At 31.8% G+C, this 125,531-nt stretch overlaps 12 protein-coding genes across 16 annotated transcripts; 7 read left to right on the top strand and 5 right to left on the bottom strand.

Moving 5' to 3' along the window:
• The first annotated feature begins 11,046 nt into the window (after positions 1-11,046).
• On the top strand, positions 11,047-14,315 carry LOC130813572 (uncharacterized). The gene is made up of 10 exons (XM_057679408.1): positions 11,047-11,110; positions 11,212-11,595; positions 11,724-11,843; positions 11,959-12,092; positions 12,147-12,313; positions 12,432-12,743; positions 12,845-13,142; positions 13,232-13,654; positions 13,761-13,961; positions 14,040-14,315. The coding sequence occupies exons 1-10, from the start codon at positions 11,047-11,049 to the stop codon at positions 14,313-14,315; spliced, it is 2,379 nt and encodes a 792-aa protein (XP_057535391.1).
• A 48-nt stretch (positions 14,316-14,363) lies between these two features.
• Positions 14,364-16,189, top strand: LOC130813571 (uncharacterized). Its single transcript, XM_057679407.1, has 7 exons — positions 14,364-14,525; positions 14,592-14,804; positions 14,941-15,067; positions 15,140-15,364; positions 15,431-15,488; positions 15,835-15,922; positions 16,154-16,189. The coding sequence occupies exons 1-7, from the start codon at positions 14,364-14,366 to the stop codon at positions 16,187-16,189; spliced, it is 909 nt and encodes a 302-aa protein (XP_057535390.1).
• A 47-nt stretch (positions 16,190-16,236) lies between these two features.
• Positions 16,237-17,835, bottom strand: LOC130813774 (uncharacterized). The gene is made up of 2 exons (XM_057679639.1): positions 16,888-17,835; positions 16,237-16,779 (listed from the first exon to the last, which is right to left on the bottom strand). The coding sequence occupies exons 1-2, from the start codon at positions 17,111-17,113 to the stop codon at positions 16,673-16,675; spliced, it is 333 nt and encodes a 110-aa protein (XP_057535622.1). The 5' UTR covers positions 17,114-17,835; the 3' UTR covers positions 16,237-16,672.
• Positions 17,836-35,475: 17,640 nt separating this feature from the next.
• On the top strand, positions 35,476-37,999 carry LOC130813773 (uncharacterized). The gene is made up of 2 exons (XM_057679638.1): positions 35,476-35,909; positions 36,399-37,999. The coding sequence occupies exon 2, from the start codon at positions 36,410-36,412 to the stop codon at positions 36,881-36,883; it is 474 nt and encodes a 157-aa protein (XP_057535621.1). The 5' UTR covers positions 35,476-35,909; positions 36,399-36,409; the 3' UTR covers positions 36,884-37,999.
• Positions 38,000-45,908: 7,909 nt separating this feature from the next.
• On the top strand, positions 45,909-50,338 carry LOC130813769 (pyruvate kinase, cytosolic isozyme). Of its 2 annotated transcripts, none has more exons than XM_057679634.1 (4): positions 45,909-46,208; positions 46,508-46,771; positions 48,365-48,826; positions 49,130-50,338. In XM_057679634.1, the coding sequence occupies exons 2-4, from the start codon at positions 46,514-46,516 to the stop codon at positions 49,943-49,945; spliced, it is 1,536 nt and encodes a 511-aa protein (XP_057535617.1). In that variant the 5' UTR covers positions 45,909-46,208; positions 46,508-46,513; the 3' UTR covers positions 49,946-50,338. The 2 variants fall into 2 exon arrangements, with proteins under 2 accessions (XP_057535617.1, XP_057535616.1); XM_057679633.1 differs by having other exon boundaries at positions 45,985-46,412.
• Positions 50,339-53,187: 2,849 nt separating this feature from the next.
• On the bottom strand, positions 53,188-64,903 carry LOC130813770 (guanine nucleotide-binding protein subunit gamma 4-like). Of its 4 annotated transcripts, none has more exons than XM_057679635.1 (5): positions 64,418-64,903; positions 55,318-55,370; positions 55,147-55,191; positions 54,994-55,059; positions 53,188-54,057 (listed from the first exon to the last, which is right to left on the bottom strand). In XM_057679635.1, exons 1-5 carry the CDS (start codon positions 64,538-64,540, stop codon positions 53,835-53,837), a joined length of 510 nt encoding a protein of 169 aa, XP_057535618.1. In that variant the 5' UTR covers positions 64,541-64,903; the 3' UTR covers positions 53,188-53,834. The 4 variants fall into 4 exon arrangements, 2 of the variants coding, with proteins under 2 accessions (XP_057535618.1, XP_057535619.1); XM_057679636.1 differs by lacking the exon at positions 64,418-64,903 and adding an exon at positions 56,166-56,231 and having other exon boundaries at positions 55,314-55,370; XR_009042229.1 differs by lacking the exons at positions 53,188-54,057; positions 54,994-55,059; positions 64,418-64,903 and adding an exon at positions 56,166-56,818 and having other exon boundaries at positions 55,314-55,370.
• On the bottom strand, positions 61,240-61,692 carry LOC130813771 (uncharacterized). The gene has a single exon (XM_057679637.1). The coding sequence runs from the start codon at positions 61,690-61,692 to the stop codon at positions 61,240-61,242; it is 453 nt and encodes a 150-aa protein (XP_057535620.1).
• Positions 64,904-68,550: 3,647 nt separating the features above from the next.
• Positions 68,551-71,335, bottom strand: LOC130813768 (cation/calcium exchanger 4). The gene has a single exon (XM_057679632.1). The coding sequence runs from the start codon at positions 70,919-70,921 to the stop codon at positions 68,978-68,980; it is 1,944 nt and encodes a 647-aa protein (XP_057535615.1). The 5' UTR covers positions 70,922-71,335; the 3' UTR covers positions 68,551-68,977.
• Positions 71,336-71,763: 428 nt separating this feature from the next.
• On the bottom strand, positions 71,764-75,432 carry LOC130813570 (uncharacterized). Its single transcript, XM_057679406.1, has 6 exons — positions 75,299-75,432; positions 75,038-75,243; positions 73,802-73,874; positions 73,410-73,587; positions 72,326-72,409; positions 71,764-71,823 (listed from the first exon to the last, which is right to left on the bottom strand). The coding sequence occupies exons 1-6, from the start codon at positions 75,430-75,432 to the stop codon at positions 71,764-71,766; spliced, it is 735 nt and encodes a 244-aa protein (XP_057535389.1).
• A 6,290-nt stretch (positions 75,433-81,722) lies between these two features.
• On the top strand, positions 81,723-89,604 carry LOC130813767 (aldehyde dehydrogenase family 7 member B4). The gene is made up of 16 exons (XM_057679630.1): positions 81,723-81,881; positions 81,967-82,100; positions 82,947-83,033; positions 83,153-83,284; positions 83,685-83,757; positions 84,159-84,181; positions 84,296-84,359; positions 84,522-84,567; positions 86,560-86,740; positions 87,652-87,828; positions 87,921-88,085; positions 88,565-88,705; positions 88,824-88,921; positions 89,052-89,201; positions 89,297-89,366; positions 89,439-89,604. The coding sequence occupies exons 2-15, from the start codon at positions 81,969-81,971 to the stop codon at positions 89,349-89,351; spliced, it is 1,524 nt and encodes a 507-aa protein (XP_057535613.1). The 5' UTR covers positions 81,723-81,881; positions 81,967-81,968; the 3' UTR covers positions 89,352-89,366; positions 89,439-89,604.
• Positions 89,605-91,306: 1,702 nt separating this feature from the next.
• LOC130813766 (RING-box protein 1a-like) lies at positions 91,307-96,037 on the top strand. Its single transcript, XM_057679629.1, has 5 exons — positions 91,307-91,570; positions 91,654-91,704; positions 91,808-91,867; positions 95,524-95,595; positions 95,711-96,037. The coding sequence occupies exons 1-5, from the start codon at positions 91,450-91,452 to the stop codon at positions 95,746-95,748; spliced, it is 342 nt and encodes a 113-aa protein (XP_057535612.1). The 5' UTR covers positions 91,307-91,449; the 3' UTR covers positions 95,749-96,037.
• Positions 96,038-103,022: 6,985 nt separating this feature from the next.
• LOC130813765 (uncharacterized) lies at positions 103,023-103,636 on the top strand. The gene has a single exon (XM_057679628.1). The coding sequence runs from the start codon at positions 103,076-103,078 to the stop codon at positions 103,481-103,483; it is 408 nt and encodes a 135-aa protein (XP_057535611.1). The 5' UTR covers positions 103,023-103,075; the 3' UTR covers positions 103,484-103,636.
• The last annotated feature ends 21,895 nt before the right edge of the window (positions 103,637-125,531 follow it).

The following is a 125,531-nucleotide window of genomic DNA, read 5'->3' as shown; positions in this document are numbered from 1 at the left end:
ATCAAGTAGGTGGAGAAGAATAAAGCCAATACAATGAAGTCATGTGACTTAATTCCTAATCCCCCTCTCTACTACTTCTACCACTCATAATAAATAATGATAGGACAATTATAAATTATTTTAATATAAATAAAGGATTGGATAGTAAAAATTTAAATATCTGATGCTAATGTTTGACAAATTAGTTGGTTGAAATAAGTTATTGTTCATCAACATCATCATACCTAGTATATCTTGCCCATAAAAAATTATGAGCAGGGTCCGAAGAGGGAAGGAAGGCGGCAACTCATACCCATAAAGGAGAACACGCCCAAAGAATCTCTCAACTCTAAAAAAGATCATGAGTAGTTCCCGCAACAAAAAAAATTGAGTGGGGCAATGCTAACTTTACAAGCCTCTAACTTATCATACAAGCGTAACCCTTAAACATAAAATAAAGATAAATAAAAAGTTAAAAAAGGAATAAAATAAAAAAAATAAAATAAAATAACAATTAAAACAAAATAAAAAGAGCCAGAGAACAAGAGCACAAACAGGTAAAAGAAAGGAGATCAATAGTCTAAAATATGAATAAGGTGCCTCCAACTACTCCTATTCCTAGTCAGGTCATCGGAGAGGTGTAACTCATGCTATTGTTAAGTGATAAAATTAACTAGTTAAAAAGTAAATTTTAAAAATACACTCTAAATTACCTTACTGGACCGTTCCATTATACTTGCTACATTTCACTTTTTACGAAATTGAATGTGTAATTTTGATTATTTATATTTTAGACTAGGTTTAACAAAAAATTATAAAAATTTAATAATATAAAAGTATGCGATTAAAAAATTTAAATAAAAATCTTATTTTATTGCGCATCAATCATAATATATAAAATAAACTTGAAAGTTAAATAATAACATAATATCTAATTTAGCGAGTTTTTCAGAAGAAACCTACAGCAATGTACAGATTCGTCTATGGTATGAGAACTCATCATGCACCGATGCACGTCACCATAATTTATTATGGGATTTATGTGCCTATAGAATCCTGAGGATCAAGTTTCATCACCCTTTAAAACTTTTAATTTTTTATTACAGACATAGAGAAAAAAAGTATGCAGTAATAATTAAATTATAATAATTTTATGTGCAAAAAATAATATGGCTTTCTGTTCATGTATGATTTTGTAGGACAATTAATCAAAAGACTTAAGCTCTTGATTAGTGACTAATCAAGAGCTAAGTTCTAGTGAAGCCTGTTTTTTCTATCTTGTCAAGCTATGCCGTAAGATTGTTTGAGAAGATGGTTAGCCCGGAATGTTTTTTCGGGGATCTACTCCGACGCCCAAGTCAATAACTGTTTAAAACAAGTTGCCTAATAGGTCCTTCCAAGAGCACTATGGCTACAAGGTGGGTTATTAGTTAGGACTTATTTAGACGTGAGGTCCTCTTATCTAATATTTGACAAACGTTCTTTTGAAGATTGATTAAAACAATTGCAATTAGTTTTAGATTTGCGATTATGCTATTAATATTGTTCCTAAAAATCAATGTGAGTCCTTAACATTCAGTTGTAATAACTCCTTAGCAAACAATTACTTTGAGTTCTTTTGTCTTTATCTCTTTATCGTCGAAATTAGTTACCTCATTTATGTCCTCCTTGATCTGTATTTATAGTCCATCATTATAGATGTAAAACATTATTTTGATATTTTACTAATTCTCAAAATTCTCTGCATGCCCCTGTGCTTATCTTGGATGTTTTAATCCTTTCATTACTCTATTGGATTTTCTTTTATTTTCTATAGCATTCTTTGCTACCCCTTCAAACTTGTGTCCCACTATCTTATGATGGCCCTTTATGATGGACAAGTGTCCTCTAGCCACACGTGAGCTTCCCAAACACTAATATTATTACATACGTATGATGTCATCTTGATCTTCCCAAATGGATGTTGCCAGATGACTATCTAATCTTAATAATTCTTCCCAAATTATTGTTAATCTAATCTTTCTAGACGATCTTTTATCATAATTACTCATAGTTAATCTTTTATACACACTTTCAATTGAGATAAATTTAGTTTTTTAATTGTTGAATTTTTTCAAAGTGCTTTATACAAAGGCATCAAATATGAATTTAGTTAGAAATAGAAATAATGTTTACATACTTTTTTAAGTTTGTGCAACACCTCGTGTTGCTACTATTGGAATTTAGAAACACTTTTGCTGCTTTAAGTAGAAAAGAGAAATACAAAAGTGTTATCACCACCTAATAATGTAAGGTTTAAAAGTAATTAAATATAGAGTGAAAATAAATATAAAATACATATTTTTTATATTAAATAAAAAATTGAAACTAGAGATCTTTATGAAAATGATTTAATATATTGAAAACTGTTATATTTAATAGAAAAATTACCTAAAATAATCCAATCTTTCATTAATTGGCCTACAATAATTCCAACTTTAGATTAACCACAAATAATCCCAATTTTAGGGTCACTTATCCAAGAACATTGTTACCTAAATGGTGACCGATTTTTACAGGTTAATTGTCCCAAAAAATAAAAAAATCAAAAATATTAAAAATTAAAAGTTAAAATCAAAAAATAGTCTTACTTTATTTCATTTTTTTATTTTTATTAATTTTTCAATTTTTTATAATTCAATTTTATATTTACTTTTTTAATTTTTTTATGTAAAATGACTTGTTGTATAGGTAAAAGGTTATCTTGGTGTATTTTAACAAACGTCCCATATAGTTAAGATTATTCATGTTTAATCAAAAGTTGGGATTATTGTAGAAAATTATCAATAAAAAGTTAGATTATTCTTAGTAATTTTTCCTATTTAATAATCTGATTAAATAATAAAAACACATCTCAATATAATCTCCTTGAATTAATTTCAAAAATTCTAATAGATCAACTTAATTTCCCTATTGTTGGCCATTAAAAACGAGTTTAAAATGATGGAAAATTATCAATGGTACCCCTAAATTTTTATATTTTATCAATTGTACTCTTAAATTTTTTTTATTATCAATGGTACGCTTGTATTATTGAATGTTTTACAACCGTAATCTTTTTTAACTTTTTCCGTCCAAAACCGTTCAAAACTGTTTACTTCCTTTTATGTTTTGAATTGAAAAATAAAAAAAATAAAAATTAACTGTTTTGGACGATTTTTGACGGAAAAAGTTTAAAAAGGTTACGGTTGTAAAACGCTCAATAATACAGGGTACGATTGATAATAAAAAAAACTTTGGGGTACCATTGATAATGTGCCAAAACTTAGGGGTACTATTGATAATTTCCCTAAAATGTATTGTAGGAGGGCGATCAAGAAGTTTCACTTTGTTAATTAATTATTAGATATTTATATGTTGTGTTACGGGTAACCATTTCACTAATTCCTTGCGCAATTTAATTTTAAAACTTAAATTTTTGATTGAATCAGTTCCTTCTCACGATATCAGAAATCAATGTGATATGAGGTCATAGGTAAGAATCTCGTCCACCTTCAAGAGCACTCGCGAGGGGTGTAACAGGATATATAGCATATCACGTAGTAATTTTAACAATCAGTTTAAACTTTTGGTTGAATTAATTGTTTTATATAATTATATATTTTCCAAACTAAATGATCGATTTTCAATATTCAAAACTTATTATAGTAAGCACTCTTTCGTCCCTTTGAATTATTTGCTACATGATTCAAATTAAAATGAAAGCTTTATGCAAATTACGTTTCAAATTCAAAGAAACAGGAAAGTAACGAGTATTATTGCTGAAGTGATAACTGTTCATCATCATTATATCCAATGTATCCCCCTCATAGAAAACTATAATTATGATTTTAAGTGGAAAGAAAGATAGTAACTCATACTCATAAAGAATAGTGCGGTCAAAGAATCTTTCAACTCGAGAAGGATCCACAGACATATTATTGGTGAAGTGATCACCGTTCATATCAGTTTGAAAAGAAAGAATCAAAAGTTAAGAGACATATTGGGACATATAAATAAAATACAATGATGGACAAGCATGAAATTGGACCAAGTGATGATCATAATGACATCATTTTGATTATTTGCTTCTCCTATTACAAAAAATATCTTGTATTTTATTTCCGAAGAATGGCTAATGGCTACTTAATTAGGGGTGGATTAGTGGAATCCTACTCATATTATCCGCCTGCTGTTGGGGATCATGACTCATGAGAGAGTATAATATCATCCAAAACAATCTCATGTGAATCATGTTCTAATAAATACTCCTACTATATTTTGTTTCCTTATTTCTTTATCATTTAGTGTTACATATAATCATCTAAAATAATGAAAAAAAAATCACATATTCGTTTACATATTAAAGAAATTAACCATGCTTTGAACGGAAGCACTAGATACAAGTTAGGATTTATAGCGCAATATATCAATCAACTAAACTATGGGGTGTTTGGTATCGGAATATAAAATGTAATGGAAAGGAAAATGATAAAGAGGAGAAAGGGTAAGGGTATGGGTTGTAGTTATATATAGTTTGGTATGAAAATATAAGAGAAACACTTAATTGATCATAGAAAGGGAATTTGTTACTTGACATAAATGGGTGGTAACAAAGTAAGGGTATCCATTACCCTTAAGAAAAGGATTGGGTTAACCTAATATCATACCAAACAAATATGTGGAGTAATGGTAATTAAATCCCTTACTTAGTATTAAAAAGTTCATACCAAACACCCGGTGAATAACAATAACTAAACATAAACAACAATAACAAAAAAAATTTAATTAGATGGTTTGTCAAATTAAAGCTACATGCATCATCCATCAAGGACAAAGTCAAAATTTAAAAGTTAATAGGGGTATAATACATCATTGTCAATCAAATTAAACATACATTAACAATTTATTTGAATTGCACACTATGCACTATAATAGTCTTTCGCAAGGACCTTCAATGTGCACCACTAAAATATCACTAAGAAAACAATCACACTATTTATAATGGTAGTTTTGACAATGCTCATCGTTCTATACAGGCTCGTCCTATTTATTTTTGGGTCAATGCAAAAGATAAAAAATAGCCCCTAAATATTTAAGGCGTAACGAATAATATAATACACTTTTTGTTTTTTTATTGTTGATATTTAAACTACTTTATAAAAAAAACACTAAAAACTCATATTACTTAGAAAGAAATATAAGTTATATCTAAATTTAATTTAAATCAATATCACTTACTCCATCAAATATATTAGTTATCTACATAAAAATAAGTCTTTTTGACCCTAGAAAATTCAAAACTCTAAACAGTAGCTCGCTTTGCCTTTGCTAATCAACTGCCATAGTTCTGAATTATATGGATTATCTTCATGAAGAATGTTAGTTTTTTGAAATTTTGGGGGTTTCTAAGATGGCATAACTGGCGCTTTTATTTGTGTTTGGTTTTAAATTATCAGTAGTCAGATTTACTGAAAGGCTAGTATTTTTAGAATTTGCATTAGCGTGATCAATGTTTTTGTAAAAATCCAGATTGTTTTTTTTTTTTTTTTTTTTTTTTTTTTTTTTTTTTTTTACCATCTCAATGCAACACATAAAAGATTAATTAAAGACAAATTTTTAATTAGCATATAGAATTAAATATCTATTAATTGTATCAATAATCTTTAATACTCATAAGAATTACACATAGTAATTTTACAATATAATAGTAGCACAAAAATTTATAATGATCTAAACAAGAATGTTTAATATCAAGATAATTAAACAAATAGTTATAGAAAAGAAATTCTATCAAAAACTATAGAATAGTTTGCAAATTTTCACAACAAATTGTACAATTTTATTGATAATTGAATGGGATTAAGAAAAAAGGAAGAAGATTAACAGACTAAAAAAACAATTTAAAAAAGATTGTCGAATACACTGGAATAGTCCTGGCTAATTCTGGGCGGGCTGGATAAGTAGTAAGCTTGATCAAGAATTGAGTCCTCATCATGATTCTCTGGATAGTTTCATTCGATGTCGTGATGGAGGACATAGCTTACGATCATCGGCTTTGGAATAAATTTTGTGAAGAAAAATGAGATAATTAAAGCAAAACACATGGAAGTTTCTGAGCATGCTCAATATGTTCGACCGCACAGGGTCTCGAAAAATAAGGGGCCTCAATATTAAATTACTTAGTATATGTTAGGTGTTTAAAGATACAAAATTGTTAGAAATATATCATAATTTTTAAAATTGTACAAAGTCTTCATAGAATTTGTCAATTTTTGGTCCGCCTTTGATAAAACAAGTATGATTATTAAATTTATCAAGAGATTTTCTCACTAAAATCACGCTAAATTTTCATTTCTATTCTCATCATATATAATACCGACTGCCAAACAAGATGTAGATGTTCGTATTCACTAACATGTTTAAATTCATGAACATTAGATTTTGTCCTAAGGCAAAGTACGTGCAATGTGCTTTCAATGTACTTCCTTTGTTCAACGATAGATTCAACATTAGAAATATTGTACTATTCATTTATTTATTGCCCTTGATTTGAGATTAGTTCTTAATTTTTAAGCTAAGTTAAAACATAGTCAAATGAGATTATGTTTGATTCGTGTCAATGTAAATATTATTAATATTAAACTTTTATAATTTTATTATACATAATTAGATGTTAAAGATTAAATTAGTGTATTAAACTGTATGAAAAGTCAAACGTTACAAGTATTTTAAAACGGAGAAAGCGTGTGATTATGGATTGGGCGTATAATTGACTATCAAACTTAATGTTGATGTAAAAGTATGTTAACCAGTAATCACTATCTGATCAAACTTCTAGTTAGTGGTTTTAGGTATGATTTTGTACCTTGATTGGAATCAAATATAACATTCAGACCCGAAAAATATATATATATATATATATATATATATATATATATATATATATATATATATATATATATATATAAGCGAAAAAGAAGGGACTATAAGTTTGTTTCAACACATAACAGAAAGTTATAACAAACTAACTAACTAGTCCTACTCAGCATCCTAAACACAACTAGCACGTGCAAGGACACACACACCCGAGACAAGTGTTCTAAGTGTTGGATGCTTCTGATCATCATCTGCTTCTTATCAAGGGCTTCAGCTGTTTGTCTGATCAAGGACATCAGCTGCTTCTGTAGGCTCTTGTGTGCTTCTGTATACAGCTATTCTTCACAATTTTGAAGACCGAAAGTAATTGAGGCTTAGTTAACTTAATTCATTAGTTGGATTCATCTTTTACTTTTATTATTGTGTTAAGCCCATTTGTACATTTTGAAAGTTAGGCCTAAGCCCATGATTTAATCGTTGTAAATTAACCCAAAGTATGATATGCGTTTTATGGTGAGATCGTCTCATATTTGGGTTAAATAGCTCAATAATATAAATTTATAGTATATGAAGTTCTTGTTGTGAGGACTTTTCACTAATAGATGATCTCTTAAAAAAACATAAATTGTTGGGAGAGACGGTCTCTCCAAGAGACGCATTAGATATATGGACTAAATAGTCCAATTAATACAAATTAATGGAAGGACGGGGCAAGCTGGCTGACCCTTCCCTTTGCGATTTTTCCATTAGAAGGAGCTCGTACATGTTCTAGAGTATCCCTTGTGAATACTGAGGCAATCTTTTCGAATTCGCTCCGCCTTACACCCTTGCTTCCCCCTTACCATTTTTGGACACTTCGTTCATTTGTCTTTAGGCACTCCAAAGAGAAAATAAATTGCGAGCTTCTTGTTTTAAGGTCGCCACTTTAAGAGACGGTCTCTCACAAGAATAGCTATTAAGAAAATAACCATAAATTTGTGCGTCCTTCTAATTTTTAAGGCTTTATGTTGTTGGCCTTTTTATATCAACAGTTGTCTTATTGCCTTATTAGGCCTATTCATTTTTGGCGTTTTTACAAAGCTCAAATTTACAGAAATTCTCAACTAATACAGTTTATAATAAAATAAATTATTAAATGAGATGGTTTCATGATGAGATCATTTCTATTGGACCGATTCATGTTTAGTGGGTTAAACTGATCAATTATAATTTTAAGTGATCAATTAGAAAAATTGACTAATTATACGGGCATTTCTCATGGTGAGACAGTTTCATATAAGACGAGCTGCATCTTGAAGTGTTCACTTATAATTTTAAAATAATCAATTACATTTTAAAAGTGATCAACTGATCATGCATATCTTTCTAAAAAAAGTGATCATGTATAGTTTTTAAGTGACTACTTTTTGTAGTCTTAAAATAATTACGTATAAGTTATAATCTTAAAGCAATCACTTACAATTATAAAATGAACAATTAGGAGAAATAGACTAATTATATAAACATATTTCATAATGACACACTCTCATCTCTAATTATTAGTTATTATTTAACCCCAAATTGATGAGCTAGACAAACATAATTGAAGAAGAGCGACAGTAATTGAAGAAAGTGTTAAATACAACTAACACATACTAGAGATAGGCAGGCAGATAGACATCCTTTGATCATTTGTTATTAACTTAAATCATATATGGTATGTTCTCAAACTTAAATTTTGTGTTTTTTAAAATTATAAAAAGTTAATTTTTAAAAATATATATTAACACAACTATCAATATTACTCATCAATATATTTTTTATCAATATATTTTTTCCATATAAAATGAAGATAACTTATAATTAAAGTTTGACTCTAATTTCACAATATTCCAAATAAGAAGAAAAAAATAATAATAATAATATATTTATATATTGATGCACAATTGTGGTCCCATGCTCTAAAAAGATCAGATGCTGCATTCAGCATTTATTTAAGAATTAAAATTATGCAGCACCACATTTCCACAATTGAGTCTTAATTATACTTTTCTGACAATGCCAAACTTTGTGGCTAGGGTTGGTTAATAATTTAGAGTTATCAAACATCGCCATTTTTCCTTAGACTTTAAAAAATTACGAATTTATTATTGGATTTAAAATTTCTTAAAAAATGTAAATCGCACTTAATAACATTATTATCACTTTAATCCCAAACATTTTTAATGTAATTCGAAATTCAAAAAAAAATTAAAAAAATAATTAAACATTTAAATAAATTATTTAAATTCAAAACTAATTATTATAATAAAATTATCATAATTTAATAATATATTAAAATAAAATAATTTATTACAATATTTATTAAATAACAATACTTAAAAAATAAATTAATTAAACAAAACAAATTTTATAATTCGAAATCAAAAAAAAAAAAAATCGAAACTGGTATTATTATTATTTTTTTAATTTCGAATTATAAAATTTCTTTTGTTTATTTAATTTATTTTTTAAGTTATTGTTATTTAATAAATGTTGTAATAAATTATTTTATTTTAATATATTATTAAATTATGATAATGCTATTATAATAATTAGTTTTGAATTTAAATAATTTATTTAAATGTTTAATTATTTTTAATATGATAATAATATATTAATTAAAATTTAGTTGTTAATTAATTTTTATTTTTTTATTAATAGTTTAATAAAAAAATAAAAAATAATTCCAGCCGCATAAAAAGTGCGACTCGACCTAGGTACAGTCGCACTTTTTGTGCGACTGATATTAATTTATTTTTTTTTAATTTCGAATTACATTAAAAATGTTCGGGATTAAAGTGATAATAGTGTTATTAAGTGCGATTTACATTTGTTAAGAAATTTTAAGTCCAGTGGCAAATTCGTAATTTTTAAAAGTCCAGAGGCAAATTCGTAATTTTCATTGGAAGGAGGGTGGCGATAAAATGAAAAGGACGGCGATATTTAAGAATTGGGTAATTTTTCCCCCAAATGTTTCCAGAGGCTTGCAAGTCTTGAATAAATATCACTATTTAATTTGAACTTTTAGTAACACATACATGATGTATTAAGAAATTAAATTATAAGGCAACTTTTTATAAACTCAATGAAATAAAAGAAAAAATGGTTATTAATAATCCAATATATTGCTTGTCTATTATTAAATATAAATAAATCCAATTGCTAATTATTTATGTATATAAAAAGCCAATAAAATCAAGGGCGGATACAATGGGATGTCAATGATGTCAATTGACAATCTTTAAATAAAAAAAAATCAAAAAAATGTTAGAGAATGGAGTTAAATCAGATGGTAGAAGCAATAATGCTCCAAAGCATACGTCCTGGGTTTCGAACCCTTTTCATACGCATTTTGGCTTTTTTAGTTTTTAACTGGGAGTGCAAAATATTGGGGAAAGCAAAGGTCCTGGGAATCCAAAACATACATTGAAGATTTTTTGCTGACTTTAATTTATATTGGAAATGAGGCTAATGCTTTATTAATATCTATCTTTTTAAAAATGGCTTTTGGGTTTTTATTTTATTTTTTTTTATTCCTAAAATTTTCCTTTTGAAAATTCTTGTCTTTCAAAAGTGAAAATGTCGATTATTGATTGTTGTCTGTTGATTGCTGTTATACTCTTGACCTTATTATAGTCTTATTTCTAATAAAGCATTATCCTTATATTGAAAATAAGGCTAATGCTTTATTAATTTCGATAATTTTTTAAAAGACTAGAATTTTGAAATCATAATTTATTTTAAAGACGGTAAATTGAGATTGGAGGATATATAATCATAATACTTTTGAAAGGTTTTAGAGACCCAATTAAAAAAGTGAAAATGTTAAATTATTTTGGAAAAGTTTGAATCATTAAGATGATTCAACGGCTACAGGACGACATTTGAAGAAAATGAAGTCCCAACAACTACATTTTAACCTACAATATATGATGGTTTATCAAATTGAAAGGATAATATAAAATATATTTTTAGCGGACATATGTAATAGGTTTTTTAACTACTAATGTCTATTTAAAATAATAAATAATTTAAAATTTTTAATGAGATAATAATAATAATAATAATAATAATAATAATTACTCAAGCTGCGATTCTGTGCCTTTTCTTCGCACGCTAGTCTCTTCAATTCCTCACCAGAATCTGACCATGGGCAGGAGAGGCTGGCCACCCAAAGTGAAGGCGGTGCCTCGTGTGCAATCTGAATCCTCACGTGAGTCTTCATCCTCACCGGAGAGATATCTCTTTCAAGCATCTGCTAGTCAAGAGGAGCCGACTGTTGCTAATCCGGTGATGCCGTGTCGACCTATATAGGTAGGGTGGAGCTGGGTTGGGTATCGGTTCTGAAGAGTCCAGGCATGAAGTCAGGTATACCCCCTCCTCCTCCTTCGCCTACTGTTCCATCATCTAGTACTCTTGTTTCAAATGCTGTGTTGCACCAAAATGTCTCTAGCACACCAACTGTTCGTAAAATTGCCAAAATAAGTAAACTGGATATTGAACCTGAAATTAAGTATTGGGAGTATTCGGTTGTGTGCTATGTGACTAGTTCCAACCCCCCTCTCCATGTTGTAGAAGGGTTTGTTAGAAGAATATGGAAGGAACTTGAGATAGATAAGGTTGGAATGGTCAACAGGGGAGTTTTCCTCATTCGATTTACATTGCAAGAACATCAGGAACGTACTTGTAATATGAATGGTATACTATTTGATAAGAAGCCGTTTATTGTTAAGTCGTGGTGCCTTAATATATTCTATGAAAAATCTAGCCTAACCTCAGTGCCTATGTGGTGAAATTACCTGCTCTTGATGTTATGTATTGGTCAGAAAATATATTGAAACAGATTGCAGGTTATTTGGGTCCGGTTTTGAAGGTGGATAATGCCACGCTTACGAAGGCAAGGTTGATATATGCACGGGTTTTGGTAGACATGAATATGACTGAGGGTTTCCGGAGGAGTTATTTTTTTCTAATGACATGCTGAGCTCATTTCCGAACGTGTTCAATATAACTGGACTCCTACTTGGTGTACCAAATGTGCTCAATTTGGACATGTTGCAGTTGATTGTCGAGTGGGTCTTCATAGAGCATCTAAGTCTCAATTAGAGGTGGATGAACATGGTTTCCGATCTTTGAAAAAAACTTATCGCCCTAAGTCTCAAACAATCCAGCAGCCTTTGGATAAGGAGCTTAAGGTCTTACAATAATCAAAGCCTACCCACAATGCTTTTGTTCCTCCCTCACTGCAGGTTGGACCTATCCAACAGCCTCCTGTGCAGCAGCCTACACCTTCACAGCAGGTAGTTGAACCTGACCAGGAGCTCTCTGATAATCAGCAGGTAACTGCCTCACTCCAGGTAAGTGCCTCTATACCGCACCTTGAGTTAGATGCACCTTTCTTTCCTATTCGCAATGGGTTTGATGTATTAAGTGTTGAACAAGACATAGTCCGGAATATTGACACTTCTAATAACATAGCGCTGGGAGTTGATCCTATCCGGGAGAATGATTAGTTTTGGTGCTTGGAATGTTAGGGGTATTAATAAGGCTAGAAAGCAGATAGAGGTAGCTCATTTCTTATCTTATCATAATGTTAGTCTTATTGGTCTCCTGGAAACTAAGGTCAAGCGTAAGGGTTTAGGATCGTTTTATCTTCGTAGGTTTCCTAATTGGTGTTTTACAACTAATTTAACATGGCATGATGGAGATCGCATCATAGTTGATTGGAGAACTACGGATTTTCATGTTGATATTTTGTCTTGTCAAAGTCAGTTCATTGATGTTGCAGTGGCTCCAAATAATGGTGATTCGTTCCGTTGCACCTTTGTTTATGGGTCCACTATGAAGTAGGAACGACTTCAGTTATTTTCTGTTCTTCAGGAAATGAGTAAATCCATCAATTCTTCTTGGATTCTTCTGGGAGATTTTAACTGTGTGGCAAATTTAGAGAGCGGATAGGGTCACTAGTGCGCTTAGCTGAGGTTCAGCCCCTTCGTGATTATATGGCGGTATGCAATGTTCATGATCTAAAACACCATTGCAAATTCTTTACTTGGACTAACAAGCAAACGGGTGATAATCGGGTCATGAGCAAGATTGATAGAGTGCTGGGAAATGATCAATGGGAAGTCAGTTTTCCTAACTCATTGGTTAATTTTCTTGCTGAAGGAGAATATGATCATACTCCGATGCTAGTGTCTTTTTTGAGGTCCAACCAACTAAGATACCTTTTCGGTATTTTGATTGTTGGGCACTGAAGGATGGCTTTCTTGAGAGTATTCGTGAGATTTGGACTGTTGAAATTAAGGGCTATGTTGGCTATCAAATTACTTAGAAGCTACGGTTACTTAAGAGTAAGTTGAAGACCTTATATGGGAAGGAGCACTTACAGCTAGAGGTGGACAAAGCTCATTCTGAGTTGATATCTTTGCATAATCAACTACATGATCATTTGGGTGACCCTACCTTAGCTATTCAAGAGCAGGTTGCCGCTGCTAAGTTTCAACAACTAAAACAAGAGCTTGAAGCTAGTCTTCGACAGAAAGCTAAGCTGAAGTGGATAAAATTTGGAGATGATAACACTACGGTTTTTCATCAGAGCATTAATTACAGACTAAGGCATAACAAAGTTGCTTTCATTCAATTCCAGGGGAAGGACATCACTAAGCCTTCTCAAATTCATAAGGCTTTCTTTGACTATTACTCTGATCTATTTTGCTTTGAGGGCAAGGATAGGACTACGATCAATATTGACACGGTATATCAGGGCCCCATCTTTTCTCCTCATCATCAGTAGTTACTTGATCTCCATTTTTCTCCTTCTGAAAATTAAACATGCGTTGTGGAGTATTCTTGATGATAAGGCTCCAGGGTTAGACGGTTTCAATAGCAATTTTTATAAGGCTGCGTGGGAGGTTGTGGGAGATGATATCATCCGAGCAGTTCATCAGTTCTTTGGCAATGGCAAAATGCTAAAGAGTTGGAATATCACGACAATTACATTGATTCCAAAGGTGCATAGTCCTTTATATCCAGGTGATTTCAAGCCGATTTCTTGTTGTCATGTATTGTATAAATGTATATCTAAGCTTATCTGCTCTAGACTTAAGCTTGTGTTGGATTTTTTGATTGATCAAGCTTAGGGAGCCTTTGTAGCAGGTCGTAGTATTATGCATGACATTTTACTTTGTCAAGACATAGTGAAGCACTATGCTAGGCAAGGGTGTGCGCCCAGTTGTCTCATGAAAATCGACCTATGCAAAGCTTATGACACGATGAATTGGCAATTTATTAAAGAGATGTTGGTGGCTCTCAATTTTCCGCACCAATTCATCAAAATCATTATGGCGTGTATTACTTCTATGTGTTATGCCTTAATGATTAATGGGTCTCCTACTAACATTTTTGCTACAAAATGAGGGTTACGACAAGGTGATCCTGTCTCACCTTTATTATTTGTTATTGGGATGGAATATTTGTCTAGGAGTTTGAAAAGCATCGTGGGTACCTTTGGTTTTCACCCTCGATGCAAATCCATTAACCTCATACACCTCTGCTTTGCGGATGACTTGATGATCTTTTGCAAAGGTGGCCTTTCCTTTGTTAGGGTTATTTGTGAGTGCATCAAGGTTTTCTCCAATACTTCAGGGCTCCGTGCTAATACTGATAATCTGCAATTTATTTGGCTGGGATAGATACAGCCCTTAAAAGAGGATATTAAAGACATTTCTCAATTTGCTCTTGGCACACTCCCGTTTAGATACCCAAGTGTTCCTCTTTCGTCTAAATGCCTTAGCATTACTGAATGTGAGCAGTTGGCTGATAAGATGACCAAGCGCATCAGTTCTTGGCAATGTAAGCACCTTTCCTATGCTGCCAGACTGCAACTCATCAACTCAGTCTTACTGGTGCCAAATTTTTATTATTCCGAAAAGAGTAATCAACATTGTGAATTCCATATGTCATTCTTTTCTTTGGTTTGGGGTTGCTCACTCACCTAAACCTGGCAACATTAATTGGAAAACAATTTGTACTCCTAAGAAGGTTGGTGGCCTTGGCATACGCAACATCCATCTTTGGAATCAGACAGCGGTTGGCAAAATCGCGTGGCACATTCATATGATGAGGGAAACCTTATGGGTTAAGTGGGTTCATGGAGTATATACTAAAGGTGCGAAATGGGAGATTTTCAATGCGCCAGTTACAGCTAGCTGAACTGTAAAAAAGCTTTATCAAGTAACAGCTCTTTTGAGGCCATGGGTATGTAAGGATGAATATTCTATCAAGGAGGTATATGAATCTAACTTGGGAAATAGTCCGAAGGTACAATGGAGGCATTTGGTTTGGAATAGGCTATCTATACCAAAGACTAGATTTATTTGTTGGTTAGCTACTCATCAAGGACTAAAAACAAAGGACAAGCTAAGGCATATTGGGGTGGTAGATGATGACATGTGCTCTTTGTGTGGTATTCACTCTGAAATACACACCCATCTTTTCTTTGAATGTCTGTTTAGTCTTTTATGTGTGGCAGGAATCAAGGATTGGACATGTATAGTTTTGAAGCCTTTTCCTCGTATGGACTTTAGAAAGTATAGTCTCTCTCGATTAAAGCAATAAGTCATGACTGCAGTATACGCCTCCACTATATATCATATTTGGCATTGCAGGAATGAGGCAATATAGAATCACTTTGTGCGATCTCCTCGATGTATTGTTGACATGAGTAAGGCGAATGTATCTTAAAGATGTTATGCGCTGAATATCAATCTTTTGAAGGAGAATTGATTCTTTGTGCTAGTTGCTCTTGTAGGCATGCTTACTACACCTGTTTGCTGTCTGCAACTGCTTATTTTTTGTATAGGCTTTGTGCTTGTTTTATAGTCATTTCTGTATAGCTTTGGACATTAGCTGACAAACTTTGTCGGCTCGTTTTAGGCCTCGCTTTCCTCATATGCACATGAAAAGTGGGACAGGAAAACCCTTCATAGAAGGTGGACCTCGTTTTCACACTGATGCAAATAAGGTAAGCTGAGTTCCCTTGCCTTGATGTATTTTCTTTTTTTTTCTGGTGAATGAAAAAATTTTATTTGCCAAAAAATAAAAAAAATAAAAAAATAGTAATAATAATAATAATAATAATAATAATAATATAACTATATAAGTTCAGCCAGAGCCACTAGCAAGTTGTGTTTGTTGTTATAGTAGTATATAGATGGAATATGCTCAGAATATAAAAACCCATTTGGTTGATTAGGTTTGCACTGTTTTTTTGACAATACTTGTGAAGTAGTCGGTGTTTAGTTTTAAGATGCAACCGTTTAGGGTCCATCTTATAAAGAGGTCTTAATTGAGTTAATCCTTACTATTAAATAGTTTGTCTTGTATGAGACCGTCTCATCATGAGATGGATCCATAAAATAGCTCATTTCTTCAATTGATTACTTTGAGATCATAAGTAATCGTTTTAAGGTTATAAGTAATCACTCTAAGACTATAAAAAGTAATTATATTAAAATTATAAGTGATCACTTTAGCGCATTATAAGTGATCGTTTTAAGGCAAAAAATATATATTGGACCAGCACAATAAAGATGGTCTCACCGTGAGACCGTCTCATTTAAGAATTAATGATTATTAAAAATTAAAAATTTTGTTTGTGCATAAATAATAAATAATCATTATATGATCTTAAATAAAGTAACTCCTTCAAGCCTTCAATTGTAAGCTTCATTACATTCATACTACAATGTAAGCTTCATCGTTTCATCAGCTTTTAATCATCATACATATATTCCCGACCAGTTAGGTACCCTGCACATCCAGGATGATAGACCCTGCTGCTTTCGTTACAATAGGTGTAACCATGAACTTCAAGTTTCTCTGATAAAAAACAAGAAACAATAAAAATGTCAAATGGATTGTAATATCATTGTGCACAAATTTAATTGTAGACAAGACAGTGTTTTAAGAATTATTCAAAACACATACGAGGTGATATAGAATTGGATGGATCCAAGCGCACACAAATGCGTGCAAAGACATGACAACTACCATTAACAACTTCTGCAAAAGAAGTCTCAACTGGAGCACCAGGATCATCTTTGTTCTTAGCCTTAAAGTTTAAATGCGTGAGGATACCCGACTTTCCGTGAGATTTCATATTAGGGCCAGGCTTCACAAACTCAAAATTTGTGCCCTGAATATTCACAGCCATAAAAACAATAGGATTAGATAAAAAAAAATTGGAAAGAAATTACACCTAATGATGCTCCTTCCGTTCCCATCAAATTGTCCACTATGGAATATATAACAAAACAAATATGAATTGGAATCTGTTAGATTGGTGGACTATTATTAGACTACATAATTGCATGGGAACACTACATGTATTGAGAACAAGCAAATGATATAATTTTAATAAAAAATTAATTATTTGAAAACACTAATTTGGGAAATCAACACAGGACATAACACATAATAAAGATAGTTTGGTAATTTTTTATAAGTAACCATCCCTATGAGGATCCACTAAAATTAGTTTGGGTGAAATTTAGTGGAAAATAAAATTGGGTTGAAGAATATGTTAAAATAATCTAGAAAAATCTAGAATTTTATTTAAATATAAAAATATCTAAACTAAAGAATTTAAAAATAAAAATATCTAAGATAATATAATGGAAGTAACTAGAAAAGTAATTAAAAAATTAAAAATATCTAAGATATTTTAGTAAACTTGCACTATAAATACCCATTGATGTAATCAATTTTGTGTGCAATGAAGAACAATATTCATTCTACATATTCACTCATCTTCCTCTCCAAATAAATTCATTCACTATTTTACCATCTAAATTTTCCTACATTTGGTATCAAGAGCTAATTAAAACCAAGACCTCCAAACAACCTAAACACATTAACCAACATACTCCACAATAAAATAAACTTCTAACCACAAAATAAAAAATGACCTCAACCACTAATTACCCCCAAGTTAATTGGGTTCCCACATTTAAGGGAGAAAAATATGAACAATGGGCTATGCAAATGAGGTCAATATTTATCTCCCAAGATTTATGGGAATTAGTACAAGAAAGTTACGAGTAACCACCCAAAGATGACACTAAAGAGTCATCTTGGGATGAAACAAAAATAAAACAATATAAACAAAATAGGATAAGGGATAACTATGCCCTATCTCTATTATATCGTGGAGTCGACGAGGCAATACTTACAACGATCATGTCTGCAAAAACAGCTACGGAGGCTTGGAGGATCCTGGAGACAAAATACAGAGGTTCCGAAGAGATAATTCTTTTTAAACTCCAATCACTATGGAGAGAATTTGATAATCTATTAATGGCAGAAAATGAAACAATACATTCATTTTTTGACCGAGTCACTAATATAGTTTATCAAATAAGATCAAATGGTGGTAAAATAGAAGATGAAAATGTGATTCGAAAAATATTAAGGAGTCTTTCACAAAAATATAACATTATTGCCACAACAATAGAAGAAGTTAACAAGAAAAATTTATCTCAATTAAGTATGCCCGAATTAATGGGATCACTACTTGCACATGAAGATAGATTAAAAAGATTTAACGAAGAACCACTAGAACAAGCATTTCAAGCTAAATTAAAATTTTCTAATGGTGAAAATAAAAATAGTCATTGTAAAAATTATGAAAAAGGACAAACATCAACTAATTGTAGCAAGGGGAGAGGAAATTTTAAAAATCAAAGGAGTCGATTAAATAATCAAACTGACCTTTATTGTAAATTATGTAAGAAAACTAACCACAATACTAATGATTGTCGGTACAAATGTAAGAAGTGTAAAAAATACTCTCACCTCGAAAAAGATTGTTGGTATCGACAAAAAGAAGAAGCAAACTATTCCGAAAACAATAATTCCGGAGAGCAAATATTTTACACTGGATTAAATGCACAAGAAAAAGTAAGTGACATATGGTATATTGATAGTGGTTGTTCAAATCACATGACCGGCAATAAAAATTATTTTGTCACTCTTGACGAAAATGTTAAAACACACATCACACTTGGCGACGGTAAAAAAGAAGATGTCGCCGGAAAAGGAACAATCGCCGTTAAAACAAAAAATGGCTCATCAAAATTAATTCATGAAGTGTTTTATGTTCCCGGACTTGCACAAAATTTATTAAGTGTAGGCCAATTAATTAAAAAAGGATATATGGTTAAATTTGACAATAACAAATGTCAAATCTATGATAAAAATAAGGGTCAGATAATAACAACGGTTGAAATGGCTCCTAACAAAATATTCCCATTAAAATTGCCATTTGAAGAAAAATTGGCTTTAAGCTCAATAAATGATGAATCCACCTTATGGAATTTGAGATTCGGGCATCTAAATTTTAACAGTCTAAAACTATTAAAACAAAAAGAAATGGTAATTGGACTACCATCAATAAAAAATGAAAGAAAAATTTGTGAAGGCTGTATATATGGCAAGATGCACAGATTGCCATTTCCTACCGCACCTTGGAGGGCCAAGGCTCCTCTAGAGCTTGTTCATGCAGATATCTGGGGTCCTACCAAGAATCCGTCTCTTGGCGGAAAAAGATATTTTCTTCTGTTCGTAGATGACTACTCCCGCATGATGTGGGTATATTTCCTGGAGAAAAAATCAGAAGCTTTTTCCCACTTCATGGAATTCAAAGCCCTCACAGAAAATCAAAGTGGGCATTCTCTTAAGATTCTTAGAACAGATCGTGGCGGAGAATTTACAAGCAACGAGTTCAACAACTTCTGTAAGAAGCATGGGATTAAAAGAGAACTTACAACAAGGCGTACACCACAACAAAATGGTGTCGCGGAAAGGAAAAACCGCACTATAGCAGAGATGGCCCGCAGCATGATGCAGGGTAAACATCTACCCAAAGGATACTGGGCCGAAGCTGTTCACACGGCAGTATATATCCTCAATAGATCTCCCACAAAAGCAGTTAGGGATTTAACGCTATATGAAGCCTGGCACAAGAGAAAGCCAAGAGTAGAACACCTCAAAGTGTTCGGATGCGTAGCTTATGCCCACATCCCAAAGGAGAATCGGGAAAAGCTCGACGAGAAGGGAGAAAAATGCATATTCATTGGATACAGTCACGAAACAAAAGGATATCGCCTTTACAAGCCTGAATCTAAACAATTAATCATCTCTAGAGACGTAATTTTCGACGAAGCAGCCGAATGGACGTGGAAAGAAAAAGAAACTGAAGCTCGCGAAGGAGATACTCTCCTAATAGATCCAAGTGAAGAAGACGGAGCAGACCAACCAACAAACCCATCATCTCCGAGTCCAAGTACACCTGAAAGTACAAGATCATTCCCAAGCTCAAGAAGCCAAACATCACGTTCAACTCCTCAACCTCAAGAAGCCCGAAGATCAACACGAGATCGGCAACCGCCATCATGGTTACAAGATTACCATTGTGACCAAGCAATGATGGCTCTCTTCTCTAGTGAGCCACAAACATTTCAAGAAGCAGCACAAGAAGAAACCTGGATTGAGGCTATGAACGAAGAAACGAAAATGATCGAGAAGAATCACACATGGAAACTTGTAGACAAACCACAAGACAAGGAAGTCATCGGACTCAAGTGGGTCTACAAGGTGAAACATAATGATGATGGCTCCATCAACAAGTACAAAGCAAGGCTCGTAGCAAAGGGATATGCGCAACAAGACCAGATATAGTCAACATGGGTGAATGTAAACCGCTGGCTACACCAATGGCAATCAATGAGAAGTTATCAAAGTACGATGGCAAACCAAAAGTCGACGGAGCAATGTATCGAAGCTTGGTCGGCTCTCTTATTTATCTCACACATACAAGACCAGATATAGTCAACGCTGTCAGCATCGTATCCAGGTTCATGAGTGAACCGAGCAAGGATCATCTAACAGCAGCAAAGAGGATTCTCAGATACATTAAGGGAACAAAAAGCTATGGGATCATGTACGAAACTGAAAAAGATTTCAAGCTCACAAGATACACCGATAGCGACTGGGCTGGAAGCGTGGATGATAGAAAAAGTACAAGCGGGTACGTATTTCAGCTTGGAAACAAGGTGGTCTCATGGTCATCAAAAAAACAGGCGACAGTAGCTTTATCATCAGCAGAAGCAGAGTACATTGCAGCAACAAATGCAGCACGTGAAGCAGTCTGGCTGAGAAGGATATTAATCGATCTACAACATACGCAAGAGACACCAACTACAATGTTCTGCGACAACATGTCAACAATAGCAATGACGAAGAATCCAGTGTTTCATAGCAGATCAAAGCACATCGAGATACGACATCACTACATTCGTGAGTTAGTAGATAAGAAAGAGATCGAACTACAATTCTGCAAGACGGGGGAGCAGCTCGCAGATATTTTCACAAAACCCATATCAACTGATAGATTTATCGATTTCAGAAGATGACTTAGAGTTCAAGATTTTTCAGATTAGGGGGAGTGTTAAAATAATCTAGAAAAATCTAGGATTTTAATTAAATATAAAAATATCTAAACTAAAGAATTAAAAAATAAAAATATCTAAGATAATATAATGGAAGATCCTAGAAAAGTAATTAAAAAATTAAAAATATCTAAGATATTTTAGTAAACTTGCACTATAAATACCCATTGATGTAATCAATTTTTTGTGCAATGAAGAACAATATTCATTCTACATATTCACTCATCTTCCTCTCCAAATAAATCCATTCACTATTTTACCATCTAAATTTTTCCTACATGATTTGACCAAATAAGAAAATGAGACACTTAAAATGAATAGAAGGTAGTATTACTTTTGTGTTTGTTAACTATTATGTATTTTCGCATCGTCCATGCTCAATACTAAACAAAACTACATGCTTAATAGTCAATACTAAACAAAACTACTGTATTACTATATAGAAGCCAAGGTGGAAAATATTTTCAAAAGATAATTAAAATATAATTTCATTTTGCTACATTTTCTTTATAGCAGAGTATAAATATATAATAAAATAAAAGAAAAAATATCTTGAGTAATACAACTTTTTGTTAATTTTCCTACAATAATATTAACTTTTGATTAACTATGCAACTTAAAGGTTTTTTCCTAGATTAATACAAACTTTAGTTTATTAGCTAATTTACCAATTATTTGTCATATAATCTCCTACAGTTTGATTTTTAACATGTTAGGGATATTTTAGGGGAACACCATCCTAGGTGACATTATTCATAGTTAATTAGAATTTGGTATTATTGTGGAGAAATAAGCAAAAAATTGTATTAATCATAATAATTTTTCCTAAAATAAATGAGACAAAATAATGTATCTTAAAAATACAACTTCACAACATATTTGATAAATTATATAGTAGTAATATATATTAGAGACTCATAACAAAACTTAAGCGTAAAGACTTAAACATATATGTGTTATGGAGTATAATCTATGAGTATTTAATACTATAAATAAATTAAATATTAATGATTGATTTTCATGGTCACTATTTATCTTTAATTCATATAGTACTACTATTTAATATTTCAAGAAATTAAAAAGTGCATAAAAAATTATCTATATATGTTAACAGCTCATCATTAGGTTGAGACTGTGATGAAGTCAATAAGATCATTAGTTGAGAATACAATCACATTAAATATAATGTCCTGTTTATATTAAATAAGAACGATTCATCATTATTATCAACCCATTTTCCTTCTCGATATCAGATCTAAATGAGAAAATATAATGAACGATTCATATTCGTTAATAGGATTGTCTCATAAATTTTAGGATCCATGTACTAATTTTACCTTTAATGAGCCTCAAAATTTAAGAAAAGAAAAAACAAATACTACTATATGATAAAATTTCTCCCATTTGTTGAAATATTAATATTTGAATCTTTATTGCTTGATTACTCTTGTAGACCGCTTTGCGCTAAGTGAAATAAGATATCAAATAAGTATACAAATAGATTTTTGGGGCCCCATTGATAAGGGAGCCATGTACCATAGACCACTTTGCACATTCTAGTCGATGGCGTTCATGCCCGTTCTTTTTTCAAAGAGAGGAATTGAGGAATGTGGTCAATTTTACCCCCAAAAAATAAGAGCCCTGCATAAAGAGAAATATGATTGACATCGTTATTTTAAGAGTAAAACTACCAACGGAAAAAAGAACACTCGCAAAAAGGTACGTTAAAGTAAGTGATTATTTATAGCTTTGCTTACTAATTACAATCTTAACATGATTATTTACTATTTTTAAGTAATCTTTTTATAATCTTTATAAAGGGATCACTTATAACTATAATAATTACTTATAGTCTCATTTAATTATAATGTGACTTAAAGTTCTTACTAATTAGAAATAAGCTCATGTATGGGCCTTCAGTCCCATACAAACCTTGCTGGTAAAACTTTTGGGAGTAAAGAACCCTAACACCATTATTAATCAAGGTGGAGCAGTATATAAACTGATAAAAACATCATTTTAACAAGTACATTAACTTTAAATTATTAGTTTGTGGTTATGACAATAGCTTTTTTACTGTTTGAACAGGTTGATATTGACTTTTAAATTGGTAGATTAAACACAAATTGTACGTAATTTTACTTATGATACTGAAAATAAATAATCACTTTAAGACGATAAGTATGTAATAGATCAATCTAATAATAATAATCTCATCGTAAGATTATATTATTTAAGAATTTATGATGTTGCATGACTTATTGTCAATGTGATTGGACTCTACATATAAAACAATTTTATTATTGGCCCAGTTTTTGTCATAGAACTGTCAATTTTTAAAATAATTGAGTTTTATACAAAACAAAAATATTTAGTGCAATTTATATATATCACAGCAACAAATGATATATAGAGGGATATAATTTACACACCATACGAATTTATTGGCGGATCTAAGGGTATTAATAGGTCAATTGGCATTCCTTAAATTTGAAATAAAAATAAAAAATATCAATGTGTGGAGTTGTGTTGATATTGTTTTACTTCTTATTTTTATATATAAGAAAATGTGAATATTTGGTAATAAATGAAGATATAGATTGAAATTGAGTTGTATTATTGATGAAATTAAAAAGTGTTAAACACTACTATAACATAATATATTTTTATAGTGGGATATATATAGTGACGTTTAATTTAAATGTCACTACATCAACTTTCTAATGGTATATAAAGTGAATTTACTAATTTTTATTAGACCCTTTAACAACATAATAAAAAAATTATACTAAATTTTTCGCGATATTAGATCTATTACATGTCACTAACGATCAAATAAAATTTCACAAAATTACTTTATAGTCCAAAAAATCAATAGGCAAAATAAAAAGAAAGTGGTGGATTAGTGACCAAAATAAAAGCGATATGTACATAGAACTGATCAAAACAATATATAAATAATAAATGAGTGGTACGAAACGAGTAAACGAGTAATTGAAGTAACTTAAAGTTTGGGAAGGAACTAAAGTTGATCATTTAATAAGGTGTTACATAACAGATTATAGAAAACAAATTACAAGTGTTGGAAATGTGAGTGTACCAATTTAAAGCCGGCAATGGCATGTTCAACAATGTGTAAACGGAAGAATCATGTTCATTGTTCTGTGTTTATACTGCTTAGTACATTGGTGTCATATAACATCACACTTGTTGAGTACTACTAGTCTACTACTAGTAATTGCCATAATATTTGGAAATTGGTTGGTAGTTTTGTAGCTCATCAACTCACTTGTTCGATCACTTAGTATGAGTTGAAGAACGTTAATTGCTCCGTCCTTCTTATGTAGGATTATTTTTATTTCTGGATAATGACATATAGATCATGCAAAAGTTAAGCTGACTTGTTAATCCGATTTGAACCTAATTCGAAATAAGTGAGTTTGAGTTGAGATTTTGACGCAATTATTACATGTGTTACGTTCAGTTAAAAACCTTAAATTGATCAAACAAAAAACTCTAAACGAGTTAAGTAGTTGTGACCTAATCTGTTGCAGGTCGGGTCAGGATTGTCATTTTTGATACAATTAACTAAATGGGTTAGGTTTGGATCAAGAAGTTTCAGACCTGTTTATATATGACCCAAATTCAAACATGATCTAACTTAATCTGTTTGATAGGACAAATGACATATCACTTTTTAAAATCTTAAAATACACTTTAAGTCTCTTTCAATTTTATTCATGCAATTCATTTTCTCTCCTTATTTATTACAAAATATCTATATTTTTCTAAAAAACCATCAACTATTTATCTTAGAAGGATATAGGAGTATGATCTATTAAATTTATGGATTTATTCAAGAAAGTTGTTTTTTCAAAAATAAATTATATTTTTTCGATCTTATTTATTATTCTCATTTCAAATACGTGAAGGAACCAAGAAATGTTTTAATTAGTTGAAAAATTCTAATATTGTATAATTATTCTTTAGTGAAAGTAACGAGAATTATAGTGCATTGGAACATAAAATTTTCTATTATAGGAGAGAGATAAAAATGAAAACAATCTTTTAACATCATATAAGAGGGAGAAGTACATATAAAAAGAGAGAATCAAGTTATTTTTTGAATTAGAATTACATATATTTAATGTCCTTCTACTAAAATGTGTAAAACAAATGAAAAAACATGCTCCTAAGTAGAAAAATTTACAATTGAAAACTTTATGAAATTTCCATTTAGAAAATATAGAAAAAGCAAATTAGAACGAATAGAGTATCTTGACGACATTAAATAAACTGAAATAAAAGATTAATTTCCAAAAATAGACTCGTGAATCTAGATAACATGTTATATTATGTTGATTTGAATAGGTTTGAAGTATTCCATTCAAAGCTACCTAGGAGAGATATTTAAACATGAATTCTTTCGAATATATAAAGTTAAAATACATATATATATATATATATATGAGATTTTCGTAAACTTCTCTTGATGTATATATAGAACTTTAGATAAAATTTTTATAATTTTTATGAAATATGTTTATAGATATCAAAACTCGAGTATTGCGCAAAAAAAATGATATATACAAGTTACAACTCTAAATGCGGTGTATGAAAAGAATTTTTATTTTGTTTATGTAATATAAAATTCCTTTTTCTTTGGAAACACAAGAACTTAATAAAACTTTATTAATTTACCCTTTATTCTTTCTTGAGAAGTTAAAATAATAATATAAAATATTAATTGTTTTTCAATTTCTGGATTAGATTTTCTTATAAAGTTAAAATTATTGATAAAAAATTAATATTAAGTGCCGTAAATATAACAAACAAAATAAAATGAATGGAGTAGATTATTTGCTTCCTAAATTTAATATACTTACTCTATTAATGTCTTATATTTTGCATAAAATAAATTATAGAAGGTATAAATGACAATTGATGCTTGCACGTCTTGCCTGAGATTGAGTTGTAACTTGCACATAAAGTTGCTGTAACGTGTGATTTTTTTCAAAAAATTACTCTCTTTATCCTTTTTAATTTTATGCAACGGAAAAGTTTGTGATTTTTAAGAAAAAGGTGAATAATGATAATAAATGTACAGAGAGAATGAATTATGTGGATGAAATTAAAAGAGAGTTAAAATGTATGGATGAGATTAAAAGAAAATGATGAGCCATTGTCCAAAAATAAATATAATGTAAATTAAATGGGACAAAACAAAATGACAAATAATGCAAATTAAATAGAACGGAGCGAATATACTTTCTCACCTTATATTATATTAATTTTTTATTTTTGATTTTATAATTTATTCATTCGAGCAGCAAAAAAATTAATAGTAAAAAAAATCTTTTTTTGAATTCTAAACCCAAGATTTTTTTATGTTATTATGATATAGATCATAGACAATATAAAAATATATGCATATTACAAGGTTAATTGAAGAATATTCATCAATAACATGCAAACTACATTTTGAAAATATAATTAATTTCAACAATGACAATTTCAACGATTAGCATAAACTTCAAAATACTTAATTAATTTAAAACCTGATATTACTCTTTTAAGACCAAATTAAAGCATAATAGAACTACAGAAGTATATAAGAGCCCAAAAGTAAATCATTCCATGCATGCATATTTAATTGAGAAAAAAAAACGTTTTTTCATTCACTATCATTTACGAAATACTTTTGTTATAATTAATAAGTATAATAATAATAATAATAATAATAATAATTATTATTATTATTATTATTATTATTATTATTATTATTATTATTATCAATGATGTAGGACACATATATTGTGGCCAAGTTTAATTTTGCTACCATCTCTAATATTGGTGCAAGTAATTAAATCTGGATGCTCACAGTCACACATATAGGTTGCCCCGATATTAATCTAATTTGCCAAATCTAATCATGTTTCACAAAAACTTCGACGACCCCATCTCATTATGAGACTGTTAATTTAGGTTGGCCCAATGTGAGTGTATAACAATATTTTACTTTTTTGAGTATTTATTAATTTTGGCCTTAAAGTTGTCAATTTTGAAAATTAATACCTTAAAAGTCAAAATTAATACATTTAAGATCAAAATTGAAAAATGCCCAGAAAATGAAAAAAATGCCCAAGTTGTTACACGCGTGCCGGCCCAAATTGACGGTCTCATTATGAAGTTGTCTCGTCGAAGACCAGCTTTATTGTCATAGACCGATAGAGACCGACCCATCCGACTCGTTTTTCAAAAATTTGGTGACTAAGTTTTACATAATTTTTTTTAAGTTCTAATCTATTATTATTTTATTAATTTTTTAACTATTAATATTCTATAATTTTGATTTTATGAGTTGTTTTAATCAAGTATAACAAAAAAGTATTTTTAAAATTTTAATGGAAAGCATTAGAAAGTAATTTAAACTATTTGATACATCATAACCTACCTGACAAATCTATTTGACAAGTCTAACATATATTTTTCTTTTGAGTTCTAACCTATTATTATTTTATTAATTTTTTAATAACTATTTAATATTGTATAATTTTGATTTCATGAGTTGTTTTTATCAAATACAATAAAAAAAATTAATTTTAGCGGAAAGCATTACAAGGTAATTTAAACTATTGGATACATTATAATTAACCTACCTGACAAATCTATTTGACAAGCCTAATCATATTATAGTTCACTTTTATGATTATTTGATACATCATTCATTCAGTTTACATGCAAAACAAACCTAACGGTCAATTGTCCAAGTCCTTAATGTTGAGCAATAAACTCAATCAAAAGTTTAATTTAATTGTCTAGAGATGAAAGGTTGTCCCAACTTGATCACGAGTTCAAATCTCATTCACTCTCCGTTTCACAAGTAATACTTAGCGTCATATATGCAAGAAAGGTATATGTTGCATTTAATTTACATTTTTAGTGCAAAAGGCTATCATATGAGGGGATGTGATAAAATAAATAACATATCATAGATTCATGTACTTCTGCCTAAAATACAGTTTAAACTTTTGATTGAATTGATCTTTTGATTGGTCATATTATAATATAAGATCATAAAAAAAAGGTTTACAACATAGAAAATTGAGTCTTTGGGGGTGTTCGGAAATATAGTTTATTGGGCATTTTTAGTTTATTTTGAGATAAATAGAGGGTTAAGTGGTCAAACCAGCCAATGCTAATATTTGGTGAATTTGCAGGTTAAAACAACTTATTGTTATTAATAAGTTGTTTTTGAACAAGCTGCTCATAGCGCAGCGGATTCAAAATCAACTGGTCAAACTATTTAATAAAATCAACTGGTTAAACTATTTAATAAAATTAACTGGTCAAATCACCCACTATAATTAATAATTAACTATCTGCTATTACTTATTTGTCAAACACTTCTTTATTGTTTTTGTTAAAGGTGAATTCATCAAAAGGGTGAATATGGAGAAGACAATGCATGTAATTGATGTTTTGTGCAGTACACTTATTTGGCTGTGTTATTTTTTGTATAAGATGGCCTACAGATTGTATTTGTACTAGCTAATCGTAGTTGCCACTAGACCTGGGAAAACGGTCGGTCGGTCGGGTTTTGGGTCGGATCAATTTCGGTCGGGTCATTTTCGGGTCGGGTCAGTTTCGGATCAGGTCAGTTTCAGGTCGGATCACTCTGGGTTTCGGGTAGGTTCGGATTGACCCAACGGGTTACCATAAAACATTAGAATATCCAATCGACTAATTCAACATTAAAAAAAATCATTAAAATGTCTAAAAAAAATCATTAGAGAAATTACATGTACGATTTTCAAAAAATAGTTGGTATGTCAGGTTCATTTAAGTGCAAGAAAAATAGGGGAATTAATACTTATTTTGAAAGACTTGTAAGATACGCGCTTTATAAAAGTTATTTTGTTTATTATAATTGTAACGTTAGATAAAAATGACGTTAAAATTATCTTCACAATTTTCATGTTGGAAAGATATACAACTAACTAAGTACTTATTTCGTCTTATAAGATACGCGTTTTATAATTTAGGGTAGTGACATTCGTTTTTTGAAAAGCTCCTTCAAACGTGCGAAACGTTCGTATAAATTATATTGATTTGCTTACTGAAATGTAGAAGAATTAAAAACTCATTTGACTGATTTAACAAGATACATGTATTCAATTAAGATGATTATAACGTCCTGTTTTTAAAGAAAAATAAGTACGATGGCTAAAAAGACGTTAAATACGTGTTTTTTGAGATCTATTGATGAGTTTTAGGGTTCAAGTGATATACTCAATATGTTGAGATACTTTGAAAAGTAAAATTTTATTTGAAATGAATTCTAACATTGAAATTACTCTAAAAATTGATATTAATCGGTCAAAACGGGTCGGTTTCCGGTCGGGTAATTATCGGGTCGGTCATGTTTCGGATTAAGTCGCTTTCGGGTCGGTCGGGTTCGGGTTTTGTCGGGTCGGATCCCGGGTTCATTTTCGGGTCGGATCAAATTTTCCCGGGTCTAGTTGCCACTATCAATATTACCATAAATCATACAACATCAACAACCCACTGTCTTGAAATACTATCACTTGCCTTAGTGACCAGTGTATTATGTATACATATATATGTTTACCGAGATGTACTACTATCCCATGCATGTTGCTTTTCATCACTTGTCTCGTGATAGATCTTTAATTATAAATATTTTTTAAAATAAAAATTGACTAAAAAAAATAGTAGATTACTACTGAAAATGATAATGTGAAATTAAAAAAGATTTGAATTTCAGCAGAGTACTTATTACTATACATATTTTTTTATGAGAATATTAAATAGGGATAGAGGTAAAATTTTTTAATTGAAATTGATACAAAACAATTGGAAATCATGGCAAACGACTCGATTTCAAGTTGTTTTGTGTTCCCTTTATTTTCAAGCTTGTGAAGGTTCAGATGGATTCATGTAAGGTCTAGTTATACCTCATATTTAACTTAGGTTTTGCCTGTTTGTTTTCATACTTGTGCCTTGTTAATTTCAGTTCAATTTTCATTTTAAGTTAAATTTTCATTTAAGAATTAAGATGGATTTTACTATCAGACAATATTAAAATGATTAAACAATCAAATAAATTTATAAAAAGATTCATTTTAAATTTTAAAACATTTAAATTTTTGAAAATTTATTTCACTATAAATAGATCTCGTATAAAATTTGATCACTTTAGATTATTAATAATGGGCTTTGATTTGGTTCTCAAGTTGATTTGCTTCAGTAGTCGTAATAACAACAAAGAGGTTGTAAAAATAAATTTAGTTTCCAATCGGAAGTTCAATTTAGGAAGAAATTGGTTAGAATAGATCAAGTTGAATTAAGTTCAACAAAAAATACAAGTTTAATTAAGTAAATAATGTAATAGAAGTCAATTTAAATCATTTTTTGGTTTTAATTATTGTAGCTTTTTTTTTTAAAAAAAAAAAATTGTATCGTAGCCTCGTAGGTGTATAAAGAACCCTCAGGGCTCGTGTAGATGTAGTCAAAGCCTACGACCTACTAGTAGACTTGTGTAATATTTCTAAAATCATACTCGCTCTTATTCATCATATCCTATTTATTTTATACACTTTATTCAATACACTTATTTAATCTTTAATATTTTTAATTGTGTATAATAAAAAGTTATGAAAAGTTGATATAAATAATCCTTGCATTGAGAAGCATCAAAAAGATCTCACTTGACTATATTTTAACTTATAGATTAATAATAAAATGCAAATTAAAAGTAAGAGATGAACAGTGCGCAAATAAAACACTCTTGGAGAATAAGAGTGAGCATTTTCACAATAGTGATAAAACGAAGAATATATCTTGTTAGGGTCCATAATTTATATTTCGTCCTGAGCCTTAAAATTTCAGAGTTGACCCTGAGTGAGCTAGGGCCCCATAAACCTGTCTCTAATACCATAATAAGCCATCATGAGCTCGTGTGGACAAAGCTCACAACCACTAGTGAGTTTGTACAGTTGTGTGTCCAAGCCCACATATAAAGAGAGTTAACTACATATAATAATGCAAACAACTAGTCTCCTGGGAGACGTTTCTAAGGCTCAATCCATTAAAACTTATTGTCTATTCTTACTCTACATTTTCTTTATGTCAATCAACCCAATTAGAGATGATCCCTCAAAGATATTGTCTCTCACAAGAATTTGTATAATGCAAATTTAATGCGGTTCCTCTTCAAAACATACGATGATAATAATAATTCACTAAACTTATATATTAGTTAACATCTCATTAAATTATCCATCTGTTTCAGGTGTTGACGTTTCCCAAACAAGCAAGGAAGATAATCTTATAAGGTTCTAGGTTATTCTTGTAAGTATATAATATTATATAATGTCATAATTATTGACGTATAAACAATAAGACCAAGTGCAAGAAAATAATGATTGTTTAGGCCAATAATGAAGGGAATGGGTGAAAGACACGTATGCTTGAGATTAATAGTGGATTAATCAATTTTCTAATTAAATGGATAAGTACTTACTTATAACATCTCTATTACTCTATAAATTAATTAATTAAGTAGAAGTAATTAACAGGCTTACCATTAACTTTCTTCTTTTGTAATACTTATGTGAATTCGAGCTGGACCAACTTGACATGTAATTTGGTTGACCTAATTAAGATTAAATTAATTAAAATGATTAACAACGTGACTTAGCCTGATTTCATATTCTAATTAGATTTTCCGTATTATAAAAACATCATGGTTTGATTTGGTGTACAGTGGAATTCGCCAATATTTTTGTTGAGTAACTTGAACAAGTTATGGGCTAAGGTCGGTAAGGCGGCCACAGTCCAACAACTATAAGCCGATCACACAAGACATACAAATTACAACTTGTTGGCATTGGGGCTTCGGCTACTCGGTCTACATTTTTCTTAGAAATGTTGGACATAACAAGGTGTAAAAAGATAAAGGTAAAGGATACTTTCAATATTCTGTATAAGGCATGATTCGAGTGGGAGGTTTTTTTTTCTACAAGATGCGGACAAATCATACACATTCCCCCAAAAAGGAAGTAAAGAAAGATGCGCGCAGTCAAGAAACCCCCTAATTGATAATTGCGCCCAGTAAAGGTCGAACCCCAAACTTCCTGCTCCACATGCAGATGTTCCATCCATTAAACCACAAGCGCTTTTGATTCAAAATAATTTATCAAGTTGAAATTTTAATTATTGCGTTCATTGAGGTAAATTTTGAGCTTGTTGATATGACTATACACGTGGCTCCTTTTCTTAACGTGATTATACATGTGGCATTTTTGTCTAACGTGGTTGTATATTTAGTAGCACACTAGACAAGTACATCTGATAGTCACGTACATTAATAAGTGACTGGATTTTTAGGTCTTCAACATGTAAAAGCTTATTAGATGAAAATTAAATTAAACTTATTAAATGAAAATTAAATTAAATTTTGTCTCATAAGCATGAAATTTATATTTTGACTTAAATATCTATTTTATCCAAAGCCTTTGTGTGTTACGTGTAATTTTTTACTCACCATAGAAAAATGGAAATTAGTTTTTAAGTCCTAAGTCTTATTACATAAGAAAAATAGGGAAAACACTAGGATACTTCCCATGTGAGCTAATCATGGTCGATTTCACAATACTATTTTAAGCACTAGAATCAAAGTTTTACAAGAGGCAATTATACATTTATTGATAGGTACATGTAATAGATGACTTTCTTTCATTTGTTTTTTATATTATTTACAATTAACTTTTAATTTATATTTTAGTTTTACTTTATATGTTTAAACATAGTTAAATATAATTTTGTTTGATTCGTCTCAATGTAAGAATTATTAATATCAGTTTTTTATAATTTTTATTATTGTATAATCAGATGTATTTAGCAAACAAGTTCAAATCAAGTATGACAAAGTCAATTGAACAGTTGAATGGAGTAAATATTAAATTATTTTCTTATTTTCTTATTTTCTTATTTTCTTCTTGAGTGTTGTGGAAAGGTTGCTAATCAAGTGCATTTTTAGAACATGTCCTTTCCTTCTCTCATAAATTGACCCAACAATTTCCTTGTTTTCACTCAAGACTGATCTTTTGTAAATGGTTCATCAACCATTCAGCGATAGGGATTAGTTTTGACGAGAAGGTTTTCGAAAATAAAAGTTATTTGTGAGATTAACAAATTACTCTTATATGGTAGGATTTGATGTGGTGAGAATTTTATTATTTTAATTTATTTTTTTAGTTTTTCTTATTTTATTATTATTTTTTTGTCTTTTTGTAATGATTTATAAATAATAGTTATTTGATTAGGGGTTTTTGTAGCAATAATAGTACAAAAATATTAAATCACCCATCACTTCAAAAAATAAATAAATAAATAACCTTATTGACTTTGACTTTTTTATTCTAGAAAAACTCCTATATAAGTTTTCTAATTGAGGTAGAAAATAATACATATTTTTAACTTTTTATGGATAAAGTTAAAATTTTATTTATATGGATTATATTTTCACTTTATTGAGAGCATATCTTTTAACTATATAAAAGTATATTAAAAAGGTTTTAAGTCAATTAAGTTTTAAAATTTTTGCTCAAGTACGAGCTATCATTGAGGATGAACTAGACATTAAAGCTGAGTTTGTCCTTTTATCTAATACGTGAAAGCATACCACTTTAGCCGTTAGACTAATTTGTACTTTGTTATATATACCAGAGTGTGTGACCTTATAGCTCTATTATTCATCCAGGTGGGCATAATTATTAATATATCGTAATAAATAAGATATACAAACTCTCAATTTATATTAAGGATTGAACTACAATATGAAAAAATGTCTTTGGTCGAGACACATACATTTACTTTTATCAATCAAAAGCATCATATGAAGTTAGGTATGGCCTTACGGGCATCAAGGATCAAACAAATGATCCCTACATACCAAAGTGGCATATTCTCGCACCTTTGTTCGATTATAACCTTGAGTTTGGTTCATATTATGCTAGACCAAGTCCACCACAAGAACTATCTAGAAGTATAATTAGTTGTCGATTATGAGCTGACGTAGATATATCTATTCCCTCCCCTATTTCTTGCTACATTTCCACCATATACAAAAAATGTTTTCAAGCGTATTTGTGATATGTTTGAGTGAATAAATAAAAAAATTTAAAGATGATAGAATTAGTATAAAGATAAAGTAGACTTTTATATGATTATCTTTAACCCAAAAATAATAATGTAATAAGCAATTTAAAATGATTAAAAATAAGACAAATTTTCAAATAAGACTATCTTTCGGAGGAACCATCTCTATTAAGTTAGCTCAATTTACATTTACGATTTAAAAATGATCTATCGTAACCATAAAATGGTCACATATATAATACTATAATGAACAATTAAATAAAAGCTTTAAAGTGATCCCTTATAAAATAAGCTGATTATATAGGTTCGTCTCATATTATACCATCTAATACAAAACTTGATGTACAAAAAATGTAGCTTTTAATAATCACAAATTTTTGTGATAGACGGTATCTTTTAGAGACCATCTCTAATTGAGCCAATCCATTATATATTTTGTAAAATATTATAAGTAGGCATTAAGAATAAAGTAAGTAGGCACTTAAGTTGTTGAAGGTAGGCATTAATGATACAAAAAGTAAGCATTAAGAATAATGTAAGTAAGCGTTAAAAATACAGTAAGTAGACATTAATCTTTAATGGGTTGGATTTAAGATACGTCCCTCAAAGAGACGGTCTCTTAAAATACTAGCTGCTTAATAATAGCCTATTAGTAATAGTTTATTATAACCTTAAAAAAAGTGGTCACTTATAAAATAAATTGATTATAAATCACCATAAAAAAGATAAAAATAATAATAAGATAAACAAAAATAAGTTAAATTTTAAATTACAAAATTTCCAACTAATAAAATCATATCACGTAAGAATGGTATATAAAATTCACAAATCACTTATTTATTAAGACCTAATAAAGAAAAGTTATTTTTATTGAGCTACGAGTTCCACACTTAAAAAATATTTTTTGATCCTCAATGATTGGACCGTTTCTTTGCCCTCCGTCAATAAAAAGAGCATCATTACCCCCTTAATCAATCCCTCCTTAATCAATCCCCCCCTTCTTCTCTCTCATCCTCTATTTTCTCTCTGTACTTAAATTCTCTCTAAACGCTTTTCAATTTCATCTTTCTCTAATCAACTGGAAAATTTATCTATGTTTTTTCTTTCCAATAATCCTTTTAAAGTCATCTACTAATTTGATTGAATTCATTTGGAGTTTCCAGTTTGTATAATGTTTTTAAAATTTGAATGTTTCCTTTGTGACGAAGAGAAAGTTGAAGGAGAGTGGGAGAAAGAGAGATAGCATTGAATTTTTCTGTTTTTAATTCATATTTCCCATCAAAACCCAATTCATCTACTTGTTCTTATCCTACCCAGGTATAATCCTTTGTGTTCTATGTTGCAATGCTTCAACCACTCTGGTTTACCATTAAATTTTTCATGTTTATTGCTTGCATCTCTCAATCATCACTTGAAGAGGGTTGAATGACAAACATACCAATACCAAAATCCTTTTCAAAATTTTTAGTTTAATCTTGAAATTGATTTCAGTATTGTATTCTTCAATCAATTTTATGTTATTTTGTTCAAAATTTAGTAAATCCAGTCATTATTTTTACCTGATTTCTCTCCTTGAAATTCGGGAATAAATCAAAATTTGCTGTTGATTCACTGTAGTTTTCTGTTATTTTTACCTAATTTTTTGTTTTGATTTGTTTTCTTTCCTAAAACCCTGTTTCTACCAAACAGTTCACCCTTTTTTGTCTGGGTCTTTTCATTGTAAAATTATTTTTAATCCCAAAAAAATCTTCAAGTGATTCGGATTAATCTGATTTATTTGATCTTGATATTGTAAAATTTTGGCAGGAATTAAAAAGATGTCGACAATGATGAGCGAACAAATAATAACCCAACAAGAATCTTCATCATCAGCAGCTTCGATTCAAGCACAAAATGAAGTCCAATTCATAAAATGTGAATGTTGTGGTTTAACGGAGGAATGTACCCTTGCTTACATTGAGAGGATCCGACAAGGTTATATGGGTAAATGGGTTTGTGGGCTTTGCTCCGAAGCTGTTAAAAACGAGGTTATTCGCTCCGAGAAGCTCATTAGCACTGAAGAAGCTCTTAACCGTCTTCTAGATGTTTGTAGAAGCTTCCGTTCGTCTTCCCCGCCAGCTGGCGGTAATCCGACCATTCACCTTATTTCAGCGATGCGTCATATTCTCCGTCGGAGCCTTGATTGTTCCCGGGGTGGGCTTCGGTCTACACCCGCTAGCCCAACCCGGGAATTGGTAGAGCAGAGGCCCCCCGCTCTTGCTAGGTCCGGAAGTTGTTTTGCGGAGCTTTGATGAAAACGGGTATTATCACTTTGAATTTGCTACACGACCTTAAAAAGGTTCTCATCTCGATTCATATCATGTAGCATATTCAAAGAAACAGATAGAATGAAGTTAAGATGATGGTTTGTGTGATATAAGAAAATGTTGGGTGATTTTCGTGTCAATTGTACAAAATTTGAGGCACTAACGAAGGGAAATTTGGAGTAAGGGAGAAGTTAGATTTATAAAATGAAAAAATAATATATGAAAAAGGAAATTTAAGTTGGTGATTGAAAAATGGTAAAGATGATAAAAAAGAGGGAGTTAGAATTGATGGTTTGTTTAGGAAAAAATGGCATAGTTTCCTATACTAACAATATGAATCCTCCTTCCCCAAAATGTGATTTTGGCTTATGCGAAATATGTACATATTTATAGATAATTTTATTAATTATAAGAAAATAATAAAAGTATTTCTTATCATTAATAATTTGTTGTATTTCTTAGAATTTTCCTATGATTAGATATGCATGTAAGATCAAATGCCATTTGAATGTGATCATCTAGATTAACTTGTTATTTCCTTTGCTCTGTTGTAAGTACTAAATAAATAAGAATTTTGCGTAAAAACAAAAGAAATAGGTATTCTTGTGTTAAAGAATCATTGTAACTCTTAAAAGCTGATGAGATGTGTAATATGAAAAAATAAGAGTAAAATAGATATCTACATAATTGAGCGGTGTAATCATGAGGTCTGGATGTAGACATGATGCGACGTTCTGTCCATTAGAGTGTGTTAGTTTAAATTGGAGTTTTCATTAGCGGGTATCCGAAAAATAGGGGTGTTTATTAGCGGGTATCCGACATTTTAGGTACATGAAAAGTCGGGTAATCGGTTAGTCGGATATTTTTTTAACGGCCCGTGTTCGAATTTATCCGGGTATCCAGATTTCGGGTACCCGGATAAGTCGGGTCGAAACAACGGGTACCCATTTTTATTTGTGCCGTAGTTATTTCTCAACATTCATCGGTTGGAATGGCTTCTATATCACAGTCATTTTGACTTTGCCAAGAAAGATAATTCATAGTACATACCAAGCCATAGTTAATGTTTTGGCAATTGGCACTACAACTACTGCTATAACATGTGGAGTAATTTATAAGACCAGTTCTATTGTGAAAATTATGAGTCAATGTGATCACAAATAAGGGTGAGCATCTGCATGAGTTCTGTACGATTCGCCTTTAATTTAGTCTAATAAAACTGAAAATAAAGAAGGGTTTGGACTGTTTAAAATGTGAAAAATTAAATTACCCCTTTTAAAAGCGGGTCATCGGGTACCCGCTAAGATTTATTTTCAGCTTATGATCCGACCCTGTTAAATACCCGACCTGTAGTTTTAAATTTTTTTTTTTAAATTTGACCTGACATTTAAGATGCGGGTTGGCGGGTCAAACGGGTCGGGTTTTTTTGAACAGCCTTAAGTTCAAGTGTCAAAATATTTATGTGTGACTCGATGACTCAAGACAAGGCACATCACGTTCTGAGCAACGATGAGGGTGCGAGGAAATTAAGTGTGTTGAGTGTGTTGAACGTAGAACCTATGAGATGCATCGAGGAAAGTAAGGAGGCTTTAATCAAGGCAACAAGAGTTCTCCGAAGGGTGTTGAACCATGCCTTAAACGAAATAAAGCATGGAAAGGTGGTTGCTCGCTCGAGGCAACGCAAGAAGACATAACAAAGAGTAATAGTAGCTATTGCTCGTTCGAGCAAGTGGAGTGCTTGTTCGAGCAGGCTGTGTAGATTCCAACTAAAGGTCTTGAACTTTGTGCTCATTCGAGCACTCTTTGTAAAACCCCGAGATTTTTTAACGTCATTAATTAATATTTTAATGACTTTTGGGGATTTTATAATTACATTAAATTAATTTTGAAGTAGTTTTAATAAATTCCTTTCATATACGAATTTAAATATTAACATATATTTATATTAAAAATACGTTAACGATTTCTAAATAAAGAGGTTCGAATCAAAATAATTATTTTATTAAAATGTGTGAGCACATGAAAGTGAGTTTCTTAGTTGGGCGTCGCAAGAAGATGAACCTAGGTAAACAAATAAATAAATAAGTGTATAAATAATATAAATAAGATGAGTTAGGGTTTTAAGTGGGTATTACTCCCTCACTCACTCAATTCACACGCCTCACTTCCCTCTCTTTTCTTCTCTCTCATATCCCTCTCCCTCACGGTTCAGCAGCAGCCCTAGCACCACTAGCCACGTTTCCGCTATAGCTGCCAGCAGCCACCAATAGGCTGCGTTCGCCTCCTCACAGCAGCAGTCGTGGTTGCGTTCTCCCCCCCCCCCCCCCCCCCCACCAACAGCAGCTAAACAACACCTTAAACAGTCACGTAGCAGCATTGTGCCGCCAGCAAACGACTGCTGGGCAGCCGTGTCTCCTTTCCACCACCACACTTACCACTCCTCTCTTCACCCCTTTTCTCTTGTTCACCTAAGTAAGTCATCTCCTCTTTTCTCTAATTTGTTTTTCTAGCTTTTAATTGGAGTTTTATTAAGTGTATTGAGTTTGATGTTGATTGTGTTAATTTCATTGAATCTTTTTGTGGTTAAGAATTTGATTGATGAATTAAATTTGTTTATGACTTAGGATTTGAAGTGTGATTTGAAATTATGGGTGTTGTGTTGGTTTTGTATTAGTTTCTTTGAATCTTAGTATGGGTACTAATTAATGTTAACTTTGAACACGAAATGACTAGGGTTTGAATTTAGAAATGAAATTACAAATGATGTGTGTTTTATGCTATATTTTGGTGATGATTGATTAAATAACCTTAAAAGTTGTTTTAAGAGTTAGTCGATTGATTATTGTTGTGATAATTAGTAATGGTGATGATTTTAGTTGTCTATGAAAGTGATTTTGGTTGTTAAATTGGGAATAAAGTTACTAATTGTTGTGGGTTGATTGTTGCGAATTACAAGTGCTCTCATTAGATTGTTATTGAAGTCATAATGCTTAATGTTAGTAAGCCAAGAGCATAATGTCAACTTATAGTTATTGAAGTCATTAGATGGTTGCTAACGTTACTTGTCGTGTTGTTTTGATTATAGTTCTTTCTAGCTTTGGAGAATGTAACAAATGATATCGCGATTCAATAACTCTAAGATTTGCCTTAACTTTGAATAAGTATTATATTAAAATTGTAACGCTTAGTTGTGATTAGTTATTGATGGGTAGCGCGAACCGATATACTCAAAATTTGTTGATAAAAAAGGAACGATTCACATATGCTTTTACCTTTAAATTGGTGAAAAGACTTACGTTGTGTTGAGTTAATGATTTTTACTTGTATCGAATGAGTTGTGTACGTGCTAGAGTAATCGAAAAACTCATGTTGAATAGGTGATAGTGGTTACTTTGGTATTTAGTTGGTATGACAAAGTAGTTAAGGGGATTTGTTAGTTTAATTCCTAACTTGTATAGGTTTCCAGTTCATAAGAGGAAAATAAAACCTTAGTTGGGTGAATTTTGTAACTTTTGGCCGTGCAGTGACGCTTACTGGTACGTACACGCAGTAACTAACCCTTATATGCAAATTTCCTTTAAGAGATCATTGTTTATTGTTTATTGTGATAATATGCATTGTATCGAAACTATGAGGTTCTAGTGAATACACTTTATACGAAAAGTTATCGACTATGATATCCTTGCGCTTAGAATAGTTATAGAGAATGAGAGTGTTAGTAGGAAGCGGGAACCACCCCCTTATTTATTTAAGAATTGAATTATGCCTTACTTGGAGTTAGAATGACTCGTTTATAGGTGAATTTCATATTTTTGTTGAGTGGCTCAGTGGGTTTTGGCGTGCTGCTATCCCAGGGCGCTCATTAATAATCGAAAGTGAGAGTTATTCCCATCTCGTAAATTATTAGATTATGATTAGCTGGCGTGACTCAACTGGATTATGTCCGGTTGATTTAGTAGTCCCCTAGGTGAGATCCGACGGGATCACCGTAAGGGGGGTAAGAGCATGCTTGGGTCATTGGGCGCCGGATGGCCGATACCGCCCCTTGACCGAGGTGTTACCATGCAGGTCTTGGAAACCCCAATATGGTGGCCTCTTCACTGGTTTAGTACCCCAGTGTGTTAGTTTTTCTTGAAGGTAGGACCCGAGAGGGTCAGCTGGAGGGGCATGAGCTCATACTTTGCCATGGGCGCCGGATGAGCGATAAAGCCCTAGGCCGTGTCACTATGCCAGGAAGTAGAGAAAGATCCACCGATAGAAAGTTATTCAGTGATAGAACGTTTATTCATTGATGGAAAGTTATTTAATGATAGAAGGTTCATTCTTTGATAGAAAGCTTACACATTGATAGAACGTTTACTCATTGATAGAACATTTACTCATTGATAGAATATCTACTCATTGGTAGAATAGTTTATGCTAGTGAGAAGTGTACCTAAGTTAAGTTACCTCAAGGGTAATACAGACTATGATCACACTTACCTTAAGATAGACAAGCTCTATAAGGTCATGTGTTAAGTATTCTGTTAATGCCTTGGTTGAGTTGATACTATGCGTGTTTTGTAAGAGTTTATGTTTTGAAAAGAGGAGCGTGAAGACCTGCATTCTACCCAAGAATACATGGCTTAGGTTTGAAAGAACGTGATGAAATTAAGAAGTATAAGTGGCCGATAAACGATTACTATCTATGCTTATGTCTTATGAAATCATCTTATGTTGTTTTATAATATAATGTTATCTCGTAGTTAGCCTTATTATATTTGATGCTAGTTACTGAAGTGTACGTGTTTGTGTTTATGTTTGATTGTTGATGACTTTCTATGATTTTTCTACTATGACACATTGGCCTTTGGTCTAATGTCGAGCAGCAGGAGGATCATAGACAGGCGTAGTAGGTATTGGAGCATCTTTTGCATTGGGGGAGAGTGATGAGGGTGAAGCATAACTTGTGTCATACCGTTATCTTTCGATTTTGTAGCTCTTTTTATCTTTTGTAAACTTTGGTTGTATATGTTTTGTTATGAGGCCTTGTGTCCTCCCTTGTATATTTCTATTTCCGCTGCGCAATTTATAACTCTGTATGGTTGAGGAGTTAAGTCATTTTAAAACGCAAGCGTCGACACTGGAACCACGATCCATGCTTGGCATGTTGATTTGAGAAGCTGACGACGAATCATTCCGCCGTGGTGTGAGATTTTAAAGGCAATAATGCCTTAGATTAGTTTAATGTTTTATTGTGCTAATTGCTCTACCACATGTTCGATTTTTAGAAGAGATGTTGCCGAAATTTCCACTCACCTTTTTTAAAAGTTAATAATTAAAGTTTATCCAAATTCTTTTCCTTTACTTTTATGTAACACTCGAATTTTCTCCCGTCCTTTACGGTTTTGGTTTTGTTAAGGGGTCGGATATTCAGGGGCGTTACGCTCTTCCTAGGATTAATTTCTGATCAGTTTTGGTACGTTGATGGCATTGAAAAGCTATATTAAAACTGTTTTGATTGCTATCATAATTGTAGATGTTAATTGTGCATTAAGAGGTGCTTAATTCCTTGTTTAATGTAACGTTTATTATTGGGTGTTAATGTGCTTTGATGGTGAGTTAAGTGAGGATTCTAGAATGATGTATGAGTCTCTATAAAAGGGTACATCATGCATAAAATCAAATCACCATAACACGCATAAACAACTTGTTGAGAGGGTTATACATTGTAAAGGGGCTAGGGCAAACATCACGAGAGTTTTTCTTCTATGTACTAGTATTGTGAGATCTTCATTGTGAGATGTATGGCTTGAGAGGTTGTTCTTAAGTATGTGAGTTTAGTCATTGATGTATTGTTGAATCCATTAACGAAAATAAACATTTGTTGAGGTAGAGGTATTCAAAATACCTCATAAACTTGTGTATTTGTTGTCTATTTGTTCATACTTTGTTGTTCAATCATCTTATACATTTGTTCTTATCATTGTTGGGTCCCACCACCCCTTCTTTCATAGTTTATATTTGTTTTAATCCTCCTTCATTCGCCTTAATAGCTCCATTATTAGGTACAAGTTCACTTTTTAATCCCCCTTTTATTTTTAATTTAATTAAGGGGTTTCATATATCAAACATCTTGTTGATAATTACTTGAATTCATCTTTATTATGGTGTTTACGAAGATGCCTATAGGGGTATTTATCATACATTCTAATAAAAATGTAGAAAATAACAAATGTTATTGTTAGAAGAGTCATGACAAATGAAATTATATTAATGGATGATAATTGATTATATGACAACATTTATCTAATTTAGAATTTGATTTTTTAAAATTAAAGCTAAATTAATTAAAGTTTTTTTTTAAAAAAAGAATTATAGCAATTCTATACCTAACCTAGAATTAATATATATTTAAAATTGAAGAAAAAAAATGATGTATTTGATAAATAATAAAAAAAAGTAATTAATTGTTATTTTAAATAGTCATGTATTCGATAAATTTCATCACGAAAATACATACTTACATAAACATTATTGTTTGAAGTTATATATTTTATACTAATAAATTCGTGTATTGCACAAGTTTGTACACTAGTTGCCTATAAAAGGTCATTCTAGCTATGCATAAATAGTGAATCTATAAAAGGTCATTCTAGCTATGCATAAATAGTGAGTCGGTGCATGAACCTTAGGAAAAATCTTTGATGTTTTTGTACCATTAATACATAGGAGACACTCCTTTCAATTCACTACTAATGTTCCATTTGCTTTTTACACTCTATCCAATGCACTTATTCAATCTTTATTATCTAATTGTGCATAATTAAAAATTATAGAAAGTTGATAAGAATAATCCTTACATTGAAACGAATCAAACAAGATCCCACTTGACTATGTTTTAACTTATAGATTAATAATAAAATACAAATTAAGAGTAAGAGAAGAATAATATCCAAAAAATAAATGGGACGTTAGTGCTAAAGAGGTAGTATTTTTTTATGTAGTGATGTTCCATCATATCTCACTAAATACCAATTGCTAAATATGCTCTTTTCAAACAAACGTTTTGTGATAGACTCATAGTCCTTAATTAATCTAACAATTCAATAATGCGTTACTAAGTCTATAGGGTTGTAGTTTTGTCTAAAACTTTGCGCTTTTCAACCTTAAACCCCTTGAAGGTTCAAACTACAAAATATGGTCTTAAAAGTTGCTTATCTTCTATGGACTATGAGTAACTTGAGTTTGATTATCTTCTTTATGAAGAAGCTCCTAAACAAGAATATACTCTAATGTATTAGCCAAGATGAAAGATTTGTAAGTTGCTTATTTTTAATTTACGAGAAATTTATCTTAATTTGTTAACCACGTGATTGTTTGTAATATATTATGAATCATTTATTAATTGTAGCCACGTAGTTTAGATCATTTATTAATTATCGCCCTAAAGTTAATTTTTTATGAGTTATCGCCAATATACATCCAAAAGCGCATCCATTGTAATCATATCACCGTATCCGATGATCGAACTTTAAAAGTTCTGCTAAAGTAATTTTTTAACCTTTGACTTTACTTGTTTATCCTTATCAGACTAACATAATTCATCTTATCTAATACTCGTTAACCCACCCTCCAATTAATTAGATTTGTCCCAACCCTAATGTCTATATTCCTTTGTCCCTTCATCTTTTCCAACCAATCATTCTCTTTCACTACGAACCAACCTTTGTTGAAAGTAAGTTCCTTAGATTGAATCTAAATTTCTCTTTTTTTTTTTTTTTTTTCATTTTCATTTTCATGTGACTTTACATTTATAATTCGTTGTCAACATGAGTTAGGGTATCAATTTTTTTTTTCAATTGAATTATTCCTCTTTATAATTGTAGATGTCAAGTTCTTCCAAGAAAACACTCATGACCGATTGGCAAAAGGATGTTGTCAGAATGAAAAAACTAATCTACAAAAAGAAGTTGAGCACTTTAAGAGGAAAATAAACGTGGCTCATCAAAAGCTTAAGAGAACAAGAATTAAGCAGATCATAATGAATATGACTTGTCCGCAACGTGTTTAGAGATGTGTTATATGTTGAACAATTGTATTAATGCTATCATTTTAGCTTGGGTTATCAAATTAATATTTTGTTGTTATTGCCTCGCTTTATGTTTCTAACACTGACAACCCATGGATTGTACATTTTTTCTTGTTATACACCAACTATTGAGTTCACAACAAGAGCATAATCCATAGCATAGCTTCGCTACAATATTCATGAGCAAATTCATTATGACTACCTCTACTATTTATTGGTGTTGCATATACATGATGGCATGTTATACTTGAAATTGCCATCTATTGTGTAACTATTTTTGATTGACTATAGCTCGGAATAAAAATAAAAATTGACTAAAAATAGTAAATTATAACTCGAAAATATTCACGTAGAGCTCCAAAATCCGTGGGACTTTTTAGCCGCATCCTTCTTTATGGTTATGGGTTGTCGCACTCCTTCCTTCCCCAGACCCTGACCATAGTATCTCTATGAACGAGATACACTGGGTATGATAATGATGATGAGCTCCATAATCCGTCAATTTTCAAAAAACGAGTTCGATTAGCAGTGTCTCGATCAAATGGTGTTTGACCAAGTTTCTAGGTGATTGAGGAATATTTTAGTTGCTTGATGTTTGTAATCAAGAAATAGTTTTGATTATTGATGTTTATAACCAAAAAAAATAATAAATATAATAATTATTGATGCTTGTAATCAAGAAATGAAAATAAGTAACTAATTTATTTAGATAGAAAAATCTTATTTTCTTAGTAACACAGAAAAATCTTTTGTTAATGCAGTAATTAATTTATTTATATGAAACGAGTATTATAATTTTGTAATTTAAATAAAACGCATGCGACGACTCTATAAAAGGGTAAGAGGGGCTTGTGTCTCTAGTCTATCTAAAAAATTAGGTAACAACACTTTTGTATTTAATAGTCAGAGGTCTATTATAATATATTAATAGTTAGAAATCCATAATTAAATTATGCAAGTAGTTTGCTACAATTTTGCAAGGGAAATAATATCCGAGGACGAATTTGCTATAATCCAAAGTTGGTGTCTTGCATAAGAAGTAAACTACTTCTAGAAGTTATGGTGTTGAATTGATTTGTTCATTGCTAAAATAACCCGGCTTCCAATTCGGCATTTCTATACCTTTTTCAACCTAAAAAGCTGAGTCGTGAACCTCGTGGTCGTCATTTTTGTTCGCCCACTGACTAATCCCCAAATCCCAGTTGCGGTCTAGGGTTTTTGAATCTTTTTTTCTTCCTGGTGAGCAATTTTTCTCTTGCCTTTTCTCTATATATTTTCGATTTTGGCTTTGACTGGATTCATTCAAGTATTGAAATTTTTTGTTTCTGTTCGGTTGATCGCCATCCACTTTTTCCATCATTTTTTCTTTTCGGTTCGTGCGATCTATCGATCTATTGATCTATTAATCCATCTGTTCTTTTTTTGATTGATTCGTTATATCTGGTAAATTTTGTGTTTGTGGATCTGCAAATTGACTGATTGATATAAACAAATATTATTACCTAAAAGTATTTTTGTAATTGTTGATGTTTTTGCAGTAAACGATGGCGAACATTGATATAGAAGGAATACTGAAGGAGCAACCAAACGATGGAAGAGTTCCGAAGACGAAGATAGTATGTACTTTAGGGCCGGCTTCTCGGTCGGTGCCGATGTTGGAAAAGCTGCTTCGAGCGGGGATGAATGTTGCTCGGTTCAACTTCTCACATGGTACTCACGAGTATCATCAAGAGACTCTTGACAATCTCAAGATTGCTATGCAAAATACTCAGATCTTATGTGCTGTTATGCTTGACACCAAGGTCATTTCTGTTTCTTGGGAACTACTTTTGTATACTTGTTAATTTGGAATTTAAAACCTGCTATGCTTAGAGATCATATCATATCATTTGAGTCTCCATTGAAATCACTTTTTGTCTTCATTTTACTGCATAATTCATTTTACTGTTCAACTCATTTATTTTTGAATTCGTTAGGGTCTTATGCATATGCCGTCATTTTGGCTTGATAAAATTATTTTAAAGCAAGTTGATTTTGTCTAAATGCAACAATCTGTGGATGGCTTTTGCTCTAAATGCAAATCCATATTGTCTAAATGCAACATCTCTAGAATTAAACCTAAGAACGCTTGATGTCTTGTTTTTGGGTGCTTTAAGTAACTTGCTTGCATATCATTTATATAGTGAGAATAATGGATATAGCAAGAATTGGAATCAATAAACCCAATCCATTGAAATATGTTTTGGACTTGAACATTGCTTAAGAGTTTCACGTATCTTATTTTGATCGTTAACACTCTAAATTGAGCAGCAAGCCAGCAACATAGCACATTTATTGAAGGTTGTAACAAAACACATTTCTCGAAGATTTCTTTTCATGTTCATCTGTATATCTCCACCAAAACATTACAACATCCATTTCCTCTCTTCACCGGCTCAGCAACGAGCCAACTTATCCTACCTTTCGGCAAAGTTATCTCCACCATAGCTATGATTGCCACCACACATAACGTTTCTTGACCCTCGCTATTACTCCATCTCAACCACACACAATTTCTTTTAATCAGAGTTACTGCCTTAATTTTGTTCTCATAAGTGCAATTTTTAGAAATTATATATTGAAACTCTTCTAATTGTAGAGTTCCAGCCATCATTTTGTTCTCGTAATTGCAAATTTTGGAAATTATATCCCTAATTGGGTGTATTCTAAAACAACTTTTCCGTTTCTCTTGAACAGTATACTTCATTTCTTTAACAAATTACTTTTTAGAGACAAATTTAATTGAATGGACACAACAACCAAATATTACTACTGGAGATATTAATTGGAGAGTTTCGTCTTAAATTGGTCTGAAATTGGAAAAAAGTTGGAGCTTGGAAATATGAATGTTACAACTTGTTTATGCTTGGTCTGAAATTGGAAAAAGGCAGAATCCCTACTCCCATTGATAATGTTTAGGAGTGAGAAATTGAAAACTGACAAAAGTTGCATGTTAATGGTGATAATGGTGACAGTAAGCAATGTTGGAATCTATGTTAAGAAAGTAGTAGTTGATTGTGAGCAAAAATGGAGAGGAGGGAACGATTCTGAGCAAAAATGGTAGGGAGAAGATAGAAAATGAGAGTAGTTGTTTCTTGTATATTTTTATTCTCTGATCCAAACAAGTTATAACAATAATAAATATAGTTCTCATTTCTCCTTATCCTTTTCCTTTCTCATTCTATTTCCATTTTTCATACCAAATATCTCTTTAAGTACATTTTTAGTTTTGCTGGATATTGTTTTTATATATATAGTGTTACTGGCTTGCTTGATCCTTCAATTTTTGTTTTTAGTTTGCTTTCTAATTATATTGACATTTTCTTTCTGAAAACTAATGTGAGTTTCTGTTTCAGGGACCTGAAATTCGCACTGGATTTCTGAAGGATGGTAAGCCTATCCAACTTACTGAAGGGAAGGAAATAACCGTAAGCACTGATTACTCCATCAAAGGAGACTCGGAGATGATTTGTATGAGCTATAAAAAGCTGGCTGTGGACCTGAAACCAGGGAACGTTATCTTGTGTGCTGATGGTACGATTACCCTCACAGTCTTATCCTGTGATCCAGATGCGGGAACTGTGAAGTGCCGATGTGAAAATACTGCAATTTTGAGCGAGAGAAAAAATGTAAACCTTCCTGGTGTCGTAGTTGATCTGCCTACCCTGACAGAGAAGGATATGGAAGACATATTGCAGTGGGGTGTTCCCAACAACATTGATATGATTGCCCTGTCTTTTGTACGGAAGGGCTCTGATCTTGTTCATGTCCGGAAGGTTCTTGGTCCTCATGCCAAACATATACAGCTGATGTCAAAGGTATGATAATTGTGGCCTTGCTCCTGTTTTGGACCCTATTACATCATGGAAGGCAAAGCTGTGTACCTACACTCCCTTCTCCTCCCCTTCCCCTTCCCCTTTTCCTTCCCCTCTCCTCTCCTCTCCTCTCCTCTCCTCTTCTCTCTTCTCTCTCTTCTATCGGAATTAAAACAACAAAGATGATCAAACTTAAGTTGAATATGGGTTATGTTGATATTGTTATTGTTATTGTTTTATCCATTAACTCAGAAAGCGCCATTTTAAACTGATGATATCACTTTGTTCTATGTGGAATTTGTTCAGGTTGAGAACCAGGAGGGAGTGATCAACTTTGATGAGATTCTACGAGAGACTGACTCGTTTATGGTTGCACGTGGTGATCTGGGGATGGAGATCCCAGTTGAGAAAATTTTCCTCGCACAAAAGATGATGATTTATAAGTGTAATCTTGCTGGGAAACCAGTGGTAACTGCAACACAGATGCTTGAATCCATGATTAAATCTCCTAGGCCCACTCGTGCTGAGGCCACTGATGTTGCCAATGCTGTTCTTGATGGAACTGATTGTGTCATGCTTAGTGGTGAAAGTGCAGCAGGGGCTTATCCAGAGCTTGCTGTCAAGATCATGGCCCGTATATGTATCGAGGCAGAATCCTCCCTTGATTATGGGGCTATCTTTAAAGAGATGATAAAGGCTACTCCTCTACCCATGAGTCCACTGGAGAGTCTTGCATCGTCGGCTGTCCGAACTGCCAACAAAGCCAAGGCAAAGCTCATCGTTGTTATGACACGTGGTGGGACCACTGCCAAATTGGTTGCCAAGTATAGGCCGGCTGTACCAATTTTGTCAGTAGTTGTCCCTGTTTTGACTACTGATAATTTTGATTGGACCTGCAGTGATGAGACCCCAGCAAGGCATAGTCTTGTATACAGGGGTTTAATCCCGCAATTAGCTGAGGGTTCTGCCAAGGCCACTGATTCAGAGTCAACTGAAGTTATTCTGGAGGCAGCACTGAAAAAAGCAACTGAAAGGGGATTGTGTCAGCCGGGTGATGCTATTGTGGCTCTTCATCGTATCGGAGCTGCTTCTGTTATCAAGATTTGCATTGTCAAGTCATAAGTGAATGGACGAGACGCACTTTTGAGTGTGAGACCAGTCTGTTGCGAGGAATGGGCGCAAAGATGGTGTCATCTTGATAATATGCTTTTTGCTGTGTAATATCTTGGCCGAACTAATATTGGAGCACTCGTAGTTTTATGATTATGGTCTTTGGGACAGTGTTTTGCATCCCTCAAGTTAGAAAATAATACCAAGGACATAGATATCAGGTACTTATGTTTTGGTTTTGTTTATTCGATTTCTTCCTGCAGATTTACTGCAATAAGAATTTTTTTTTGTATATGGTCTTGCAATTCATGTCCTTCCAACTTCCAAGTTTGCAGGGTAAGTGATGTTCGACTTGGTAAACAGTTGTATCTGTTACTTGTCCTGAAATTGCGTGCATTCCTTGTCCGTGAGCCTATTTGTTTTTGTTGAAGGCTTAATTCATTGTGTCAAAACTGTTGATGGATTAAAAGATGTTTATAACCATATTTATAATCATTGTGTCAAACTGTTAGAAAATAAACCCACGTATTAGATTTATTTGCTAAAAATAAATTCAACTATTTTTATAATCATATTTAAAGCTTATTTGTGATGAAATAAATTATAAATAGATATAATTGAGTTTATTTTCAGCAATTATACTGATTATGTGGATTTGCGTAGAAATCTCATTAATATTACACTTGAAGTGGGTCTACTTAGAGATAACTATGAGCTGATTTATTCGAAACTGCAAAACAAAATTGAATTAAACTATACTCGGTCAAGAACCAGTCTTGAACAAGCCCAAACCTAAAGTCAATATCGTGAAATTTTGACATGCCTATAAAATGATAGTATTGAGGATCTCATAGTTAGGGGTCTTCAAAATCGAGTCGACGTGGATTTGGAAATCTAGATATCCAGTTTTTTGGATACCTAAAAGTGCGATTCAGTTCCGATTTTAATAGAATTTCTTTGAAATTTTTCTTACCTATGCGTTTTTTTTATCTCTATTTTTACTTTAGAATATTTTTTTTATATAGTTCAAATCCTAATTGTCTAAATTCAAATACTATTTTTATTTTAGATTATTTTTAATCTTGTGTGTAAAATGTCCACATGATCATTTACATGTACAAATCTTGTAAACTTCTACCTTAAGAAAATTAAAGAAAACATTATTGCTTATTGGTTTAAGTAAGGCCAATCATAAAAAAAATTATAGGGAAGAACAATTGAGCCTTGGTAGTTGGTATTTTAGCTCAAAAATTCTTGTTGTTTATAATCGTGTTACTAAGATATTTTGTTAAGTGTATAAACTTCTTTTTCTTTTAGGCTATGTTTGAGAATGATGATTTCATTTGAAAATATATATTTGACACAAATTTGGTGTTTGGCAAATAAAAAAATTTAAATTTGAATTTGAGTTAAATACATCATTGTTATAAAAAAGTTGTTAAAGGTGAGAATTTGAAAATGACTTTTCAAATTTTATCATTCTCAAATTATTCATTAATAATTTTATAATTGAAATTATAATTTAAAATGAAATACTTATTTACAACATAATCTTAATAATTTTAAAATCATAAAAATAGTACATGAAATTACTCACAATAAGAATGTTGAGTATCAAAGAATGTGCACTAACATATGATAAATAAGTGGTTTCACACTTCCAAGGATTTTAATATTTATAGTGTAGCTTGTTTTATCGATCCGACTATTAGGGTTGATGGTTTGTAAAAGTTGTTGCAATTTTATAATATATGTTTCTCGATCTACTTATTATTTTGATGGCTGCATTAAGTCTTTTAAAAAATTTATTATATGAGCTTTACAACTATTATGCTTCAATACATAACAAGGGAGCCTCTAGAAAAAAGATAAAGGCAAAGTGCATTTCTAGTATCTCGCACAAGGCAGAGTTTGAATGGGGGATTGTTTTTTTTCTGAAAGATATGGACAAATTATACCCGTTCCCTCAAAGAGGGAGTAAAGAGAAATGCGTGCAGTCAGGAAACCCCTCAACTGATACCTGCACCTAGTAGGAGTCGAACTCCAAACCTTCTGCTCCACATGCAGATGCTCTATCCATTGAACTACAAGCGCTTTCAAGAAACAATGGACCTTTTATAGGTGTACAACTACAAACATATCATCTATTTTTGAATAGCAGTCAAAATATATTTCCTACATTTTCTTCTAGATCCACCCCTAGTTCAATGGAAGTGGATAGTTATTTGTTTCATCAATTTGAATTTTAAGAAAATGATGAAGTTTAAAAATAATTGTGATAAAAAATCGGCTAATTTTCAGTTTTATCCAGATTGTAAATAAATATTTTTGTAATTTTGACCTACGTACTATTGCTTTGTTGTCAATTTTTTTTTGTGCAAGTAAAAGAGTTTAGATGAAAAGAGATCTCGATTTGCTCTAGATACAATCTAGATGAGCATTTGCAAAAAAGATTAAGATCAAGCCAAAAGAAAAATACAATGCCTCAGATTGACTATGATCAAGACAATGATGACTATTATGGATATGAATACATCTATAGGATACTTCAGACCAAGATGAAGCAAGTGATTCTAATTAGACATTTCCAAGAATTGTAGTCTCTCCATCTAACTACAATGAATACATCACTCACAATTGAATTTCTAGGAGAATTTGAAATGCCCAAACTTTCTCTTACTATAAACCCTAGCTATGTAGCTCTCGAAGAATTGTACTCTCTCCATCTAAACTATAATCAATGACTGATATTTTTTGTATTTGTGGAAACAAAGGGAAAGATAAAAAGAGTAACTAAGAATTTCTTTAGTTCACCTGATCTTTTCTACTTTAATTAATTTTACTTATTAACTTGATTTTTGGTGATTAAAATTGATTTTTACCGATCATAATTGATTTTTCCTGATTGTAACTAGCTAACTGCTTTTTATTTATAAATTAATCGAATTGTACCGATTAAAACTAATTTTTAATGATTGTAACTAATTTTCGTTAATTAAAACTGATTTTTACTGATATTTCTTTTTATGGTGAACCAATTAGGACCTAATAAAAATATTTCTCGTAAGCAAATAAGCCATGCGAAACTGCTGGCATTATTTGGCATAATAATGCGGAATAGACCTATAGCATCAAGCCTGTTGAGCTCGTTCGAGAGTCGAGCCATATTGAGCTCATTTGAGAATCGAGCCATATTGAGCTCGTTCGAGCATTTCAGGGTAACAACTCTCTAGAGTTGTCTTCTCAGTTCTTAACTTCTTATGCAACAACCTTCACAGATACCTAAGTTCCTTTCTTACCAAGTTTCACATCATGCTTTGCACCATCATTCACTCCACCTTGTTCATGCTACAAGTCATTCTCCCACACTCCATACCAATATACTCAAATATCATACAATCAAGAGGAAGAGTCACATTTCAACAGTCAGTGATGAAAAGAACTAAATTATATTGAGTTTGAGTGCATTAATATAAAACCCAAACTAAATTGAATCACCTACAAGAGACGCAAATTGTATGTTAGAGTATATAACATATCCTGAAGCCTCCACTATCAGCTTAAGCTTTTGATTGAGTTGGTTCCTTGACATAGTATCAGAAGCTAACGTGACAAGAGGATATGAGTTCGAATCTCAAACCACCTCTTAAATTCAAGCCCTCTCATATGAGGGGGGTGTATTAGAGCATATAACATATTTTAGAGCGTCAACCAGCGTAATACATATAGTAAAATTGAACTAAGAAACGGAAAAAAGTAGACTCAATAATCTACATAATGGAGGGGGTCACACAAAAATGTTGCAATCCCTTTGAGATATCTACTAAGGGATACAAATAATGGCCCTACAACAATTAACTTAGAAATATGCATGAAACAAAATTAAAGGCCCATTAATTGTTCAATAGCAGCAGGAAGCACAACAACATTTCACACAATTGGGACAAAGCTTTACCTTACAACAATTCATAGAGCAAAACTTAAAAGAGCAGCAATTTTGTTTAAAGCATGAACACCCTTTTATAGCACAACATTTAGGACAGCAACAACTCTCCCTTGAGCTCGCGCTGCACCGGGTTTTTCGTGCCTGCTGCTGTTGTTTGTTCTTTGATCGACAGCATCCACTGAAACCAAATCCACGATGATTTACAACATGATTTTTTCTAGGCCATACTACCGATATCAGGTCTCTAGAAGAGGTTCAGTAAATCCGTTTCTTCACCAAAACTGAATTGTGTAACATTTAATAGAAAAATGACATCGAGTTTGTTTTATACATAACCAAAGATAGGTTTTGGTCCATCCTATACTAGTATTCTGGATACAAGTATGGCAAAGCGTTGTTTAGAGAATTCAAGGATTGCATGTTTTCTCACTACCACCTTATTTGGAGGGAATTTTGAAATCCTTCTATCCAAATACGCCGTAAAAAGTAAATCAAAATTTCACTTGTAGTGCGTAGATTTTCCCCTCATTTCCGCCTTTTAGCTATGAGAATGATATTTAGGGTGTAAGTATTCTAGACTTAAAATTCAATCTTTAGACTCTGCCACATTAGATTTTCACTAATTTTTATCAACTTTTATATTTATTCAGACTCATATAACATTCTTTCGAGTCTTACACTTAAACCCTAGACTCACTAGTGAACAATTTAGAAACTTGCCCATCTGAAGATTCTTGCTATTGGTTTTTAATCAAGATTGCATGCAGAACTCGTCATTTTATTCGGTACTTCACCAATGTGAGTCTTGTGAGGATAAATGCCACATGCTTTGCTAATCTTCTCGCGAATCGTGAATCGAAAAAAACAAATTATGGTTGGTTTTTGAGCTATTTTTGGACAAATTTGAGCAAATCGCGAATTCAAAAAGCGAATTAGCCGGTGAATTTTATTACAGTGTGAGCATTCATTGCAAAACTCGATGTATGACTAACATTGTTGACACCATACCTTTTTATGTGGGTAAGATCTAAAACAAAGAAACCGGAAACATCCACGGCACACTCTATACTTACTATATACATAATCATATCAAGAAGAAAACGAAGAAAATTACCTAATTCTCATACACAAACACGAACACAAACACGAAGAGTTTGACTGATTAGGCTTCAGATTTTTTCTGCAGATAATATCAGGAAAATATATTTAATTCCATGTCAATACTCAACAGAAGCACAAGAAACCAACATGTGAGAAGTAAACATACACAGCTATCAAGGGATCTTGTTTTGTTGCAATGAAGTCATTGATTCTGTAAGCGTTACATCGAACAAAAAAAAGACTTAGATTAATAATTTGACGATTAAAAAGAAGCAAAAGATGATAACATGAAGACGTTAATGAAAATTAAACGATGTAGTCAATGAGCCATACATACTCTTTGCAGCACCCAGAAGTAGGCTGAACTTTATCGAGTGACTGCAATTCCTCCTGTTTATCATAAGATCATCAGTATGCTTTTCAACAGACAGAGATTTTGTTGAGAGAAGTTCGAGATTTTCACTTAAATGAACGTAGAAATCATACGTTTTAAAGTATATATTTAAAAGACATCAATATTCAATAGCAAGTATAGAATATATTTGGTGTGAAATTAGAACGTGTTACATGATTTAATGGTGAATTCACTTTTCAAATTAGCAATTTGCTCAAAATAGCCAAAAAATAGCTTAAAACGACTATAATTCGCTTATTTTGGTTTGTTCATGCTTTGTGTGTTGTGTTTGGTGTTCTTTCTTTCTCGTCCCATCTCCCTTCTCTTGTTAGTCTATACCACAACGAATTGCTACAACTTGTATCATAGTGCAAAAATACGGTTTTGAACATGGCCATTGGCCACAATAACGATCGCAAAACGGACCGATGATTTTGCAATTAATGCAGCCTATATTTCGGTCGCGGTAAATTCAAAAACCTTTACAATACGGTCGCGATATGGTAATACAGCCCTTTTTTTCACTATTGTTCATATAGCACTGCTTTGTTAATATTTCAAACTGTTTTTAGAAACATATGTTTTGATCCTTGTAATCACTAGAAAAAAGACTTAAATTCAAAAAAAACTAGATATTATCATTATCATTTTTGTGAACTTAAAGATGCAACTCTCAAAACAGGTAGTAGAGAACTGCATAAAAACCCAATAGACCCGGCCCATTGTATAATACATCCTCATAATCTTATTATAGTTTTCCAAAAGACTTAAACCATATTATATATTCTTACACATCAAAGGCTGAAAACATAGGAATCACATAAAACTATTATTAGTTTATATCATTTGGGATCAATCAGAAAAGCCTGAATTTGGGTTGCCATAAGCAGGCTCCTTCCCCTTTCTCAACCCTTTTCTCCCATACTTCTCAGTCTTATAGCCAGGGCTATCCATTACATCCTCTATTTCCGCATGAACACCCGGATCATTACTGTCGTAAGTAGCATCGAGCACAATCGAACTGTTAACAGCTTGGAAGTTGCTGTTCACATAAGTACCCAACCCACCAGATGATTCATTGTGTTGATCTTGTATCTTATGATGATGATTCAACAATTCACCCCTCATAGTAGCCCCCGTATTAGTCCCTTCTATCGTTATGATTCTAACCCTGTGTTCATCATCATCTCCTGAGTGGGGTGCACTTGCACCCTGCTTGCGGATTTGATGAAGGTTAGTTAGGCGAGAGTTTAGCGCAGAGATCATGTCTCTGACCTCGCGGTCCATGTGCGTGTGCCTCTCGCCTTTAATTGAAGGTGGGTTTGGGTTTACTGCCTCAGAAGACATGGATGTTTGATGTATCGGAATTGTTAAAGGAAATAGTGTAGGCAAGATTTTGATTTAATGGATAGTTTTCTGATGGGGGATGTTTTTGAATAAATGATTGATTATATAGATAAAAATAATGCTTAAAGGTTATGTAGAAAAATCAAATGGAATGCCTTAAATGCCAATTTAAGTATATTTTTAAAGAAAAGTGATCTTGTTAGATGGGGAAAGGATAGTTTGATGCTTGGTTCATCAGGAACATTCTTAGGAGTAAAACTGTAACACAGAAGGTGATGATAAGTTGAAAAGATGACAACAATGGCTCTTGCCTTGTATTGATGATCAGAAAGCTTATGTATGGTTTACATGATCTTGCTAAATAAGGAAATCACCCTAATTACTTCCAATTGCCTAATTATTGAATATACACCAAAGATTATATTCTAAACAAAGATATTTCCTAAATATATTTTCCCAATTAACTAATATTCCCGTAATACCCCCCTCAAGTTGGAGCATGAGGATCACGGATGCCCAACTTGGAGAGTAAGTTATCGAACTGCATTTTTCCAAGCGCCTTAGTAAAAATATCAGCTAATTGAGAGGAGGTAGAAACATAAGATGGAGATATTAGACCTTCATTGATAGCATCTCGAACAAAATGACAATCCACTTCTATGTGTTTCGTCCGTTCATGAAAAACTGGGTTCTTTGCAATGTGTAAGGCGGATTGACTATCACAAAACAGTTTAATTGCTTTAGGATGATGCACTCCTAAACTTAACAACAAACCCTTCAACCATTTTAACTCACAAGTGAGGGCAGCCATAGATCGGTATTCGGCCTCAGCCGATGACCTTGAAACGGTATGCTGCTTCTTTGTCTTCCAAGACACAAAAGATTGACCGAGAAACACGAGCCAACCTGTAAGAGAACGTCGAGTAAGTGGGCATGCAGCCCAATCGGAATCACACCATCCTTGGAGAGTCAAGTCACAATCTGCACTCAAAAGAATACCTTGTCCCGGTGTCCCTTTCAAATATCGAACGACCCTCAAGGCCGCCTCCCAATGCTCACTTCTGGGTTCTTGCATGAACTGAGACAAGATGTGAACAGAATATGCCAGATCCGGACGAGAAACAGAGAGATAAATCAATCGACCAACAAGTCTCCGATACGACTCAGGATCATTAAGTAATTCGCCAGTGGCCAATCCAAGCTTGTGATGCTGTTCGATGGGAAAGCCAACTGGCTTAGCGCCTAACATCCCTGTTTCAGAAATAATGTCCAGAGTATATTTTCTTTGACATAAAAACAAACCAGCAGAACTCCGGGCTACCTCGATACCCAGAAAATATTTCAAAGGGCCCAAGTCCTTCATTTTGAAACAATCACTGAGATAGGACTTGAAAGTACATAACGCAGCGGAATCGTTCCCAGAAATAACAAGATCATCAACATATACTAGTACATTAAGTTGTATACCTGTCTTAGTATATGTGAACAAGGAATAATCGGAGTAAGATTGAAGAAAACCATATTCTTTCAAAGCTGTGACTAACTTGGCAAACCAACATCGGGGAGCCTGTTTCAAGCCATACAACGACTTGCGCAATCGGCATACCAATTTGGGATCAGAACTCTCAAATCCGGGAGGCAATTTCATATAGACTTCTTCATCCAGATCACCGTGCAAGAAGGCATTATGGACATCCATTTGGTGAAGTTCCCAGTTCTTAGAGGCGGCAATTGCCAAAAAAGTGCGAACAGTAGTCATTTTGGCGACGGGAGCAAATGTTTCAGTGTAATGAATACCTGCTTGCTGATGATTCCCAAGAACAACCAACCGGGATTTTAGTCGTTCAACTGCACCATTGGACAAAAACTTTGTCCTGTATACCCACTGACTGCCAAGAGCTCTTTTGCCTGGAGGAAGTGGCTCTAAGGTCCATGTAGCATTGTTTTCAAGAGCACGAATTTCTTCCTGCATAGATTGTCTCCAACCATCGTATTGCATTGCCTCCTTAAATGACCTCGGATCATTGTGACTAACTATTGCTGCAATAAAATTTCGGTAATTTACAGAAAAATTATCACAATGTATATAATGTGCTAGAGGATACGGAGTACCTGAAGGGTGATCAGAAACGGAAGCCGGGAGAGAAGGACTATTAGCAAGAGCAGTGTGGGTAACATGATCACGGAGCTTGACAGATGGATATTTTATACGAAAACCACGGCCCATATTTTCTGTGAATTGTGGGGGTTCTTCTGGGCTAGCAGCAGCAGCAGGAGGCTGCTGAGTTGGTGCGGCAGCTATGGTTGGGGGTTGCTGGACAGACGCTGCTGGCGTGGAGTTGCTGCAAGGAACAGTTGCCGTGGGTGAGCAGCTGGGCAAAACCTGCTGCGAGTTGACAGGACGCCTATGATCATGTCGTGTACCCACCCCCCCTTGATCATTACTATGCAACTCATCATCACATTCGTCATCACATAAACCAATGTCCGCAAAATCCTCATGAATGACACCATCAACACTAGACTCAATAGCTACACCATCGTGACTAGCAAACGGAAACACATTTTCAACAAATTTAACATCTCGAGAAATAAGAAATTCCTTCGTATCCAAATCATACAATCTCCAACCTTTTTGTCCGAAAGGATACCCCACAAAAACACACTTCCTACTCTTACTAGCAAACTTGTCACCTTTCGTGTTTTGATTGTGAGCGAAACAAAGGCAACCAAAAGTACGAATAGCTTCAAAGGTAGGTGCTTTATTGAAAAGAATTTCGAACGGTGTTTTGTTTTGAAGAAGAGGTGTGGGTGTACGGTTAATTAAATGTGCCGCACCAAGAATACACTCGCCCCAAAAATAAATTGGCAAGTGGGCTTGAAATCGTAAAGCTCTCGCGACACTCAAAATGTGTTTATGTTTTCTCTCCACCCTCCCGTTTTGTTGTGGTGTACCAACACAAGAGGTTTGAAAAAGAATGCCATTATCACGAAAATAATTGAGCAAGCATTTAAATTCAGTCCCATTATCACTTTGCACAATTTTAAGACATTGGCCAAATTGTCTATCCACCATAGCTACAAAAGACATAAACATCTGAAAAACTTCCTTTTTATCAAGCAATAAATAAATCCATACAGCCCTTGAAAAATCATCCACAATGGTCAAAAAATAACGAGCACCACACGATGACTCATGTCGATAAGGACCCCACAAATCACAATGAACTTTTTCAAAAATTCGAGAACATTTATTATTACTTAAAGGAAACTTGTCTCTATGGTGTTTAGAACGAAAACAAACTTCACAATTTTTATTCAAAGTACTCTTGGATCTACTGACATGTGGGAGAGACTTAACTACTTTCTCAGAAGGATGTCCCATTCTTCTATGCCACAACTCCACATCGGAAGTAGCTTCAATTGCAGACATCATCTCGGGTTTGCTGAAGTAATATAGTCCATCCCGTCTAATTCCCGTTCCAATCAGAGCCTTCATTTGGTCCTGTATCAAGCACACATCAGAAGTAAATGTGACAATTGAGTGTAAAGCATCATTAAGTTGTGATACAGAAAGTAAACTGCAGCTTAAGTTAGGAACATATAGGACATGATGTAGAGTGATCGTATCTGACAAAGAAACGGATCCCTCCATAGATGCAATAACAATATCACCATTTGGCAAACCCACAGGACAATGTATATTAGTAATGTCAAACAACCAAGAGTATTCTCCAGTGACATGGTGAGTTGCACCGGTATCAATGATCCAAGAAGTAGTATCAAACTTACCACTTAGGCGATTTTCCGCAATTTTATCATTACCAAAAAGACCCATGATGGCTGTCCACTGTGCTGCCGTGAAGACTTGAGCATTTGAAGAGGGCTGGCCACTGTGCTGTGTCACGAAGGAGGCTGCATCAAACTGCTGCCAGCTGCTGTCTGCCGGATACACGTGACACTGACTGCCGCCAGCTGCTGCATTAGCGCGTGCCATCCCGCGACTTTGATTCAGAGACTTGTTGCCTCGAATCCCCACGGTCCATCCTTCGGGATAACCAACAATTTCAAAGCAGCGAGAACGGTCATGTCCTCGCTTTTTACAATGAGTGCATACCTGTACAGCATAACAGTTTGAAGCCAAATGTCCCGACTTCTTGCAATGAATACACACGGGCTGATCCGAGACAGGTTTAGCAGCGCCCCGAGCCCTACCCACTGGTGCACGAACAGCAAATCCCACGGGAGGTAAGGGTTCGTCTTGGGCACGTGCAAAGCCACGTACAAGTTCTTCTTGGGAGACTTGTTGATAGGCTTTATTCAACGATGGCAAAGGATCTTGAGCAAGGATATTTGACCGAATGTGTGCATAATACTCGGAATATAGACCAAGCAAAAATTGTTGCAACATATCATCTTCACGGCGCTTAACATGTTGCTTACCAACATCACAAGTACAATGGCCACATTTACAAAAAATTAAAGGTTGTAATTGTGCAAGTTCATCCCACAAAACTTTCAATTTTCCAAATAAATTGCGATAGACATGGTTTTCGTTTGCTCACATTTATTAATTTGAGATTTCAATTGATGAATCCGAGGTCCATTCACTATACAAAACCGTTCATGTAAATCGTCCCACAAGTGTTTAGCATTATCATAGTTGGAAAGCATAGATTTTACCTCAGGATCGATTGTATTCATGAGCCATGACACGAGCATACACTGTACCACGACCCAATCCTCCTTTGTTGCGGGTGACACAACATCCGTAATCGTGCCATCAAGAAAACCGAATTTACGCCGAGAACAAAGAGCAACTTTAATGGCATGAGACCATGAATCAAAATTATCAAGTTTAAGTTTAATGGGTGTGATAAAATCCCCCGGCCTGTCATGTGCACCGAGGTAGAAAGGAGTATTAATTTCAATTTTTTGTGATGATGATAGCGCACCATCATAACCGGCCATGGCTTATCGGGAAAAAATGACCCGCTCTTGATACCATGAAAAGATGACAACAATGGCTCTTGCCTTGTATTGATGATCAGAAAGCTTATGTATGGTTTACATGATCTTGCTAAATAAGGAAATCACCCTAATTACTTCCAATTGCCTAATTATTGAATATACACCAAAGATTATATTCTAAACAAAGATATTTCCTAAATATATTTTCCCAATTAACTAATATTCCCGTAATATAAGTGCACGCTTATCAGAAAGCCAAAGCGACAAAAGCTCACGGAATAAAATTTCATCTACCCCTCATTTCAAGTTGAAAAAGAACCTATGCAGCATGCATAATTCTTGCCTAAAGTATACTCGTGTGAGGGGGCGTCATAGAGTATATATAACATACTATAGGGCCGGGGTACAACCATCAGTTTGGTTAGGTTGGTCACTACAAATTGTTGCACATAGGGGTAGAGCAAAAATTGACAAATTCAATGAACACTTTGTACAATATTAAAAATTATGATATTTTTCTAATAATTTTGTATTTTTAATCACCTAATATATACTAATTGCACAATGAAATCATTATCCTTTACCACCCTATTACAATTTATCATTTACTTAAGGGAATTTGGTCTTGGTCTTAGGTCTATGTAGATGATCCATATATTTTGAGATTTAGACCAATACATAGTTGTTCATGCTTTTATAATATTAATTTTTAATCTATAATATATATCCATATATATATATATATATATATATATATATATATATATATATATATATATATATATATATATATATATATATATATATATATATATATATATCGATTTAGGATCTAATAGAAAGGGGTTTGAAAATAAGAAGGATAGGAAGGAATTTCATCCGTTAGATCTTAGATCAATGGTCCATATTGCACGCGATTCAGAACAGAAAATAAATTGTGATGTTTTCTTAATTAATATGTGATACTTTCTGTATAAACATGTGTCACTTGAAATTGTGATGTTTTCTAAATTAATATGTGATGATTTCTTCATAAACATGTGTTACTAGATCTTCTACTAAGACAACTTTTTTTAAACTGTTAGATTTTAATCAATCAACGATAGCTACTCCTTCCTATCCTTCCTATTTTGACACTCCTTCTTATTGGATCTCTGCCCTCTCTCTCTCTCTCTCTCTCTATATATATATATATATATATATATATATATATATATAATTTGGATCATGTGAAAACTGAAAACAGGTGTACATCAAAGGTTGAATGTTGTATATAGTCCGTTGACAATTTTGTAAATAATTAGACATTTGCTAAAAGGTGTACATACATTCAAAGGTATACATATTCGAATGACAGTTTTGTAAATAATATCGATATTTTCCTTTATAAAAATATATGTACACCCTATAAAATAGTATGTACGACTTTTGTTATAATATAAATATATATATATATATATATATATATATATATATATATATATATATATATATATATATATATATATATATATATATCTCAGTCTGATTTTTACTTTTCACCACTTTAATGGTCTTCACCGAATCATATATATATATATATATATATATATATATATATATATATATATATATATATATATATATATATATATATATATAATATCAAAATAACGACGTTACAATGGAAAAGATGAAGTATACATTCAATAAGTTTGATCGAGAAACATCATGTGTTTTATAACACTAATATAATTTAGGGTGTTAACTAATTTTGGCATAGCAGTATTTTTTAAAAATACTTTTCTTCTTCTTTAGACTAGAATACTACTCCCTTGGTTCCTAAGTATATTTTAATATTTTATTTTGGTTCATTTTAATTTTTGTTCACCTAAAAACAGTTTTATTTATATAAAAATTTTAGAAAATATTTCCAACTTTTTCTCCATTAAGTGTAAATTCAATAAAATAATAATTAATATACTTCTTTTGTTTCAATTTACAACTTTTTCACTCAGTCCAATGCATCAATTTAATTCTTAGGATCTCTAATTATGTATAATAAAAAATGTAAAATTAATAATCTTTGCAATAAAATGAATCTAACGAGATCTTACTTGATTATATTTTACCCTATAAATTAAAATCAAGCACAAATTAAGAATGGTAATTAAATAATGGCATTATTCTAATATTGCGAATAATTTAAAATGGAAAAAGTAGTTATCATAAAAAGATTTTACTACTTTAACTTCGTGAATATTTCTCGTAAGAACACCTTTAATCCTTTATGTTACCGAAAAAGTGACGAGTGTACAACACGAAAATAACGAGGAATAAATTGCTTAAAGAAACAAAAATAACGAGGAATAAATTCGCTTAAAGAAACAAAGATTACTTCCATAGTCATGTAAGGCAAGACGTTATTATTAATAGCAATCTCATAAAAAAAAAACATGAGTAATACTCCTTTCAATTCAGCACTAACGTTCTATTTATTTTATGCACTTATTTAATCCTTAATATCTCTAATTGTGCATTATTAAAAATTGTGCATTATTTAATCCTTGCATTGAGATAATCAAATAAGATCCCATATGACTATATTTTAACTTATAGATTAATAATAAAATATAAATTAAAAGGAAGAGATCCAAAAAATAAATAGGACGTTAGTGCTGAATTAGAGGAGGGAGTAGTTGATTACGAAGAAGAGAAGAGAAGAGAGTAGAAGAAAAAAAAGTACCTGAAGGAAACCAATTTCCCTCTCTAAAACCTGAAGTTTAGCTTGGTGACGACGATTTGCATACAATTGAATTAATCCAGGTGGTGACTTTGGCATTGGCATTGGCATTGACTCATCCCCCATCTCTTTCTTTCTTTCTTTCTACACTCAACAGATCATATATATCATTATTTGTATAAACCTAAATACTCATGCACATATTCTGGAGAGCTAAGGGAGCAGGCTAAACACCAAACATCAAAACGACGTCGTAATAAGTGCATTCACAATGTGGCACCATAATAAAGTTGAACTGATGAATAAATGAAGAGGACTATAATCAGAGCAGAAAAGAAAGACTGATATGAATGAGACAGTGCAGATGTCACGTGACTTTTACAGAGGGAAGTTTCAAATTACGAAATTGACCTTCAAGTTTGTTGAATTGGACGGGGTAAGACAGGAAAAGGGAAGATGATGACAAAATGACACGGCGGAGAAAACGGTGTCGTACTAAACATTGGGGGAGTTCGAGAAAAGGAAGTGAGGTGTTGTTAAGTACTCCAAAACGTGCGTTTACTCAGTTTTATTTTAAAATGACGTCATTTTAAAAAGGAATCTAACTGTTTTTCTTGGATTTCCTCACAGCCGCTTTCTCCACTTTCTCTTTATCTGTCTTGGATTTTTCACTAACTTTTGAGTGTTTCAAGGTTGTTTATTTTGATATGGGGGGAGATGTTTAAAATAAATTTAATGATCTTTGGAATTAAATTTGATTAAATTGGCTTTAAAATGAATTAAAAATAATGTAAAAATTAATATGAATATAAAATTCAATTTTTGAACTGATTTAAAATATATTACCCAAATAAACACTTCTAACTATGTGTTACGTCTATTTTAAAAATATTTGCAAGTGATTGTAATATATTATCTCGTAAAATATTACTATCAGTTGTAAATATAATAAAATAGAAAATGCTATATTACAAGCATTAAAAAACAGGTATATTTGTGATAGAAAAATCATGATAACCCTCTTAAATCATTGATTAAGTTGTGAAGTGCATAGCAATGTAAATAAATTTACATATACTTCTTCTGTCCCACTGAGATTGAATTAAATAAAAAGATAGTGATTTTTAAAAAAGTAAAAAAAATTGTGAAAATGTAATAGTATTGTATTAAGATATAGAATAAATTGTGTGTTGAGTTTAAAAGAAGGTATTGTTGTCCATTTTGAAATAATAAAAAGATGAAAAATTAAAAGAAATTGAGGGAAATAGATGAAGTAACTTTGTAGGCTATACATAAACATTAAGTAATATGATATTAAATTGGATATCAAATCATGGCAATTACACGTTTTTAAGGGGCCAATGAGAGTTATACGTTGTTAGCATTTAGCAAGCATAATTTTAATAGATTTAGTGCCTCACATGGGAGTGGTGAAATCCATTAACGGACTTCTTTTGTTTTTAATGCCTTAGATTATACTTGAAAACCCACAAGAGTAGGCTTCAATGTTGTCTATAAAATTCACTTTATTCGAGAGAGAAAGTGGGCGTGGTTTCATGATTGTCATATCCTCTTGCATGTTCTAAGAGTATTTATCTATATGTCATTGCTTGATTATGTTAGTGGCCTAGTGGGGTGTTAAACCCTAATTCCCTTTTTTCTTATTGTTTTAGATTCCTTTTAATTGAGTAGTATTTACTTTTTAGATGATACTTCCTCCGTTTTACTATACTTGTTACATTTGACTTTTTAAGCAATCTAATATGTTATTTTAGTCATTTATATATTAAACTTTACACATTCAGAATTAACCGCAATATATAAAATAAGTTTGAACGATAAATAGTGTCAATTACGGTAATATAGCGAGTAATTCAAAACGAAGGATGTATAACTCTAACGATCCGTTTCGGTATTAAAAGCTGATAATGAGAATGACTTGTAGTGTAAATTTTCGTAAAATGTACTATGCAATTCCAAAATAGTATAAATTTTCCATCACCGCCTAATACCATATTTTTAAAATGATAATACATTAGAATGTTTTTTGTAAAAATAGAGATAATTGAAAGAGACTAATCATAATCATTGAAATTGTAAAGAGTTTTTTAAAAAAGTTACACTAATTTTTTATTATAATTTCCTCCACCATTTAATATCGACTACTAAACACACCGTAAATGATATAAAATTTTTGCGGAATTCGACCAGTATGTGCTAAGATATTACTACTATAACAATAGCCTACGAACTTCCGGTATTACACAAGTGAAGGTTACCTACGAGAATATACAATGAATGGGTACTAACATCGACAAGTCGTTGTTCACTTAGGCAAAAGTGCAATTGTGGTAAGAAACATTGATGAGTCATAGGCTACATCTAAAAATTTTACTCATTGAGCGTGTAAAGTGTGTAAAGAATCCGATCGCACATGACCCCTTAAATTAGAAACCTACCTAAGATATTAGTTGATACTCTCTCCTATGCATCACAAGTGTCTCATTTATTTTTTGATACTCTCTTACTCTTAATTTGTATTTTATTATTAATCTATAAATTAAAATATAGTCAAGTGATATCTTGTTTGATTCGTCTCAATGCGAGGATTATTCATATCAACTTTTCATAACTTTTTAATTATGCACAATTAGAAATATTAAGAATTAAATAAGTGCATTAAATAGAGTGCACAAAGCAAATAAGACACTTGTGGTGAATAGGAGGAAATATTAATTTACATTCCCCCCCCACACACACACACACATATATATATATATATATATATATATATATATATATATATATATATATATATATATATATATATATATATATATATATTTATTTATTTATTTATTTATTTATTTTGTATGCTAAGCCAAACCAATGGCTTACACACTTCATACTATCTCTCTTAAACTCTTCCATGCTCATTCTAATTAGACTTTAATTTTCTCTCCCTCCACTTATTTTCCTCCAGATTATATCTCCATGTTTGAAATGCCTTCTTGTAATGTTGAGCTATAAGCCATAATATCTTTTGAACACAAAATACAAAACACTAGCTTAGGAAGAGGAAATAACCATGTTGGTGAACCTCATCAAACATGGCGTAGTTGGCTATTTATTTCTTGCTCATTTCATTTTATTACTAACATAAATTTGTCATGTACATTAGTACACCTTTAAGCTACTATTTCAACAGCTCTTAGTCTTATTTTCTACTTTTGTACTTCGTTAGATTAATGAATTGTGAGGCATTGACGGTGTGTGGTAAATTGCTTCTTGAATTAATTTTTGGTTTGGCTTTTGGCTTTTAGATTGTTGATCGAATAAAATGTCAAAATGAAAAAGGTAGTTTGGTTAGTTTTTTTCCATTGACTTTTAGCTTAATGATCGACTCTTTCTCTAATAAATAGCCAATAGCCAATAGCCAAGAGCCAATAGCTCTTATCTAAATCTACCAAAGATCTATCAAAAGAGTTGATTTATTCAATTAGCTTAAAAGCCAGTAAAAGCAACCTAATCAAACAAGCCTTTGCTAAACACCCTATCTCTTTCACTTCTTTTTCCTTTCACGGTTAATCTCCCATCCCCTTTCCAAATACCAGAGTCTCGCCCTTTGAGTCCAAAAGCAGTATTGGAGAAATGAGGCAGAACTAAGGTTTATCAAAGTACTTACAAAGGTGCAATGGTAAGACTAACAAGTAACAACCTTTTGTCATAGTACTTTCTAATATCCTCATAAGCAAGCAAATCATAATTCCCAACTAAACATGTTTTGCTTTTCTAACCATCTAGTTATCCACTAGTACTTAAATGGAATTTGAGCCTTTATTGTCAAGTAGTGTACAAAGATAGGTTTTGCTGATACAAACATAAAATTGATTGAGAATTCAGAAGGCTGAAATTTCAGTTCTTGAACACCAATGAAAGGAGTTTATTTTCATTCTATCAAGATAAACCTGAGACCAGAGTTCCTCAAGTAACAGTCGATACTCGATAGTCAATACTACATTTGTCTCAGGTGCAGACGTACAGTTATCAAAAACATGCAGTAAAATTGACATAGCAAGCAATGAGCATATAAAAGAGCATAACATATTCCAAACAATGTGAAAACAACACACCCCTCAAAAGAATTATATTTCTATTTTCTAACACAAATCAGACTTTAAACAAGTTTCATATACTTACTTTTTTGTCTTATTTACCATTCTGAGTAATCTGATTAACATGTCAGTCAAATAATGGATTGGCTAAAAAATGAAGTATTACAACTTACAAGTGAGTAAGCAGAGACCATGTCCAACTTTAATCAAAACAAATACTATCCTCCTAAGTATCAAATACAACAGTGGGGTTGTCATTTACAAGTATAACTCACTGCTACTCAATCCGAGTTCATAATTAGGAGTAAAGCTAATAGTTCGGAAGCTCATACCTGCAAGATGGTACTTATGTCAATGCAGTTCAATCATCTCCGTGGCTTCTCCCGTTATCCTTTTTCCCTTCTGGGGTTCGTCTCTTTATCGGCAACATGAATGTACTTTTCTTTTCTTACGGTAGATCACCAGGGCTAATGAAATTCGCGATCTTGAATGAAAGAAAAATCAGGTACAGGGATATAAGACCGATTCCCAACACCTTACTAGGTCGCATGTCTTTCTTGAGTAAAACTATGATTGCCCAAATCAGACCTGCTAACAGAAAACTAATTGTGTAGAACAAGCTACTGTCTTTTGGAACTATATATGAAGCGGGACTAGCAGACCAGGCACCAAGCAGCAATGAGATTCCAAGTCCAATCAGTGTGTTAAACATGGGACCGGCATAGCACCCTGAAAAGGCAATCTGCACTCCATCCCCACCATTCAATGCCAGCGCAACATCTGAAACAAGATCTCCCATAGAGTTTCCCCATGCCAAAACAGTTAATCCAAGGATTGACGGGTTGATTCCCATAATAATGCCTAGTGCCACCAAGAGACCAACAAGTTCACTCGCAATCATGTAGAACCACACAATGCTCATAAAGAAGCCTCCAAGAACCCATGGTAATAAGAATCTATGTGGTGGATGATCCGGAGTGGTGTAACGATATGCAAGGACTCCAAGCAAGCAGCTGAGCGCCAATCCAATGATGTACACAAAGTCTTTGCTAAGAGAACCAGGATTCTCAAGAGTGCTCCATAGAATCACAACAAGGATAGGGGCTAATGAGGCACTCGCAACAGCATACAGCTTTGACCATGATTCCTCCTCCACCATTGGAATGGTTAATCGCCTTGGAACAGATAATGGAAGCTCCAGGAGTGAAAATAGCTTGGAGCAAGAAGAGAAATAACTCTCAGCTTCTCGTCTTTCATCATTCCAGCCCCAAGGAGGCCTTTCACCATCCGTTTTCAAAGACTGATGCGAGTAAATCGCAACATTAGAAGCCCACATCCACTGTGGTAAGGACGGATGGAGACAAGGCGCATCACTCTCACTCTCAAAGTCAAGCAAGGGACTATAAATAGCATCATCCTCGGAACCTCCTAGAGTGTAAACACTTCCTTTCAAAGGAAGCAACGGAGTGACAGCATCTAGTTTCAGTCTCTGAGCTTCCTTTCTCAACAACTCATTTGCAGCAACAACAAACGCATAGAGAACATATATCATCAAAAAAGCAATAGCCACACCAACAGTTATCCTTCCAACAAATAAAATCAACAAGAGTGCAATAATAGTGACAAGAAAGAAGCTAAGATCTCTTATGAAGCATCTCCGATCAATTTGAAGCTGCTTATTAGCCACCAAAAGCGAAACAGTCCCAACAACAACACAGGTCACAAAAACAGCCCCACCCAACACACTATTCAACCCAACCTCACCAGCACCGGTCCCTACAAACGCAGCAATACTTGCAAACACATCAGGAGCTCCATTGCCTAGCGGAAGGAGAGTGACTCCAGCAACAGTAGGCGGAAGATTCAAAATACTCGAAAGCTTCTCTAATGAACAACAAAAGTAATCAGCAGCAGTATTACCAAGAAGGTAAAATAATGCTGCAAGCCAAATCCCTAGAACAGCGTAACCCAGCAAACCAAGTCTTTGACACTTACAGTAGAAAAACTGCAAGTAATCGAAGAAACCACCAGTAGAACATTCCGGGTGTGCCTTCAAATATTCGCAATGAGAATCAAAACCCACATGATCTCTCAACCCAATACAAAACACTGCTCTTTCTCCACTCAAAACAGACCCATTAACAAAATTTGTAGAATTATCAATTATTTCAGCTGTTCTACGACGGATTATTTCAACATGGGTCGAACCATTGCCAGAATTGACAGGAAAGGACCATCGATTATCATTCACAGAAGTTTGCCTAAGTAAAGGATTTCTGAGTATATCTTCTCTATTGAAGAAAAAGAAAAATAAGATCACTGCACATAATACATTGAATATTCCACGAAATTGGGATTTTCTTCTTGGATTAAAAATACCTAGTTGCGCCATTTTTTGATTTCCGAATAACTACATCTAACAAAAGGGAAAGTGTCTAGGGTTTCAATTTGGGGGGAATTGAAACCCTAGTGTATTAAAAGTGCAAAAATGAAAAAAAGGGCTAAGCATGAAATTGAAATTCTTGGTAGTAATTGGGAAAGGATTACCTTGAAAGAAATTTTTTAACGAACAATAGCTTCCTCAATTAATTCAAATATGATTGCCTAAAATCAAATTTCTTAGAATGATTCCGAAAACTGCTTAGTCCAAGCAAATCTTTGTCGTGAAAGAGCGATTTTAAGCTTGTTTGTGAATTGTAATTGTCGAAATTGCCAGGCTTAGAAAATTCCTGGAAAATGGAAATTATTGTTTTGTGTGCGCGATGTGGGAGAGAAAAGCAGCAGGTAACGTGGAAAACATGAAGATGAAATTGTAGCAAAATTCGAACAAAATAAGCAAATTAATATAAAAAATTCTTAAACTAGATATGAGATAAATTTATTTTTCAAAATAAGCACAAAAATCTTTGTGCTAAGGTTTGGGATTGTTCGGTGTTAGTAACAGCGAACAAAAAGAGATTTGGTCAAAAACAAGTCAAGCTCTATATTCACTATTAATAACAACGAACAAAGGCAGACTTGGTCAAAGCAGGTCAAACCTTTGTTCGCTGTTACTAACAGCGAATAAAGATTTGACTATAAAAATGTGAGTAAAAAAAACTTTTGACGGCATTTCCTTTGAAAATCTGAGATATGAAAGATAGACATACTCAATAATATGAGCTTAATGATAAGAAAATCCCAACATCAACCTTGAATAATCTACTACGACGGAATAAATCATCGCCAACTTTTTCAATCATCATGCTCGACATGGATCATGGTTTCAACGTAAACGCATGAGTTTGAAAATATCTGAAATAATTTAAAAGTATACAAACTACAAAGACAAAGCATCGGAGCAATTCGTTCTTGAATAATTGATACCTGGTGAATGATGAAGTAATAAGGTATTTATATCTCATCATTTGATATTCCTAAAAATGTCTCAGATATCCTTCTGATTGTGTCATCATCGGTTATAAGGTACTGTCTTTGTAGAGTCAGCTACAAGTCTACATCCCTATGATGTGACAGTTTTTCATTGGCTTCATGGCGGTGCACTAAATACAATAGATAACCTTTCCCTCTCTTGGGGGTTAATGCATGGTTTCATCAGAAGGTGTCTCTAAGCCTTACCACTTGAGTGGTCTATGTACTGTAGTTTGTAAATATACTCCTTACTCAACTTTATAATTAATGCACCATCCATATTATTATTATTATGTAATACTCTTTCCTTGTTCAATAGCTATTAATCTTGATTTATCAATAAATATTTGGAATCTGATTTGATTATTCTGATTCAGACACTTACAAAACCATTCACGAGTTTTAACACATACTTAACACATTCAAGCACTCCACAATACATACTTAAGTTCACTTCTAAAATAGCATACTACATTAGTTTATGACTTAAAAGATGCATTTAGACCAACCAGTATACCAAATGAGTTCAATAGTAAAACTACATTATAAGAAGAAATCTTTTGTGAAATGATACTAATTTAACTACTAATTAAAATTCTAAGAATAATAATGATACCATAATATTATACTGATTCCTTTGTCCAATATTATATGCTATATATTCTTCTTTTATCCCTCTCATAGTATTTATTATAATTTTAATTTTGCCTATGACTAACCGTCTTTTTTCAACTATCATTCACACATTCAATTTATGGGAATATCCTACATGATAGCATTGTGATTTGGCAAAACGCGAATGACACAATTTTTAAGTTTTTTTTTCACATGGTAGCAACAAGGTTATAATTTTACAAATTAATCCCTCCGTTTCCTAATGTTCTTTCCGTTTAGAATATTCTATTATGGGGAGAGAAATTAGATTAAGATTTTTAAGAAATATCATCATCATCATCATCATACCCAGTGTATCCGCCCGTAGAAAAACCATAACCAGGGTCTAGGGAGGGAAGGACGGCGGCAACTCATACCAAAAAGGAGAGTGCGGCCAAAGAGTCCCTCAACTCGAGGGAAAACAAAAAAGTTCCTGCAACGAAAAGAGTTGAGTGAAGTTGAAGCCACCTAGGCAAACCTGCATAATAATAATAATAATAATAATAATAATAATAATAATAAAAAGAAAACAAACGAGAAAAAGCCAGTAAACAAGAACACCAACAGACAAGTGCAAGGGATTAGTAGTCCGAAACACGAATGAGGCGTCTCCAACTAAACCTATCCTTGGTCAAATCCTTAGAGAGGTATAACTCACGCAAATCTACTTTTATTTGCTCCTCCCATATTTTCCTAGGTCTCTCTCGGCTTTTCTTACCCTCTACTATGATGCTTTCTATCCTCCTCACAGGGGCGTCAAAAGTCTTTCTACGCATATGTCCAAATCATCTCAATCTATTTTCGCGCATCTTTACCGAAATAAGGTCAACCCCTAGCCTCTCTCTAAACTCATGGTTCTTAATTCGATTCATCAATGTGTGACCACACATCCACCTCAGCATACGCATTTCTGTAACTTTCATCCTATGTTCAAAAGTCTTCTTTATAGGCCAACATTCTATTCCGTACAACAAAGCCGGCCAGATTGCCACTCTGTAGAATTTATGTAACACCCCATCATTTTATAACATCGTTATTTATTCTTATAATAACTTTTGAAGATTTTATAGCTATATTAATTATTTTGAATTAGTTTAAATTTTTTTCATATATGATGGCCTCTTCACTGAATTGGTACCCCAGTATGTTAATTTTTTTTCGAAGTTAGGATCCAAGAGGGTCAGGTGGAGGGAGTATGAGCTCATACTTTGCCATGGGCGTCGGATGACCGATAATGCCCTTGGCCTTGTCACTATGCCATGAAGTGGAGAAAAGATTCACTGATAAAATGTTACTGATTGATAGAAAGTTTATTCATTCATAGAAAGCTTACACATTGATAGAACGTTTACTCATTGATAGAAAATTTATTCAATGATAGAGTAGTTTATGCTAGTGAGAAGTGCGCTTAAGTTAAGTTACAGAGTTACCAGTCCCAAAGATAGACTATGATCACACTTACTTCAAGATAGACAAGCTCTATAAGGTCATGTGTTAGGTACTCTGTTAATGCCTTGATTGAGTTGATACTATGCGTGTTTTACAAGAGTTTATGTTTTGAGAAGAGGAGTGTGAAGACCTGCATTCTATCCAAGAGCACATGGTTCGGGTTGGAAGTGACGTAATGAGATTAAGAAGTATACGTGGACGATAAACGGTTACTGTTTACTGTTTGTGCTTGTGTCTTATGAAATCATCTTATGTTGTGTATAACATAATGTTATCTAGTAGTTGACCTTATTATATTTGATGCTAGTTACTAACGTGTACTTGTTTGTGTTTATGTTTGATTGTTTGATGACTTTCTATAATTGTCCTGCTATGACACATTGACCTTTGGTCTGATGTCGAGCAGTAGGAGGATCATAGACAGGCGTAGCAGGTATTGGAGCTTCTTTTGCATCATTGCATTGCATTGGAGGAAAGTGATGAGGGCGAAGCATAACCTGTGTCATACCGTTATCTTTTGATTTTGTAGCGCTTGTTTATCTTTTGTAAATTTTGGTTGTATACATTAAGTTATGAGGCCTCCTTCGTATTTTTGTATTTCCGCTGCGTAGTTTATAACTTTGTATGGTTTTAAAGAGTTAAGTCATTTCAAAACGTAAGCATTGACACTGGAACCACAATCCATGCTTGGCATGTTGATTTGAGAAGCCGGCGATGAATTATTCCGTCGTGGTGTGAGATTTTAAAGGCAATGATGTCTTAGATTAGTTTAATGTTTTTATTGTGCTAATTGCTGTACCACATGTTCGATTTTTAGTAGAGATGCTGCCGAAATTTACTCACCTTTTTAAAGCTAATCTTTAACGTATACGTATATTCTTATTCTTTTTCTTTTTTTTTTCTTTTCGTGTTATGTAACACCTGAATTTCCTCCTGTCCTTTACGATTTTGGTTTCATTTAAGGGGTAGGAAATTTAAGGGTGTTAAAATTTACCTTTTAATCTACTTGGAAACTTCTTATCGCACAACACTCCGGTGGCTGTTTGCCACTTGAGCCAACCCGCTTGTATACGGTGAGTAACATCTCCGTTAATCTCCCCATTACTCTGAATAATCGATCCCAGATACTTGTACTTGGTTGTACTTGTAACAACTTCTTCCCTAATGGACACCTCTGGCTCTCCAACCGACAATGTCCCACTAAAGTCGCATCATAAATATTCAGTCTTCGTACGACTTATGCGCATTCCGTTACTTTCTATGACTTCCCTCCACTCTTACAGATTTCTTCCTAAACTCCTCTTTAGTTTCTGTTACTAACACGATATCGTCAGCGAATAACATGCACCACGGTATCGCCTTCCAAAAAGATTTAGAAATCTCTTCCATAGTGACTGTAAAAATAAAATGACTTATATATTATATTGTTTGTAATATTTTATGATGTGTATATAGAAATATTAAGACTCAAAATTTACTTTAAAATTGTAAAAAAGTAAACAAGAACAATAAAATAGATTGGTTGGGTGAGTACGTAGCAAAATACATTAAAAAACATCCAACTTCCATTAACTTTAATATAATTTTATATTTTCCTTGTTTGTGTTCAATGATATCAATTTTCTTATAAAAATTTGATAATTTCCTTCAACACCCCACATTATTCATCTTCCCTAAACCCCTTTTTCCTTCCCTGAAATTCTGAAGCTTGTTAATCGATGTCTCCCGAATCTTGGATTAATGGCTTTCTAAAGCTTGCTCATCTTCTCTCTCTGTTCTGAAAAAAAATCATTTTTAAAAATAAAACTAATATCATTAAACACAAAAAAGGAAAACGTAAAAAATATTAAAGTTAACAAAAATTGAATGTTTTTTAACGGATTTTGCTACAAAATTTGTTAAATTATAAACTTGTTGATACCATGTTGAAAAAAAATAGAAAATTATTATCAATCACATTTCGCCAAACTATAATACTACTATGTAATATTTTCTTTAACTTTCTTTGCGTTTCTTCCACATATATTTCTTATAATTCTCTATAAAAAAACATATTTTTCCTTTGAAACATAATACTCTAATATATTAATAATTAATATTTACAAAAGTAAAACAAGAAGTGAAAAAAATATTTTTATTGTCTCGAATCCACTAACTTACACTAATCAATTTATAGTCCCCAATGATTGATGCACACTTTTTCAATATACAACACGTCCATACAAGAACTTCTCTCAATAGGTATACCCAAAAGACGAATTCTTTGCTAAGATAGTTTAACAATGAAACCGCTTAGTATAGGCTCATGAAGGCATGGCCACGGTCCGGGTTGGTCCGGTTCCGTTCCGGTTCCATCCGGTTCCGGTTCCACCCGGTTCCGGTTCCATTTGGAACCTGTCGCGAACGGTTCCGGTTCCGGTTCCGGTTCCGGGCGGTTCCAAACGGTTCCTTGGCGGTTCATGAGGCGGTTCCGGCAGTTCCAACTCATGGGACGGGCGGGTCGGACCATCGGTTCCATTTTTATTTTTTCTTTAAATATTTATATAATAAAAAATACTATAATATCGCGGACGTACCTTTGATGATTACTTGACTATTAGCGAAATTCATTGCACGTCAAGTTGTCATCGTTATTGAAATATTTACTAAAAAGAATGAAAAAAATAAATTAATAAGAAACGAATCAATGATAATGTCGATAAAGATGATTAATAAAAAAAGAGGGAGAAAATGGACTTGAACCTAGTACCCAAATGAATACTAAGCTGCCTACGTATCCCGAAGGAATCAAAGCCCACGTAGTTCTTTGTCATACCTTTTATTTATAGTTGTTGAATGTTGATTTATCGTTGTCGTTTGTCGGATTGATCCTATTCGTCTTCGTCGTCATCATGTGGTTGATTAGATGCTTCCGCTGACTCTCCTCCTGACGATGATGCAGATGTATCCATCATCATCCATGGATCATCATCGTCGTCTTGATCATCATCATTCCTTAGTCCTTGTGTTCGAATCTCCGCTTGATCCCAATCTTTCTTGCAAACACATATTTGAATACTATGTGGAGCAAGACGAGATCGTTTTTCGTCCAAAACTCTTCTACCTGCACTAAAAGCAGACTCCGACGCAATTGTTGACGCGGGAATTGCAAGAATATCCTTTGCAATTCTCGATAAAATGGGAAATTTAACAGATTTTTCTTTCCACCACTCCAAAATATCATAGATACTTTGGTCTATTTCAAAGTGGTGTTTAAGATAACTATCTAGTTCTAAATATGAGGTCGAGGAAGAAGAAGATGATCCTAGAAAACTATCATCTTGAGTCATTATGTTAGATATTACCGAATTATAGTAAGAGGGACGTGCCGAAACGCTAGCACGCCTAGACATATCGCGTTTCGGGTTATATACACTAGCGTAAAAATCATAGAGTTCTGCTAAATATTTTTTACATGTTCCTACATAATTATGTACATCAGTAGACGAGCGATCTAACGATTGATAATAAAATCCTATTACTTTAGTAAGGACCTCAGTTTTAAAACGTGGGTCCAAAATGGTTGCGATTCCATAAATATAAGGAAAATCGGTAAAATATGCTTGCCATTTTTCCATCATATCTGCAAGAATCAGCCTCAATTTTGGGTTAGTATCTTCATGTGTATATTTAAGGAGATGATAAAAAATAGTAATACATTCACTTATTACTAAGTGAACGTTCGGTTCATAAACATAAGAAAAAATCTTAGTCGCGTGGTCATACGCTTCTAATATGTTATGTACATCTATAGCTAATTCCCAAGTGTCATCAGCTATGAAACTATCTGTACACTCACTATATAGTTGTGTTATTACTGGACGATAAGCAATCGCCTTTCTTAATAAATCGTTGGTTGAGCCCCAACGTGTAGGAGTATCTAATGACCAATACACTTTTTTAAGTTGGTATTGGTCACATAATTGTTTATATCGTCTTTTTATTTTTCCGATCCTAAGCCATTTCACTATATCCCTAATTGGTTCTAATAAATCACTTAATTGTTTTATGCCTGCTTGGCAAGATAAGTTAATTATATGCGCACAACAACGTATGTGTAATAAGCTACCCCCAAGGATTAAACTAAAAGCAGGTTCGTTAAACAAAAGTTCTATACATTTAATGTTCGCGGTTGCATTATCAGTTGAACAACAAAATATTTTATCTAATAAGTTCCATTCTCTACATATCTCTACTAATCTATATTTTATGTTTTCACCGGTATGTCTTTCTGGCATTGTCTCAAAAGCAATTATTCTTTTTTGCATAATCCAATTTCGATCTATCCAGTGTGCTGTTACACACATATAAGGTTCTAAATGTGGGGGAGCAGACCAAATGTCAGTTGTTATGCTAACCCTACCATTAAACGATTTAAACATTTCAACTAATTCATAGCGCATTGATTCGTATAATTTAATTGTGCGTCTTTTAAGAGTGCTCCTAGGGATTGCTCTATATTGTGGTTGCAAAGTTTTTCTATTGAGACGCTCGTATGCCCTACTTTCACCGTGGTTAAAAGGCAATTCATCACAAGTTACATACCTAGAAAATTCATCAATCATGTCATTACGATTGTATCTAAAAGGCATACCTGTGATGGGAATGTCCCATTGTGTCTGTCGGCTTCCACTTGTGGTCCCGCTCCCGCTTGCTGCATGAGTTTCTTTTGTGATTCCATGCTTCTTTGCCAAATGTTTGTTAAAAGATCCCGTACCACCACCTAACACGTATTCACAAAACACAATAAATAAATGTTTATAAAATATGAATATATAATGTATCAATGTATTATGTATGTTAGTATGTATAAAAAACTTAAAAAGTATTTACCTCTGGCGAAACTATATGAAACTAAGGGCTTTACTCCTTGACTTTCACAAATTTGACAAATGCATAAAAAAATATCTGGATTCTCGGTTGGTTCTTTTGTGAAATACGACCACACATGTGAAACAGCTCTACCACTAGGAGGTGGCATTGCCGGAAAAGGTTGTCTTACTGGTTCATCTTCATCTAAATAAATAATTTAAAATTATAAAACTATAATTAAATAAATAAATAATTTAAAGTTTAATTAATTTGAAGAATAAAATTATAAAACTAACCGATAGTTTGGAAATTGACTCGTTTACCACGAGCTTGTCTTTGTTGTTGTTGTTCTCCTTGTTCTTCATGTGATCTTGTTGATGACTGTCGAGATATATTTATCCCAATTGGGGTCGTTGGTTCCTCTTCTTGTTCTTCTTCTTCATCAATTTGTATTTCTCTTTCCATTTCTTCTGCATAATTATGTAACTCCGGGTCGTACCCTTCCGGATAATTATGTTCATAATTATAATTACTAATGGAAGGTGTTGTTGATACCGACGGAGTAGAAGTGGCCTTTCTTTTGGACGAACTGGAACCTCCCAATGATTTTGCCACTTTAGTAACTTTTTTTGTGGCTTTTTTCAAAAATGAAGACATGATTGATAATATTGAAATAATAATAGAAATATAGAATTAAGAAATAAATAAATAATTAATTATGTAACTAACTAAATTAAGAAATAATTAAAAGACTAATTATGTAATTAAGAGAATAATTGCGTAATTAAAGAATTAAGTAGAGAGAGTAGGAGAAGAGATGAGTTGTGAATGAAAATGATTGAAAGTGATGAGTATATATAGAGGAGAATGCAACGGCTAGTTAACGGTAACAAACGGTCATATTTTGGCGAACCGGTTCCATGGAACCGGTGGGCCGGTTCAACCGGACCGGTCCCGGTTCCGGTTCCACGGAACCGTTGAGCCGGTTCAACCGGATCGGTTCCGGTTCCAGAACCGGTTCCATGGAACCGTTGGACCGGTTTTCCCGGACAGGTTCCGGTTCCAAACCGCGGGTTTTTTACCCGGTTCACGATGGTTTTTTCCGGCGGTTTCACGGTTTCGCGGTTCGGGGCGGTTCGGAACCTGTCGCAAACGGTTCCGGTTCCGGATCCGGTTCCAAGCGGTTCGGGACCGGTTCGGTTCCGGGTAACCCGCCCCGTGACCATGCCTAGGCTCATCCATTATTTAATTAAAAGAAAAATTATCTAGAATAATTTCATTTATCATTCATCTGATGTGAGTAATTCATACTATTGATTATTTTTAAATAATTCAATCTTTGTATATTATTTGCTGATAGCACCCATTTTTATATTTTAACCGGCTATTATAGATACCTACCACCAAAGAGGAGTATGGTAAAACCAACGAAGAAGCATAAGAGGGAAGAAGAAGTGAGCGTAACGGTTAGTAAGTACCTATATTAGCCGGTTGAAACATGAAAAGGAGTGCTGTCAGCAAATAATATACAAAGGTTGGATTATTTTAAAATAATCTATAGTAATGATTATTCACAGCAGATGGACAATATATAAGATTATTCTAGACAATTTTTCCTAATTAAAATAATAAAAGACATAGTTTCGTATTCGGATACATATCAATTTGCTTTATTTAGCTTTTTAAATACTCTAAATGAGTTGCTTATATGGACCCATATCATGAAAAAACGGTCACTTGATACCAAAATGGAAACAACCCAAGAGGCCAGGACGTTGTTCTCATGTAATGCACGTTACGAAACATGAAGAGCTCAAGAATTGCAAAGGATAAGTGCAAAGCATCTGGCTTATCACTTATGTAAGACTATAGTCATTGTCTCAATCTCTAGTATTTAAAAATCACTATCCTTGGTGCACAATTTTAATGTGATACGGTACCCTCTAACTAGCCTACTTATGTTATTTTTTATTTTAAACAATTTTATTTATTATTTATTAAAATAGTTTTTTATTTATATTATATTTTTAGTATCTCAATTTTAATGTTTTGTAACGGTAATCTCCACATGTTTTATATCATCTTTAAATTTACATTTTTGATGTTCATGGTCCCTAAATTTGTACACTAACTTTATTTTATATTCCTATATTTTTAATACTTATGTTATGGTTCCACTTCTCTTGATCAACTTCATCATGCAACTAAATAATATTTTCATCATTTAAATGTCGTAAATATTTCTGAACATTAAATATGAACAAAAAGAGTATTTTTTATTTGATCATGGGCGTCGAGATAAAAAGAGAACTAAGCGATAATCAAATTGAGCAGAGTCATAATAAGATACTTCCTCCATTCCATTATACTTCTATACGTTATTGTTTTATCTGTTCATAATACTTGTTATATTATTATATATGTCATAAAAATTTATCATATATATCCCTACTTTATTTCTACTTAATATGTTGTTTACCGTTACACCTTTGTTATTGTTTAGGGATAATATTCGTACCAAATAAGTATTTTCTCCGTTCCTTAAAGAAGTTTTCATTTGCTATTTTAGGTGTTCCATTTGTTGTTTCCATAATTATTTTTCTATTCATATCACAAAATTTGGACAATATAACTTTATTTCTCCTCATTTTAATATTTTAATAATATTTATACTCTTCACATATTTCCACCAACTTTATTTTAACTTTTTTATATTTTTTATATGGTCTCCATATTTTTAATGTTTACAGTTTTCATTTTCCTTTATCAGATTTATTATCAAGATAATATACTTAATCTATTATCTTAAAATTTTATTTTATTCAGTGGAGATTCTTGTTCAACTTCGTTAGAAAAGGGAGCGAGTGAAGGGAACGGAAGTACTATATTTACCGCAAAACAACTCCATAGTTCACATCTCTCACAATCACGAGAAAGCACCTTTTCCGATTTCTTACAACAAAGGAAAAAGAGAAAAAGAGACAAACGTAAGCAATTCATACTCTTTGTTATTTGGGATTTCTACTTGATTACTAATTTCATGTTCAATCTTTTCTTAATTGGTGCATGCAGAAATGGGTTTTGAGAAGGAGTATGAATTTCTGAATGAGATTGATATTTGCTCGCGTAATGTTGGATGTTATGTGAGTGGAAAATGGAAGGCTAACGGTCCTGTCATCTCTACCATCAATCCGGCTACCAATAAGGTATAAAGTAAATAACCCATTTCTGGAATTTTGTTATTGATTGATATTTTTGATTGATTATTGATTGAAAGAGTTTTTTTAATTGATCAAAGTGGTTTAATCTGAATTGTAATGGATTTGTTATCTGAGTAATTTTTAAATTATTGTTTGTGTGATGATCCTGAAGTTGGAGTTACTTGTTCATCATTGATGGTTTAGGTTTTGTCCATCAATCAGTATTTCAGTTTTATCTAAGTGGGTACTAATTTTTCATGGATTTCTGCTATTTTATAAATAATATTTGCTCCTTAAAGTTTAGGTTTTGTCCTCATTGTAAGAATTATACTTAAATTCCAAATATAATTGTTGTTGATGGGATGTGTGGGGCATTAGTGGAAGTAAATGATTGAGAGAGTACACACTGAATATTCTGTTTAGTAAATGTTGCGATTTTTTGTTTAATTTGACCATTATTTTTGATAATGGATTTACAGTGAAACTTGGAAGAGTAATCTATTGTATTTGTTTCACTTGATTATTTTTTTCAAAGAGCAAAATGGGTGTAAAATTTATCTTCCTCTAATGGGGTGAGAATAGGAACCTGTCACAAGGGTAGAACTGAAAGCTTTCAACCCTAACCCATGATTCTCTGTGTCACATGATTATCGGTTACATATTGTCACATTGATGTATTAATGGTCAAAATTTGCCCTTTGCAGTTAAGTAGTAGGGGAGGTATATGGGTTTTTCGGGACTCGGGACTCGGGAGTCTGTATGTTCTCATTTGATGATTACTGGGTAGAGTTGAATGATGGTAATGAGAATGTCTAATTGCTCGTTTTGTGTTTTTTTTCGTTTTTGGTTCAGCCAATTGCTGAAGTTGTGGAGGGTTCTTTGGAAGATTATGAGGAAGGACTGAAAGCTTGTGAAGAAGCTTCAAAGATATGGATGCAGGTTGTTTATTTATTCTTTATTTTTTTTCTTACTAGATTCATTTGTACTACGATTTATGCAGTAGAATTCCGAAATAATATTTGCTAAGTATTTTGAATTTTTTCTATTTATCATCTTAGATGCCTGCGCCAAAAAGAGGTGAAATTGTTAGACAGATTGGGGATGCTTTGAGAGCTAAACTACAACACCTCGGACGGTTGGTGTCGCTTGAAATGGGAAAGATATTGGCTGAAGGGATAGGGGAAGTTCAGGTATACATTTTCAATGTGGTTAGGCTTTTTAATGTTCTTTAAGTTGATAATATATATGAAGTAAAGAATTTCGGCAACCCATGGTCAAGTAACAAGAATTATGTAAAGTTTTGTCCACACACACTTCAAGCCTCTTGCTTATTTGACATAGTAAAAATGCTAATCTAGTTTGTGATTGGACATGTATAAATTATCAACTTTTGTCAAGTAATTGGAATCATGTTAAGATGTGCTGCTTTAATGAAGTTAAACTTTAGCTTTCTTACCCTTATTAAAAAACTTTGGCTTTCATACTCGGTAGTTTCCTTATATTCATGAGGGTTGGAGACTGGAGATTGTAAAGACATGTTTTTTTGGTCATGTATACTTTTGCTAATTGCTCAATCATGACCACATGCAGGAAATCATTGATATGTGTGATTTTGCGGTGGGGTTAAGCCGGCAACTAAATGGCTCAATTATTCCTTCAGAACGTAAGTTTAATGTCCAAGCTAATTTTAATAAGTAGCAATGCCTGTGGTGGATGTCTTGCTGTTTGAAAGCAAGCTTTCTAGATTGTTGTAAGCTCCAACTCCATTTACAAGAACCTTTCAATACCCCAATGCATAAATGTTCCTTTCCTAGGCAGATTTTGGGTGGTGAAGGTTTATGCAACCTTAATCTTGTAATATCAATGGTTTCCAATTGATACTTGACCGGAAACATAAATAAAAAGTGCACATGATTTAATAAACCCTTTTACTAGTGCCCGTTTTAATTTAAAAGTAAGAACTATATATCCTTTGTTACTACAAAAAACCATAGTCTATTGTGATAGAAAAAATTAAAGGCTGTCTTCCTTTTCTAACTCATGTTATGTTACGCTGTTTAACAGGCCCAAATCATGCAATGCTGGAGGTATTTTGCACATCTATTTTATTTGTTTGAATAAAGACACACAGCATCTTTTCTTCTTCTTAATCATGATATAGTTTTGTTTCAAAAATTTTTAGTAATAAATTTACTGAATAGGTCTGGAATCCTCTTGGGATAGTTGGTGTGATCACAGCATTCAATTTTCCCTCTGCTGTTCTCGGTAAGACTTCTCTTTATGGTGAAATAGAAGAAACCTATCTTCATGCTATAAAGGCCACAACATATCACAATTTCTTCTTTTTAAGTTAAAATTATGGTTTCATTTCATGTCAAATCCATAATTTGGGTGTAATCTTAAACGTTAACTTACATGATTCTGTAGGTTGGAATGCATGCATTGCACTTGTATGTGGCAATTGTGTTGTCTGGTAAGTTTTATCAGGAACTCTATCTTTATGGTATCCTTTTTGGTTGTTCAAAATGCTTCTCTTGGCATATTTATACCTCTGGTGTAAATCGTTTTCTTTGCTAGAATCAAGTGTTTGTCATGGCTAGTGGTCAAGCATGAAACGTATGAGATCTTATGATTTGAATGCTTCGTTTTTCCTTTGATGACCGTAGCATCGTCAATTTTGCAAAACAGGAATTTTGAAAGTGGATTACATGCATCTACAGACAATCTTTTGAACTCTAGGCTTGACAATTGACATTGTGTTACAAAAATGTATTTTTTGATTTTGTGTCAAGATGTCCGTACTGTTCTCTTTCTTTCTTTCCTTTTTGTAGATCTGTTGCTTTAGAATTGTTGGATGCGATATAAGTAGCTACCTCTATTACCTTGTGCACAATGTAAATAACATGTGTTAATACAAGTGCCAAAACACTTAATAATGATGATGAATTTAGCCACTTAATTGAACATGCCTTAGCTTGTATTTAGCTTGTATTTTGGAGAGGAATGATGAGGATGTGTCGTATGTAAGTGAATTAAGGTTTGGAACGATTGATGAGGTGCTTAATTTGAGGCAAATGAGGCTTCACTAAAGGGTGGAACCAATCATTGAACAAGGCAAGGCATGGGAATGTGTGGTGCATGTTTGAGGCAAGAAGAAAAGCAAGACAGTAGGTGGCTAGACCAAGTGCTCGTTCGAGTGGCACTTGGCTCGTTTGAGCAAGTTAAACAGAATTAGCATGTAGTTTGTTCTAGTGAAGGCTCGTTCGAGCAACTATGATCAGAAGGCTAAACGACTACTTTTGATCAATTTTGTGCATTAATTTAGCATATTATATTCCTTGGTTAATGGTGTGGTTATTGCCATGTTGAATGTAATGTTAATTGTAGGTGTTAACTGTGCTTTATGGTGAGTAATTGTGAGGTTCTAAGAATGATACTCACTTTCCTCTATAAAAGGGAGTATTATTCATAGAACAAGAGCACCGCAAACACATATCGAGAGAGAGCTTTACTTTGATTGAAACTTGAGAGTGTTCATTATTGTTTAAGTATTTTGTGATCTTGAGAGGATTGTTCTCAAGATAAGGGGAGGTTTATTACATTGCAATTGTTGAATTCAATCTAATAAACTACATTTGAGGGGGAGGTATCCAAGATACCTCATAAAACACATTGTGTCCATTCCATTGCTTTTTTTGATAATTCTCATATTGTTTTTCATTGTTGAACCTCTTTGAAGCTTTCATTTCAACATGTTTGTAATGCCGGGGGTGTTTGGTGGTGAGATGGTAGTTTATGGGTGTTTGTAGGTGTTGGGCGTGGTTTTTTGGTATTGGTAGTGGATGAACAGTTACATGAACAGGAATGTAGCAGAGAATTAAGGAAGAAGATTATAATATTATATTAGGTGAATGGGAAAACAACCCTAATAAGTGAGCTCAACTCTCTATAATGTGTATAACACATTCTTGTCAATACAAAAGCCTAATCCTTTTCTTCCCCTCCCCTTATATACAAATGAAATGGGTTGGCTTTCTCAACAAGAAATAACAAAGTAATAATAATCTAAATAACAAAGCTATTTTTTTTTTGATAGTAACAAAACTAAATATTACTTCTAATGACTTCTTTCTCAATTGCCAATATTGCCTAGTGAATTTCGTTCCATACAATTGATGGAATATGTAGGTCATGTTTTGTCCTTATTTGCTCCATATCTTCATCTCTTAAATATTTCTGGGTTGTTTCGCTGTGGTTAGATGATTGTATAAATTCTGTGTATAATAGATCTGTACTTTCTCTTTCTTCTGATTTCTTTTCCATTTTTTTCTCTTGGAGTTGCATGAGTGTATATCAAGGCTGGGTCTCACAGAATTTTAAATGGGTTGTAATGTGTGAACTTCAATCAATGGCTTAGCCCATAAATAAGATCTAATGCTATGCTCTTATTGATTCATTGTTTCAGGAAAGGTGCTCCAACAACTCCTTTGGTCACCATTGCATTGACCAAGATTATAGCTGGTGTCTTAGAGAAGAATGATTTGCCAGGTGCAATTTTTACCTCCCTTTGTGGTGGGGCTGAAATTGGTCAAGCAATTGCGAAAGATACGCGCATTCAGCTTGTTTCATTTACTGGAAGTTCTAAGGTTGGTTGCCATGTTTGCTAATATTTATTTAAAGCATTTGATAATAAAACTGTTGATTAATGTTGATTAGTTTACTCTCTTGTTAAAATTTATTGCATAGTATAGATTTCTATGCATGAATGCTATCATTCATTTCCTTAGAATTTAGAATTAGTAGACTATATTGAACCTAGGAACTACTGGGGATCGGATACTAGCACATTTGTGTAAAAGCCCAGAGACAAAATGTAAGATGGCATCCAAATATGTTTTGTTCTCCATTTTCTCAAAATTGCATTTTTTTTTGTTGTAGTGTCCATCCAGTTTGGCGAATGCAGCTGTGCTACATAATATTTTAAGTTAGAGCCTCTTGTGATTACTATGTTACTCGGGCTCTTCATTTTGCTTCACGTATTCGTATCCGATCCTTGATGCTCGGACATTAGTATGGCACTTAGATACTTCATTAATGCGCAAAGTTGTTTATTTAGACGTATTCGACACTTGGACACGTACCAGTATCCAACATCAGTACCCGAGTCCAAGTAACATAATGTGATTGTTATATTTCTCTAGTATATAAGATTTGGTTTTCGATGTGAGACACGCATTTAAATGCATGCTTGAGGTTTTGAGAACCCATGGTGTTAACAATTCACAGAATTTAGAAATCATTTCGAATTTTGCTTTTGGTATGATGGACAATTAATTTGAGAATATAGTTTGACTTCATCTTTTTAACTGCATTGGCAATATTTCTCTGCAGAAATCTTTGATATCGTTGGTTATAATGTTGTTATTTGAGTCTTTCCATAAATTTATGCAATATATTCCATCGTCAAACATAATTCAGGTCGTAAATGCTTTTTAGGTTTTTTTTGTCAAACCCAAATCAAGATCCTGATATCACTTCTGCTGCATTTTTTTGATAGGTCGGAATGATGGTTCAACAAATTGTGAATCAACGATTTGGAAAGTGCTTACTAGAATTAAGTGGAAACAACGCCATAATTGTTATGGATGATGCTGATATTAATCTGGCTGTCCGTGCTGTTCTATTTGCAGCTGTTGGTACTGCTGGTCAGCGCTGTACAACCTGCCGTAGGCTGGTAATGACATAACATTTACTTGAATGCGAAATTCCCGTCAAGGGGCCCACTCAAGCTCTTATGTTTTCCTTTTTTTCCTCCTATTTGTTTAGCTGCTTCATGAAAGCATATATGAGAAGGTGCTTGAGCAACTGCTTGGTGCCTACAAACAAGTGAAGATAGGGGATCCTCTTGAGAATGGTACCTTACTTGGGCCTTTGCATACTAAAACTTCAAGAGACAATTTTGTTAAGGGAATCAAGGCCATAAAACTCCAGGTTTGAACTTTCTAATCTTGTTTGACTTTCACTTTTTATGATAACTTTTAGCCCAACTAGCAACTTCAGTAACCTCTATTTATGTGAGTGCTTTTGCATGGTATTTTGACAGAAGCACAAAATCATTTGTGATAATATATTCAGTAATGCTTGGCTACTTGGTGGACCTTGGCTTTGACCGGCCAGGGCTCACTCTCCACCCCCCAAAAAAATTAATTTTTAATTGATTTAAATTTTCACTCGGCACCCTAATTATGTTTTAATCATTTGGTTTTAATTTAAGTGGCCTTCCATAAAAACTGTTCAAGATCCGCCGTTGCTTTACTAATTTTTTTTTCATGAAGGCCAGTTGGTTCTCGACTTCTCTGTTGTCTAGTTTAGTAGTGGGATTTTATGTAGAATCCTCAATACCTTTGTGTTTATCAAGCTTCCCGTCACTTTTGGCTATGTCATCATGATATGAATTTTCACCCTAGCAGGGAGGCAAAATTTTGACTGGAGGTGCTGCTATAGAATCTGAAGGAAACTTTGTTCAGCCAACTATTGTTGAGATTTCTCCCGACGCCGATGTGGTAAAAGAAGAGCTCTTTGCCCCTGTACTGTATGTCATGAAGTTCAAGGTACATGTTTCAGTGTCTCATTGCTTATCTGCGCGTAATCAACTTTGTTGAACTGACATCAGTTTATATATTCTCTGATCATGTTTATCACTTGATGAACGCTTATTTGTGTACACAGACTCTTCAAGAAGCAATCGCAATAAATAACTCTGTGCCCCAGGGTTTAAGTAGTTCTATCTTTACCAAGAGACCTGAAGCTATCTTCAGATGGATTGGGTTGGTGCAATTATTTTCTTTTGTTGAACATGATATTATCCAATCGTAATGAAAGAACGAATCTTAAAGCCCACATATAATATGATACTAATCGTGGATTACGTCAAATTACAATTTTGAGTTACTGCAGGCCCTTGGGAAGCGACTGTGGGATTGTGAACGTGAATATACCAACAAATGGTGCTGAAATCGGAGGTGCTTTCGGGGGTGAAAAGGCAACTGGAGGTGGCAGGGAAGCAGGAAGTGATTCCTGGAAGCAATACATGAGACGTGCAACATGGTATATTACCGATTAGTTTTTTTGCTTTACTTGTTCAGATTTTTTTGGTTGATCCTTGTGAAGACGTGTCCAATCTGATTTGAACTTAACTGCAGTACGATTAATTACGGGAATGAATTACCGCTTGCACAGGGAATCAACTTTGGTTAAGATTATCTCTCTGAGGTAAAAATCTTACATGTAATGTACTAGTAGTTGGGTGATGTTCCTTCTGAAAATTTGTTTTCCGCTTTACAGGACTGCATATGTTCTCTGAACTTAAACTTGTAAAGATGGCTTGTTCGAGAGCGCCACACAAGGGAAGAGGGGAGTCTGTTAAAGCTGATATTCTTGTTTCTTAAAAACCCTCATATAACTGGATTTGCCCATGATAATGAAATAAATAAATTCTACTTTTGGCTTATGTTGATCGATTTTTTTAATTTGCTTTTAGTTTATATGCTGGTGACAATTCGATCATTCCCGTCAGTAATCTTTGTTGATAATTTTTCTTGGGTACTTTGAGCCAAGTCGCGAAAGAACAACTTTCCCTGTTTATATAGTACTAAACGTCATACGAGTAGGGAAACAAGAAATGAATGCAATCTCCTCCTTGAATAGTTCTGATTGTTCTTATCTAGTGAAAGTTGGCCCATTGTTTTTGCATTGACTTGAATATAGAAATGGCGAAACAATTTCGATAGAGAAGTTTCAGTTCCAAGGGGGAAAAAGGGAGATACTCACTCGCTGAAACCCGCTCCTAATGAGTGGGTGGAGCTAAATGCTAACGGTGCTTCCAAAGACGATTCAGTACCTACTACATTGGCATCGTTAGAGCGCATTAGAACGTGTCTCCGAGAAACACTCCACTAGTCGACTTGCTAATTAGCAGTCATTTTGTTTTTGTTGACAAGGCATACTTGCTTAAACGGCCAAATGTACTACTGCAACTCCATCTTGTTGGAATAACCATAGCTCGAGTATTTGGACAATTCCCTAGGTTTCACATACCTTAAAGAACTGTTCGTTTTTCTTGAACAGTGGCTTCACTCTCGAATGATTTTCGAAGTGATGTTCTTTAAGATGGTTATTACTAATTTTTACTATATTATGTAATTATAGCTTTTTCCATGTGATGTATTTATACCTGTAGTGGTCACTATTATAGCTTAAAACTATCATTTCAAAAGATAAAGTTACCTCGCTCTTAAATACTTGTAACCGATAGCGACATATACAATGGAAAATGTTATTATCAGTGACATTGACAAGTAATGGGTCTACGGTCTGGATTTGAGTTCAAAACAAATTTATTTTATTTCCTTGAAATTTTTTTTAAACATATACTTCAAGTAACAATTTAAAGTGTTATACAATTTTCAACCATTCTTATACAATTATTTTCATATCTTGTATAGTTTAGGAATGGAATCTAACTTATTTAATATTTGTATTCTACACTATACAACATACAAGAATAAATATGACAAATAATTATGCTAAAATATTTAAGAAAAATTATGGTGAGCAAATGAATTACATTACAATTTATTGTAATGGTATACTGAGATAATGTCTTAGACGAATATTTATTGAATAATTTAATATACTAATTGTAAAGACAAAATGTCATCTACTCCATATTCTTTAAAAAAAAAAAGCAAATTAAATAATCAAATGAAGTTAATAAATTGAGTAAAAAGAATATATTGATTGATTGTGATTTATTATGTTCATTATAAGGATCATATTCTAATCAAATATATGGAAAAATATTTTATTAGAATATCAAAATGTCACCTTTTTAATTTTTCATATTTTTAGAGCATCAAAGTCTATATAAATTTTAATCTATACTAATGTTAATTTGGCTTGATGTATATTACTCTCTTATTTTTTTTTATTTGTTCACTTTACTTTTTGCACGTATTTCAAAGTATATTTTGAGCCTCGATATCTCTTAATATATTTTATGAAAAATTATTAAAAATTATATATTAAAATTATTTACATTAAGATAAATCTAATAAAATCCTACATTAATATATTTTATCATTAATATATACCTTAGTGTACTATATAAAGGTATAATGTACTCTTGTTATGTGCCCATTTATGACACTGTTATGTGTTCATTTGGTCTTCATTTTTCACCCAAGTTGTAAAAATAGTAAATAAATCTAGAAAAAAGACTAAACGGTCATACTTGCACGGCTGCACCTAACTTCAGTCTTTCTTGGGAGTATTCTTCCCAAATTCCCCTAAAAAAATGGATACAGACGTAGTAATGGTACCTGCCGGCGAGGGTTCCAGCATCGGAGGTCCTTCTTCCAAGAAACCTAAACGTTTCGAGATCAAAAAGTGGAACGCTGTTGCTCTTTGGGCTTGGGGTAATCTTACTCATCTTTACCCTAATTTTTTTTTCCCAACTTCCCCGTTTCATTTTAGAAAATCCTCTTATTCTATTTTGCAGATATTGTCGTTGATAATTGTGCGATTTGCCGCAATCATATTATGGATCTATGTGAGTAGTTTTAAATATTTATTTGGAGGGGAGACTTTTACGAACTAGGGTTTATGCTGTGGAATCCTTTATTTTTTTGGGTGCTTTTGATTTTGGATTATAGGTATTGAATGCCAAGCTAATCAAGCTAGTGCTACGAGCGAGGAGTGCACTGTTGCGTGGGGTAAGTTTTCTTGTTTGAATGCAGGTGTTTGCTTTACATTTTTTATCAATTTATTGTTTCTCATAGTATTGAAATTTGGAATTTTCTAGCTATTTATTGGTTTTTGCTGTCAAACAAATTTATAGCGGCATTATTTGGTTTAAATTTTCATGTGTGATCTCTGTTGTGTTTGGTACCGTCATTATTTGGTTGTACTCTAATAGTAGAGCATGGAAGTTGCTCGTCCGAGCTCTCATGTGTTATACCGGCATATCCACCTTTGTTTGCGAAATCCATTTTTGTCCACCAAAAAGCGTTGCTTTTCGTGCTGCACACCTAGTCGATCAATGTTGCTGCCCCATTCACATGGCTGGTCGTTTAAGACACTAAAGTGCTTGTTCAACTGCACCACATACTCTATGGTGCCCTTCACATGGCTTGTCCAAGCAATTTGGCTGCTGTTTGAGTGGCCTTCCACTGAAGCCTATGTTCATTTCCTTGCACCTCCTTCATCTATGTAACTCCCTCTATCATTTAGGTCACATTCTATAGCATGATCACACCCTCTTCCATGCTCTCTCCATGAACATACTCTTTCAATCAACTTTTCTTTGGCTCAAATGAGCCAATTTTAATGTCTCCTAACGTTCATTGCTTGTGTTTTTACTCGTCTATGTGATATAAAGTTGTGTATACAAAGGGGTGCTATATGTAAAGTTAGGTGACTCGTAATTTGAGTAGGATTAGGATTGTATTGAGAGGCAAGGGAAATTTGAATTTAGGTGTTTTGAGGAAAAAGTGGAAGCTTTTTGAGGTTTTAAGGTTAAGGATGAATAGAAGATGTCAAGCAAACGAAAATGATCAAGGTACCAAGTAGGAGTTTAATGGAAACCATTTTTGTCGATCAAGGGGATGGTTGTTTGTATTGGTGGTGGAAAATATTCAAAGATTGAATTGTTATAAAGGTTTATATGAGATGAATTAATGACAGAGGTTTTAGAGAAGTTTGGGTTTATCCAAAATGGGATATACAAAGGACGAGTGAATTTAGGATTAGGTGTTTTTATGAGGTTAATCCAATAATTGAATCTTTATAGGTCTTGATAAGAAATGGACAAATGGAGAAATGTTGACGAGGTTAGTGACTTGTGGATGAATATGATGATGATGGGCAGTTGTTAGTTGATGTTGAAGATGGATTATTATATGGGTTGTAATGATGATTTTCAAAGGATAATATTATGAAAACTCTTGACTATAACACCCATGCAAATTTCACCACATAATTTAATTTTTAAGCTTTTCAACTTCTCAAGAATACATTCAACTTGCTCAAGGTTGAAAAATATGGACAACTCGTCTTACTCCCAATCCAAGTGTAATAATTGTCAAATAAGAATTGAAAGCTCTAAATATATTTTTTTTGATCAAGAAATCACTTTTAACACTTGAGTTCTAGTTTAAGTGCACTTCTAGTTTGATTAGGATTCCTTAGCGTGATCATCTGCATGAAATTTCAATTCTTCTGGAACAATTGTAGCGTTGGGTCTTTTATCTTGGGCTTGAAAGCCATAACTTTATCCTATTTTCACTTAATTTAAACATCAAATTCTCGATCTCTGAATTTCACTCCAAGTATGACAAGTTAGTTACAAATGTCCTTCATGGACTTTAATGTCGATGTTGGACTCAAATTGGTATTGGATTTTTCCGAACTTGAATCCTATCATGGTTGAGCTTTGTAATATCAACAATTGAATGAAATTTTCATCATTGGGCTTTGAATCCCCCTTTAGCCTTTTCTCCCTTGTTGGATCACTTGGACTTGATTTTAAGTTCGAGCTTATGTCTTTTTGTACTTTGATGTTGGTTGTCTTCTTGAGCTTCTTTTCATATTTTGGATGATCAAATCTCTAACACAATGCATAAGTATCATTTTTGGAGATTTTGTGTCATGAATTAACACAATGTGATAAAAATTAGACAAAATGATTTAAAATGTGCAATGATCCAATGTGATAAAAATTAGACAAAATGATTTAAAATGTGCGCTTTAGTAATCTCATATGCTCACTCTCCATGAACATTCATTCAACCAACTTTCAGTTTTCTCAAATGAGCCAATTTTAACTCCTTAAACTTTCTTTTCTTGGGTCTTCACTCATCAATGCATATGTATCATATTTGGAAGATTTGGATCATGAATATTGAATCATATAAAATGTGTTAACAATCATATAAAGTGCTTTAGAATGTAGGTTTATGTATTCACTTGTGCTAGTTTGCACTATATCAGTACCTTAGGACAATCATAACAAATGGTTTAAACCTTTCATGCACTTATAATAAGATTAGCATACTGTTTTAATTTTCAAATTTACTGTAGAATTGTTTTATAAGCTTGAGTAAAAATGTGTGCCTCACCTACAAAATGACCCTGCTTTCAATTTGCGCTTACGCTCTATGACTCTTTGCGACTGGTGCACCCTGTATCTTTCAAAATTAAGGGTGCTAAACCTAATAGGTAGCTAAAAATGTCAATGAAATTTGATACCTAGTTAGATAGATGAACTTGATGATATAGTTACAATGTAACGAAATTTAAGTCATTGTGTGGGAGGTTAGTATTTTTTATCCGAGTAACCATTTGCTTAAGATTTTGATAAATGATGAAAAAAGAATGATTTTTTAATTTTTTGGTTTTGAAAAATATGTTTAGGTCTTAACTCTTTAAGTTGATAAACTTCACCAACTTGCTCAAAATTGAAATATCTATTTTTGAGACCTAATGGTATCATGAGTCAATTGAAATTGTACCTCCCAAATGTAAATCTGTGAGAAATAATCCACCGAGTGTGTACTATTGGTGTCATTTTTTGGCAGGTTAGACATTCGTAATTGTTCAATTGGAGAGCTTCATTGGATATAAGTGTGCCTTTCTTTTCATGCTTCTGTGGCTGAGAACTGAATTAGTATGCTAGGTCTAGCCTGGAACTCTGAGTAAAATTGTATATAATCTATTTCTCTGAACTGTCTAGTTTCAGTTTTTACTTGGCCATCAAATATTCAATCCTTTGTCATACCAATTTCGTTTACAATTGTGTTGTTATGTAGTATGTACTTATGTTATCAGTACAAGCAAAGGATCAAATTGTTTCAGCTAGCCAAAGCCTTATACTTTAGGACATAGTGAGATGTTTTTGGAATTCCTTTCATATTATTGGAATATCCCTACACTTGTTCAATTAGTCAACCTTGATAAGGGTATAGTAGAATGATCCAGCATTGCTGTTTGAAAGTGGCATTATGCCGTGATTGCTAGTATTTTAGACAGCATGATGGCTCAATGCCTAGACTGTGCCAATGGGCCAAAGATTTATAATCCTTTAGTTTTGAATTATGATGGATTATATCAACTGGTTTAACTAAAACATTTCCACTTTGTTTTTTACGTTTTTAATATGAAGTTGTAGATGATGTTTGCTAGAAAGGGTCAATCGAAACAAATGTTTTGTTGTAAATAACAAAGGTAAGGTTGTGTACATCCGACCCTCAAACCCTAGTTAGGAGCTATATGATGATTTTGGGTAATGGAATGGAATGTTGTATGTTGGCTCAATGCCCCTTCTTGTTGCTCATGTATGTTATCTCTAATAGTTTTGTATTGGGTGGTGTAGGTGTCTGCAATCATGCCTTCCATTTCCATTGCATCAGCCGTTGGTTGAAAACTCGACAAGTCTGTCCATTAGGTATATGTTGTGCTGTTCAGTAGTCCTTCAACTAGTATTTGGGCTTGTCCCTTAGTTTCTTATGTGAACTCTGAAGTGCTTAGTTTATTGAGGCTTATTCTATTTACTTTTTCAGATAACAGCGAGTGGGAGTTTCAGAAATATGGTCATTAGCTTGGTTACGTCGTTATACTGAGTGGTTTTCTTCAGCTTAATCGGGGATGGTCCATGGAAAATTTGTAACAATTGCTTAAAGTTTAAAGTCATATAAAGCGTTATTTATCTTCATGAGCTTATATGCGAGTATTATCGGTGAATGACTTCCAACTGTTTTTGAATGTCATAACTATACGCTTAACTGTATTGGATTCACAATCTTGCATCTAATCATATAACTTGTACCATTTGGGTAAAGATTTGATGCATTTTATAAGTTTGTAATTCCTGTTAAGGAAAAATCTTGCATGACACAGACTTACGATCCATTGATGATTTTATAATTTATTATTGATTTTTTGAATCGTTGGATATGATTTTATGATTCATTAATGATTTTCCAAATCGTTGGATACGAATATACGATTTTTTGATTCATTAATGATTTTCCGAATCGTTGAATACGGTTTATGATCCATTAATGATTTTTTGAATCAGTTGGATATGATTTTATGATTCATTAATGATTTTTCGAAACATTGGTTTCAATTCTATTATTCATTAATGATTTTTCGAATTGTTACGTCATGTGTAGCTTCAAGTATTAAAGGCAGACGCCCTTGATCTGAAAACCTCGGGTGTTTCTTCGCAGCATAGGCTCATAGCCATCACATGAAAGTATTTTTTTTTTTATATTACCATATGTTTCCTACTAATTTTATAAAAATATTTTTTTTAGTTGTGGTCTTTATATATATTTTTTATCAACTTTCTTTTAATATTTTTTAAATGTTAATGATCCCAAGTTTTTCTCTATTTAATTAATATTCAATAAAATAATATATTTATTATTTAAAAGATTTTATTTTTCTTAATTCTCATAAACATTTTTTATAGAAACTTTATTAAGAAACGGAGGGAGTAATGGAGTATAATGTTATATAATTTTTTGTTGCAAAGAGCAAGTGCAATACACATTGAATCTAGCAAAACATTGAATCGATTTCACATGGAAAATATAATTCAACATAGAAAAATTAAACAAAAATAATTTGAAATGGTCGGTGGACGACTGAATGTCAATTATATATATATAATAGAAGGTTAATATTAATATCAAAGTAAAATCGAGTATAATATAATATTTAAAATTATGTGGATGCTAATGGTCACATAACATTATATGACATCTCTTAAGTCGAATAAAATTTAACAAACAACCGGGATTAATTTATATTTTAGAATAAATTGAGCGTAAATACTTAAAGGAGTAAAAAGTGAAATTGATGAAATAAAGGTAAGTATAAATGCACATAAATAATTAAAATAATTGTAAAAGAAGTAGAATGAGATTAAACTAAAAGAGATAAATGAAAATGAATGATGATTTTGTCATTTGGAGGAAATATATTCCTCCACCGACCACCATCCCCTAAGGTAAACTTATACCCATAAATGCAATTGTTATTTTATACTTCCTCCTATTCACCCAATGTGTCTCATTTGACTTTTCATCGTTTTTTAGTTGGTCAAATGGGACCACATGTAAAAGAAAAAAGTGTTGTGTTTTTAAATTTTAATAGGGTTAAAATAGGGTTAGTAGGTGTAAATGCGTGAAAAAGTTAAATTTAGTAAATAATAAGGATGAATTGATAAAGTAAGATGACTTGACCAAAATGAAACACTTAAGATGAATAGGAAAAAGTATATTATTATACTTTCTAACCAATTCTTCCACCTCTTTAACAATCAAATTTCTTTTATCTTCTACGCCTATATAACTAACTTTGTTTTACTATGTTGATTTTTATTTACCTTTTAAATATTTACCTTTAATTCAAGCAGCTCCTTAGCTAAAGAAGTAAATGTATGAAACTCAAATTATAATATTGTTTTTTAAATTGAAAATGGAAAATGGAAAGCCCACTTCCCACACTTCCATCATTTTTGTCTTGAAAGATGGAAAGGAAGCCTTGAAGAACCTTGCACAAGCTGCTATCCTGTGATGTTGCTTCTTCAGTCACGCTACCAATTACCAAAATTCTACTCCCTCCACTCTCACCAGGTTTGCAATACGTACAATATAAGTGTTTTTTTATGAATATAGTATAAAAAAATAGTATAATATATTGAGAAGTGGAAGGGATATCTGATAAAATGAATAAATAAGTTAAATCTATGAAGTACAACTAAAGAAAAAGTGTAAGTTATGACTAAATATAAAAAATGTGTCGGTTTTCATGAGATATGCATTCTAAAAAATGTAACTTTTAAGACAAATAGAGTATCTAATATCTATCAATTGATTTAATTAATGGATTTTTATGATTTTGACGTACTGCCTTCAATTCAATTTACTTATCCTATTTGGGTTGGGCACGCTGCACGCATATTAGGGGTAGTGGGGGACCATCTAAAAGTGAATAGTTAGGGTATTTTAAGAGTATGAATTACGTACTAATGATTCCCTCTTTTTTCATAATTAAAGTAGATAGAGTTTAAATTTGGAGGGAAAATTCAATTGCACATTAGAATTTATTTAATTTACATAATTACAATCCATAATTTATGATTAACAAAGTTTTAAAGTACTTAAACTAAAATTAAATAATTTAAATAAAAAATTGAAAACTTAGAATAAAAAAAAATCTTTATTTCTTCCTTGATTTCTTCAACGTCTTTTGTGCGGCAACCGATAACGAACAACCCTCTCGCTACATACGCATGCGGATATTAAATCTTTCATTAACTTCAGATTTTAAAAACAAATACATGAGTATACTTTTGGGTTATTGTGAATACTCACTTTTGGGAAACACTTGGTCAAAAAAATGTTAGAATGTAAACATCATGTATGACATGTCATGAATTTGTTTAAGACTAAACATTTTAATGAAATCAAAAAGAAGAACAAATTCTGTATGGCCTCAAACTTTATCAACTTGTTTCTCTCTCAGAGAATAAATGTTCTCATCACAAAGAATCCTAACCCTAAATGTTGCCTCCTGAATCTGGTTAGAGAATAGCCTCCTAAACATCATGTTTGATGGCTTATTCCCTCAAAATCCAAGATTGGTGGCAAATCACGTTTTTAGGGTTTTTTGCAGCTAGAAATCAAATGTGTACCCTCAAAAAAAATCATAGGGCAAACACAAACATAGGGTCTCAAATTCATCACAGACCACAAAAAATATATATCAAACAAAGAACAAATAAAACAATACCGAAATCATCATAAATCAGAAAGGTTGTGTATATCCACATACGAGAGAAGGGACCATGAACATCATCAAAATCAAGCTTCAGATCAGCATCATTAAGTGACTTTTCGTCTGAAGAGGGGAATAGATTCTCAATATAAAGATCTTGTAGATCTACTTGTAAGTCAAACAAACCCTCTATTTCTTCATCCTTTGAATTCAACTCCCTTCCCCAGTTAGGATTCGTTTCCATAGAAATGGTAGAAGATGGAGGGACGTATTGGTAGTAGTCAAACCAAGGATTAGGAGGACCCACTAAATCATTTTCCTTAGAGGAAGCAACCCATGAAAGACATGAATTTGGTGAATCCATACTCTTCAAAAAGCAGATCTACGAAGAAGATCACATAGGAAAGAGAGAATCAAACCCAGATTTAGTTTTAGGGCTTATTAGAATTAGGTTAAATCAGTGAGGAGAGAGATGACGAAGACAGAGAGGAAAACTAAGGATGAATTTGAAGAGGAGAGAGAGGGAAACTAAGGATGATGATGAAGAAGACGAAGATGAAGATGATGATGTTCATCTTCAAACATGAACAATGAACATAGGAAAATGAAGATGAAGATGCACGATTTTTAGGGTTAGGTTAATTTATAAAGTGAGGGAGGGGGTGGGTTTTATGGAAAAGGGAGGGAAAGTGTAACATCTCGGAATAACTCGGGTCGTACGAAAAGAGAAGATGACCTTTTAAAAACGAGACAACTATAATCCGAGTCAAACCGGGATGTTATAAAACAGTTTTAAACGGGTTTGAAGTTAAGGAAAACGTGCGGATCGAGTTCTATTAGCATTACTATGAACTACTAGATAATAAGAAATTCTTAGCAGCGGATAAGAACGAAAAGTTAAATCTACTTATTACAACTTGAGAACGAAAATCGCCTCATAAAAACCAAATGTTCTTTAAACTAAATTTTGAAGTTCTTATTAAGACTTCTCTATCCTAATAATTTATTTCTTCAAGGGACAATCCTCACTCCCCACACCTGCAACTTAACTTACTGCTAGTCATTGCCCAGATAGGTAACAACATCATCGCAGGGTCGTTAAGACCAAAAGTACACGTCAGCAAACGTCGCATACCAAATAAATAATAATATAAGAGAAAGTTTTAATTTATTAGCTGACAATTCACAGAACCTTATGCTTCGATCATGCTTATTAAGAATAATTATTTTCATGTAAAGGTTAGTCAGCCATACTGCTGTACTATCCAGCCATACTGCCGGTACACTCCAAACTCCATAAGTGAGACAATACATTAGGGGGAGCTAACCCCTAAGCAAGTCTCTACCATAGACACTCGCCTTACTTCGGTGCCTATGGTTAAGTATGCATACCCCCGCGGTGGCTCATAATGCCCTCATATACCGCGAGTAATTCATTTCCACCAATTGACGTCATACTACGTCCACTTTAAAGTTAGTGAGGTCATACTACCTCTGCTTATCAAAACAATGTATAAAAATTATTGATTCGAAAAATAACATTATTCGTACTATATATCCATACTTTACTTTTGTATGCCATTATTATATGATACATCGGACTAATGCGAACCACGCTGCGTGTACATACCTTAAGCAAGATAACCAACTCACAAGCGTCTTAATCAATTCCCGGTCACGAATCGACTTCCTACAAGGTTCAATCGTATTCGGGAAATAAGCACACATACACATTTTCCTCAAATCATCCATAACACACATATACAGTCACATCCATACCTAGAATACTACACACAACATGAACATCCATCACATACTATAACATGGTATATACACAAAACCGGATAGCCTATACAATCTGTCCAGAAACTCAACTTAAAACTGTCAAACTGAAAATCCGATTTCACCGTTGCGTCCGGAAGGCGTCAAAACCCCCGGGTACCAATTTCATAATTTATAACATAGTATAAGTATTTTTAACTTAATTTCAAAGCCAAAAATGTTCCAAAAACACATTTTTTTTTCACCATTTTCAAAACCTACGGGATTTTGTCATTCCATCATTTTTTTATCACAAAAATATAAATATCAATGCTTTATGTCCTATTAATTCTAAACAACAAAATTTACATAAAAATAAATTTTAATGAATTATTATTATATATATTTTTTCAATATAATTCTTTTTACAAATGTTTTCACACATACACATCACATATATACATGTATATTTTTTTTTACCAACATTATAAATTCCTTCTACTAATCAATAAAAAAAATAAATTCCTAACACCACATACATTTTTTTTTCTATGAACATCCATTTTTTATATATATATATATTTTCAATCATCTATCAAACAATTTCTTCACACATATGTAAACATATCCAAAACCCTAAAAAAAACATACATCAATTTAGATAGAAAATACATCATACTTTCACACATGAATTTTTAAATCATGAATAAATCATAAACTATAAAATAACACACATAAAAATCATAGAAATTTAAATTAAAATTTAAAAATAAAAACTAGATTAAGAATTACTCACAATTGCTCAAGAACAAAACACCAAAATTGATGAACCAAAGGTGATTTAGGCGTGAGGATTAGAGAGTTTTTGGGAGTGTTCTCTTACTTGCAAATGGCTTTGAAATGAAGGATGTAAGGTAAGGAATTAATTAAGGAATTATAGGATTACCAAAATGGAAGTTATAATCTTCCCCCAAAATCTTCCTATGGCCGGCCAACACCCATTCACATTCCCACTTTTATTTTTTTTTTTCCTTTTTTTTTGAAATTAAAGATAGATTAGGAAAAAGGTTTGGACTTGAAATGGTTTTAATTGCCTTAAAAGTTGAAGTCTCATGATTTAACCTACTAACAAAATAAATAATAAAAAGAAATATATTTTTCTAAAAAGAATAATAATAATAATAATAATAATAATAATATTACTAGCAAATCATTTAATATATCGGAAAAATATCGGGGTGTTACAGAAAGTTAGTCTCTTAATTATGTTGGGGAGGGTTAATTAGTATAGATAACTAGATAAGTACGTTAAGTGGGGGTATTTTGGTAATATCACATGGAGAATGAGGGTAGTTTGGTAAAAAAAATCCATGCTAAAAAAGAAAATAAGACAACTAAGGTGACTTTATCCAATAGGGAAATGAGACAAGTAATTTAAATTGGAGGGAGTATAATATTGACTATATTTTCATAATCCGTGTAATTGAATTTTAATTAAATGAAATAAATTTAGTTTATGTAAATAAATTTTTAAAAAAGGACCATAACATATCCCAAATTAATTTTTGAATTTATAACAAAAGAGTTGAGAGTTCGTCAATTGTAATAAATGATGATGATACTCATATATGGGTCTTTAAATCAAGTTAATTCATTGAAGATCTTGAGAATCATTTATGATTATTAAATGCAAATTTGACTTTTATATGAAATTCTATTACTCCTAGTCCAAAAGAGAAAACTCAACTAAAAATTTAATTAAGCTAATGGTTTTTTTCATAGTCTTTTCAATTAGAAATGTAGATGAAATACACACCATTTTTATATCTGACGCAAAGCATTTTATTTTAAATGTAGGGTATGTGAGATTCAACTCGTGACCTCTTGTCTATTTAAAATTTAATAAAAGCATTAAGAAATCAATTCAATTAAAACTTAAGTTGATGATTGATGCGTTATTATATATTTTATACTTTAACAATAAAGGAAAGAAGATAAGCACTTTCTGTGTCCCATTAATTTTACATCAATTCTCATTTTAGTTGGTATTACTTATTTTACATTATTTTTATTTTTGAACAATTTTTAACCACTTTCTTTTAATCTTATTTATATATTTTAATTCTCTTTAAATTTTAGTCACAAAATTCATTATCTTTTTTCACTTATTACCAATTTTTTAAAACACATAATTTTCTTTTAACAAATTTATTGGGACAGACAAGTAATATTTAGACGTAGGTCCCACACAAGTGCACACAAAGATGCCCATCCTCGCATATTGTCACTACTTTAAGTCTCCTATGCTAACTTATCGCCGTTATAAAACCCCCAAAAAAAAGTATGTTTGCACACATTTTGTCACATCCCTTAATATGTCTTCTAATTACTCAAAAACCACCCTCTACAAACAACCCCAAACCACCAACTCTACCACCATCTCTTGGCCAAACCGGCCCAAGATCCGACTACGAAGGCGAGGTCGTAGACTCCCATCAATTCAACTCGGTGGGAAGAAACCTCGACGAGGTTTCTTCCTAGCTCGATTTATTCGGCGTATACGCCTAAGATGGCAAAAAATTCACTATTCCTGTATGTTGAGAAAGCTTAAGATGTATTATAAGTCATTAATCAAGGATTTGATAGAAGCTAATGCATCAGTGGAATCTTATCAACAAAGAGTATTAATGGAAACTTCTTTTGCTGTTCCTGTTGTTGGAGTTTCTTTTTGTAGTTATCCTAGTGCTGCTGCTATGGCCAATCCCAGATCTATCATCATGTGATGTGATCCAACATTTTGTATGCTTTTTTATTTTTTTTTCTTGTATAACTTGTAAGTTTGTAACTAATATTTGATTTGTAGAAACTAGTAATCTAATTTTTATAATAATAAATTTCTCTTTTATAGTTCTCAAAAAAAAAATCTCTTTTATATACTACTCATGCGTATTCATCACAAGTGTCCTATATGCACGATATCCGATATAGTTATTTATTCCTTAATATCTCTAATTATGCATAACTAAAAATTATAGAAAGTTACATAAATAATTCTTGCTTTGAGACGAATTAAACAAGATTCCACTTGACTATGTTTTAACTTATAGATTAATAATAAAATACAAATTACGAATAAAAGATAAATTTATCCAAAAAAAATATGACACTTTTAATGAGTAGAAGAGATTATTTGTTTTCATTATACTCACTCCTATTTTAATAAAGGAAAATAACTAGAATAGTTCAATTTTTTCATGATTTTCCTATCACATAGCACTGCAGTGGCTGCTCGCCACTTGAACCAACCCGCATGTATAAAATGATTTACATATTCATCAATCTTCCTATCCCTTTGAATAATCGATCTCAAATACTTGTACTTGATCGTACTTTTAACAAGTGCTTTATCAATGGACACCTTTGGTTCACCTAACGGTGATGTCCCACTAAAGTCACAGCGCAAATACTCGGTCTTCGTATGACTAATGCACAAGCCTTTACCTTCTAAAGCTTCCCTTCACTCATCCAATTTATTACTAACCTACTTTCTAGTTTCTGCTATCAACACTATGTCGTCAGTGAATAGCATGCACCACGGTACCGTCTCCCAAATAGATTTAGAAATCTCTTCCATAATGACATTAAAAATGAAAGGGCTTAGAGCCGATCCCTGAGATAGTCCAACTTTAACCGGAAAAGGATCTGTTATCCCCATCGGTGTTTGAATGTTAGTCGAAACTCTGTCATACATATCCCGTATAATCTTAATGTACACTGAAGAGATACCTCTAGCCTTGAGGCTATCCCTGATGACATGTCGTGGTATGCTATCATACGCTTTCTCCAAGTCAATGAACATCATATGTAGATCCTTCTTTCGCTCCCTATATTTCTCCATCAGTCTCCTCAAAACATGAATTGTCTCAATAGTTGACCTTCCCGGTATAAAACCAAATTGATTCTCTCTAATCACTGTTTCCTGTCTAATTCTCCTCTTTATCACTCTTTTCCACAATTCCAAATTTTAACACATCTATATATCCAAGTATCCAACAGTTATTAAGAAGTATGATAAAAAAAAATAACATGAATTTGTTCAGTATATAATATATTCATAAACTAGGTGTTAGCCACTAAATTCCATATTTTCGTCCGGAAAATCAGGTAAAAAATTAGGATAATCTATGTGTTGACATAAAACACACACTTATTCTTCACTGCTAATGCTATGTGACATCCAACCAATATATGCATAGTCTTGAAGAGTCCTGAAGTTGCAGTGACAGTGGCAATCTACATGTCCATCACTCAACATCCCATCATATTTTTAGTAATCAAGGAAAACATAAAATAACTTTATGCTCCCTCTCTATTTAATTTTAATGGCTAAGCCCTATTTTATAATGTCTCGTGATTTGTAAGTTATGCAATTTTGGTTATAACTAATAATAATGCAGAAATTAAAATTAAAAATACAAGTTGATATCTATAATGTCTTTAAAATCACGTTCAAAAACTTTCTGATATGAAAATCTGAAAGTGCTCGAACAAGTGCTATTAAACAGAAGATTTTAAAGCAAAAAACAACCAGATCAAAACAAGAGGGCTATCTTTTCTTGACCTAAATTTTTGTAGAAATATTGAGTTAAGGACTATAACTATGACCATAACTATATCGAATATGAGAATAAATACTTTGTGTTTGCCCAAGCTTTTAAAAATGTTTCTACAAATGAAGTACATAAACTAGGCCAAATACTCTCTTTCCCAAAGTGGAAATAGTCCCATCAAATCAAATTCATAATAAACATTTGTACAAAAAGGATGTTAAATGATGATTTATATGGACTAGCTATGTAAGTCCTATAAAATATCATTAATGTCGACTATTTTTATATATTTAATATAGATAAAAGCATATTTAACATAATTTATTGGTCAAAATAGAATATAAAAAACTTTCCTAAATAATCTATCTATTGTCTATTTATTGTGAATAATCTCCCCATTATATAATTCAATGTTTGCAGACATCACCACTTACATTTTGAACGGTTAGTATAGGTACTTACTATCAGAAGAGTAGGGATAGACCAACAAAATGGCATAAGGAGGAAGCATAAATGAGTGGGACGACTCGTAGATATCTATGGTAGCCAATAAAAATGTGGCAAGGGGTATGTTGTTGGCAAAAGTTATACAAGGGTTGGAATATTTAGAAATAATCAATAGTAAAGATTATTCGCAACAGATGAGCAATAGGATAAGATTATTAATTCAGAACAATTTTTTCTGTAGATTAAACAAATATAAGACTTAAATTTACTAGAGAAATTAATCTACTATAAACAACATGAAAATGCCATCAATATCTGCTATTTATATATTAGATAGTTTAATCATAATATGAAACGAAAGACTTAAATGGACTTCTATATGATGATAAACAAAACGAAAAACAAAGAGAGAAAAACATAGCATAAACAATAAAGCAACAAAACAAGAACAAAAATACAAAGATATTTCAATTTAAATGTTGACTAATACAAATAAGACATTAAGAATATTTTGTTATTGACGTTTGACACGAGAATAAAATCAATTTATTTGCATTTAATATTCCATATAACATGTTTTCAATACTACTCATTAAATTTAAATCCTTCATTTCTTATTTGGACATGTTCCAATAAGACGTTAAGTATATTTCCTTAAATGTAGATTGACACAAAGATACGTAAAAGTATATTAAGATGATTTGGATATGTGTAAAAAAAGCCACTAAAATGACTGTGGAAATGGTAGAAAGTATCAAGGTTGATAGAAAGAGAAGTGCCTAAGAAAACGTGGGAGAAAAGAGCAAATTAGAAATGACATTAATGAGTTGCACCCTTATAAGGACTTGACTAGGTATTTGTCTTATTTTGCTTAATTTTTTTAACATGTTTTTTTAATTGGAGGATATTTTAACGGTATTTTTTTTTATAATTATAATTTACTATTTTTCATCCTTTATTACTCTAAATATAATTTCTATAAACGAGAAACAAAGATGATGATGATTCGTAGTGAGGTAGTCGTACTATCTAATTTCTTCTCTACACAACACAAGTCTATGCTATTATTAATTGAGCTAAAAGAAGGGAGACGTAAGCTTCCCATTAAATATTAAAGTCAATTGAACCGCTGATCGATGATCATTAAACTTTTGTTCAAAAATCAAGAGGATCGCTAATATTACACTAATATTTATCGTATGCGCTTACGTAACAAATAATATCCTACAGTATTGCGCTGTACATTACTCTCTTTAATTTAATCTTAAATATTATTTTATAATTTAATATTTTTTTATCTCGATAAGACTAAGCTCTCCCGGCTAGATCCTTCCTCATGTTATAATATGATCCTCAATAATAATAATAATAATAATAATAATAATAATAATGAATAAATCAAATAACATTCAGAACTTTTTCACTAAAGTTGTTTGAAAAACAAATAAAAATCAATTACTTTGTGTTGACAAGAAAGATAATTTCTTGTCTACCGTTGTCTCATTTAGGTCAAAGCAAAAAAAATAAAAAAAATTCAAAACATAAAAAAAAGATAAAAAAGGTAAATAACACTCTTAGGATCCCGTACAAGAGAGGGTCCGGGTGGGAGTTTTTTTCCTTGAAAAATGCAGACAAATAATTCAAAACATATCGATGTAAAAAGAAATTACTAAGTTAAAAAATAAATAACCCACTACAAAAAAATTAACTTTTTGCGACATATGATTTAGTAACATTAAAAAAGATCACTGATTTATATTTTTTGTGTAATAATTATTGATTTTTATTTTAAATTTCATTATAAAGTGATTTAGTGACACTTTATTTGGCCTTTAGTGACATATGTATTTGTTACTATAGTGTATAGTAAAATTAATGAAAAATATCACTAGATCTTATCTCACTAAAAGCTTTAGTAATGGTTTTTTATTATTCTGCTAAAGGGTCTAATAAATATCACTAAATCTACTATATATACCATTATAAATTTAATATAGTGACATTTAAATTAAATATTACTAAATATATTCCAACTATGTTATAGTGACCTATCATTACTCCTAAATCATGTCACTGAATGAAATAGCGATCCATATATATTGTTGTTTTACTCGGAAATACGTATACGTTTTTAGTTGTTTATTTCAACTTTATTCTACATGGATGATAGATAAGAAATTATCTATTCTATTAAAATAAAATTTGTACTCCTATTTATTATTATTTTAAACTTTTTTAATGGAAAAGATTCAACATTTAGACGATATTTGGATGATGCATGTGAATGATGTAATTAGAACGCAGATTCATTTTTCTTGAGCAATTATTAATAATTAAATGTCAAGTATGAATGTATGATCAGGATGAGATCTTCAAGAGATATATATTGAAGATATGTTAAGAATTTATATGCTGATTGCTTTATATTTATTTTTCTTTAACTGATTTTATTATTATTAGATTGGTATATATATAGGTTTTTTTTAACACGATTGGTAGACGCGACATAGTAGTAATGTACATTTTGCAAGTTGTACCAACTTTTTTATTCATCATCATACCCACTGTATTCCGACATAAAAAAACTATGGTCAGAGTCTGGGAGGAAAGAATGGTGGCAACGCATACCCATAAAGGAGAACGCGGTCAAACAGTCCCTCGATTCGACAAAGAATAAGAGAGGTTTTTGCAACGTCTAGGGCCGAGTAAGTCTGAAGGTAACTCCGCATGCTTGCATTGTATCGCCCAAGCATCATTATAACATAAAATGATGGTAAATACAATATAAATATAAATAAAATAAAGTAAAAATAACAATTAATAAAGAAAACAACAATAATAATAATACAACGTGTATAATCGTTTTAGAAGCAATTCTATCATACCTTGCTACGTGTTTAATCTAGAGTCAAGATTGGGATGGTACTAAATTTGTGGGTTGAATCTCAATTAGATATGGTTTAAATTAAGAGTGATATTTAATGCTGATACATTAGAGAATCACACCTGATAATTTTTAAATAGTTAAGTTGAATGTCAAAAAATTAAGATCAAGATGCTTTGTATTTAAAATAAGTCACATTTCAGGTAAAGTAAAGTCTATATAAAGGTTCCATTTTATGGGTTGAGTTAGTTTTATTGTACGATTCAATACATAAATAGTAGAGTTAAATGTATTAGAGCAAGACCCGATCTGTCACACAATAAAGACTCATACCCTTATATAAAGTCAGGTTTGATGCAAGTATAACTAGACATCAAAAGCGTTAGTGCATGACCATACATATTTATCATGTGATTCAAGAAATTCAAATTTAAGACCAAATTTATAAACTACAAATACTAATTTTATTTTTCTATTGTGGTTAATAAAAATGAACAAAAGTTTGAGTAAAATCAGTTTTGGTCATTTTTGTTTCGAACGACACCTTAGGAGTTCTTACCTTTTCAAATCACCTAAAACACCTCAATTTATAAAATTAATATTCCCCGATTTTAGTGTAGTTTATGAAATGTTTTTGGGCTTAAAAGTTAAAGTTTTCCGATCTTTGATCTTCTTAAGCATAATGGATTCTTTTGAGTTAGCAATACACGAATAAACATGGCCTGATGACTCGTGTTAACTAATGGTGTGGGCAGAACTTTGCCATCTTTTGTATAGTTTGGTTTCTAGGCCCAATAGTAGAACAAAAACAAATTTCTGTAAATAATTCTTGTATGAGACCGTCTTAAGAAAATAAATCCTTATAAAAATACTAAATTCAAAAGCAAGTGTTCAAAATATAAATATAAATATTTTAATTAATTTAGTTGGACGTTTTAGTTCAAGATATAATCATCTCGGGAGAAGACCTGAGTTAAATGAGAATTTGTGAATTTATGTTGATAAGAACACATCCCCAACCATGTATTTGGATATTGAAAAACTTGAACTTTCTTACCATGTTAACTTGTGTGAAGTTAATTAATTAAAATACACAAATTTTTCTTAGGAGGGTTTCATTATAATACAATTTAAAATTTGATTAAATTTCACAGCTTAGTTAATTGGTTTATGAGACAAGTTCACTGTGAGACGAGCTTTAGACATGAACTTAATAGTCCAACTAATACATATTATGATAATATAAGCTTTTTGTTTTGAGGTCATTTTAATAACTGACGATCTCTTAGGTATTATGTTCATTACTTTAGTAATTATAATTAGGTTATTTTATAAACTTATCTCACTGTAAGATGTTCTCATACATAAATTGCTTAATAAAAATACTCCTATTGAATATTTATAGTGGTGGGTTACAATTTCAAAATTGTAATTGTCATAGAAAACCTAAATTAAACAAATTTATTTTTTATATCTCACTTTTAGTAATAAAAATTCAAATGCAACACTTAATACCTATATTTAGCTTAAATATAGAGAAACGACAATTAAAATATATAACATGTTTAGTTGAAAAAAATTTAGAGAATTAGCCCTAATAGTATATAACTAGATTTGAACTCCTAGTCATATATTCAAAATGTAATTAACGTTGAACTTATGTATATACAATAATTATGAATTAATTTAATAATTAAGGGTTTTTTTTTGATGTGATAGTATTTGATTTTCACCACTTATAAAAAAATTAATTCTCTCCTTTACTTATAACGACGATTCTCTGACCTACCTATAAACATATATACACACCTACTGACCTACTTAACTAAATGCTTTGAAAGTTGGTAGTCGTTCGTGTTTGGATCAGTATTAACGAGCTGATAATGTCCAATTTAAACACAACTATACATTTATTAACAGTGGCGTTTTTTATATTTATAGGCCCTAGACAAAATAATAAACATGAGCCTTTTTTATAGATTATCGATTTTACTCTTTAATAAGTACTTAAAAAAAATAATAGAGACCTCTTTATATGAAGTTAATTATTATCATTATATTTATCAATGTATCATATGAACTTAATTGATTGGAGTATTATGATAAACAAAATATTATGTAAATGTGAAATTTGTCAATAATGCATACTTATGATATATATGGTCATCCTAGAAATTAGGCACCCTATGTATATTGGGCCTCGAGCGGTGGTACTCTTGGCCTACCTCAAGAACGACCCTGTTTATTAAAAAGGTTGAGAAGTTCAATTTATGGGCATTGTTAGTTAAAAGAGTATGAGCTCACTCACCGTAACAAACTCATATAATTAGTCAATTTTTTTAATTGATCACTTTAATTAATGTTATAAGTAATCATGTTAAAAACTACAAAAAATAATTACTTTAAGACTGTACATATACATTAGATCAATCCAATAAAAATAATCTCACTATAAAACTGTATCATTTAAGAATTCACAAATTATTGTGAGAGACGATCTCTCCGAGAGACGCATTAAATATATGGGCTAAATAGTCCAATTAATATAAATGAAAAAGAAAAAATTATAGACTTGTTGTTTTAAAGTCATTTCTTTAAGAGACGTCTCTCACAAGAGTAGTTGTTGAGAATTTGTAAGAGTATTATCTTGACTAGTGATTGGCATTTAATACTCTAGATAGGTACTCCCTTAGTGTCCGAGTTTGCAACCATATTTGAGCTTTGCCAAATGTGAGAATGTCTTAAGTTCGAATAGAGCGAATTTCCAATTAAGGAAAAGGCAGCAGGTAGCACATTTCAATGAACAATAATTAGACTATTAACCGTCCAGTGCAATTAAAAAAAAATCTCCTTTTAAAGACATATTTCAAGCCTAACTCATTAAAAATAAATGTCTAGTTATCGCATTCTTAATGCCTACTTATATTATCTTTAATGTTTACTTATCGTATCCTAAATGACTACTTTTATATCTTAAATTTCTACTTACATCATTCTTAATAACTACTTACAATATTTTAAAAATTATATAATGGGTCGGCTTATTTAGAGATGGTCTTCACAAGAATTTGTGAAAAGGAAAAAAAATTAAATGAGAAAACAAATAGGTGCACGGTCGGCTCATTTTAAAAATTATACTTTCATAATATTAACATTTTAGAATATTTTATCGTATGAAACTAAAAAGAAATAATAAGATTAAAATCATGCATTAGATAACGTGAAAAATAAAAGTGTAGCAACTATTAAAAATCAGAGTAATTATGAGTTAGGCTGTCTTTTGGATATGCGCCCATGAACAAATTTGTGTGGATTATTCCAAAAAATAAATAATATACTAATGTAGATTATTCACGATTATTAGGCCTAACACTTTTTTAGAGTTTCTTTTATAAGAAGTCGTGATTCAAATGATAGAGGATAATATTTTTAGCACGTAGACAATTATTTTAAAAAGTTAAATTTTAAAAAATTTAATGTGAAATTTTTATTATTTTTTTTATAAATAACTTATTTTATACAATCTTTCTCGAAATGTCGCTTTAGTTTTGTATAAACTTGCACTTATGGAAGATCAAGTGTGGCCGTATCCAAGCTAAAAGGATTGAAGTTAACATATTTAAGTCCATATTCAGATTTATAGGACCTGACATTTTGAATTTTGATTCAAACTCATTTGGTTTTATCCATGTTATTGAACAAATTCTTTATCAAGACCATTTCATCATGAGGCGGTTTAATATGGGTTGATCTCAATATTAGTTTAAATAAAATGGTAAAAGATTAACATGTACTTAATATTTTTTTTTAAAATACATTAATTATACTGCTTCTATGGATTCATCACGTGATGAGACGATCACAGACACATATGAATCTTTACCCTCTCATTTTCCACAATTTTTTTTATATAATTTTAGGATCTATAGTAGGTGAAAGAGTCAGATTTAAGGCCATAATGTAGTTGAAATTAGTATACAATAATTGGGTCTAGATCGCTCTCTAGTATAATCATCTCTATTATACTCTCATGTACATTTCAGGTAAAAAATACTGACGTTTGTCTAATAGGATTATGTGAATAGGATTTAAAAAAAAGAAAGAAAAATGTGTGAATATAAATTAGAAGAAGTTGTAGAATATTATTACTCAAAATGAAAGTATTACAAAATAAAAAAGAACATTAATAATCCAAAATGAGGATAAAAAATTACATCAGACAAAAATAACTTTAAAACTCCAAAAAGGTAATTCACAATTTTATCTTAATTAATAGATTTAATATATTTGATCCTCAATTGAAAATTGTACAAGAGGCTATCGGAGCCCTATAAAATATTTCAGCCATAAATTAAAGACTGATAAATACTTTCTTTGTTCCCTAATGAAGTTTCTATAAGGTATGTTTGTGAAAAAATTCTTTGTGAGAACAACAAATGAAACACCTAAAATAGCAAATGAAAACTTCTCTTAGGAACGAAGGGAGTAATAATTAAGTTTGTGGATAGAGATATTCTTGTGAGAGACCGTCTCTCGGTGGAACAATCTCAAATAAGAAGCTTATATTCTCATAATGTGTATAAAATGAGTTATTTAATCCTTATATCAGGTGCATCTCTCAGTGAACAGTCTCATATAACAATTTGTGTTGTGGATTAGTTTATGTGGATGATTAATTTACTAAATATTAATTAGAGATATAGCTAGAAATAGACTTACAATGATAAAAAAAAATAGGCTATAGAGACTATGAAAAGTAATGAGATTGTGGAGGATGCGTAGTTGAGTACCATACTTAAAAGTTAAAAATATATGTTAATGGTCTTGGATAATGCTAATCCAACTAATTTTTATATAGTAGGGTTTGCAAAATATTTAGGGCATGTTTTCTATTACTATTAAAAATTGAATTGAACATAATGATACTAAAATCAGCCGGTCGATATCTTGAGAGACCTCTTAGGTCCAGCCCATTAAAAATTTAATATTTACTTATATTATTTTTAATGTCTATTTGTGTGATATCTCAGATTTAGCATGAAAAATAATTAATAGATTACTCATATCAACAAAATGCATTTTTTTTTTTCATGGGAGACACTTATTTTACATTTTACTTTATGGGCCAACCCAATTTTCACAAGAATTTGTGTACTAAAATATTGAGATATAGGAGTAATAAAAGGGGTGTATTGAACTTAACTGAATCGTACAATATTTAATGGACAATGAAATATTACAAATAAAATTAGTGCGACAAACTATAAAAGTAAATTAAAATGAACTGAATTAAGTGATTGTTTGTTTGCAAGTTATTTTTTTTAAATTAATGCGGAACTAAATAAACCAAAGTAATTAAACAAAATGTAAAACTTTTAGATTATTTTTGTTTTCTAATTTATATATTATATTCAACAAGTTTGATTTTTTAAAAGTAGATCGTACTTGTGAGTCACTAAATTATACTCCATAACAAATTTTATAAACCACTATATAACTAAGCAATTTATATTCTAAAAAGTTAAAAAGTAATGCACATATATCCAATGTAGACATTGACAAAGGAAAAGGTTTTCTTTAATATAAACCCAAAATAATTTTTTTGGGCATTAATTAGGCGGAAGATTCTCTAGAACTTATTAAAATAAGGATCCTAGCTTGTCACATAGTTTAAGACACGACATTTTTTTATTTAATTTATTTATTATAGTTGAGACTTGAGACCTTAGCTTGTCTGATTGGAAGGAACCAATTTAGGTCCCTATGCACTGTTGCCTTTTCGGCTAATGGCTTCCCATGGAAGCATTATATTATATTATAATAAATTATAAATAAATCTATTAGCATCCAAATGAAAAACAGTTTTAAATATTAATATAGGCATATGTGAATATTTAATTTCAATTGTTTAATATTGAAGTATTTAATCAATTTGGTGTGGCTGGTGAGCTAAAAGTCAATAATTTAAATATCAAAATCATAAAGGGATGTTTGAAAAAAATATTTGTCTAATAGGATTCAGCTTGTCTCCCAGATGAGTTTATAGTTATTTTTCTAATTGGTTATTTTAAAATTGTAAATAATCAAAAAATAATATCGTCATGAGATCATTTAAAATTTATAAATAGGATTAGTTTTGGCCGTTGTGATCTTTCTTTAAACTTACAATATAATCAATTGGAATATATTTTATTACGAGTTTTGTTTAGGGTTGTGCAAAGAAAAATATTCAATTTGAATATCTAGATATTCAAATTTCTGGATATTAAGAAAATTAAGATATACTTCTTCCGTTCTGAAATACTTGCTACATTTCGTTTGGGCACTATTCATCGTTCAAGCTTATTTTGTATATTGTGGCTAATATGTAAGTAAAAATATAGTCAAGTGGGATCTTGTTCGAATCGTCTAATCATATACTTTCATAATATTAACTTTTTATAATTTTTAAAAGTGCATAAGTCAACATATAAAATGAACAAAATAACACATTGAATTGCGTAAAAAGTCAAATATAGCAAGTATAATGGAACGGAAGAAGTATGTATTGTATTGTAATGAAATTTTTTCCTCATATCTATAATAAAGAAATCTAATACAAAAACCACCTTGGGACAGGTGGCATCGTTTGAGCAAAACATATTGCGCCAAATTCCAACCTAACAAGGAATTGATTACTATTTACTATAAAGAAATCTAATGAAATCTTTTTCAATAATTGTTGACTTCCTAATTTACGGTATTTCCTAAATTACTACTAATATTTACTCCCTCCGTTCTTTTTTGATCTTCCACATTACTATAATGGGTAGTTTTAAAAGTTCTTCCACTTTAAAATACTTTCTATTTTTAGAAAGTTTTTATCCCACTTTTATCCCTTAAAACCCCCTTTTCTTTTATTTATAATTATTTTCTCTCTCATACTTTCAATACAATCATTACTTCACACAACTATTTAATTGAAATAATATCCACTACAACCTCATACTTTCAATACAATCATTATTTTATACTACTATTTAATTAAAATAATACCCACTACAACCCAAAGATTCTATCTTCCTTAATATGTGTGAAAAACCCAAAGTGGAAGATCAAAAAAGAACGTAGGGAGTATTATCTATTATCCTAATTTATATTATTTCCTTAATGTCATGTTTGGAAACAATAATTTCATTTGAAAATTTAGAATTAATTTTAAATTTATTGTTTGGCAATCAAAAATTTTCAAATTTAAATTTATATCAAATTCCACCATGGTTTTTAAAGTAGTTAAAGTTGAGAATTTAAGAATGACTATCCAAACCTTGTCATTCTCAAATCCTTCATTTATAATTTCATAATTAAAATCCATAATTTAAAATAAAATACTTGTTTCCAAACACTACATAATATAGATCATTAAAACGATGGTCCTACAAACTATTAAAAACGGTGGAGATTACTAAGGTATTAGAACACTACTTATTTTATGCAACTATTAATCCTATTATAAATTGATTACTAAGGTATTAGAATACTACATAATTACTATATATACAAATATCATTTATGTTTTTTGATGAATATAATTTATGCTTTTTGATTTTTATTAGTTATGACTCATGATAAATAAATTTTCGTCTACAGTTTCTAAAAGTCTCAAATCCCAAGACAGTTTGTAACAAATTATTCTTTCTTTTTTATAATTTCTTCTAGCTAATTTTATTGGTTTATTTTTAAATTTGTTTACTTTAGCTTTATTATTCACAGAGTAGGTTAAGGAGGTAAGAGAAAAACGTTATTTATTTCAATTGAAATAAACTTAGGTAGCGTTTGAAAACCAAGCATTGAATTGAAAACTTAGAATTCAATTTTGAATTTCTAAATTTTGAATTTTAATTTCAAATTTATGGTTTGAAAATCTTAGAATTTACAAATTCATAATTACAAATCCTAAAATTTGTTTGAAATCAATGAGATTTTCAATTCTAAGTTTCAAATTCTAACATTGTTTGGCAAAAATGAAGAATTACAATTCTTGAATTCAATAGTAACATTTAATCAAACATAATGGTTCAAAATCTTTTTTGGAAAAATATAATTAATACTACTTTAAACACATCCAAACCGTCCATATAAAAAAAAATAAAATCTGAAAGAAGCTACTCAAGAGTTAAGACATAGTAACACCCAGTCTCATTTCTCATTTTCTGGTAGTCCCTTTAACATAACAAACTCTTCTGTATCCTTCAAAAACAACTTTGTTGCCTTCAAGACTTCATGTCGATCTAGTCTAGCAACCTTTGAAACAACATCATAAACCTCTTTGGAATCGGGCTTAGGTGGAAGTTTCTTTGATTGTAGATAGTTTTCAAACGACTCTGTAAATCTAGAAATAGCATCCACGATAGAATCTTTCTTTGTGGTACCATTGTTGATTTCAAGTAAGATAAGATCGTTTTGGTTGTTTTTGTGGTACCATTGGCTCTTTTCCGGATCTCTTCATGATGAATGCTAAAAGTATGTCTCAGTCTCAGCAAAAGAAATCAACATTAACAAGCATGTCCTCAACAATATAAAGACAAATTACAGAATATACTGTGAAACAATTACATATGAACAATTACGAGTAGCAGTGCAAATAATGAAGCCATATGATTTTAAACAAGTCTTCATGTACCCAACAAAGCAACCTACTTTAAAGGCTTTAGTGCAAATAACAATACATAATTAAGTTGTTATTTCAAATAATACTTAAGAGAGTAATAAGACTTCCAATCTAACTTAATATCTACAAGCATTTAAGACATTTAGGACAAAGATCTCCTAACTAAAATCTCAAGTAACATGTGTCCTTCACTGTTGATATTCTTCAAACATCTTTTGAGCAAGATTATCTCTAAACACTTTCTACTCATTACTTGCTTGCGTACTAAAAATGTAATTATCTTCTACATCGTCTTTATCAATTGTCTCTATATTTAGTAAATCTTCATCTACCTCATCAATAAGACTTGTTTCATCCATAATTTCATCCCTCAAAAAGTTATGAAGAATAAAACAAGCGTTAATAATTCTAATTTGAGTCTTTTTCTCAAAAAAAATTAGATCTCTAAGTATACTCCATTGGTTTTCAATAACCCAAAAGCCCTTTCAATTGTGTTTCGAGCTGAAGAATGTTGTAAATTAAAAAGCTCTTTGTAATTTGTTGGAGTGGTGCCTCTCCAAAAATTCAAATGGTACCTCGTACCTCTATAAGGAGCTAGAAAACCTTCAGCGTTAGCAAATCCCAAATCCACAAGAAAATACTTATCTGCATTATATAATTATTATACATACATTAGCATTTCATTTTACATTTGGTGTAAATTATTAGGTTGTTGTTACACATATAAAGTCTTACTTATAGGAATCTTCAAACCATTAGGCCTTTGAAGAGCATCACGAAGAACGCGTGGATCAGATCCTTCCCAACCAGGTAAAACGTAAGTAAAACGAAGATTTGAATCACATGCAGCTAAAACATTGGTGTTAATGTCCCCTTTTGTATTTTGGTAGCGAGCTCGATCCTTAACAGGCACAGTCATTTTAATATGAGTCTCATCGAGAGCTCTAACAACGCCCTAATATGGTTTATGCTAGTTAATACTACAAATCAAACCTCCTAAGAAAGTAAAGACATCGATTTATCTTTAATACTATAACTTACCTCAACTTGTTCCACTTTGTATCCTTTGTGTAATTGCTCTGGTTTGTATACTTTCCAAGCTTGAGTAGTGCTTTAAGGACTATGTTGAATTGTCAACTAATAGTCTCTCCAGAACAAGCAAAGGTTGTTTGTATTTTTCTATTTTTCAAATCATGTGCAAGAACATGAAGAAACATTGCAACAATTTCTTTCACTGTAACATATCTTGTAGTCAATAAACCACCCTTGGATTGTAAAATATTGCACAATTTCTCAAAACAACGTTTGTCTAGACGTAATTGCTCCCTACATATTTTATCATTCATCAATGTGTCCATCCAAATTGTTCGTCTATTCGTACATTCTTGTTGATTCCATGTTATTTCCTTTAATCCATACCTCAAATCAAACCAAGTCACAACAAAAGTCATGAAAAAACCTACAACCGCTATAACAACTTTCTTATCTTTATCCACATTCTCCCTTGCACGTTTTCTAGATTCTTGAATACTAAGTTGATCAGACATTTTTTGTCTTCCCACAAAAAAAAATATTTGTCACTTAGGATGCATGGGAGTATTTTGCAATTAATAAGTACTTAGTTTAACCCCTTAATAATGTAAATGAAGTAATAAAATAAAACATTAAAATAATAGAAGAGGGACAAGATTCAATAATGAAGTGATGAGAAAATAAAGTTCGTTGAATGACGAAACTTTCAAATTCGACGGTACACAATTTGATTTTTCAAAAAAAACAAAACCCAGAAATCATTATTATACGGTTTTAAAGGGACTAAAGAATCAACACTATAAAATTTATACTCCTACCAAACCCAAGAAACTAATATCTACTCATTCAATATATATACAATCAGGGAAAGAAACGAACTCACCTGCTTATCATCTCTTTGCAAGCATACAAGATATTTGATCAAACAACCAAAGTATTAACTTTATTATTCTCCAACTATTCAATTTTACTGTATTCTCATGGAAAAATCTAATATTTCTCCTTATTTATAAATTAACTTGATTTTAACAGGAAAGACATTACATTGATGATTTTGCATCTAAATAGAATACCATATCTTATCATCTCACAATGCTAAAAGGCAACTAAATAGAAAATCAAGATTCAATTCATTAATGGGTGCAACAAACCTAAATTCATATTTCTAATCAATTCAAAGTAGGAGAATCTAATTTCAGTTACTACTGCATCAATTACTAAGATCTACAGGACAAAAAATATCTTTCTAATTGTAGACTGTAGACAACTCCCAAACAATATACTGATTATGACTGTAGGACTTATGAATTCATCTGCAGATCAGACCGTAGACTTAAACAAAATCAGCAACAATCTCTCAAATCACTCTTCCAGACAACTCATATACGCAATCTACAGAACAACTCATATACTAAGTTGGTATGATCAATATACTCGATCATAATTGTAGAAACAATGACAATTGCAAGAAAATAGATGAAAGAAGAGAATACCTGAAAATCAATGCCGAAGAGCTTGTGAGCAATGAACTCCGGTGACAATGAGGGATGGAGACTCGAGAGAGAGAACAAAGAATATGGAAGATAGAGAGAGTAATTGATGAAATATAGGGTTTTTGAAGAAAATTGCCAATTGGAATTCAAATGACTGGGCTTAGGCTGTCATTTCATAGTGGACTATTTTAAAGAGGATAGGAATTGGGCTTGAATTAGGCCAAATTCTAAAATTAAATTTTATGATTCCCAAATAAGTGAATTGAGACAATTCAAAATTTAAAAATTAAATGCCCATTTCCAAACACACCATTAGGCATTTTCTAATAATTCTATGTTATATTGATTCATGTAACAAATTATTTGTGGATTGAAATTGTTGGGGCGTTTGGCAAACGGCTGATAGCTTGTAGTTGATAGCTGATTTAAGTAGCTGATTTTATTAACTGGTTTGACCAACTAATTTTGAAGTCATTGTTATGAGCAGCTTGTTCAAAAATAACTTATTCATAAAAATAAGTTATTTCAATCAGCTAATTTACCAAATATTAGCATTTTTTAGGTTGATCACCTAACTTTCTTATTACAACAAAATAAACTAAAATTACTCAATAAGCTATTTTGTCAAACATTTCGGTATAGATGAGTATGAAGATGACAATGATAAATTAGACAAAGAATAAAAAATGAAAAAAAATATAAACAAAACGAAACAATGACTAAACAAATTAAAAACGGAGTACTAAATACCACTCGTACTCGATATTCGATGATAAAGCAGCACGGTGATTGGTGAAAGTCTACAAGGAAATAGAAAAGGAAAAGGAAAGACCAAGACTGAAGGGTGAAGCGATAGAAGTAGTTAAAGAAAAGAGGCCGGTAGGTTGTCGGTTGACTGGATGCGATCATGCAGTACATGTGTGTAATGTATACATCCACATATGTAACCACCATTTCGCCGTTTTGCCGTTTTTACATTCTTCAAATCTTCTTCACCGTACCATATAGATGGTCGGTGTCTCCGTCACAACTCACATCTATTCTCAAGTGTATCCAATAATATATTCCTTTATTCCTTAACTACTTTTTACGTTTTTACAGATTTGTCTTTTATATTTTTTAGTTTTTGAGCGAAAGCGAAACAATAAATTTATAAAATACAAATGCTATGTCTTTTCTCATGTGATAATTGATAAACTACCAATTTTATCAATTAGACAAAACACTAATATACTCATTAACCTATTAACCTTGAAAATACAATAAATAAAAAATATTACTTAAACACAATAATTAGTGATGAAAAGAATATCAAATTACATCAACCAATCAATAATACAAAAACAAATAATTAGTCATTAACAAGTCACGAATGATCATTAATTATGGAAAATCATTACCATTTATTATATTATCACCTTTTCATCTATGTAAAAATATTATAACTTTTTAATATATTTTTATAAAATTAAAATTATCAAAAAGTTAGGCCACTCAAAATAACGGGATCCTGAGTTGTCGCTCATAATGCTCTTGTTATAGAGTCAGCCTTGCGTTTTTATATGTTTTTCTCAAATGGAATTTACGAATTTTAGTGTTATACTTAAACTATGATTTCCCATCGATCTATATGAAAAAACATATTCATGAGGGATCTTAATTGATTTTTACATTTGCATTAGAATTCGTAAAAAAAAATAAATAGAAAAAGCAAATGAAAATAGAGGGAGTATGTTTTTATTTACTACTATTTTAAGTCGTTTTATTAGTTATTTCTCTTAAGAATATTTCAATTTAAATCATAAACTTTGGACATAATTATAAAATATTTTATTAATGCATGTGGTTCTCAAATATATTTTCCATAAATTTGATTTTAACATTTTTATTTTGTTTATTGTTCTTATATATTTTTCACTAATTTTATTTAAATATTTTTTTAATAATTGTGGTCTTATATTTTTTTCACTAACTTTTTATAATAACTTTTTAATGTCTATGATTCTTCTTTTTCTATATAAACATTATATTCAATAAAGATAATATACATTTAGTATTTAAAAGATAATAAAGATAATATACAATGAGTTGGTCTTATATGAACTTAATACATATGTACATAAACCATACTTAGGCCCTATGTGTCACGACCAAAAAAGTGTGAGTTAGTCGATTTGAAAGTAAAAAGTGTACAACTGAAAGCGATGCAAAACATAAATATTATACACTAAATTTATATTAAACTTATTCATTATATAACACTTGTGTTAATTAATACCATAGGGATCTTACCGTACCATTCATTTATTACCCATTGCTATTATTATTATTATTATTATTATTATTATTATTATTATTATTATTATTAGTAGTAGTAGTATATTTAGGAATAAGACTTTGAACCAAATTGGATGATGACTTGCAACTTCCAAGAAGCAGAAAATCAAACAAGTGTATGGCGTGAGACTTAATATTTTGAAAGTGTTTTTTTCATTAGTTTTGTTTGTTTGGACGGAAAGACAATAATAGACTCCGCTAGATTAGATCATTTTTGACAATAAAGATTGTATTAAAATGGACTTAAGAAATTCAAACTATGAAAATTATTCTACAAATAATTAAGGGCAATAGTTATTCGAATCTTTCTAACATGTTTATTAACAAGAACAATAGTATACTTTCTCTATTTTTATATATTCTTTTCAAATAGAATTATGAATTTTAGTGTCAAACTTTGAATATAATTTCATCGATGTATATATGAAAAATATATTCATGTGGGATTTTGTTAGATTTATCTTAATATATATTTTTTAAATATCAACTCTTTAAAATTTTTGAAAACTCACAATTGAGTTTGTGTTGAAATTTGTGCAAAAAATAAATGAGAAAAATAAATGAAAACATAACGAGTATTTAAAAGAGTAAATTAGGAAACAAAACAAAAGATTAAAACAACATAATAGACTAATATAGAAACTCATTCAATATACAAAATTTTTATTATATTGTCACTACAATATAATTTGGTTTTCGTGGGATATATTTGGTGACATTTAATTTAAATGTCGTTATTTCATAATTCATTTAGTATATATAGAGGATTTAGTGACATTTATTAAACCCTTTAGCAGTATAATAAGAAATCACACCAAAGCTCTTTGCAACATAGGATCTAGTATTATTTTTCATAAATGTTACTATAGACTATAGTAACAATTACATATTCCACCAAAGACCAAATAAAGTGTTGCCAAATCATTTTATAGTGGAACTTAAAATAAAAACAAATAATTAATACATTAAAAATATAAATCAATAGCATTTTTTTAATGCTACTAAATCCAATGTCGCAAAATGTTAAATTTGTTGTAGTGTGTGTATAAGAGAGCTAAATTTAATAAGAGACTTAGAATACCAAACAAAGCAACAAAGATGACTATTTATAGTAGCAAATATGGTTTTTTAGTCATTTACTTAGTCATGCAATAATATTTAGGTATTACAGTATTTAGGTAAAAAAAATACAACTATTAATATGAATAATATTTTGAAAATAAGTTATATGGAATGTTATCTTCAATTTTCGACAAGAATATAAATATTAGATAATTATAATAAGATCTTCAACAATCTAATTTTTTTTTTTAAAAAAAAAAAGATCTTCAACAATCATTGGAGTACTTAATAAAAAAACTATTTATCTTTTATCATCTACATGATTTTATCAATTCAACCATATGTAACTAATTAAATCATGAAGCTATCCTAACTTGGGTGAATAGAATACTGTGATTAAATCATATAAATATTTTATGTAATTTTGCTTTATCTTTAAATCAAAAATAATAATTAATGTTAAATAATGATCTATTAAAGGAGTTTTTTTATTCAGGAAAATATAGCAGATTTTAAGTTCGATAAATAGAATGGCTATACAAAAATCATAATAATTAACTAATTCAGCAACCACTTGACACATGATGGCTTTTGAATAAAGGTTGAGAGATTGGCATGATTAGCACGTGTGACTTTGCTGAATTATCTCCTCAAATTAATTTATTGCTAATTTTCTTATTCCTTCATTAAATACCTATGATTTGCCATATGTCACTTTGTTAAATTATCTCCTCAAATTAAATACTATTCTTTTTATTTCTTAATTAAATACTATTTTCTTATTTACTCAATTATTTCTAAATTAAATATTGTTTCTTATTTGCTTAATTATTATCGATAACTCTAGAGTACATCTTAGGGTCTTGGCCTTCTGTACCATTCCTTGAGGTATGATTGTGGTGTGTATAGTGGCTTGCCCACTATTTTTTAAAGGGTGCCTTACATCTTATGTTCCCTTAATAGCTTTTTACCTATGTGATTTTTATGCCAGAGAGGTGCATTAATTTGATGTCCCTTTAATGTTGATAGTCTCGGGACTTTTCTTATTTATAAAACTTTCCAATTTCCAAAAAAAAAAAAACGTTTAGAGTGTAAATGTTGTTTTCTCTCTTGCTTCTTCTTGCATGTGAAAGGGTTTATAATTCAGCTACTTTATTTGCTCAATGATCATTTATTCGAGATATTTCAATGCTTATTTCTAGCTTCAATTAGTTTATTATTATTATTATTATTATTATTATAAAAAGGTCTTACACCTCTACCCCATATTCGAACATGTAAAACATCACTTATTCATTGAAGAACTCGAATAAGTTTCTTCATATCGTAAAAAGGTAAGAATGCACAATTATTATCTTTATATAAATTTCTGCTGATTTATTTTCTATTCATTGATATACTTAACTATGATAAGAAAATATTGTTATTTAGCATTTCTATTTCTTAAAAAATTTCTGGGACTATATATAAACTATTTTAGTTGGTAAACATTCAAGCATTAATCACACATATAGATATTTTGAATCTATGTGTCTAAGATGCTGCACAACGATAAAGAATGAAGAAAAATGTCTAAAATGTAAAAATAATAATAATAATATATCCATTCAAAGCAATATTCATTTGAATGTTTTATCTCCACGTCAACATCTGCTTAACTATTTTCCATTTAACTTTAGATTTAATTTGAAAATAGTAAATTGTGTCTTGAATATTAACTGCAGTATTACTTGAGCATTATAAACTTGTTAATAATAACAAAGTATTTCCTTTAATTATCGATGAGAAACACGTGAAATATTCCATAAAGATAAAGACATGCGTAATTTAAGTGGACTTCTTATAATGTTAATGTAAAAGTTACATGCAGACGTGTTTAAGATTTTGATATGCGACAAAGACAAGAAACCACAATCTTCCACTAAATGTTGTGTATAAGGAGGTTTTCTCTAATATTTGAGGCAATTAAAGTTAATTACAACTATATTTTATTGTAAAAGTTTATGCATTAATATCATAATTGTTTACTAACTAAATTAATTGTTTGTTTGTTTGTTTTGCAGATGAATTAGATGTTGTCATCTTTATTTGCGTATTTTTTAAGTGGACTTCTTATAAACTGTAATGTCTTTATATGTTAAATTTATTTTTGCAATTGTTGCATCAAGATGTAACATGTCAATAACTTACATTGTAAATTTAATATCTACTTTGATCGAGTAGGTAATTTTTTAATATGATTATCAAATGTCTTTTTTATCTGATTAATTAATAATTATGTCTTTTTTCTTTGCTATGTATTTTATTTATTTTTAC

This window comes from Amaranthus tricolor, chromosome 5 (genome assembly GCF_026212465.1).
Source record: "Amaranthus tricolor cultivar Red isolate AtriRed21 chromosome 5, ASM2621246v1, whole genome shotgun sequence".
In the NCBI taxonomy this organism is placed as follows: Eukaryota; Viridiplantae; Streptophyta; class Magnoliopsida; order Caryophyllales; family Amaranthaceae; genus Amaranthus; species Amaranthus tricolor.
The sequence above is the reverse complement of the archived record's forward strand: the minus strand, read 5'-3'. Positions and strand labels throughout refer to the sequence as shown.

What these genes read in the sequence shown, in the direction of transcription:
- LOC130813572 (XM_057679408.1), top strand. Translation starts at nt 11,047, where the DNA reads ATGGGCAGGAGAGGCTGGCCACCCAAAGTGAAGGCGGTGCCTCGTGTG. An exon ending in TGTGCAATCTGAATCCTCAC is followed by an intron (nt 11,111 to 11,211) that starts GTGAGTCTTCAT and finishes CGACCTATATAG; the next exon opens with GTAGGGTGGAGCTGGGTTGG. An exon ending in CTACGATCAATATTGACACG is followed by an intron (nt 13,655 to 13,760) that starts GTATATCAGGGC and finishes CTTGATGATAAG; the next exon opens with GCTCCAGGGTTAGACGGTTT.
- LOC130813571 (XM_057679407.1), top strand. Translation starts at nt 14,364, where the DNA reads ATGGAATATTTGTCTAGGAGTTTGAAAAGCATCGTGGGTACCTTTGGT. An exon ending in TCATCAACTCAGTCTTACTG is followed by an intron (nt 14,805 to 14,940) that starts GTGCCAAATTTT and finishes ACTCCTAAGAAG; the next exon opens with GTTGGTGGCCTTGGCATACG. An exon ending in TGACATGTGCTCTTTGTGTG is followed by an intron (nt 15,365 to 15,430) that starts GTATTCACTCTG and finishes TATGTGTGGCAG; the next exon opens with GAATCAAGGATTGGACATGT.
- LOC130813774 (XM_057679639.1), bottom strand. Translation starts at nt 17,113, where the DNA reads ATGGCTGTGAATATTCAGGGCACAAATTTTGAGTTTGTGAAGCCTGGC. An exon ending in ATCCAATTCTATATCACCTC is followed by an intron (nt 16,780 to 16,887) that starts GTATGTGTTTTG and finishes GTTTTTTATCAG; the next exon opens with AGAAACTTGAAGTTCATGGT.
- LOC130813773 (XM_057679638.1), top strand. Translation starts at nt 36,410, where the DNA reads ATGTCGACAATGATGAGCGAACAAATAATAACCCAACAAGAATCTTCA.
- LOC130813769 (XM_057679634.1), top strand. Translation starts at nt 46,514, where the DNA reads ATGGCGAACATTGATATAGAAGGAATACTGAAGGAGCAACCAAACGAT. An exon ending in CTGTTATGCTTGACACCAAG is followed by an intron (nt 46,772 to 48,364) that starts GTCATTTCTGTT and finishes TTTCTGTTTCAG; the next exon opens with GGACCTGAAATTCGCACTGG. An exon ending in ATATACAGCTGATGTCAAAG is followed by an intron (nt 48,827 to 49,129) that starts GTATGATAATTG and finishes GAATTTGTTCAG; the next exon opens with GTTGAGAACCAGGAGGGAGT.
- LOC130813771 (XM_057679637.1), bottom strand. Translation starts at nt 61,692, where the DNA reads ATGGCCGGTTATGATGGTGCGCTATCATCATCACAAAAAATTGAAATT.
- LOC130813770 (XM_057679635.1), bottom strand. Translation starts at nt 64,540, where the DNA reads ATGGGGGATGAGTCAATGCCAATGCCAATGCCAAAGTCACCACCTGGA. An exon ending in GGGAAATTGGTTTCCTTCAG is followed by an intron (nt 55,371 to 64,417) that starts GTACTTTTTTTT and finishes TATGATAAACAG; the next exon opens with GAGGAATTGCAGTCACTCGA. An exon ending in CAAGATCCCTTGATAGCTGT is followed by an intron (nt 55,060 to 55,146) that starts GTATGTTTACTT and finishes TATTATCTGCAG; the next exon opens with AAAAAATCTGAAGCCTAATC.
- LOC130813768 (XM_057679632.1), bottom strand. Translation starts at nt 70,921, where the DNA reads ATGGCGCAACTAGGTATTTTTAATCCAAGAAGAAAATCCCAATTTCGT.
- LOC130813570 (XM_057679406.1), bottom strand. Translation starts at nt 75,432, where the DNA reads ATGGAAGAGATTTCTAAATCTTTTTGGAAGGCGATACCGTGGTGCATG. An exon ending in GTTTCCAAGTAGATTAAAAG is followed by an intron (nt 73,875 to 75,037) that starts GTAAATTTTAAC and finishes ACATTTTATCAG; the next exon opens with TGAATCTTTTCTCCACTTCA. An exon ending in TAGGGGTTGACCTTATTTCG is followed by an intron (nt 72,410 to 73,409) that starts GTAAAGATGCGC and finishes AAACTAATGTAG; the next exon opens with TATGCTATTTTAGAAGTGAA.
- LOC130813767 (XM_057679630.1), top strand. Translation starts at nt 81,969, where the DNA reads ATGGGTTTTGAGAAGGAGTATGAATTTCTGAATGAGATTGATATTTGC. An exon ending in AAGGGATAGGGGAAGTTCAG is followed by an intron (nt 83,285 to 83,684) that starts GTATACATTTTC and finishes GACCACATGCAG; the next exon opens with GAAATCATTGATATGTGTGA. An exon ending in TTTTCCCTCTGCTGTTCTCG is followed by an intron (nt 84,360 to 84,521) that starts GTAAGACTTCTC and finishes ATGATTCTGTAG; the next exon opens with GTTGGAATGCATGCATTGCA.
- LOC130813766 (XM_057679629.1), top strand. Translation starts at nt 91,450, where the DNA reads ATGGATACAGACGTAGTAATGGTACCTGCCGGCGAGGGTTCCAGCATC. An exon ending in GGAGTGCACTGTTGCGTGGG is followed by an intron (nt 91,868 to 95,523) that starts GTAAGTTTTCTT and finishes TGGGTGGTGTAG; the next exon opens with GTGTCTGCAATCATGCCTTC. An exon ending in TCGACAAGTCTGTCCATTAG is followed by an intron (nt 95,596 to 95,710) that starts GTATATGTTGTG and finishes TTACTTTTTCAG; the next exon opens with ATAACAGCGAGTGGGAGTTT.
- LOC130813765 (XM_057679628.1), top strand. Translation starts at nt 103,076, where the DNA reads ATGTCTTCTAATTACTCAAAAACCACCCTCTACAAACAACCCCAAACC.